This window comes from Mercenaria mercenaria, chromosome 16 (assembly GCF_021730395.1).
Source record: "Mercenaria mercenaria strain notata chromosome 16, MADL_Memer_1, whole genome shotgun sequence".
NCBI classification, from domain to species: Eukaryota; Metazoa; Mollusca; class Bivalvia; order Venerida; family Veneridae; genus Mercenaria; species Mercenaria mercenaria.
This window is the reverse complement of record NC_069376.1, coordinates 51,889,130-52,033,308: the sequence shown is the minus strand read 5'-3', so window position 1 is coordinate 52,033,308 and position 144,179 is coordinate 51,889,130. Positions and strand designations below refer to the sequence as shown.

Here is a 144,179-nt window from a genome sequence, read left to right as displayed (position 1 = left end):
ACGACATTCTCAGAGGAAGGGGACAAAAATCGAGGAAAAGAATACAAGAAAGATAACTCTTATGATGATGACAATTACAATTGTATTTATTATAGCTTATCTGCCTTTCATTATAATTTCTACTATGGATAATTTAGATGAAACATTTTGGGATGATTTGGCCGAGTCCAAAGCTTTGATTTATGATCTGTTATTGCGAATTTATCTCATTAACAATGCAGCGAATCCTATAATATATAGTTTTTGGGATGCACGATTCAGAACGGAAACAGTTAGACTATTTAGAAAAATATTGTTTTGCTGGAATGAATTTAAAGTAGAAACTAAAAGTAACAGCAAAAGTTCATCATCTAGCACTTCAACAAAATTGACAGAAGGTACTTTGAAATGATATCTTGCAAACTGTCGTTTCTTATTTCATTTTATTTAAATAGTTTATCAACAAAAGGTAACAAACTCATGAGTTGACATAGTAAAGAGACTAGTGCAATCATTTGAGGATAAAAGTAATAAATATGTCTTACTTGCTTCTAAATTACAGTATGAAATTTGACATATAAACAGTTATTATGATTAGAATCAGTTACATCAGTTAACATGTAATGCATTAATCATATTAAACACGTTTTGCAAATTTTGAAGGAGACAGCAATCTTTATAAGTAGGAACGAAAAGAAAAGTGTTAAGGGTAGTATACATATAGTTTTACGAAGTTCAAAAATCTTGTGTACATGGTGGAAATTTGCTTCACTGTCAGAGTTTTCAGTTGATAACAATTAAGTAAATGTTTGCATGCTTGGTTTATTTCCAGTAATATCAATTTACAAATTAGCAAGAATCGATTAGATGCACGAATACAAACTCAAAGCTTTTATCTGCTTCTACTGTACAGATATTCAAGTTTTTATAAAAATCTTTATGCGTTGTCTTGCATTCATTATCATGCCAATGCCTTTTCTTTATCTGATTCTGAACAATATGTATTTCTTTTGAAACTAAGGTAACAGACACCTATCAGAAAGTCTTTAAAATGTTGTTGATTTTCTTCAATATCCCAAATCTTAAATTAAAGGCTCAAGTGTTTGATGTGCATTGGCATTTAATGACTTCTTTTCTGTCATGATTCCATCCGTATTTGTAACTTACATATTCTACTTTCCCGTTACATCTTCGTAGTTGTTCAGTTTACCTAGGTTATTACATTGAAAAGAAAAAAAAGAATATTGTTCGATGGCTCAACATAATAATTATTTGAATCTTCAACTTCAGAAGCAGTAAAAATTTACATGATGTCTGGCTAACAAAAAAAAATCTACAGTTCTAGTGCCCTATATATATCATTCCAAACATTTCTATTCCTAATTATTTAACCTGTCCCTTCCGTTTTTGTTAACAACTGTGTCTTGATCTAAGGTATTGCATCAAGGTTTAAAAGATGCCCGATTGTAACAAAATCTCTTAAATTCCCAATCCCGCTTTATGGGTCCCCTGAAAAGAACACTTTTGAATTAAGGGATTTAAACATTGTATCATCTCTTTTGCTATAAAATCAAACGCGCATTTAACGTTTAATACTTCTCAAGAAATGCCTGTCGGTACATTGTAACGGGGCAACATACAATATCGGAAACATGCTTCAACAAAGATTTATGTAATTTTATCCATATCATGTTATTTAACCATGTTATCTTCACCATTACATGTGTGTCGCATTAGAAAATGCAGACTTATGATGTATATGGAAATTCTGGTTCGATATCTTATTGCACGTTTTGAAGGTTTGTAGCTGACTCGTTTTGTTCACTTATTTTCTTTATATTTAGCGAGGATGCTTTAAAGAAAATTCAATTAGCCTGATTTTGATTGATAACCGCTTAAATGCAGAACAATGTTTTTGCATATTTACTTTGAGAGAAACAAAAACACAGTATCATACATATCTAGTTTTAATTAGTGGCATATTATGTCTTCGGCAGCTGTATAAACCTATGAATCTCTTGCTAAATAACTAAAATGCAATGAAAAAAAGAAAAACGTATTTGTTTATTGCCTACTTCATCAGGTATACGTGAAGGAGAACATTTGGTTTTGTATGTTACCTTTTGTTTTAGAAACCATCTGTCAGTATGTCTATCACATTAAAATTGCAGGCTTTCAGAAACACACAGCTACTTCTATCAAAATTATTTGCAAAGCAGCTAGTAAAAAGCTATATATCAAAATAAGTTAACTTTTTAACTGTACATCATTGTTAAGGTGTCAAAATGCTTTTCATTCATGAATACAAAAAAAAATGTATATCTTTATCAGCTGTGTTTATTATACCCCTGTATATGTCAAAAGAAAAAGCATACCTTTCCAGATTTCAAAGGGAAAATACACAGTTCCGAGAAATCTGAAATACGAATTTTTTTATACAAAAGTAATGCAGTACAAAAATGTAGTTATCATATTTTACAATAACATCATGGATCTTTAATTTGGCCAGTTAAAATTGTCGTCGGAATCTTTAGTCTGTGAAAATAATTTAGTCATAAATAATTCGCAAACATTTTAAAGACAATATAGCAGAGTAGTTAAATGATTCCCCATGTGAACAAGTGGGACGCCTCATTACCTCATTGTGTCACAGTTCATTTGGATAGACAAACAATCAATTAAGGATGTACGAGCGTTTCTTTTTTTTCAAAATATCCGCCATTTTGAAAACGATTTCTCTAAATATTTCTTCAAAAAAAAATAATGCCGAAAATAAATGCTAAATCATCAAAATATGGCTAATAATGTACTATTTAACCAAACTGATTCTTCTTGTTGCGAAAAAAGTAACTCTTTTGGCCAGCATTTGCCTTAATCTAATGTAAAATGCAATGGGGGTCTATAATTTCAAATATCTATTTAAGTAGGTCAGGTTTGGTTCTGATATTTTTCTGACTGATATATTTAATGAAATAAAAGTTTTCAACATAGCACTCTAGATAGTATAGATTGAAACAAAAATATAGGGCATGTCAAATTGTGGGAATATGGGCCACCGTGAGAAAAATATTGAGAAATATAGAGACCTATACCACATTGTAGATTGAAGTGAGTTATTGTAATTTCCCATGTATCTCTTTCCAGACACGCGACTGGAAAAAGTTATGACGTCATAAATATGGCGGCTTAAGAGAAATTAAAAAATCGTAGGCTGCTGAATAAATACAGGTGACAACGTCTTTGAAAACTATGTTATGATTGCAAATTTGATATATTTAGTGATGGTAATATATAGTCTAGCAGATAAAACACTTTTATGGAAAAGGATGGAATTCATTATGCTTAAAATAAAAAAAAAATCCATATATATAAAAAAATGACGAAAACGACTGAATAACGATATTAAGTGAGCAAATGTCTATTTAATGGCGCAGTTTGCTCGATTTAAAATAGAAATAGTCTGATAATCTATCACTACAATAGTCGATTAGCATAATTATATGTATCTATATACCCTTGTTATCTGAATGAGTGTGTCAGATCAGCTTAATGCCCCGATACTGTGGTCAGAACTCTAAATCAATAGAAAAAATATCTGTTACAATTTAAAAAAATGCTTTTTCTAATGCATTTACAGCTTGTTGTAAACTATTTTGTAATGCAGATTCTCCTGTTGAAATTGATAAATCCAATCAATTAAAACTAAGTTAAAGACATCTACGAAAGGAATCAACAGAAGATTTCTCTAAAAATGTTTTTGTCCAGCGTACTAGTGGTCTATGATGTCATCGTCGTTTAGCGCTACAGTATATTTACGTTTTAGAGAAGAAAATTTATAATACTAAAAACTACACATTGAGTCCTTTCAATGAACAAGATTTGGTCACTAATCACATCCCTTCATTTGTATTTTCAAGCAAAGCTCGCATATATGATCAGCAATACTATTTTTGATTCCTTAATTGCATATACAATTAGATTATGTTCGTTCCATAGATAATTTAACCTCTAATACATGTACCACTTCTAATTTATTAAATCGTATAACTTCATGTCGAACTGATATTTACCTCATGTGAAAAAATATATTGCGACAAAGTATATGCAGAATCTGAAAAAAAAACATTCCCAGAAAATTTAAAATACAGCAATTACAGGGTGTGCTGTTCCGTCGTTTCATATGATTCCTTTACTCTTTATACCTATTTACCAAATAATCCAATGAATTACAAAGGAACTGCTTTAATTAAACGCCTTTTCTTGTGTATTTAATTTCAGTTAAGCCTTTTCCTTTCCTGCCTGTAACATTGCTAAAAATAATTTCCATGTGAACCTGTGAGGCAGTTTGTGTAAGCATCTCCTCATTAAACGATGTCCGGTAAGGGAATGCAGTTTTTCGAGAGATAATAAGTAATCAATGAGAACTACTTCTGCCTAGCTTGTCGTATGATTTAGAAAACGTTAAACACAGTTATGTGTGGCTACTATATGAAAAAAAAATTACGCATTCTTGATGAAGTTTTCAAATACATACCATCTTCTGCAATATATCAGCTTAGATAACTATCTGTCACAATCAGCTGTAGGTCATGTTGTTTGTCGGTTATATGCGACGTTTAATAAATACACTTTCCTTAACTTTTATATAATCTTCATATATTTGCAAGAGCGACTTTCAAGAATTCAGTGAACGTTATCAATATGTCCTTTTGCAGATATACTGCTATTATCAAGTGCAAAAATATTCTACTAACTTTTACGATTGTAATTCAGACTTGTGGGGTTATTTTTTTAATTTTTATTTTTTTTTAAAGTTTAATAGCAATTTAAAAACACTTCTATTAATAAGTGTATCAAAACAGTAGTTATTTATCAATTTCAATGAAAATTTTTACAAATGATGAAATGTTTTATCATATGCGGTTCTGACCCTCTGATATGGAGATATGTTGCATATTCGATGTTCATTCTTTTGTCAGCTGGATGCTACACTTTCCTCTTTAATCGTGACCAACGAAAGAGGTGGACCATGGCCACGCCATGACTGGTGGTTCTTAAAGGCCATTGGGACTGAGCTGCTTTGATATATTTCTACTTTCCTGATTTGTCTGATCCTTAATAATGTTCTGCTGGTATTCTGCTTTCTGTAACGGCATGGAGAACATGCGCAAATGATTTGTTAAAAGCTTTAAGAAGATCCCTTGAAAGTAGAACGCAAATAATCAAGATAATAGAAGACTTGGTTTGACTAAATTAGTCCCTGAGAGGTTTAGAAAGATGATAAATATCTCATGCCCTTTAGCACCAGCTTAAGCTGAATTATATTATAATGATATTTAACGAACTTCATAATACTAAAGGACCAGAGGCTATTTACATATTTAATGTAGATATCTACTCGATCATTTACGTGTTTCAATTAATAGCGTGCCCTCAGTTTCCCTTGCGTGAATAAGACACTCAGCAGTCGGGGGATTAGGTTTACGTATAATGTTTTATAACATTGGAATATGGAGGAGATATAGAGTGTGAGCATTATTGCTAAACCACTGTTTAAGCACACCAGTATTGTTTTGCAACTGACCGTTTCAAGGCTTTGCCGCACTACGTTCCTTTATTTTACGTTTTAAGCTTTCTGTCTATTGGCTTTACTTCGTTCAGGCATTTATCATGTTCTAACCTATACATGCATTGCTGCAGAGTTTTACGGTTCAAATATGCGTTGCATTAACATGAATCAGAGTTTATCACAAATCGGATCTGTTGAGAAATATTTTCAGTTTCAGAGAAAGAATGATGAAAGAAAGAAAATGAAATGATTATCCCCTGCCCCTGATGCCCCTCCTCCTGCAATTAGCTAAACATAATTACGGAAAGCCCATAGTAAACGTCTAAATGAATAAATAATATTGTTTATAGATACTTTTGTTATCGCGGAGCTGAAGACGAATTAAGTAAAACGTTTTCAGTGTTGATGTCAAGTTTGAATGCATATGATTAACCAGTAATTCTGAGTAATTGAGTCGACTATTATGAATCTAACTTTAAGAAAATATCTGTTAAATTTCCACCGGCATAGTCGTCTTGATCGTACTTAAATCTTGTTTAAATAAAATTGCAAACAATGCATGTAATATGCACATGTTCTAATGCTGTACATGTTCTAAAAACAACAGCATAGACAATTACTTGTGCCGACATTGATTTGTATTGCATTTCGACAAAATCCTTTCCTTCTAGGTACTGATTAAAACCAGATATTAATAACGTATTTCCCTTATTGTATGTTATATTTCTTGTAACGTTCGGAAATAATCTTATATGAGATCCAACGCCATAAGATTAGTCGAAAATATTTTATTTCAAGAGGTAGAAGCGACATGTAAAAATGCATTGTAAATTAGGTGGGTGGGGTACAAAAAACAATTAAAATAACGAAAATATACTTTCTACTGAGAAAGTGCAAATATAATATATTTGAAATGTCCAATTGGCTTGTTTAATAACATCATATCCGATATTATAAGCAATTTTACTAATATTTTAAATCATTATATAGCAGTATTATTTTCGTAAACGGTCGCCATATTGATGACGTCATTTCCGGATCCAGTCGCGGTCCCCAAAAGAGATACATACATATTATTTTTGTCTTGGACCAAGGAATAATTTGGTATATGTGGCTATATTTCTCAACTACTTTCGAGCGGGATTACGAATGGCCGTGGACTAGTATCAATAAATAAACACAGCTGTATTTCATTAGATTTTTTTTTATTTCGAAATGTCTTTCTTTTTCATACATTCGTTTTTGTTAAGAATGTTAACACAAGATATAGATAAAACTGGATTTATTTACAATTTTCAGAAAGAAGTCATTAATGTTTGTTATTGATTAATTGGAATTATTTAATTGAACAAGTTTAATCAGCATGCAAGATGATTGAGTGAGACATGGTGAATATACGCATAACAATTGTCTGGAATGTTCTAATGTGTGCAACCATAAACACGCTGTGATTTAGCGCGATTTAATCACTTTATTTATTATTTCCAATTACATTAATTTCCCAGTTGAGTGAAGCAATAAATAATTTTAGATTACTATATTTTTGTTTTCGTTTCATCTCGTCTGCTCAGTTACATGATACTTGATTTGATTAATATATTCTTCAATTTTCAGTGAGTTTAGATTTTTAGAAATGCTTAGTTCATATTATTTCACTTCAGCCTGCATTTACTTCACTGCTTGTAGATGAAGATGGGAATACAAAAGTCACTGGACATAACGTTATGGAGACAAACGTTCGGAGAACCGGAGTCTGGTAGAAAATAAAGCCTCTAAAATGTTAACAATGTTTTTTATTTCTTTATTTGACCTTGTGATCAAGTTTTCGATTCCAAATAATCCCGTTTCGTGCTTGCCTTATACTTCACAAGGCAACACTCTGACCAAATTTTGTAAAGATCAGAGAGACATTGTGGTATCTATATAACAGACAATGTGATTTTTTTTCTATTTACTGCTTTTTCTCTCACATAAACAAATTTTATCTAGATTTTATCGAGAAAGTTATATACAGTTCAAGTACTTGATTTGACACCGGTATTATTTGACCTTCGGCCTAGTTTCTGTGCCGGATCACCAAGTAACAAACCCGTCCAAGATATTATTAAAGGGAACATTCTTACTAAATCTTTAAGACAGGGTCAAAACTTCGACCTCTAGAATATCATTCACCTTAAGCAATCTGTGTTCAGATTATATAAAAATGGAAAATTTCTGTGACTGGATATTCAAGTCAAACGAACATTATTTTCATTTTGTCTAGAGACATCATTAGAAAAAAACAGAAAACAATGTATCTTCTCAAATATCAATAACTAATATTTACACGTGTTTTGTAATTTCCACGCGTTTCTGTTACTTCATTTAACATAAACCATTACGAGATCCCCGTTTAAACAAGATAACATACTTTAGTTTTTCACTGCTTTCGTTCGAAAATAATTTCTTTCCTAACAACAACTAACAATTCAACACAAAGTATGTTTTATAGAATATTCATTTACATAATAAGTAAAAAAAAAAAAAGCTTTTAGTTGTAATTAATAATAGATGTAATAAAAGTAAAAGTAAAGTGTAAAGTGGACCATTTTCTGGCGAACCATCTGAGCAAAATAGACAGGTCCATTGATGGACGCTATAGAACAAATCGAGTAATGATTATTTAATATTATCATTTGTAGATATTGTTGAACTTTTAACCCTCTTTCCACCTTTAAAGGTGTGAATCATTAACAGACTCAACTCAACTCAAGCTTTGAGATTTTAGTTGAGTCAATAAAATGTTCGTGAAACGCATCTCAAATAATTACTCAACATAAGTCAAAAGATGAGTACACTATTGAGTTTAAGACATTACAACAGACTTAAGTTTTTTGTGAAACCGGGGCCAGCATTGTAATGGTCATCAGAACAGAACATAACAGAAGTTTTATTTCAACTTGTACACAAGGTACATCGTTGTACAACATACATACAATATACAATATACATGGTCAACGTGGTTGGAAATGCTATGATATCATATGAAAATAAAGAGGTGGTAAACACGTTATTATACTAGTACTTATACTAACATCACTAGTAATTTAGAAATAAAATATTACAGTCACATACGACAATCTATAGAAAGCAAAATTAGGTAAAAAAATCTTCGGAGAATGAACGAGAATTTTTTAAGTTTCGGAAGTTGCTGTAAACTAGGTAAACATTTTCTCTTGGATTCTAAAAGAAAACAAGGAGCTACGTTCAATCAACGCTTGATGCCCCCGGTGGCGTCCCTGTCGATACAAAGCAACCTAAGTTGTCATCAACAACATGGAGATCGGCAAACTTGATCGTAAGAGAAAACACATACGTTTTTTTTCCAACACTATATGCTTGGCTGTTCTGGGACATACTTGCACATGGAACATTAAACTAAACGGTTGATACTGTTAACTAAAATATGTTTTTATTACTGCCTTAGCACAAAAGGAAACAGCATCCTTGGATGTGACCACGACTTGCATTTTATTTGCCGTTTTCCTTCCTTTAAATTTCGTCATGATTTGAAATTCGCCAGACGTTTCCGATAGCCAGTTTTGCTAAGCATTTCTTATTTACTCCATATCATATTTCTAGGCAGATTTTAAAAAAATAGTTATGTTTCTGACAATGTAATTCCAAATTTTTCAACATAAAACAAAGAGCTATAAAAATAAATCAAAGTAAATCAAAGAGCTATAAAATTATTATTATTACTTATTTGCATAAAAATAACTTTTTTCAGAACATACAATGATAAACACCACGTGAGAAGCAATGTGTAGCAACTTTAACGTCGGGACCATATTACCGCATCGCTCGTCTTTTAACATGTGTTTGTACCATTGAAAAAAAAACCAAAAAACATTTGCATGCACAGTCTTTTTCAAATTGCATTACCAATGAAATCGCATTTTGTGATTACCTCCCTTTCAACGAACTAGTTTTGAAAATTGCATAGTCTTTTAATAATTTCTTTGTATATTTTATTTTAATGATGTAAGTGCCTACAGGCGTCTATATCTATATAATGCTTCCAAAGTGGTTTTCATACTTTCTGGTATCGCTGTAACTAAAATAGATTTCCAGATCAAAGGGAGGGAATCAGCACTTTATAGTGTTCTGTTCAAACGTATTGCAACACAAGCATGTGCACGGCAATGCAAACATACTATCCTAGTTTCTGCCATCCGTTTGAGTGTAAGTGGAACTGACTACTCAATGAATATAGTTCAATGTTATTGATTAGATATGGTATAAAGAATCACAAATATAAGGGTGTAACCATCATATATTGGGTTAGGTTTGTCAGTAAATGTTTTTAATAAATGATTTAATCACTTTCGTTGTCAATGTGAGATTAATAAGTTTACTGTTATTCATTGAGTTGCTTCTGTATTCAAATTTTATTCCGAAATACGATTCTCGTATAGACGGGCCTCCAAGGTGAAATATACCACCTGGACACGCATCAGACAGCAATACAACATGATTGCGTTGAATACAGTTAGAACTGTGATTATGATTTCAAATAGATCCTTGATTGAATGAACAGTAGCCCGCGGTCAAAATTGACAATTATGCTACATTTGTCACACACTTTGTTGTATTCTATTAATTTGCAGGTAATGACTTGTGCGAACGATACATTTTCGATATGAAAATGATCCAACATGCAAACATAAGAGATAAAATAAAAAACTGAGATTTATATTAGGTATTTTCCTTCATTATGTAGTTATAGTTCGTGATTTGATTCATATCTTACGAATTTAGATTTTTTTTTGTAACTACACTTTCATCGTTTTAAAAGGAAATGCCCATTAAAGTTCCAAAGTATATTCCTATAGATTTCAGAATACTACATATCACGTGAAATGAATCATTGAATGTTTTGCACTTGTTGTATGTAACAACATAACGGCATTCAGAATTTCAGACGATCTCAAACCTTGTCTGCAGAGGTGCTCTGCCAGTGTGTCAGCTATACATGAAAGAAAGTATCTTGAACTCAATTCTTGCTTTCACCGACAGCCAATGTAAGTGATACAATCACAGGGGTACATCACATAAAGGTTTTGGGGTGGTCTCGGGTATAGTAACCCCTATTTATCCGTGCAGTCTGGTCAAGATCCATGCTGGTCGCAAACACACTATGTTGGTTTTCTCATGGCGCGGCTCATATCATGATTGTCCTGGAACTCATATCTCAAATAGTACCCTTTGCTATAAAATTTCAAAATACTCTGACTAGTAAAACCAAATCCCGCCGTCAAAATAAGTGAACATTTGCGTGGAGCAGATAACCATGGTAACTAATCTTATTGTCATATGTTACTACGCTGGAGAAGTAAGAAACGAAATAGTAAAAAATGTATGACATTGGGATGTCCGGGCGTGCGTGCGCCGTATGTGCTTAGGGGGGGATTACGGATACTATCAAGAAAAACAAGAACCAATTAAGCTGTACTCTCGTGGGGGTGGGATGGGGGGCAAACTTAAAAATATAGGAAATTGCTGTATAATACTTATCTATGATACTTTACTACAATAAGTATGCTTTAACTTTTTGTTTCAAATAGGAAATCTCCGAACTATCTACACAATTGCATATGTATGAATTCTTCATTTTAACAGTATTACAACGGAAAGCTTGTTAATACGTACTTTGAATAAGAAAAAGATGAAAGAATAATCATTGTTATATAGAAAATATATTTAAAGCGATTTTCAAAATGGCTGAATTATGATGTCTTGGACGTATCTGCAGACGTCGAATTATGGTACAAAATTTACGCATCCATTGGCGTGGGGGAAATAAAATCACATGTACCGAAAAAACTATGTCGGTGACCCCCAGTTTTATTTGTCATTTGGACTCGGTATACATTTTAAACACCGTTTATCGCATAGTGCGGCAGTTTTCCTTTGATCTTTGCAGTATGTTAAACATGGTAACACACATTAATACTACAAAATCTGTGCTGAGATTTTACAAAACTGTTACGATATATTATTATCTTTATTAGAGTCTCATTACTATACATGATAAACAATACAGACACAAATAAAAGAGTTACAAACAAAGTATAGTACCAATCAAATTTGATTTATAAGAGACTGTATACAAATTAAAAGCATCTATACATATTTAAGAACATAATTTTATTAAGAATCTAAAATTCTATTAAAATTTAACACAAAAACTGTCCGTAAGACAGCGTTATCGAACTTTCTTACTGCTTGACTATGAATTGCAAGTGAAAATTTTATGATACACTGTGGTCAAGACATTCTAACATAAAAAGTGGCATAACTCTGTCAAATTTCAAATCAGAGTTATGGAGATTATTCCTCCTGGTGAAGATTTTTATAGTATATGACCATTTATAGTTTCAAGTCAAACGCTTTGATAGTAGCAGAGACTTAATCAAAACTTTAACCAAAAATTTTAAGTAAAAAAAGGGGGATAGCTCTATCAAAATTTGAATCAGAGTTATGTGGATACATAACAGGAGATATTCTGGAGTTAATTTTGACAATATATAACTATTCCAAGCTTCAAGTCAATATCTTTGATAGCAACAGAGATATTTGATGATATAAAAAAAAAACATTTAAATCAAATTAATCCCAGTTTAAAAGGGGGCTTTTAAATCAAATTAATCCCAGTTTAAAAGGGGCATAACTCTGTCAAAATTCAAATCAGAGTTATGTGTATTATTTTTTTTCTGGTTAACCCTCATAGTAAATAACTATTTTAAGTTCCAAGTAAAAGCTAACAATAGCTTAAAGACCTTAAAATTTGATCACAGAATAAAAACATCGGTAAGACTAATTTTCCATTGATTATCAGGAAGTAAGATACAACATATTGATATTTGCGAATAGAACCCCCTTTTTTTCCAAACGTCACTTAAATAGCACTTCTTTGAACAAAGTCTATGAAAAACAAATACAATTGAAACAGTTTAGTAAATTTTCCATCAGTGTATTAAACATTTTCAGAGCAGTAGATCATACTTTCTATATTATACGCATACTTGTATTTTTCTCTTCCTTTTTTCCTTTTAAAGGAATTTAACATCATCTCTATTTACAATAAAATATAAGAACAAACTATATTAGTGGTATAAACAATTTTTCCTAAGTTTTAAAATTTCTGAACAGGATTTGGCAGTGTATTTAACCATATTTTCATTTGACAGAAGGAAGCATATTTTTTCAGTATCAGAAAACCTGTTGAAACTTGGACATATACTAGTAGCTTTGTCAAACAACACCTGGCGTACATCATTATACAAATAACAATGTAAGAGAACATGTTTCTCATCTTCTACTTCTATCTTACATATTGGGCAAACCCTATCACTGATATCAAGTCTCTCATATCTCCCGGTTTCAATGCGAATTGGTGCGACACCCATTCTAAATTTAGCTAAAGCTGCCCTTTGACAATATGGTAAAACCATGTTAACATATCTTTCACTATCAAAATCAAATTTAAAATTTTGATATACACGCAACTTATTTTTACTTTTTCCATCTTTCCCTAAAATACTGTGTACAGACACTACCCAGTCATCTATGTAACAGTCCATGGCAGAAGTTGTAAGATTTTGGATAAGTCTTTTTTTAATAACTGGAAAGCTAAAGTCACAATAGTCAGCACTATTAAATTTGTGAAATAAACTTTTAACTCTAAAATACCAGTTTCTACAATTTCTATTTGCTGTACTACAACAAAATTTTGCGATTTTAAAATTAAGCCTCGTCTGACTCATAGTTGACAATCTTGACCAATAAATAGCAATAAATTTCAATTGTTTTACAAATACTGGGTCCCAGCCCATATCTCCGGACACAGCAGAGTTAGGGGTATATTTTCCTGTTCCAAGAAAAAAGCGCATGGCACGATTTTCCACAGCCTCAATACAAGTAAATCTTGTTGTTCCCCAAATGGAGGCTCCGTATGCAATAACCGGCCAAACCATAGAGTCATATAATTTCTTGTAAACATGATGAGGCATACCGCCAAACAGTTTATATTTAGCTATTAAAACACCCAAAGCTCTGCTTGCAGCCTGAGATACAAACTTGGCCATAATATTATAGTCTAAATGTTCACTTAACACCATGCCAAGATAAACATATCTATCAACAATATCTAAAACAATATTACCACAAGAGAACTTAAAGTTTGTTTTATTTGTTGAAACATTTCTAAAATGAACAATATTACTTTTCTTGTCATTTATAGACATGCAGTTTGTTTCACACCAATCTGATAAGCAATTTAGCATCTGCTGTAGGTCTTGCTCATTAGAAGCTATCAGTACAATGTCATCAGCATACAGCAGAATTGATAACATGTCATCTTCACCAATATTCACTCCCAATCCTAGAGCCTTTATTTTAACAGCTAAATCATTAATAAAGCAATTAAATAGTAAAGGTGACAAGATACAGCCTTGCCTTAAACCTAATTTAACATCAAACCACTCTGACAATAGACCGTTTACCTTAACACAGCATGTAACATTTCTATAAATTGACTGAATGGCACTGAACATTTTTCCATTCACCCCAATATTTTTTAACTTTTCAAATAGAATATTTCTATTAACATAATCATACGCCTTACGAAAATCAATAAAGGCGGCAAATGTACTCTGCTTTTTCTTAATACGTGATTCTATAACAGATGATAAAGATGATATATGGTCGACCGTACTCCGTTTTTTCCGGAACCCATTTTGCTCATCTACAAGTTTTTCATTAACATCTATCCACTTTTCCAGTCTGTCATTAAGAACTGAGCAATAAAGTTTATACATAGTAGGTGCAAGATTTATACCCCGATAGTTCAAGGGTTCACGAGCATCAGTCATGCCAGGTTTTGGAATAGGATTCAAAATACCTTTGCCCCAATCAGAAGGTGTTTTTCCAGTTTGAAAACAAACATTGAAAAATACATGCAAAAAAGATATTGCCGTGTCATTTTTTAGAACTTCATAAGGTATATTATCAAAACCAGGTGCTTTGTTTAGCTTCGCTTTATCAATAGCCTTTTTTACTTCCAAGATATATACAAACACAGAAATCTCTATAGAGTTTCATAAGAAAAAAATTGTTGCGATATATATCAGCACAGTAAAACTGTTCCGATATATATCGCAAAACTTTTCTCTATTGAGGTCCTATCAAGGGAGTATAATTTTTTCCTTTTAAAGAAAAGATGATTTTAGCTCCAATTTACAGTTCACAGAGAAATAATTATCACAAACACCTACATTTATAAAGTAAAAGAATAAATAAACTAGAATATTTATAAAAAACCAAAGAGCTATAAAAATACTTTTACTTCTTTGCAAAAACTCGATAGCTATCGCCAAATTCAGAAATACATGAAATATATGAAATTCTGAGATTTCTCAATTTGATTTTTTTTTTACAAACAAAACAACAAGCTTTACAATATGTTTGGCCAATGAAATGCAAAGATTTAAAACCAATGCAGAAATCTGTTGGATACTTTTATCTGGGGAACACATTTTCTAAAACAGAAGTTTTAGTGTTTCAGTCAGCGAGGCGCAGAAAGGGAATCAAAAGAGTAAAAATAATAATAAACAAATAATTTAAATGAAAATAATATATAAATTTTAGTGATAAAACTATGCGATAAAACAGTTATAATATGTAATGCTCGTGTGTTACAAGGATATATCAGAGCTAGGGGTACATCTCGGTATTTTTCTCTGCACATATCTGTCTCGGCCTACCGGCCTCGACGATATGTGCAGAGAAAGAATACCCTCGATGTACCCCTAGCTCTGATATATCCTGGTAACACACTCTCACACATACTATAACTATTACTTATTGAAAAAAAAATCAAAACTTTAATTCAGGGATTTTGTAATAAGCCTAGAGAGAAAATGTTTTCTGAGAAAATATCAGTGTCAATATGAAGAAATTGATATTATTACAGATTATTTGATCTCAACAGACTTAGTAAGTCTATTTCCTAACAAACTAGTGTTGTATTTTTCATAGAACTGTGCACACTCTGAAGAAGTTGGCAATTGCAGTTTATGAAGAACAATGTAATACCGGTAATGGTACAGACTCCAAGAATACTGGTGACATTTTCTGCATGTCGTTATATAAGTGAATAACTGTTCCCAGCCTAAAACAAACCAAAAAGAAAAGAAAAAAAATTGCTTTCTTTTAAATTTTTTATTGAACGTTTTTAACATTGCACTAACTTGTACAGTCATGTATTTGTTGTTTAATACGTTCTCTATGCTGGGAAAAGGATTCTATATTCTGTCACTGTCACTGTTTCCATGATTATCGTGCGAGACTAAATGTTACGTTAGTAAATGCAATACACATTGTAATCGTCAAAACTACGTCAACTGACCGAAGCGTTTGATGGAGTAGACGGTGCGATGCATGTAAAGGCTGAAAGCCGAAGCTTATCGTCTCGCCTCAGTTATGAGGAAATGGCGTTGCAAGAGAATATGAGGATTGTACTACGGGCAGATGCCGAGGCAGAGCCCTCATGTAAACCATGGTTTTGCTTCCTAACTAGAGTGGTATCAGTCGTTAGTGTCATTAAATGTAAAGCCTAGAGAGAAAATGTTTTCTGAGAAAATATCAATAATAATTATACCAATAATATTGTCAAAATGTACCGATAAGGGGAAGTAACACTGTGTCGGAGTTTGTAATCTCACAAGTATTAAAAAATAAGAAGACATACACCATGTTCACGAAATAGAGTGATCAATTAGTTTAACTGTATATTTTACAACTTTTTGTCTTAACAGATGAGTTAGTATCATTTTTTTCTGTGCGTAAAGTGCATCTCTTGCAGAAAACAACAAAATGTGCTCACAGTTACTTTGATTTAACTTGACGAGATACAAATATTTTGACAGGACATGGAAAATAATACAAATATGTCTACGTAATCAAAACAGAAGAGACGCGCGGAGTGTAGATTATTTTTCGCTCTCTTTATGCCCCCAGCATTTACTGATGCGGTAGGCATAATTATAGTGATTGTCCTGTTCGCCCGTCCATACGAGGTTAACCAAATGGGACCGTTTCGTCTAGCATCAATACTCTTTCCTAGAATGACTTGATACTAATGCAGATGTAACCTGTGACCATTCCTCATCTTCAGACATCACCTGACCTCAGTTTGACCATGACCTTGACCTCATTTTGGTCTTGGGTTGCTTTATATGGACGATCTCTTGGTTAACCAAATAGGACCGTTTGGTCTAGCATCAATACCCCTTACAAGAATGAACTGATACCAATATAGATGTAAACTGTGACCATTCCTTATCTTCAAACATCACCTGACCTCAGCTTTACCTTGACCTCGTTTTGGACTTATGAGCAAAATCTACCGACAAAGATGTCACTGGTGGTATCAAGCGTTTATTGAACGCAGCTCATTGTTTTCTTTTGTTTTTCTTTAGTCTATTTCTGTTATTACATGTGAGACATAATAACAATATTATTCTTTATATCTGTAATCCAACGTTTTCCCGTACTTTTTTTCACATAGGAGTTTTAGGGTTTTGGTGCGCGGCCTGCACATTGTACTCATTGTACTACATGTTTACGCCACTAAGAATTAATTTATTTGTAATACGTTATTTTGATTCATGTCGTTCACTTCATTGTCTCTGTTACGTACTTGGGATGAACTAGTTAGACTGGTTGTAGCCAAATATACAATGTATTATCCTCTTTAAATAAAAAATAATTATTAGTATTGTTATTAGTATAATTAATACTATTAGAATAAAAGTAAATAAAGCTCCTCAAATTAAGGTAATTTGAGTAAAAGAATCTTCACAGAGAATTCGCCATGAGATTCGAACTTGTTTCATTTAGAAACATTAACCATATCTATTGCAAGCAAATGCCCTACTGCTCTACCTACTGCTCTACAGTCACCTGACAAACATTTTATTAACTACTTTAATATAAGTATTTTGTAAACAGTTTAATGACGTATTCCGTTTAAACGTTAGAAGGTCAATCATGCATCATCAAGCATGTGGGCAATGCAAACTTACTCTTTCTAGTTTTTGCCATCCGTTTGAGTGTAACTGGAACTGACTACTCAATGAATATAGTTCAATGTTATTGATAAGATATGTTATAAAGAATCATAAATATAAGGGTGTAACCATCGTAGATTGGGTGAGATTTATTAGCAAAAGTTTTAAATAAATGATTTAACCACTTCCGTTGTGAAACTAGTAATTTTACTTTTATTCATTGAGTTACTGTCTGCATTCAAATTTTATTCCGAAATACGATTCTCGCATAGACGGGCCTCCAAAGAGAACCACCTGGACATGCATCAGACAGCAATACAATATGATTGCGTTGAATACAGTTAGTACTCTGATTATATATTTCATAATAGATCCTTGATTGAATGAACAGTTTAGCCCGCGGTCAAAATTGACAATTATGCTATATTTGTCACACACTTTGTTGTATTTTGTGTTTTAAGAAAAAAAGGTACTAGCATACTATTTATTTATTTATTTATTTGAGTCTATTACATTTTAAACACATATACAAACATAGAAATTACACATATCATACAAGTAAATGGCCATTCTATATAGAATTACAAGGGACTAGATAAATATAATACGCATACCATACATTGTTACACTTAAAATCACAGTAAGTGTATTGTATATTAAGTTTTGCCCAGTTCGGATTCCTTTTGAAAGCTGTATACTAGGTCAAAATAAAACTTCAGTCACTACGTCATAATAATGTTTACCTACTGGTCCTGTAAACCACTTACAGATCGCTACTGTGTGGGTGGGGGTTGGGGGCGGGGGCGGGGTGGTATACAAACTAATTCTGCGTCTGTGCGTAGAACTTCCATAAAATGTCTTTCCTTAAAATATTTTTTTAAGTAAACTGAAAATCTTCTACATAGTTTAGGAATTAAACGGACACCAACAATGAATAGTTTCAATGATACTTCTCTTCTAAGGTAAGTGTAGAAACACCAACGTAACTGCATGACGTTGTTTGTTTCAAATCATATTTGTTGACTTCATAAATAGTCGAAACGTTGAATGAAAATGGAGTTAGCCTTGTAATTCTCCCGTTCTCAACGTAACTGCATGAAACACGAGGAACAATGTACAGTAAGAGATTATCTAAGAATATCTACAAATAGATAGATTTATAATTTTGTACATAGTTCTTTCTTTTTTTTTTTTGTAGAATGACAAATAAAGTTACACACGTCATTGTGTGCATGTGTGTTCTTTAAAAAAGTTAGTCGTTGCTGAAATTTTATATCTCTCTGTACATTAAAAATAAACTCCAGGCAGAGAATAAGTAAATGTAATATAGGTATTTTATTTTTCTCTCCACCAATAGAACTTTTGTCGGTTGTAACGTGCTTAATTTCAAAATAAGCACTTCAGATTTTCAGTTTGTCTGACTTGAAAAGCCTCAGATTGATAAAAAAATAAAAACAAATATTGATTAGAATAATCGTCCAAACATTATTTCATCATGACAGGACACCTGGGTAGAACCACAGACTAGCTGGTTGGATTCCTCACATGAATAATTCAACGCCCTTAGCAAGGCCCGAAACGCACATCGGAGCGAGGCCCGAAACGCACATCGGAGCGAGGCCCGAAACGCACATCGGAGAGGGGCAAGTGATTCAAAGTCAGCGACCTTAACAGAGACATGTTTCGGTCAGCACGACAGGATGGCGATAAAATATACATAGCTCAAACCTTTGACCTTGAGTTGTGACCTTTACCTTGAGTTGACATGGCTGACTCATGATTCTTGATTAGGTGAGCATTTGACCCAAGTTTGATGAAATCCTTCAAGGAGTTTAGGAGATACAGAGTGGACACAAAAAGGAAGGCTCAAACCTTTGACCCTAAGTTGTGACTTGACCTTGAGTCGGCATGGCTGACTCATAAGTTCTTCATATCGTCTTGATGAGGTGATCATTTGACCCAAGTTTTACGAAAATTCTTCAAGAGGTTTAGGAGATATGGAGCGGACACGAAGTGTTACGGACTGACAGACGGAAGGACGGACGAGACCATTTCTATTTAGGATTTAGGAGATAAAGAGCGGACACGAAATGGAAAGGCTAAAACTTTTGACATTGAGTTGTGACCTTGACCTTGAGCCAACATGGCTGACTCATGCGTTCTGTACATTGCCTTGTTAAGGTGATCACTTGACCCAATTGGCCAAATTTCGTATGACTCCTTCAAGGGAATAAGGAGATACAGAGCGGACACAAAATGGAAGGCTCAAACTTTTGACTCCGAGTTGTGACCTTGACCTTGAGCCAACATGGCTGACTCATAAGTTCTGCATATTGCCTTGATGAGGTGATCATTTGACCCAAGGTTGATGAAAATCCTTCAATGGGTTTAGGAGATACTGAGCGAACACAAAATGGAAGACCTTTAACCCTAAGTTGTGACCTTGACCTTGAGCTCTAATCAATCTCGGAGATAAAATAGCTGCCCTGCCCACTTGACGGCCGCGTTGCCGTGTAGCTCTAGCCCTCTGACACAGATAGTGCGCCGTACCGCCCTACGATGCGTAACGCGTACTCACCTACCTACCTGCAATACGTGACACTTCTTTTACAGGTATTGACGTAAATTTTCATAGTCTTAGGATTTTCTGAAAACACTTGAAGGTAGAAAACACTTGGAAAACTTGAGTATTTTGCACGCACATAGTATGATTACGCTATTACCGAAAGCAGATGCGTGACATTTCATCGCCTACATACATCCAATACGTGACACGATTTTTAAAGATATTGACGTATATTTTACTAGTTTCACTATTTTCTGGAGACACCGGTATGAAGAACACAGTTGAAAACAGGGTTCATATGACTATTTCGCACGCACATAGAATGATTACGTCATTACCGACAACAGATGCGTGATATTTCTTCGCCTACCTACCTACACTACGTGACACGTCTTTTACAGATATTGACGTTTCATTGTACATGTCTTACTATTTTCTGATGCAACTGTGATAAAGAAAACTGTTGGAAACATGGTTTATATGACTGTTTTGCACGGACATAGTATCATTTCGCCATTCCGACAATAGATGCGTGAGATTTCTTCGCCAACCTACATCCAATACGTGACACATCTTTGACAGATATTGACGTTTATTTTTGAAGTCTAACTATTTTGAGAGGCCACTAGGATGCATAACACAGTTGAAAACATGGTTCAAATTACTGTTTTGCACACACGTACTGTGATTACGCCATACCGACAACAGATGCGTGTTTTCTTCGCCTACCTACCTCCACTACGTGACACGTCTTTTACAGATATTGACGTTTATTTTTATAGTCTAATTATTTTCTAAAGACATTTGGATGTAGAACACACTTGAAAACTTGGTTCATACGACTGTTTTGCACGCGCATAGTATGGTTACGCCATACCGATAACAGATGCGTGAGATTTCTTCGCCTACCTACATCCAATACGTGCCTCGTCTTTTACAGATCCTTACGTTTATTTTTCTAGTTTAACTATTTTCTGAAGACATTGGGATGAAGAACACACTTGAAAACATGGTTCATATGACTATTTTTCACGCACATAGTATGATTACGCCATACCGACAACAGATGCGTGAAATTTCTTCGCCTACCTACCTCCACAACGTGACACGTCTTTTACAGGTATTGATTTTTCATTGTATAGTCTTACTGTTTTCTGATGCCACTGTGATGAAGAACACAATTTGAAACATGGTTCATATGATGGTTCACCAGTTTCTTATGGGTGTATCAAAAGACGAGTACGAAAATTGTTTCAAAAAATGAATTAAAAGATATTTCGAAGGTTACTGGACAAAACAATAAAAACGCGTTAAAAATCTCTGAGAAAACCTGTCATTTGCAAGATTCCGAACATACCTCGTATGTCAACAGATTCTGAAAACAAGAGATCACAGAGTGATCTTGGCACCCACCAATGTGCCATTTTTGGGTGTTCCAAATTTCAAGACTTAATGACTAGCTCAAGGTCAAATTTCATTTCCGTACACAACACTGTGCATGTTGTCCAAATTCGAAAGCTGTAGCTTGAGAAATGTGAAAGTAGGTCACTAGATCAATTTCAAGGACAAAGTTCTTTGTACACAAAACTATGCATGTGCATCAAGTTTGAAGACTGTAGTTTGAGAAATTTGAAAGTAGGTCACTAGGTCAATCTTAAGGTCAAAGTTTATTTCGGTACACAAAACTATGCAAGTGGTCCAAATTTGAAGGCTGTAGCTTGAGAAATGTGAAAGTAGGTCACTAGGCCAAAATCAAGGTTAACTTGCACTTCAGAACACAAATCTATGCATGTGGTCCAAATTTAAAGCCTGTACCTTCAAAAATGTGAAAGTAGGTCACTAGGTCACTAGGTCAATGTCAAGGTCAAAGTTTGTTTCGGTACACAATCCTATGCATGCGGTCTAAATTTGAAGCCTGTAGCTACAGAAATGTGAAAGTAGGTCACTAGGTCAAAGTTCATTTCGGTACACAAAACTATGCAAGTTGTCCAAATTTGAAGGCTGTAGCTCGAGAAATGTTAAAGTAGGTCACTAGGTCAAAATCAAGGTCAAATCTTATTTCGGAACACAGAACTATGCATGTGGTCCAAATTTGAAGCCTGTACCTTCAAAAATGTGAAAGTAGGTCACTGTAAAGGTCACGTTTTGTTTCGGTACACTAAACTATGCATGTGGTCCAATTTGAAGGCTGTAGCTTGAGAAATGTGAAAGTAGGTCACTAGGTCAAAATCAATGTCAAATTTCATTTCAGAACACAAAGCTATGCATGTGGTCCAAATTTGAAGCCTGTACCTTCAAAAATGTGAAAGTAGGTCACTAGGTCAATGTCAAGGTCAATTCATGTCAAGGTTCATCTTGCCACTCAAAACCATACATGTGGTCCATATCTGAATGTTGTAGGTTATTGACAAGAAGATTTTAAAAGCTTTTCCCTATACAAGTCTATATGAACCATGTGACCCCCAGGGTAGGGCCATATTTGACCCTAGGGGGATAATTTGAACAAACTTGGTAGAGAACCACTAGATGATGCTACATTACAAATGCCAAAGCCCTAGGCTTTGTGGTTTGGACCAGAAGATTTTCAAAGTTTTTCCCTACATAAGTCTATGTAAACCATGTGACCCCCGGGGCGGGGCTATATTTGACCCTAGTGGGATAATTTGAACAATCTTAGTAGAAGACCACTAGATGATGTCACATACAAAATATCAAAGCCCTAGGCCCTGTGGTTTTGAACAAGAGGTTTTTCAAAGTTTTTCCCTATGTAAGTCTATATAAACCATGTGACCCCCGGGGCGGGGCCAAATTAGACCCCAGGGAAATAATTTGAATCATCTTGGTAGAGGACCACTAGATGATGCTTCATACCAAATATCAAAGCCCTAGGCTCTGTGGTTTTGGACAAGAAGATTTTCAAAGTTTTTCCCTATATAAATCTATGTAAATTATAGAAATAAACAAAGGGCCATAACTCATTAAAAAATTGTTGAACCAGTCTGATTTTCAGGGGGACACAACTAGGGTACCAATACATCATTCTGACAAAGTTTAGTCAAAATCCCCCTGGTAGTTTCTTAGGAGATGCGATAACGAGAAATTGTTAACTGAAGGATGGACGGACGGAAGGACGACGGACCACGGACGCAGGGTGATTTGAATAGCCCACCATCTAATAAGGCGATCATTCGCAGAACACTGAGAGCAAAAGGAAACAGCGAAAATTGCAAACTCGGTTGAATTCTGTTCATGGGCAGTAATGGAAAGAGCAACACTGTCCACGCCCCTTACCACCGGCTTAAGAGGTATTCAGTTTCAAATCTTAATGTCATGAAATCAATGGTCCTGATGAAAGATCAGAAAGTATGACAACACTGAAATAAAGTACGGGGCAACGTTTGACGGCCGCCAAACACGCACTTAACATCTGCTGTTGTGAAGTAATAGATTCTGAAATGAAATAAGGGAGTCTTCCGAGAGCACTAAGAACAAAAGCAAACAGCGAAAATTTCAACCTCGGTTTTATTGAGCCTGTTAGACCATATACACAATGTATTCTATCGGTGTCTTGAAGAAAACAATGAGTGTGATTATGAAATAAAAAAGGTGTTAAAAGACACACTGCGTATCGTGCACTCCAGGCATCTGGAGATGCGTGAGACGCTCTCACCTGCCTGAAGGGCATGGTATGCAATATGTCTTTGGCCTATAGTGTAAAGTCGGCGGTTGCATGACGGCAACATGAACCCCATTCTCGACTGTTTTATTCTTCCAACTGGCTACTTAAACTTGATGAACTTAAAACATATGTCCGTATGTGTGTTTGACATGTCGCACATTGAATATAAGTCTGCGAGGTCGTTTCACGCATCCAATAACGGTATATCAAAATAATGTTTTAGAAGCATGGGAAGGTAAGTTTAACACAGTTTCTGGTGTGTTTTCTTCAAGTGAATTCCAAAGCATATTACAGAAGAATGCATCAAGTATTGAAAGTCCGTGTCACATCTACAACACATTCAGACCAGTGTAAGCTAAATGTATGTTAATGGAGTGAAAATAAACTTCAGATATTATCAAACAAGAATATCGAATTTAACATGTTTATTTATTTGTAAACAAACAAGTCACACACTGCTTCAACACATTATTCTGTATAAGTAGTTATGGAATTCCGAAATTCCAAATTAATGTTCTGGTCTGAGATGTTCATTAACGGTTTTGTTTGATTTATAGCAAAAAAGGTTATGACACTATTTATGCACGATGGGCGGTTATACGTCGGATGTAATAATTTCACGGGGGCATAGTCCTCAATGAAAACAAACAAATTTTCTTTCTATTTTATGCTAATTGGTGAAGATAAAGTAATTTTCTGTTTAATATTACACGTTCAAATAAGACCAATATTTCATAATGACATTCGGATTTATTAAGGCTGCCGTGTTACATATATGATGCGTCCGCTAAATTACTATGGACACTCAGGCACATTGTTAACGAATGTTGTGATAAGGTCTATGAAATCAACACGACGCTGCTTTTAAAATATTTTGTTTATAAAGTGCAAATTCCGCGGCCAACAGACAGAAATTAAGTAATCATATTTATAACTTTTCGGGTCAATGCCATCAGTTCGTTGAATAACCGGAAGATTGCTTTGTTCGCACTCATTGGTTTAATGGGCGTTCCCAGGCACCTGTAGGCGGAGCTCTGGAAACCTATATGCATGTAGAAGATACAGAGTACAAGCCTTTACAACAATATATTAGAAAAGTAAATAAAAGTAGAATTTTCTTACCCTGGAAGACAAAAATAACGTTTCAAACCAATCTCATTAGAAGCTGCTAGGTATATTCATTTTCATAAAAAATAAAGGAAGTAATTTGTAATAAATTCAGTCAATATGTATCTTCACTGATTGTCCAAGTCCATCTGATGGCATAAATGAAATTTCAGATCAATATCTTCATTAGTTATGGAGATATACCCATTTTAATTTGAAATAAAGGGAGGTAATTTAACATAAAATCAGTCCATAGTTATCTACCCTGATTGTCTCAGTCCAACTAATTACAATAATGAAATTTCAAATGAGTCCTATAAGTACTTAATGATATAGATCTATTTTGATTAAAATCAGGGGAGGTAATCAGATATAAAATAACTCCGGAACCTATGACTGAATCTGATAGATTCATCATGGAATCCAAGATTTATTGTTGTTGAAGATATTTTGCAAGTTTGTATCAAATCAAACCATAAATGAAGTTTCTATATGGCTGCAAAAGCCAAAACAGCAAATTTTAGACCTTTAAGGAGCCACAACTCTGGAACCCATGATGAGATCTGGCCAGTTTTCGAAAAGAACCAAGATATTATGCCAGTACAAGTTGTGTGCAAGTCTGATTAAAGTTGATTGCAAAAATGTTGTCTTTATCGTGTTCACAAGCAAAAAATAGCAAATTTGGCCCTTTAAGGGGCCATAACTCTGAAATCCATGATGGGATCTGGCCAGTTTTCGAAAGGAACCGAGCTATTATGTCAGTACAAGTTGTGTGCAAGTTTTATTAAAGTTGATAGCAATATGTGGTCTCTATCGTGTTCACAAGCCAAACATGGCAAATTTTGGCCCTTTAAGGGGCCATAACTCTTTAACCCATGAGGGGATCTGGCCAGTTTTCGAAAGAAACCGAGATATTATGCCAATACAACTTGTGTGCAAGTTTGATTAAGGTTGATTGCAAAATGTGGTTTCTATCATGTTCACAAGCCAAAAATATTAAAGTTTGGCCCTTTAAGGGGCCATAACTCTTTAACCCATGAGGGGATCTGGCCAGTTTTCGAAAGAAACCGAGATAATATGCCAATATAACTTGTGTGCAAGATTGATTAAGGTTGATTGCAAAATGTGGTTTCTATCATGTTCACAAGCCAAAAATATTAAATTTTGGCCCTTTAAGGGGCCATTACTCTGGAACCCACGATGGGATCTGGCCAGTTTCCGAAAGGAACCGAGATATTATGCCAGTACAAGTTGTGTGCAAGTTTGATTAAAATTGATTGCAAACTGTGGTCTCTATCGTGTTCACAAGAAATTGTGAACGGACGACGGACGGACGGACGAAGGGCGATCACAAAAGCTCACCTTGTCACTACGTGACAGGTGAGCTAAAAAACGTTTAAAAAATGGGCCGAGAGTAACCACCTAGAGAAACGTGAGACAGGTCCATGCAAATATGCAAGAGACCAAAATTATTGGATTTATTTGGGGAAGTAAGTTACAGTTTTGTTTTTTGTTTACTAAAAAGGCCTACGAGGAACAGTTAGAATGAACTCGAGACAGGACCATACATGGATACTCCAGGCTAAGGTTAGTGAAAATCCAGAAAGAGGTTAATAAGCTGTAAACTTTTTCTTTGTATTTTTAAATTAGCTCTGGCAGCCCCTGTAAGGGTCACAACGATTTAAATAAACTTGAGAGGAACGTACATACAAGGATGCTACCGACTTACTTAGGTATGATCCTTCATGTACCTTTTTCTAGTTTTAGTTCTGGTAGTTGCTAGAAGGGACCAAGCAGAAACATATTTGAGAGGACAATACAATGGTGCTACAGGTAAAGTTTGTGAATATTCATAAAGTGGTCCATGGAAATAAATTGTTTAAAGTTCCATAAGGTTTTTAATTTTATTTAAAAAACAGATAAAGCAACTGTCTATTTAGATGAAATGCATAATTACCTGAATAGAAAATCACTACTTTCAATATTACACATGAATGAGAGTGGACCATACGACGATGCTACAGACCAAGTTTGGTGAAGATCCATGAAAAGTCATTTTAAGTTTTTATTTTTAGACCTAGCAGTACCTAAAAGGGGCCAAGTAGAACTTTTTAACAAATCTGTTGAGACCAAAGCCTGCATGCTTCAGCTCAAGTTTGGTGTAGTGGCAAGTAGTGCATGAAAGTCAACATATAAACAATAACTTCCACAACAGCTTGGAATGTTTTATTTTCTTATTTCCTTGCATTTTTAACAAAAAACAAAACAATATGCTATTGTATACTTACATTCTACATATTAATCAAGTAATCAACTTGATGATAACAAGAGCTGTCCATAAGACAGCCAAGCTCGACTATTCGAAATATTGTCACAGAAGCAGGAAATTATTACCCAAAATGTTAAATATCAAAAGAGTTTTAAGTTCGAAAGGGACATAATTGACCAAAAACATATCAGAGTTATGGGACTTGAGCTACATATTAAGTTTTATACCCCAAAGGACATTAAGTTTAATTCATAGGATTGTTTAGTTTTCGAAGAACCGATTGCATATAAACTTTGAACCAGAATTATTCTAATCCAAAAGTGGGTTCTATCATGTTGCTCAAAATAATTTAAATTGGTTAATGGGCATACTCTGACCCAGTGGGTTGGATATTGCCGAAAGAAGAGATATACATAAAGTTTTCAAAGTTTGATTAAAATGATAGCCTGTGGTCTCACGTCAAAAATTGTAACCGACGGATGCGTAAGGCCAAAAGGCTAACTTGCCATACATGTCAGGTACTAAGAACGTTTGGGCACGAATTTTATAACCCCGATGAAACGTGACAGTTCATGCAATTCAAGACCAATATTTTGGAGTTTATACTTGGGAAGTAAATTACCAGGATTTTTAAGTCCTAAAAGGGCCGGCAAATTGGAATAGTACAGGATCCAGTAATGGACTTACTCCAGTGCTAGGTAGTGAATAATCCAGAAAAGGTAAATAAGTTAAACTTTTTCTTGTTTTTAAATTAGCTGTCATGCCTGTAAGGTCAACAACATTTAAACAAATTTTAAGCCAACAAGGGCCGCATATTTTGTCCAAATACATGTCAGTTTTTTATTTGATCCCTGGTAGTATGTCTAGAAGGACAAGAAAAATATTTGAGAGGTCATATGCCTTAGTAAAGTTATGTAATATCATAAAGTGTACCAGAATTTTCTAAGTCCATAAGGTGTATTAATTTGTCAAAATAAGCAGAGTTAATGACTTATTGGTGCATCAACTACCTGAATAAAACACCCAATACACATGTGAAGTTGCATACACATTCTACAACTAGTTTGGGATAGACTCATGAAAAGTCATTTAAAGAATTTTTGCTAGAGTACCTAAAAAGGGAAATAATTTTCAAAATACTGTTAGACAAAGCTGATGCTTCAGCCAGTTGGTGTGTGGAATTGACATGAAACAACAATAAAAATACTTCACAAAGCTTGAATGTTTTATATGTGCTTATTTACTTGCATTCAAAAAACAAACAAGTGTTTGTACTCGACTCACATATTAAATCAATAACTATCTTGAATGTATAAAAATAATCTTAAAGCAGTCATCAAAGGCGAGATCTACTTCAAATAAGCAACTTTACAAAACTTTCATATTTTAAGTTAATCTTCATCAACATTTCTCGCAAGTCATTTCAAACGTTTTCAAAGGCAAGGTGGTATTAGGCAAAACAGACAAAATAAGAGTATACAAGTATTGATACAGAAAATTGGGAATGGCTGAATTCTAATGTTGTAATAACTTGTAGCCCAACCCATTTGCTTTTGTTACACATTATGTATATGTGCTGTGTATTAAGTGTTCAGAAGCAATAAAATACGATTAAATCAAACTACAGAAAATAATAAGGTTGAGATTTCATATTTTTAAAAGCATGTGTAGGATTTCATGATTTATATCTATACACATTCAAAATATGCTTGTAAAATATATATAGCAAGATTTAAGCTATCCGATCCACAAACAGGTAACATTTCGATGCCTGGTGACCCCATGTTGTTTTTTTTTTGGTATCATTTGAAAGAGGTGTGTTTGCTGAACAAGAATTAGTGAATCAGATGACCATAATAATTATGCACGAACCACTATAGGCATGTTTTTTACTGCAAAATGATAAACCTTACACTGTAATAACTTGACTTCTGTTAAAGTATCATTGAAAACTGTAGATTAAGAAAAAAAAAATTGTAACATATTTTGTCATGTAATTTATATTTTCTTTTTCATTGGGCAATACACTTTCAAAACATACCAAAATTATATGAGCTTACCAGGCATCAATATTTGATATAATTTAATAGCACTGTTATATAGAACTTGCTTATTTGTGGATTGGATACCTTATACATGTTGCTTTACAAGTAAGGAACAACATGATTTACATTTCTTGACAATATTCAGCATACAGTACTACACATAGTGGGTTATCTACACAAATGCAACTTGAAATCTCCACTTCTCTAATTCATGCACTGTATATTAGCTAAGTTTCGCATAGACTTTATTCAGCAATGCCATGGTTAGAAAAAAGAAAAAAATATGCATATTTAAAACATATGTAAATATTTTGAATTTGCCATAGGAATTATTCACAAACTGCTTGTATTAGGGAAGCGAAAACAAAACCATCATGATTATTAACCAATCTGGAGTATACATAGAGCTGCAAGGAAGGCTCAAGCTAGGCATCAAAGAACATGCAAAGGCTATTGTTTGGTTCACATAAGAATATTTTTAAGGGATCTTCTGTCTGACTAATGATATGATCATTATATAAAAATTGTGACTACCTTGCACTGAAAGAAGAAAAAATGACATCATGGAATTTGTGAATCTAACATAATATCTTTAGAAAATACAGGCAATGAACCAAAGAAATTTTGAAAGTTGGAAAAATTTCTCAAAACTCAACTGAACAGAATTGTTTATTATTAAACATCCTTGATTTTAAAACCAAAAGGCTGACATAACATATGAACATCAAAATAAGAAATGTAACAGATTCATTAAGTAAAAATTACATTGGCATTGGTGGATTTCCAAACAAATAAAAATATAACAAGCACTACTGGCAGATTAGATTGAAATTAAAAATGTTCAAACTCACTTTAAATACTTCCACACATCTCAAAACTAAGACACACCTGTTATTTTATCTTTCATTGTTACAATTAAAGAATCAACTTAAATTAGCTCATGATTTTTTTTTGTAATTGTTGCAGTAAGATCATGGCCGAGACAGTTTGCATCATTTATAATCTTACTAATGGTATCCAAGACACTAATAAACCAACATTCCACAACAGAATTTCTTTTTCTCCTAGTTTCACTATTCTAACATAAAGAGACCTGCACTTGATGTTTTGAATTCAAGAAAGAAATCTACAAAATAGTAACGTATTTTGAGCAGGCTGTTGATAAAATATGGCTTTTTTCAGTACAAAGGGTAGGAAACAAATAGAAACTTATGTGACTATTGCTAAGAATTCTCTTTCAGTATCTACATGAATTGCGAAAGGTAGTGAAAATTATATCAGCGCCATTATTTCTAATCTACTCTGAATGGTTCAAACCTTGCCTCACAAGTATTAACAAGAACAAAATGTTTAACGTGAGAAATTCATTACAACTATACTTAAATAGAGCTGCGAGGAACACTACAGCAGTACTTGAAAAATGATTAATTATACAGTACAGAAATTATGCTAAGTGTTCTTTAAGTGGAATTGCACAAGTTCTAAGTTGAAAAAACAATATTCCAAACAACAAGTTCTAAAATAAACAACCTATGAGTATGTATACAACTGTACATGCTTCAACAGACAAATCAATGTGTTGTTTTTATAACATTTACTGGTAAAATTATTCTTCATGGAAACCCACTTACAATGTATCAAAAGGATATAGTAATAAAATATTTGTGTGATGCTAAATGGCAAAATGTTGGGCCTGTCATTTGTCAACAAGAAATGGGTAAGGAATGTACAGAACTGTCAATGGTCTTGTATACAATAGTGTGTCTCATAACTGAAAATATTGTGCAAAACAAACCGTTCAAAACAGCTAAATTCAAGCCAAAGCTGCGTGCTTGGGTTTACTATACTATCAATATGATCTGACAATGCTGAACATCAATACAAAGTTATTCCTTAGGGCACATTTGAGCCGTGCCATGAGAAAACCAACATAGTGGCTTTGCGACCAGCATGAATCTAGACCAGCCTGCACATCCGCGCAGTCTGGTCAGGATCCATGCTGTTCGCTAACAGTTTCTCTAATTCCAATAGGCTTTGAAAGCAAACAGCATGGATCCTGACCAGACTGCATGGATGCGAAGGCTAGTCTGGATCCATGCTGGTCGCAAAGCCACTATGTTGATTTTCTCATGGCGCGGCACATTTAAGGACTGGTTATGAAATAGATTCAATCAGTTTTCAATTCTGACTTGGAACCTTGACCTTTGAGCTACTCCCCTTGGTAGTACATAAGTTATATCACTCTCTGATATTGAACACATTCGTCCCAACTATTTTGTATCATTTGGAAGAGCACTTGACCAGCCAGGAAAAGGATCTCTGAATCTAAGTTGTGTCATTGACCTCTAAATTACTGGTCCAGATCTTACATGTCGCTGAGGTAATCATTTCTGCAAAATATTTTCAGCTTTGCCCACCATATAGAAAATATGATGAACATGCACAAACTTACAGAAAACAAACATTTTCAGCAGGAAGGTCAGTATTGATAATAATAAAATTAAACATTTATCTTTGTTTATAATCCACATACACTTAGATATATATTGTACACATAGCAAATTTTACATATATAAAGCATCTTTTGAACAACTATGCACAGCATAGCTTATAACACATACACATATTTTTCATTTCATTCAAATGATGCAACATACAGACTTTAAACCATTCATCAAACAGTAAAAAAAATTAAACGAGAACGAATACAAAACGAAAATAGTCAATTATACAACAAAAGGTATAAATACAAAGTCAGCACATTTTAGTGAGCACAATAAATTGTTGGTTGAAAGTTACTAGTTAATTGTACACTTCTATTTCAACTATAAACTTTGCACAACAATAATTTGACAAAATATAGTGTGTTGCTTGTCACTCCTTTTCTACGAAAGTGTCAAAGAAAATAAGCATAATCTTTAAGTTTTTATCAAGTCTAATTTATTCATTTACTTGCACTAAAGGCTATGAATATACATGTATATTGACTTTTCAACTTCTATGGTGGTGAAAGACCTCATTTTCCCATATGAATATGCATAATGATTTTCTTTAAGTACCAATGTATCTCAAACATTTAAAAATCATGAGGCACTGAATGGACAGCACTGAAAAATGATTCACTAATCAACAAAAGCTGGATAAGAACCTGGAAGAACAAACAACAAGTTATATTTTGCAAAATCAAATACCAATCTCCTGTAGAGCTACCTCCCATTATAGTAAAGCTACCTCTGCCACCACAAACATTTCAGCAGAGTTTTCATGAATCAATATTTTAATAATGAGATTTTAGAGTTTAGTTCTTTACATTTCTGTGACTATTTTTTCCAGAGAAATCATGTTAAGTGTAGATATAAATCTGACAAAAGTTTTAAATGAAAAGTCAAAATTTAAACTTCTTGTAATCATCATCTGATTTCACTGTCATGAGACATTTGTGATGGAAGTGATTAATGTACTGCTAATGGAGGCACCAGCTGCCAGGAGATTGAACAAACAGTTAAAAATCAACAAAAATTACTTCAATTCAAAAATACAAAAATATCACAATCTCAGAAAGTAGACAGGTACATTTTAAACAGTATAAAATATCTGCCATATTAGCTTGTTCCAGAACAAAACAAAAGACATACTAATATAATCTCTTAACTTTCACATGATCAAAAGGTATCTTTTTATAAACAACAGGTGCCAATGTCTAGCTATTCATAACACTGAAGGAATTTTTAAAGTGGGACCAATGCTGAGAAAGATATGGCATTTTGAAATGTAAGAAAATGGTTAATCTTGGAGGCAGTCATTTAGTGTGTTAATGATATTATTTCAAAATGATTTTAGACCCTTCAGATGGAATTAAAACTAAAACAGCATTGCCTTTCCTTTTAAATATTAAACTTGTAAAGAAATCATTTGAGACAGATAGTCTCTGTTACTGCTAGACATGAGCATATGTTTGTCAGGTAGTAATAACATATCATTAAAGTAAAATCAAGCAACATATTTTTCACCAAAATCAAGTCAGAGCTTTTACAACCATGTCAAATGCAAACAAAAACAGAAAGCTGTTATATTGGCTTACAAGTAAATATTCTTGCACATTTTGCCTTAGCACAGTCAAAACTTTATCTACACACTACGCTGGTGCTGGGGACAAAAACTGGTTTTTGTAAGCAGGTTTAAATGCACTTCAAATGTTTAAATTAGGAATGTAACAATTTATGAGCTAGCAACTGTATGTTCCCATGTGGTCATTAGCTCAGGCCTCACTGTATATGAATTTTCTGTTTTAAAACATTTTAATGGATCATGGTCAAAGCTAATGAATGTACCATCTTTACGAAGCACTTGTAATTTAACTGTCTGGCAAATGCACTGAACACTATCTCGTGTCATTAAACCAGCAAAACTGTGCACATAAGTATACTATCTCTACAACGCGTTTGAATATTGTGGTGGTTCATCACTATCTACATGTCTATATCTCTCTCGACTGTTTATTTGTGCATCATTACTTTCACTTGTGTGGTATTTTCTAGATGACTCTTTTATTTCTTTCTGTTGGTGTTGATATAACTTGGCTTTGTTAATACCTGGACCTGCAATAGTTAAAAACAAGTGTTTGTGTTTCATTTAAGAAATAATAGGTATAACAGAAACAAGTTTAAATCTGATACAGTTCTCATGCAATAACCTTCAGAAGTCCTACATTCAAATTGGTGCTAAAGACACCGAAGAACACTTAACCATTGTGGAATTTTACAGTTGGAAAATATACCATAAAATTTAGTAATGATGACCTTGACCATTCTGGCCCAATACGCAATTAAATTATTTGCTATATCTATAGGCAATATTAGCTTTTGTACACTTGCAAGAAAAAAAGACTTATTAAAGCTTGCCTTTCAGTCTTTTCCTTAACTAATACAGCCAACTCCTAACCTTGCAGTTGTAATCAATGACTCCTGTTTGCTCTAAAGTAACACACAACACTTACAGATGCAACAGATATTGCAAGGGAGACAACTTACCAATATAACTAAGTAAAACTGGCAAGAATATAAGGCCATGGGTAACTCCAAACACAACCATTCCGAGATACATGCGGAAATAGAACATCTCAAACAGCTGTGACTTGGCAAACGCTAATACAATTATTCCACCTAACTTTGTCAGTGTTATACCACTTAACACCTGCAAGTAGAAACAAATCATGTAATATCACCCTTGACGAAACAAAATTTTATCAAATGTGCTTTTTCAAAATAAATCAGATAAAAGTTTAACTGAGATTTTATGCATATAAGACAAGTTCCATGTGAAAACATTGACCTTTATCCTAGACTGCTTTACAAATCCTAGAACTGTGCAAAATTTCACAAATTTTGAGAAAATCATTAACAAATTATAGATGCAAAAAAACAATAAATAATTCTAATTTAAAAGTCAGTTTCCTTTAAAATTGATTCCCAGAACTTCATAAAGATGTACATGCTAGAAAAAAAATCATTCTAACAAGAACTGACAGTTTATTTTTTCATATAACATGACTGCGGAAAATACTACTGCAAATGCAGTTTTCTTAAACTTATAAGCAGGTATTTCAAATAAAATTGTATTCATTAAATTGCACAAGCTTTTGCTCTTTAACTTATACTTTAATAGTGAAAAAAAAAAAACACTCAATATGCAAACAGAGACATTATCCAGTTAAACACTTACTGAGCTGCCCATGTGAGCTAATGCATCTTTGGCACGTTGGACTCTATCAGGTTGTATACTAACTGCAAAGGCTCTTGCTATGTGTGAACAAAACTCCACTGATATACCAATGGCCTGAAAAACAAGAATAGATTAAAATAGATATATGTCATCATCCAATAGATTTTGGGCAGGAAGTGAAACACATATATTCATATAATGTCTTGAGAAACAATATGGAAACAAATATGTTATGATATACCTCATTATCAGAAGGAAAAATTTGTGTTAAAGATACACCAATTACCAACTGAGTTGCTTAAGTGATATCGGCACATGTGCTAACGTATTGCTGTTGGCAAACTGCTGGTGCCTGTTGGAATGTCAGTATCTTCTGGCATTGATGTCATAAAACAGTATATATGACAAAAAGGTCTACATATTGCTGTGGCAGGCCTTCTTGACACAATGGCATACCAAGTTTCAAAATTGCCCAGGTGTGCCATTATAGCCAGAAGGTACACCAAGGCCGTTTCTTAACATCTAAATAATATCCCCATTCCGACTATCCATTTAAAAACAGGAAAGTCTTCTATATGTGGAAGGGTGAGAAAAATGTTCAGCAATACCCAACTCCTCATCAATCATGGTCCCTTCAATTTACAGACTTTAAAACACAAATCTTTTATTGTCTCCATTATCTTTTACCTAGACAATATTGTGATGTCACTTTGACTGAACCTACTCCAGCTACAGACAACTTGGAAAATTTCTAGGATGATAAATTAACTACAATCAAAGTTATGCTCAAATCTAACTCTTAAATTTCAGCTTTATGAACATAAATGAATACAAATCTGGACTTGAACCCATGACCTCTAAATAGTACTGTCCAGATGTTGTACTGATTGAGTTAACTGGTTATTTCCTAAAATTATGCAAAGTTCAAAGTAGACAGAGATTACAAAGCATTCTAACAATCAGACTGAAACAAATCTGCATACAGTAAAATCATTTAATTTCGTGGGCATGAAATTTCGTGGTTTTGGTCAAAACGGCAATTTCGTGGGAATATGAATTTGTGGATTTCAACTTTTGAACATAAAATGAATGGGAATTTTACTGATTCGTTGGGATTAAATTTCGTGGATTGACTCAACCACGAAAATGAGTCCCCCACGAATTTTAATGATTTCACAGTAAATCAAAATTTGGTTTTATATCTTACCATGACTAAGTTTACGAGAGAGAGGGCATTTAGGGTGATATCCCACAAGTACATCATTCCCATGATGTCTATGATAATCATTGATATAGTCACAAACACCACCACTGCCGTCATAAAGTCAAATCCAAGCAGAATAAACGTCGCAACAAAGATGGCTGCCATACATATTCCAATGTTCTTCAGCGTGTTGTTGACAATTGTTAGGTATTGTTCATAGAATACATAGAAAACACTGAAATAAAAATACACACAATATTGCACAACTTCTTGTATAAATGACCAAAATTTCTTTCAACAATATTTAACAAATGCTTAATCAATATTAGCCAGTAGTCAGTCAATAGTATATGTATGTTTAGCCAGTCAATAGTGTGGCAGCCAGACAACAGTAAAGGGGTCTATCAATAATAAGGTAGCCAGTCAATAGTATGTTAGCCAGTTAATAATCAAGGGGCCTGTCTACAGTAAGCTGGTCAAATGTAAGGACTGTAAGAAAAGTGGCCAAAGAAAATTAAGAATGGTGTATTCAACACTAACCTGTATGGAAATACTTCTTCAGCCTCTGTCTTGGCTCCCATAGCAACAGAAATATTCTTGGCAATTTTACGTGCTTCCTTCAAACCCCTGATGTAGTCCCCAGATGTTTTCATGGGTGTATGGTACGTCATAAAATATGTTGCTGCAAAAAACAATAAAACAATGCAACTGATGTGAAATCTAGATCTGATTGGAGATGTGAAATAATTACACAAAGTCTTTGAGATAGTAATTTTCATCTGTACAATGGAAAACAAGAAATAACTATAAAATCATTCACCTGGGCAAGAAATTCCATTGTTTTGGTCACAGTAATTTCATAGGGATAAGAACTGTCAAATTAACTGCACGGATGTGCAGGCTGATCATGATCTGCACTGGTCGCAAAGGCAGAATCAATCGTGTCCAGCATGATATGGGTAAAAAGTAATTCAAACAAAAAGTAATCTTCTTAACATATTTAAAGATGTTACAACCAGATAAAATCTGAGATAATATTACCTCCAACTTGTGTTTTATTTTTCACTAAATTCACACCCGCCCCATATGCTGCATGTCCACTGTAAACATTCACACAAAAGCATAAATTAAAACTTCATCTATTTTGGGCATTTTCTTGCACATTCACATTTACCATCAAGTACAATAACTGCATTTTGGTCTTTTTTGCTTTATCAAATTTTGGCAGTTATCCATACTGTGAAATAGCATCTTATAAAGTATGATTCTGTTCAATGAAATGACTTCTTTCCATACCTTTAAAATTATGGATGTAATTGATGAAAAAACTCCTGAACATTGCTTTAAATTTCTATTGCTAGCTATAAAAGATCATTCTCAAACTATTTCTTAAAGAGCTTCACCTATCTGAGCCCGTTTGCAAACAAAAAGAGAAGTGGCAAATTTTGGTATGTCGGTTGAGGGCTATAAAAATGCATCATTTGAGCCGTGCCATGGGAAAACCAACATAGTGGGTGTGCGACCAGCATGGATCCAGACCAGCCTGCGCATCCGCGCAGTCTGGTCAGGATCCATGCTGTTCGCTAATAGTTTCTCCAATTCCAATAGGCTTTAAAAGCGAACAGCATGGAGCCTGACAGACTATCAGCGCTGATATGCGCAAGCTATCTGGCTCCTATGCTGAGGTTCGCAAACGCATATTTGGTTTTCGTTATGGGCATAAATGCATCATTTATTTCCTGATTTGGGTTTAGTGTCATTTCTAGACAATATTTCAGTTATGTTACAAGCAAACTATCAGTAAGAAAATTATAAAACTATCATTTTTTCTCTGTTCATTCAGATATGACAAAATAAACAAAACTTACCCTTTAGCACATTTTAGACCAGGGTTATCTACAAGAAACATTGGTAGATAATGCATGAAGTCATGCGGTGATGGTCGACCAGAAACCTGCGGCTGGAATGGGCAGGCACTGCAGTTATCAGAGGCTGAAATAACAATCAACATGTAGGTTACAGGTCGTCTCTATTCTAAAATTTGATAACCCACCAACTCATCTCAAGAAACAAGAATTAATAGAGCCTGAACTAAAGGGACACATCTTATTAATTACATCTATACTTTTTAAATTTAGAACATATTGGTAAATTTAGTACTTATAAATGTAGCAAAACAATGTGACTAATCAGTTTTAAGCAATATCTATTTCTGGAAACACTTGTGTGGTCAGTAAAATATGTAAGACTTGTCAAAACTGTAAGTTATACTGAAGAGCTGTAAAAGTTCCGAGTCATGTTGAAGAAGCTGTTAAAATTGATTTGTGTTGAAAATGTGTCAAAATATTGTGAGTTGTGTTGAAAAGCTGTTAAAATTTATGTAAACTGAAACAGAAAGAAATTAGCCAAGTTCTAACAACTTCAACTGTAATGATTTTTCATCATATTTTCAAGCGTGTGTCGCTGGCAATCAATCACTTGCCCCTCACCTCCTGGACCAAGATCTGCATCGTTTGCTTTGTGACAAAGCCATCCAGTTGGTTTGAGAAAATTCCAGGGTGCCTGCCTTTGCATAAAATAATGCCAGATGGAGCAGGATATCTGGTGTCTTCCCCCAGATTCAACTGGAAAGTTGACATATGACCTAATTTATTTCAATGCGACTTAAACCTGACAACAACCACAACACCTACTGCTACTTACATGTTGCTGGGCAGAATGAACCATTTTCATACACTCTACAACATGGTGGATTTCCTGCTGAATTTATCCAATCAAAATAATCATCAATCCAGGAAGAGGCTGGTTGGGCTATGGTGGAACTATAAACAGACAAATTGAAAACAAACATAGTACACAAGTATCAATCCAAAGAAATGAGGTCAATTAAGCCATAGCTGAATTTTAATTAGGAATGAAAAAAAAACCTGGTCAAGTCATACAGTGTACAGAATGAGAGAAAATTCTTTAAAAGACTTTAAAATGTGTACAAATATGAATTATGCAATATCTTAAATACTGCTATTCTACAAAAACAAAGCAAACAAATGCAAGCTTTTTGTTATAGCATTGTTTATAATTTATAAAATATAGAAGATCAGCATGATAAAAGCACAATCAAATTGTTTATAAACTATGTTTCAAAGTGTAATACTGGACAAACTGTGCAAAGACTGATCAAGCTGATTCAAGAAAACAAACAAACAAACAAACAAGAGCTGTCAGAGGACAGCAAAACTCGACTATTCAACAGCCTTGTCAAATGAATGAATATGAGTCCAAAAAGGGGCATAATTTTTTCAAAAATGCAAAACAGACTTATGACACCTAAGCAATGCTAGTCAGATCATCACCTTGAATAAGTGTGTGATGTTTCAATCCATTTTCATCAATGGATACTTTGATACGGGATTACATAAAAAAACTCAACCAAAAATTGCAAAGTTAAAAAAAAGGAGGCATGATTGTATAAAAAAGAAAAATATAGTGTAAGTCAGTTTATCACAGTGAATACGAGTGTGAAGTTTCAATCCATTCACAAAAGTGGTTACTGAAATACCAGCTTACAAACAAATACTTAACCAAATAGTGATGCCACCGCCAACCCACAGGTAAGCCCAATAGCTCTACCCATTCTTCCAATAGTCAAGCTAATGAACCGATTTATCAAAAGGTAGTACATTTTATACTTACTAATTAGCAAGCTGCGACTGTCTGAACACTTGACCAATGAGCGAATCTTGTGGACAGCCCTTTCCTCCGCACAATGCGTTCTGGCCTGCTTTACTAAGATAATTATGTCCTGCAGGCACAACAAAGTAAACTGGAGCTCCAACAGAAAGGTAGGCTGACAAATTATGGAAATAGTCAAGAACATAGGAATCCTGAAAAGATAAACAATTAAATACTACTGTTAATATAACTATTGTAAGGAGTAAAATTAATAGCACTTTGGCCAAATTTATTACCATGAACAAGACACACTTTTTTCTTGAGTATGATTTGTTTTTTGTTTATTTGTTTTCGGTTTAACGCCATTTTTCAATGGTATTTCAGTCAGTTAACCCAACCAGTGTTCCTGGATTCTATACCAGTACAAACCCATTCTCCGCAAGTAACTGCCAACTTCCTCACATGAATCAGAGGTGGTGGACAAATGATTTCAGACACAATGTCTTTAATCAAATTGTTACGGAGAACATACACCCCACCCAGGGATCGAACTCCTAACCCTGTGATCCTAGATCTGAGCTCTCCCTACTGAGCTAAGCCAGTGGGCTTCTTGACAATGAATCAAGAGTATTTTAATTGAAATGCAACTGTGAGATATTCTATGTCACACATCTTGTCTCACACCAGTTAAAGACTTCTTCACTTTACATCATCTTTATAGTTTGACTTCTGGGGTCTTCCTCCACCTTCAAATCTGGAAAGTCACTTTATGAACTGAATTCTGTCGGTGCAACGTTAAACCCAACAAAAACAAAAAAAAAATCATTATTTACATCTTATTTATGCATAACCTGACTAAGTTTACCATACAGTGTCAGATAGTCAAGGTATTTGAGAAATCAACAGTTCACACTTGTTCGTCTACTATAACTAGAGCTATCACTAAAGGTGATGAATGTACCCCCAACATGCACTGACACAGTACATTGCAATTTGACGTACACAAGACTGCATAATTATGTGGACTGTATGTATATAGACTGTATGTATACAGTATAGTAACAAAAAACAAAGTCCCATAACTATGCAGAATATTTATCTAAAAGAATGTAACATGCACCATGCACAACTAGGGTTGGTACTGATCACTTGTGTGAAGTTTCATTAAATTGTGTGTAAGGGTTTGGTAGATTAGGCACGCACAAGATTGCATATGCAGACTGTATGTACATAGTATGTTAACAAGAAACAAAGTCCCATAACTCTGCAATTTTTGTCGCTGAAAGAACCTAACATGACCCATGCACAACTACTGTTGTTACTGATCACTTGTGTGAAGTTTCATTAAATTGTGTCAAGGGGATGAGGAGAGATGGTGCGCACAAGATTGTGTCTATGTATATGGTATAGTAACAAAAAAACAAAGTCCCATAACTCTGCAAATTTTTTTTCTGAAAGAACCTAACATGCCCCATGCACAACTACTGTTGTTACTGATCACTTGTGTGAAGTTTCATTAAACTGTGTCAAGGGGATGAGGAGAGATGGTGCGCACAAGATTGTGTCTATGTATATAGTATAGTAACAAAAAAACAAAGTCCCATAACTCTGCAAATTTTTTTTCTAAAAGAACCTACCATGTCCCATGCACAACTACTGTTGGTACTGATCACTTGTGTGAAGTTTCATTAAATTCTGTCAAGGGGATAAGGAGAGATGGTGCGCACAAGATTGCGTCTACAGACAGACGGACAGACGGCCAGACAGACAGATGGACAGACAACCTGAAACCAGTATACCCCCCCTTACAACTTTGTTATCGGGGGGTACAATAATGTAAATGAAGAATTGCCCGGAAGTTCATGTTATACTTACCTTTGGCATAGAGAGTGCCTGATCCAGTCCTATTGTCAAATGACAGGCAAATGCTACACTAGCCAAAAACCAACCAACAAATGTAACAATCTGAAATGTACACAAAACATATATGTATCTGAAAGTTCCATATATTTAATATTTTTTAAAAGAAATTAAGATCTTCACTGGAATGTTAAAAGCAAACTAGAGATGCTTTTGAGAAAAGCGCATGTCTCCCACAACTGCAACATTGAAAAATGTCTAGTTTCTCTCGATGGCTTTGATGAATGGACCCCATTGAAAAATGTCTAGTTTTTCTCGATGGCTTTGATGAATGGACCCAATCAGTAATTCAAGGGCCATAATTCAAAAGTGCCTGGGCGGATTTGGCTAGTTATCGAACTTGGCCGAGGTCTTATGGTCAAACACATTTTGTTCAAGTTTGGTGAAAATCAGATGAGAAATGTTCGACTTAAAGAGTGCGGACAAGCTTTGTGACAGACACACACACACACACACAGACAGACTGGAGTAAATCAATATGTCTCCCACACCACTGTGTGGTGGGAGACATTAGAATAATTGATATATATTTTAGTTGGAAAAGAAGGGTATCACGCTCACAGACACTGGTTTCATAGAACATGTTCTTACCATTTGGCCACTAATTATACCTCTGATAATTTAACATAATTAAAGTATAAAAAGGTAGTAGATTCCATTGATAACTTATTTAAAATATTTTTATTTACTTACCACAATAGGTCTGACCCAGTCACAAAGGACAGCATGAGAATAGTAATTTTTGACGAGCCAGTAGAGATAGCCTTCTTGTTTCTCCTGTTTTTCCTTCTTGCGTATACTTATACAGCAGCATATATCAAAATGGTTCGCCTGAAAATGAAACAATGGTTCATCTTACAATAAAACAGGTACAATTGTTCACCTCATAATGGAATCATAGGATAAAGAAGCAGATGTTTCACTTAAAAATAAAACAATGTAACATGTTCATACAGGTCTTACATGAATAAATTCAAAGACTTATCAAGCTCCTTTTTCAATGACATAACTGTGGTAATTTTTCAATCTTTTCTACATGAGCTTACATAGCTTGAATGCAGCTTGTTTGAAAATATTCTGCAAGAATCCAAAAGCAATTTAATTTACTTCTAAATTCACAAACTTTTCCACAGACATATTCTTTGCATTTACAAGGCCCTTTCAAGGACGTTCATAAAAAAATTCAAGGAATGTTCAAGGTTACCTCTTGTCTTCTAGCATCTATCGTCATGAGGCTGACGAAGCATGTGATTTGTAGAATAAAGTCAAAGAAGACGGCCATGGCAGCATACAGGGCAAACTCTCTAACGGCTGGCATGTCAGTCCACGCACCTAGACAAAAATTTGCAAGTGTTATTATGTCGGTAACACACACCAAGAAACAAATTTAGGTACACTTGAACCCATCTGAAGCAAAAGGCCTTTAGACAAAAGTTTAATTTGAAGGTTTCTTACTCAAGTGGGGATGTTTTAAATGGAACAAACTTACTCCATACGTAGACTAAATTGTTCCGTTTTACAAATTTCTACTTTCCAGAGAGTCCTATTTCAGAGGAGTTCCTCATTTTCTACTTGAAAAACACAAATTTTCAGTTGAATACACTTTCCAACATTTAGCTTTTTTATGTACCTTGTCCTCTGGGTTCACAACCTATTGGTATGGTATTGTTCCATATGTGTCAACAACTCTCCATTAGGTACTTTCTTAGGCACTGCTCATGCAGTCAAATCTTCATTTTGGTATAGGAGCCCTTAAACTTTCGTTTGTTGGGCTTTATATCACATTGGCACAATTATGCATCATGTGGTGACTTTCTAGCTTTTGATGGTGGAGGGAGACCCAATATGCCCCGCCAGGCATTATTTCTATCATGTAATGTATTTTTGTGAAACTGGTCAGTATAAAACTGATAAACATGGAAACTTTGTGAATACATATACTCAGTTTCCTAACCTTTTCAAAATTCACTTTGATGAAAAAGTGAAAAATTTTGTCAATTGACCTATTGATGTAAAACAGCCTGGAAACTAATGAGTCGGCAGATAGGGTTATTCTATTTTAGAAGATAATTAATACTGCAAAATAAATACAAGTAGTTACCAAGAAAGAATGCTATAGACTCGGAGAAACTCGTTAGAAGCATGCTGGGTCCCACAATTCCAAGAACACGTCCAACTTGATCCTCCAGTGTCTCGCCTGTCTTGCGTTCATCTCTCTATAAAATACAATTAATACTCATTTACTATGAAAATTTCATTCAAAGAAACAGTACTGATATATCTTCCAATCATACAAGTCAATCAGGTCTCTAGTACCTTATGGTTTCTGTCTATAAAATATGCTTTAATAGTACCAATAAAGTAAGGATTACTTTACCTAAAATATTAACATGTGTATAGAAGTATATTCACTTATCCTTTATTACTACATAATAAACAAGAGCTGTCAGTGGACAGCGTGCTCGACTATTCTCAGTACTTGATAGTATAATATAAGCAATGAGTAAAACTTTAACATTACAGTAAGCATATTCTAAGTCGAAAAGGGGCCATAATTCAGTCAAAATGCTTGATAGAGTTGCCTCCTCCTTTTTACAGACTGGGGTCATGTTGGTAGACAAGTATGCAAAATATGAAAGCAATAACTCAATGGACTTTGAAAATATTTGGGGTGGTATGCAAACTTTAACATTTATTCCAAGTCGAAAAGGGGCCATAATTCAGTCAAAATGCTTGATAGAGTTGCCTCCTCCTTTTTACAGACTGGGGTCATGATGGTAAACAAGTATGCAAAATATGAAAGCAATATCTCAATGGACTTTGAAAATATTTGGGGTGGTACGCAAACTTTAACATTTGTTCTAAGTCGAAAAGGGGCCATAATTCAGTCAAAATGCTTGATAGAGTTGCCTCCTCCTCTTTCCAGACTGGGGTCATGATGGTAAACAAGTATGCAAAATATGAAAGCAATATCTCAATGGACTTTGAAAATATTTGGGGTGGTACACAAACTTTAACATTTGTGTGACGCTCACGACGGGGCGAGTAGGATAGCTCCCCTATTCTTCGAATAGTTGAGCTAAAAACTGCTGTACTTCAATCAAATTTCTTACACTAGCTTTGAAACAGAGGACCTTATACGAGATTTTTTTCATTCTGAATTTACTGAATCAGTTCTATGTGGAAAGGAACAAATGTTAGATTGTTTTTTTATCAAATATAATATTTTTATGCTGAAACATTGAAATATATACTTTCTTTACCTATCACAAACATAGTAAATTCAAATAAGAACAATGTCAAAGTGTTACCTCATTAGTGTAAAACCAAAACCATTACTTTAATTTCACTCCTATAATATAAATGTTATCAGTATGTCCTTCAGTAGAATTTGTAAACTGTAAACAATTTGTGTTTTCTATAATCACAATGTATGAGTAGCATTTTCCCCCACTGACCTGGTAAGTCTGCACAAGTATAAAGATGTTGTCTACGCCGACAGCCAGCACAAGGAACGGTACAACCTCTATAATAATCAAGGTCATTGGAACTCCACAGTAACTATAGAAACCAACGGATGAAGCCACAGATAATAAAACTATTGTTACACCGCTCAGTCCCAATGTCACTTTTGAATCAATCTGTGAAAATAAGTCGAAAGTTTCAAGTTATAGTAAGTACTGTATTGTAAAGTACTGCAAGATATGAACAAGAGGGCGACAATAGCACTATATTGCTCACCTGACACAACATGGGTACATTATTTCTCTACCTAATGATATATTAAAGCTATGTTAGTTTCAGCCAAGAAGATTTTTTAAAGATTTTCCTACATTCGTCTATGCAAAACAAGTGACACATGGGTGTTGACAATTTAAACATTTGCAGAGAACAAGTAAGTGCTGATATTTAAGGCAGGGATGCTAGGTTATAAACAAAATATCTTAATAATGGGGGAAAAAAACACACACAAATTATTGCTGAAAGGCATAAGACCCCATAAACTGCACACCTTATATAGGCTAAGGGTTAGGATGAGATTAAAGAAGGTGCCCTTGCCAGTGACCTAAACCTTTAGTCACTCTTCCCTGCAACACACCTTATGCTTAACATTCGTGTAATTTCACTGGAGTTCCTTCAAGGCCAGATAAACTAGCAAATGTTTAAACAGGTATACAAAATGAGTCAAACAATAAATGTGAAATAATGCAGTACATACGAGGATTGTGTCAAGGCCATGGAACTGACCCAGTGCTATGGTTATGTATCCAAACATGATTAAGTAACTCAGTACAATAGTCCACACATCTGATCTACTCTCACGGTCCAGTTCATCTTGAATTGATCTCTGAAATATCACAAAAATACTTGAACATATTAATGATGCAAATGCTGATGAAAATTTTCAAGTTTCAACATGTTTAAACAAGAGGACCATGATGGTCCTGAATCGCTCACCTCTTCCCACATGACCCAGTTTTGAGTATGACGTCGTTTTTTCTATTATTTGACATAGTGACCTAGTTTTTCAGCTCATGTGACCCAGTTTTGAACTTGACCTAGATATTATCAAGATAAAAATTCTGACCAATTTTCAAGAAGATCCATTGAAAAATATGGTCTCTAGAGAGGTCACAAGGTTTTTCTATTATTTGACCTATTGACCTAGTTTTCGAAGGTACGTGACCCTGTTTTGAATTTTACCTAGATATCATCAAGGTGAATATTCTCACTAATTTTCATGAAGATCTCATGAAAAATATGGCCTCTAGAGAGGTCACAAGGTTTTTCTATTTTTATACCTACTGGCCTAGTTTTTGACCGCACATGACCCAGTCTGGAAACTGACCTAGATATCATCAAGGTGAACATTCAGATCAATTTTCATGAAGATCCATTGAAAAATATGGCCTCTAGAGAAGTCAAAAGATTTTAATAATTTTATACCTACTGACCTAGTTTTTGACCCCAGTTGACCCAGTTTCAAATCTGACCTAGATATCATCAAGATGAACATTCAGACCAAACTTTCATACAGATCCCATGAAAAGTATGGCCTCTAGAGAGGTCACAAGGTTTTTCTATTATTTGACCTACTGACCTAGTTTTTTAAGGCACGTGACCCAGTTTCAAACTTCACCTAGATATCATCAAGGTAACATTCTGACCAATTTATATGGAGATCCATTCACAAGTATGGCCTCTAGAGAGGTCACAAGGTTTTTCTATTTTTAGACCTACTGACCTAGTTTTTGACCGCACATGACCCTATTTCGAACTTGACCTAGATATCATCAAGATGAATATTCAGACCAACTTTCATACAGATCCCATGAAAAATATGGCCTCTAGAGAGGTCAAAAGGTTTTTCTATTATTTGACCTACTGACCTAGTTTTTGATGGCACGTGACCCACTTTTAAAACTGACCTAGATATCATCAAGATGAACATTCAGACCAACTTTCATACAGATCCCATGAAAAATATGGCCTCTAGAGAGGTCACAAGGTTTTTCTATTATTTGACCTACTGACCTAGTTTTTGAAGGCACGTGACCCACTTTCGAACTTGACCTAGATATCATCAAGGTGAACATTCTGACCAATTTTCATGAAGATCTCATGAAATATATGGCCTCTAGAGAGGTCACAAGGTTTTTCTATTTTTAGACCTACTGACCTAGTTTTTGATCGCACGTGACCCAGTTTCAAACTTGACCTAGATATCATCAAGATGAACATTCAGACCAACTTTCATACAGATCCCATGAAAAATGTGGCCTTTAGAGAGGTCACAAGGTTTTTCTATTATTTGACCTACTGACCTAGTTTTTGAAGGCACGTGACCCCGTTTCGAACTTGACCTAGATATTATCAAGATGAACGTTCTGACTAATTTTCATGAAGATCTTGTGAAATATATGGCCTCTAGAGAGGTCACAAGGTTTTTCTATTTTTAGACATACTGACCTAGTTTTTGTTGGCACGTGACCCAGTTTCGAACTTGACCTAGATATCATCAAGGTGAACATTCTGACCAATTTTCATGAAGATCTTGTGAAATATATGGCCTCTAGAGAGGTCACAAGGTTTTTCTATTTTTAGACCTACTGACCTAGTTTTTGAAGGCACGTGACCCAGTTTCGAACTTGACCTAGATATCATCAAGATGAACATTCTGACCAACTTTCATAAAGATCCCATGAAAAATGTGACCTCTAGAGTGGTCACAAGCAAAAGTTTACGGACGGACGGACGACGGACGACGGACACCGCGCGATCAAAAAAGCTCACCTTGTCACTTTGTGACAGGTGAGCTAAAAAAATAGCTAAATCTAATGTAACATTACTATCTATCTATAGAGTTATCATTCTTATTTACCATAATAATGTGCATGGAAAATGACTTTTGCATAGAGAGAACTGTTTAAAAATCGACCATTTATGGGTACTGTGATCAAAATTAGCCCCTTACGTCCCTTAGCACTGGATTAAATTGTTAATTATTATAAAATATGACTGTTGGACTCCATGAGCCTAAATGATTAGATATAACAACAACAAACTCCAGTCATATTATGTGGGGTCTTCTTACTGCTTAAAGACTGATGTTATTAAAGTTAATCAAATCTTTGAAAGGCATCCTAATGAAGTCTTACCTCAGCGGAGAAGGAAATAGTCATATTTGGATTTTTGTAGTTTTTGATAAACTTGATAAACTCCGCCTCCCATGCCTCAGCCTTCCTGTTATCCTCTTCATTCACATGATTATTGACAACAAAAGTGATAACAAATGCTGTTGCATTTTGATAGTTCAGTTCTGAAAATAGCAGAATTATATATCAATATCACTTTCCTTCCGGCTCCATTGTTTTCATTCTTCTGAACAGTCAATAACTGTGTCTCAATTCATAATGTCTAGAATAACTTTTCCTAAAATGCACACCTCAAGTACCTTCTAACTGCAATGTTTTAATTCTTCTGAACAGTCAATAATTATGTCTAAATTCATAATGTCTAGAATAACTTTTCCTAAAATGCACATCTCACATAACCTATACAAGGCGAGTCTAGTGAGAGTGACCCCTGAATACAACAGCTGTATAAAAGGGTTACTACACCGTACCTTGATCTGAACTGTTGTATTTGGCTCAAGTGGATTTTACCAGTCCAGGTCACATAAGGTAACTGCATCATTGCAACATACCCATTTTTTACATTGTATATACCTCTACCTATTATCTAATTTCATCTAAGCCAACACTGACCATAATTTTTGGCAAATATTACAAAATATTCATCTGAAACTTTATGATGCATAGAATATTAAGACATCATCATTACATCATATCTGACATCACAACTAAAACAATCTGTTATTTTTTCCATATCAGTTGGCAGTTAAATATGGAGTTTTGTATTCGCTGATGACATACAAGCTGTATTTTAGGCAGACAAGTTATAGGTATACAATAATAGGGAAATGCATTCAGACTGTGTACTATGGCATGATTATACTGTTTACTAGATAGGTTTTTTATGCAATACTGTAAAACATTTGCCAAAAGAGCCAGTTAACTTAAATACATTTTACGAACAAGTCTATGCTAAAGTGTACCTATGAACAGAAACATCCTGGCTTTTAAAAGTACAAGTCTAATTTCAAAGAAAATGTTTATAGTGTATTTTAAATTGTGAATAAATACCACCTCAAAATAAATATCACTTTTTGGCTGTCCAAGACTGGTCTTTATATAAAGGTTTGTCTGTATTTTAACTTAATGAATATAGGCCACCTGCACATAAAAACAACTTCGAACTCTCCCAAGTCTGGTCTTTAAACACAGGTGTGGCTGTATCATATTAGAGAACGTACCATCATATCCTCCGAGAACAACCCAAGGGAACGCCGGACCACCATAGGCACCAAGACAGGTCATTTCTAGATCAGTTGTGTCCGACACTGATGCTGGGGCTCTGTAATATAATATATTGTGTTAAAATAGCAGATGGTTTTGGTCACAAGTTATTGCACAAGTAAATTAGGTGCCATTTTCAATGGTATTTCAGTTATGTAAATGGCAGATAGTTAACATAAAATGGTGTTCTTGGATTCTGCACCCATACTAACCCATTCTCTTCAAGTAACTGCCAACTGCTCCAAATCAATCTGAGGTGGAGGATGAAATTACTTCAGACAAATGTTTTTTATCACAAAGAACATATGCCTTGCCAAGGAATCAAATTCACAGCCCAAAGACAAAATTCTGCACTCTCCCATCTGAGTTAAGTGGGTAGGCAAATTAAATTTCTGTCCTTAATTGTTTAAAACTATTGGTATTTTTCAGCTTTACCGACAGAAAAAAATACCCTGTATACCCAACCTTTGGCTTTATTTTTGACTGCCTGCTCCACCAAATCAGTAACAGGGTTTTTCTTAAAGCGCAGCTTTGTATTGCAAGATCCAGATGTGCATGTAAGTTATACATCATTTTAAAGTTCTTCAGAGGTGAGACAACTTTTAAAATATCAATCAATTTGACAGGCAAAAATGTATTTTACAAGTGCAAAATCCTAGCTGCTGATAAGATCTGAAGTTTTTTTTTTTTATAGTTTTACAAAACTTGTATTTATAAAGAAATGTTGTTTAAATGTTAAGTAAATGTTTTACAACAATCCAACAACAAATATGGTGGGAAAAGAACTTGAACCACAGAGAAAAAGTTGCTTTGGTAGGCAATGAAACTTACTGAGCACATTTTAAAAAGTGGTCAAGATAGTCTGCCATAATAAAAATTCCCCATTTGTCGTAAGCTACTTTATCAAGGTTTGTACGATTGTTCTGCCAGAACTGTAGCACACTTTCTATTGTGCAGTTGTTGTTGTCCGGACTGAGGGGTTTAAAGCAGATGTCTTCAAGTCCTACAGTTCCATTGTCAAACTTAGCTCTTAGCTGCTCCACTTCTGTCTGTAGATCTAGAACCTACAAAGATAAATAGCTATGTGTTAAAGAAATCGCTACCCATTGCTATTTACTATCAAAGATCTATGACATAAAACATATCTGAAACTACAGCAAAATCTCATTAAATCTCACAAAATCTCACAACAACTAAAGGAGACCATCTTTACCAAAAATAACACAATCTTTGCATTTTACAAAATAAGACTGGTTTAAAATACCTAATTTTGAAAGAAAATGCACCCGCTATAGCTGCTTCTGGTATTATAATTGAGCCGTGCCATGAGAAAACCAACATAGTGGGTTTGCGACCAGCATGGATCCAGAACAGCCTGCGCATCCGCGCAGTCTGGTCAGGATCTATGCTGTTCGCTAACAGTTTCTCTAATTCCAAAAGGCTTTGAAAGCGAACAGCATGGATCCTGACCAGACTGTGCGGATGCACAGGCTGGTCTGGATCCATGCTGGTCGCAAACCCACTATGTTGGTTTTCTCATGGCACGGCTCACATGTTTTTATCTTCCTGTGTAGTACATATCTAAGGTTTCCAAACAAACCAAGTATTAACAAATAACATCATTCAGTGTATTTCATGCATGCAGGACAGGATTTTCCTGTGCTAGAAAAACTGGTCTTACACCCCGGAGTGTAAGATGACTCGCATGCTATAATTTATGAATGAATGCATAAATCCATACCTCACCATGATAAAATTGTGCCTAAAAGAAAAACATGCTTTTTAATTTATTTCTTACATCCTCTGAAGAATATGGCATGCAAGAAAAAGCAGAGCCTTGTTACCACCTAAACAGTTACCCTCAAGCCAGATATTTCCCTCCGCAACTTCAACCAGTGCAAGAATCTTATAATACAGTCAAACCTGTGCTTAAAGACTCCTCTAAAAATAGGTCACACCTATAAAACCTGCTTACTATGTTACTGGTTTCTCTTTAACCACAAGATAGTGTAAAATTTAGGTTAGCTGAGATACCGTCTGTCAACAAATACCATCTTTTTTCACTTCCAAATGGTAATCTCTAAAGACTGGTTTGACAGTACTTATATAACATTATAAAACCAGTTCCCACTTCTTTTATCATTGTGCATAATACATAGGAATTATTTTCATTCATTGGTGACTAATTTTTTTTAACTTTAAGATTGCCACAATATCCTTGAAATCAATGTTCAATAAGCAACTTCACTTCCAACAAATTTTCTCTTTTAAAATGTTAGATACACCAATGCATGTCCCTATGACTTGGTTGTTTTGACTGAAACATGGAAATTTTATGCTGATAAAACTGAACACTTTTACAGTATACATTTTATGTTAAATTTTGAGGATGCTGAAATTTTCCACTCCACTGGTGACAAAATAGCTTTAAACCTGAAATATTGCCTCCTAAAGAAAGAGACATACCTGGTGCATAAATTCTTTATCAAACATGGAGCTGAACTTTATTGTACTGACAGATGGTGGCGGGTACTGGTGTATGACTGGTGTCTTGTCTGGCCGTGTGATTATCAACTGCTCTGTCCGATAAAATGGTCTAAAATATACAGAAAACATGAGAAATACTGTCTAATTTATCTAATTTCTTTGAAAACTTTTACATGTAACTTTCCATTACATGTATTACTAGAATGATGTGTACCTGTATTTGTGAATCCTTAATATGGCAAGCAAGTCCTGACAAAAAGGTCACTCAAATCTTTTTCCATCCAAAGAAATGATAATTATTGTTATTGCAAAATACTAGTATATTCTGGAACAAATTCAAATGTTACACTTATTCTAAAAACTACAATATCAACAGCTGAAGGCATGGCCGTAAAACTTCTTGCTACTTCTGCAATTTTTCAAATTCAATGAACAGATAATTTTTTTTGTTTTTGTTTTAGATTCAATGTCGTTGTCATTTTTCAATAATATTTCAAGTAGTAATGTAACAGCAGGCAGTAAACCTAAACAGTGTTCCTGGATTCTGTACCAGTAAAAACCTGTTCTCCGCAAGTAACTGCCAACTTCCCCACATGAATCAGAGGTGGAGAACGAATGATATCAGACTCAAATGTTGAACAGATAAAAGTGTATATTTATCTTATCTTCACATTAATGTCTCCATGAAATCTATCTACAGATATAGGATGATAAGCTGGAAAATTATAGTACATGTGATAGTCGTACAGAGACTATTTTACATAAAACAAGAGCTGTCTGATGACAGTGCACTCGACTTTTCTCAGTGCTTGACTCTGAATTAGAGCTTTGCCAGTTAAAACTTTATAAAACTTAACCAAAAAATTCTAAGTTAAAAAGGGCATAACTCTGTCAAAATTCAAACCAGAGTTATGGGGATTATATCTCCTGGTGTAGACTTCGATAGTAAATAACTATTTTAAGTTTCAAGTCAATAGCTTTGATAATAACACAGATATCTGACTTTATCAAAAACTTGAACCAACGGTTTGGACCAATTTCTTTTTACAATGTATAACAAGATTACACACTGATTTTTCTAAAATTTAGATTTTAATGATTTTTTTTACAGTCAGATTTTAATGATTTTTTTACAGTCAAACTATCTTAAAATACACTACAATTATTGAAATCTAAAATGAACTTGTATTTAGATACAGGTTTTTTCTTAAGATTATTACTATTAATAGTATTTGCTTTGTTAAATCTGCCAAATTAATGTCCTGAAACTATATGTTAAGAATGCACTTACCCAAAGTGTTTATCGAAGTACGCTTTCTGTGTTCTAGCAGTACTTTCAGGTGAAGACCAAAGTTTGACAGGATCAGTTGTTACGTCATAACGAGCTATTCCTCCAGCAAGGGAACCGAAAATTATTATTGTTACTAATAAGACAATCAGTGGATATCTGGCGCATAATCTTCCCCATGATGTAAAACCAGCCTTTAAAAGTTCCTCTACGCGTAACCCCAGTTTTTCTAGAGTTCCTATTTCAGCTGGTGACACTTGTCGATTTAAAAGATTCTGATGACTTCCAGCATTGGAGCAGTTTTCAAAATTGTAAGTACTCTCTTTACCAATACCAAGTGAGTCCTTCTTCAGTATACTGAAGCAGATGACATATGTTCCAAAGAAAATTACAAAGGCTATAAATACACATCCAACAATGAACGAGGCACCATCTATTCCAAGAATTGTGAACGGTTTTGCCTTTGGCGGAGGTGGCGGGACAGCGGCACAGCTGGACTGGCAGTCCTGACAAGAACAAGCATCGCTGACATTCGCATACGTCAAGTTACAACGTAAATTTGTGTAATTCAATGGATACATAGTTTCATGTGTGTAAGGATTCACCAAAGTAGCGTTTGTATAGTTATAATTGATAGGGAAAGGAGCTCTCCCATTTCCAGTATTTCCCATGTATGACAGCCAAATCTTTGGATCACAGTCTTCTGCCTTCCGGCCACAAAACACTGACATAGCTTTGTCATTAGCGCTTGGCATCTGTACATCTTTACACGACTCGTACAATGTATTGGCATACTCATCTGTCATGACATAATTTACTGCTGGAATACCACCGCCTGTACAAGGACCGTGTGCTGGATCACCTGTGAACAATATCAATCAGTTTTTTAATCTAAACACAGAGCCCTACTTTTAATTTCCAGTGTCATAAATTATAAACAAAACCAAAATATTTCTTAAGGTACGTGTTTGTAATTTCTGAGAGGGAGTAAAAAATTTTCCTGATTTGTACTTTAAACCACAAGACAGAAAGCTTGCCTGTTTGTAGAAATTAAGACATATACTTCATCTTTAAAATTCATTTTATTTACCCTTACCCTGCTAAATTTCTATAATGAGCTAGTCTATATTTCAATTTGGACAGTGCCGTTAACCGTTAAAGGGGTCCTTACGTTAAAAATACTGACTGAATGGCGATAAGTGCAAATCTTGATCAAACTGCACTAATTTGCAGGCTGACAATGATGTACACTGGTCGCAAAGGCAGAATCAATCATGTCCAACGTTATAAGTGTTAACTATAAAATCTGAAATTCTATACTGATGAAATTAAATAATTTTGCAGTACACAAGTCTTGCAAATCACAGTACCAGTAACATGGTTCATACACATTCTTTCAGACAAAATTCCCTGACATTTCCCTGACTTTTCCCTGACATGAAAGCATTTTTCCCTGACTTTTTGGTTCGGTACGATACAAACCAAGTCACCTAGTATGACTTTTGTTATCTTAAAATGTGCACATTTAGTGGTTCAATTTTAAATGAAAAATAGAATGTTGGCCTCCACCACCCCTACAGCCAACCCTTACCTCCTTTTTTGACAAACATTTACATTGTTTAATATTTTGTTTGTTTATTCCAAATCAACTGGATATGGAGCTGGTGATTATACAAAACACATTGGCAAGCAAAATGACATATATTATCATGCATTAAAAAGTAATCAAATACACTGTTTCAAACAAACAAATGTTTTTATGTTATGACCAATAGACAATAAAGCAATTACTTTTGGAAACCTGAACATATTAGCCAAATCGAACTGTTTTTCTGAACATAGCTTTACTAAATTACATTAAAATGGAATTGTCATTCTGATTACCAATTAAAAAGAGTAACATCTATAGGATATATACCATGCAAAACACCTTGGTAGCAAAAGCATGTCTTTAAGGTATTGTAGATAATATTATGTTCAATTTTATATATCGCACATAAAATAAGCCCTGCATAAGTGACAGTAATGTCTGTTGTGCTGATTGCATTTTGAATGTGTGACATTAGAGTGCCGAGTGTTTCAGCTGAGTAAAACATGTTTATGGCACCACTACATTTTCATAAGGAATGTATAATGTCATATATTCTTTGGTCTTTTTTTCCAGCACAGGCTGAACCGAAAGATAGTGTCTGTAGTGCCGGCTAAGGATGCATGACACCTTATTTTGCTTTATTTTTGTTTCCTAGTCAATTAATACTTTAAAAATATATGAAACTCACTGCCTTAGGACTGCTACTTTAAATATTAATTTCAATACTTTAAATATATGCAGATCGCTGTAGGTAAACCCCCACCTTTATAATTTTATAAATTTTGAATGTTATATTGAATACTGAATTGATAGAACTGTTAATTCTGAATTAATTACATATTGTAACATTATCGGATTGTGGTGGTATTTGATGCTTTAGAATGGTTGTGCTAAATTATTGTATTAAACTATTTCAGTATCTAGTCGGAATTAACCAAAATGTTCTTATACAGTTGGACACAGCTAGTTGTGTTTGCATTTTCATGTGGAATATTTGAATGGCACTTTTCTGCGTGCTAGTTCATTCATTTCATTATTACAACTTGATGTTGCACGACTCATAGGTACAGTGGTGAAGAGCACATACTTTATGTGTCAAGCCGCCCTATACATAAGCATATAATTTAAAATTATGCTTTAATTGTTGTAAGTGTGATAGCTTTCATGAAAAAGGAAATATTTGAAGAAACTGCCTTAACCTTTACAAATTGTTGCCTAACCAGATCAGAAAATTCCCTGACATTTTCCTGACATTTTCCAAATTTCAAAATTTCCCTGACATTTTGTAAAATTCCCTGACAATTCCCTGACCTTGAAAAAAAAAATTTTTCCCTGACTTTTCCCTGACGCATATGAACCCTGAGTAAGTTTTTGTTTATACGTACCACCAGGACAACTGGCATTCATGTTTGCATATAGAAACTTGCTCTGTACAGGGCTACACGTCATCTGACATATCTGGTTAAGGAAGTTACTGTAACAAGCTGGGCACCGTTGCAGTAACTGATCTGGTAGAGCTAAATTTCCTTCAACTGCTTTTAATTGTGCCAAATCACAACAAGTTCTTGTGTTCTTGTCACCTGTGGTCAAATAAATACACATGTAAATACTTACACCTAAACATATGCTCTTATAAACCTGACATTTGTTTCTTACAGATCAAATTCAACCAATCTTAATGTACCTTTTCTCGGTAAAAATTCTCCATCTATCTTTACAGTTCAATGTTTTGTCTTTACTAGAAGAGGAAAATATATATAATGTTTTTCATATACAGTCAAATCTGTTCGTAAGACCACATGTAAATAGAAATGACTTAAAGACCAATGGATTCATTTCCAGTTGAAACATTTATAGCATTTTTGGACCATATACTGATCTTTATACTCGGATTTGACTGAATATCTATGTCGCAATTATTTACCTTTGTAAAACTGTGGGCAGTACCGTTTCAAAATTCTAAGACCTTCAGGGTCAGTCAGAAATGGAGAGTTTCTGGTCTTGTTTGTCACTGGACAATTTAACGCCCCCTGGTTCCAGCCGGTACCACACTGACCGTACCATACACAATGTCCGTCCAGCTCCTCCTCATCCTCAACTGTTACACTGTAACCTGGGTCAGACTCGTCTTCAGGGGGGATAACTTCATCCAACTGTCTTGCAACCTGAAGGAAATATGTAAATATGTATACTGTGAAACTGACTTCTTCTATTCCTTTTACCCTTTAAGTTATGAAACAGGAACTAATTTCAAACAGACAAATAAAATTCCCATTCAATTTATCATTTCATGTTCAAAATTGCAAATCCTTATTAAATTGAAGTTTTGTCAAAATATGAAATTATTCTACAAAATTACATGATTTTTAAGTATACAACCGGACATTCACCTGATCATGTGGTGCGAATGTTAGCGTCATGTTTGAATTCGAGTAAGATTTCAAATATTTTACAAATGCATTTTCCCAGGCCTGCACATCCTGCCCTGGTGTGTTCTTCAGGATATATGTGATGACAAAAGATGTTGCATTCTGGTAGTTTGTACCTTAAATACAATCATTCAACTGATTAAGGTATGCATGTGTATAATAAAAAAAAAAAAACACCAAGAATAATGCCTTCAGATTTTGTCATTTTACACAAAAAGTTCAAAAAATTTCTGTTCTACATACATATAGACATTACTCCGATATCCTGATAAATCTATAACAAGACTAAAATTCAAATTAAAAAAAATCTGGTGTCTGCAAATGCTTAAATTTACAATGAAAAATACCCTATCGAAATCATTACTCGATGATAAATTAAATTTAAAGTAGATAAAAAATATTTAACATTAAAGAAGTTCCTACTACTGCTATGAAAACAAGAGCTGTCGAAGGACAGCAACGCTCGACTATTCAACAGCTTTGTCAATTGAATGAATACAAAAGTCGATAAAAGGGGCATAATTTTGTAAAAATGGGAAAAAGGATTATGGAACCTTCACAGAGCTTATCAGCTCATAAAGTGAACAAGTGCTAAAGTTTCAATCCCTTCCCATAAGTGGATACTGAAATACCAGCTTACATACAAAAACTTAACCAAAAACTGCTAAGTCGATAAAAGGGGCATAATTTTGAAAAAAAATGCAAAGTAGAGTTAAGGGACCTACACAGTGCATGTCAGATCATGACAGTGAACAAGTGTGTGAAGTTTCAATCCATTCCCACAACTGGTTACTGAGATACCAGCTTACATACAAAACCTTAACCAAGAATTTCTGACTTGTTCAAAGTCGAAAAGGGGACATAATTTTGTAAAAATGCAAAATAGAGTTATGGAACCTGTGCAATGTAGGTAAGTTTATCACAGTGAATAAGTGTGTGAAGTTTCAATCCATTCCCACAACTGGTTACTGAGATACCAGCTTACATACAAATCCTTAACCAATAATTTCTAACTTGTTCAAAAATACTGCAAAACAGTTACTGTTACTGTTTGTGATACTGGTATTTCATTTAAAGGTTAAACCATTGTGAATTCAAAGATTTCACCAAATATTTGTGAATATACATGTTATATCAAAATGCATTTTTGTGAAACACTGCTAATTCAATACTTAGGAAAAACTGAAACAGGACAAACCAAGGCAAATTTGAAAGACAAAGTTTGAGCAAATTTAAAATGCTTCAAAATATCTTACCATTGTATCCCTGCAACACTATATAGGGTACTGTCAAGTTTCCAAACTCAGAGACACAGGACATGTTCAGTGCTGTAGTATCCTTTTTTCCAGAACCCCTGTTCAAATGAATTGAAGTAGAATTACATAACAACTCCTGTTTAAGAGGACTGTTCACATATACTTCAGAATCACCTTTATTCAAAGGTGATGGATTTTTATGGATTTTGAGGTTGTGCTAAAAAAGAAACACAATATGCAATGTCCATTGATCATATCTCGGAAACTTATGATCCTACTATTAGTCCAAATTTTGAAAATTAAGCTCACTGAATTAAATCACATCACAGTATTGCACAAGAGTTTTTTTTTCCAAAATCCATCATATATTAAATGTATATGCCTGTATATGTTAGGATTTTTTTTTTGCCTAGATCGCTGACCTGAATTTCAGAGTTTGAAGAAACAAGATAGTGTGCAACTTCTGAAGAGGACATAAATATGCCCTAAGTATCATTAGTTTCCAAGGCAGTATAAGTTAATTACACAAGTTAATGTGACAGATGACTAACAATTCAAACATTACATGGTTCTTACATCTTTAAAATTGGATCAGAAAAGCACACACAGACAACTGGAATAGGCTGAGGATATTTAGGCAGGTCTCCTTATAATGGTTCTATTTTAACTAGCAGCTCTTAGAATGGACAAAATGTCCCAATTTGCGTAAAACAAGGTGAGGACATTATAGTGATGCTACAGACAAAGCTTGATTAAATATGCATCCAGCTGTTCATGAGAAGAAGTTATTTAAAGGTATTTCTATATTTTTAGCTCTAGTGACCCTAACACGAGACTGAGTGCAATCATCTGAATATGTTTGGGAGAGGACCTTACAATGATGCTGCAGACCAAGTTTGGTGACCGCTTAAATGCAACTTTCAGACATAAATGGAAATGTTTATTGCTTTCATACCAGTTTTAACTTGTAATTCTCTATAAAAATAAATCATCTCAACTGACCAACTAACTTTAAGACTAATTTCTTAAGTGAAAATGTCTGAAAGGAAGTTTGGCTTGAACAGAGACTCACAATCTTCAGAAATGTAATCATGAGCTTTCATGACAGAACAAACAGACTTTGTAAGATGTTGAAAAAGTTAAATATGGATGTTTTCAATCTAGATTACCCTGCACAAGACAGAAAATGGTCCAGATAATCTGCAAGTCGGAAAATTTGCCATTTATCATAGGCAACTTCATCAAGCTTAGTTCCGTTGTTCTGAAAGTACTGCATCACACTCTCTGTCACACATTCTCCATTGTACTTCATACATATATCATCCAAGGTCACTGTTTCCGATTGACTGTCTGCAGTTATATTTGCCACTCCCTCTTGTAGCTTCAGGACCTGTCATTATAAATTTACATACTTAAATGACCTGAAATTTACTCAGACAAGACTGCACCTGTAAATATTGAAATATCTGTACTGTACAGTACAGGTTGTTTTAAAACTTAAAAGAAAACTTTGGCAATCACGTCTTGCAATTATCTGAAAAGGTTCTGCTTAACAAAGAATGGTGAATTTGGTGAGAAGTTATACCACCATAAAGGGACTAACACATATTTTAGGCTAAAAATTAATTTCCCTCAAAAATCCATAAAAAATGAGTTCTCTGAAAGTAACTAGTGGAACAAACTTACTGATAACAGATTTTTGTTAGGTATTTTTTTATAAATATTGTGCAGAGTAAATGTTCATAGTGAAATGTTGCAACGCTTTTGAAACAATGCAGAAAATTTACATTCTTCTTGCATTCTCACCAATATCTTACTTTTATTTTCACCCACTTTTATCATTTTTCAGTGTCATATATACATTCTATGCCAAACTTGGTGGAAAATGAACGTTAAAAAATTTCACCCAAACTGAGGGCGTGTAGCTTTAATCCTACAAAACAAGGGAAAGAGTTATACCCCTTTAATTATACCAACAGGTGATAAAACTGAAACAAGACACTTTTGAAATATATGACAAGGTTTCCTCAAACCTTTGGACACAGCAGGTTAATCATAGGTGTATGCCTTAGTCAAAAACTGATAACAGAAAATTTCATTTCATTGCCTTTATTGACATATATCTTTCTGTAGTAACAAGCTCTATGACAAAAGAACTTTCCAAAAGTAAGTACTAAGTTTATATATCTTCTGAGTATAATAATAATAATACAAACTTCTAATAGATTTACTTATGCTCATAAGTTCAGCAAATAATTTATGGCAAAATATACTTATGATTTAGATTTCTCGAAGAAATACCTGAGCATACAAAAACAGATTGTTTGACATACCTGTTTGAGAAAGTTCTTATCGAAGAGTGAGGTAAAGTTGATAGACAAAACTGATGGTGGTGGCATACTGTGAATAACAAGAGCTTTGCTGTCTGCACGTTCTATAACAATTTCTGCAGTTCTGTAGTTATCTTTCCTGGAATTATTCAGAAAAAAATGGCACTGAAAGTTTAGGCTTTAAACAGCAATAGAAATATGAACACAATTTTACAGGGTACAAAATACTATTATACCAGTTAGGCTTAACCTGACTTTTAAAAACTTTAGGATTTACATGTAAAGACATACATATATACATAGTCAGCAGACAGAAACTCCTAAATTGGCTGCAGTTCATTGAATGAAAAGAAAAACTAGGTAGTGTGCCTGATACTTAGTTTGTCTGATATGGATACTCAGTTTGTCTGATACGGATACTTAGTTTGTCTGATATGGATATTTAGTTTGTCTGATATGGATACTTAGTTTGTCTGATATGAAGATATTACATGTTTTCAAGGAAACAACAATCTTAAAGATACTTTCGTCTAACTCATGTATATAACTGGCATGACCTTAAGGATGATAAAATTGTGATTTTCTAAACAGATTTAACAAATTAAACAGCTACCCGAACATGGATTCAAAGAATTTTTTCCGTGTATCAGCATTTGGTTTGGGTATCGGGGGACAGGTCTCAGCAGCACAGTCTTTACAGCCACATTTCTCTGTTCCTGAAATATCAGAACATGTTCTGTCAAACATTTTTTAAACAACAGCTCATCTGAAGATTCTTGTCTATTTCTCCAACAGAACCTTATCAACAATCACTTCAGAAAGTCAAACAGCCAATAATAAGATATGAATTCATAATTTCAAATTCTTAAAGATCACTCGAGAATGGTTCAAATAAGCTAGAAGCTTTCGTAACAATCCAGCTAAAATAAATGTCTTAACTCAAGATATGTAACTTTCAAAAGTACTCAGATTTCGGATGATTTAAAACACTGAAAACCTTAATCAGAAAATATGACTGTAAATATAAGAAACCTAAATCACAGTTTGAAAGATCTCCATTTTGGTATAAAATAATTCTGTCATTTTTAAAGAAAGCAGGAAGCCTTTAACCCTTACCCTTCTATATTTCTAGAATGAACTTGAATGTCCATTTTTCAATTTGGACAGTACCATTAACTGTTAAAAGGGGTGCTTACCAAAAAGATATTGACTGAATGTCAAACAGTACAGATTCTGATCAGTCAGATCAGACTGCACATATATACAGGCTGATCATGATCTACACTGGTCGCAAAGACAGATTCAGTTGTGTCCAGCATGATAACGGTTAATTTAAAAGTTAATTTTATTCATTATAAATGTAAGTTTCAACACTGAGATTTTCAAAGACTTAGCACCATCTAAAGTTTGAATTTTTTTTTATGCTACTCACTTTTTATATAGCAAAAAAATTCATTGTATATGTATATAACTTCAGATAAACATGACACAAACACTGTCTTTATGACTAACATTAACCTTTAGCCTGCTAGCGACAAGTGATTCTGCCTTTGCGACCAGTGTAGACCATAATGGGCCCGCACATCCTTGCAGGCTGATCATAGTCTGCACTGTTCGCTATTCAGTCAGTAAATTTTCAATGAACCCCCCTTTGAATAATAAGTGGTACTGCCCAAATTGAATGATGGACTGGTATACTTTAGAAATTTAGCAGGGTAAAGGTTAATGTTAACAGACCGGATGACTTACCGATTTTGCTACTGCTACCTGTAACTGTCTCGTTACATTTCTTGTTGGTTTTATTGAAAGGATGCAGTATCTGTCCATCTGGTGCATGCCACGGTGTATTGCTTGCAATATAATTTATAGAGAAAGGTGCCCGTCCATTTCCTGTATTTCCCATATAGTTTAACCAGACCAGGGGAGTGCACTGTGATGCCAGACGCCCGCAAAACACTGACAATGCTTTATCATTTGTGCTTGGCATCTGAACTTCCTTACAAGAATCAAACAAATCCTGCATGTATTTATCGGTGATTACTACATCTATGCCACCAATTCCAGCACTCGATGGGTCAGGTTTTCGAGACTTTGGGTCCTCTCGCATAAATCTGCTCTGTTGCGGAGAACAGGTTGTCTGACAGATTGAGTTAAGGAAATTGAAGAAGCATGCGGGACATCTAGATAACAACTGTTCAGGAAGGGCAAGGTTACCCTCAAATGAACGTAGTTGATCTCCAGAACAACAAGTGTAAGTATTATCATCACCTGAAAATAAACAACTATTTTCTATGACTGGAAATTATCAGCTAGTATCGATAAAAAATTAACTAATACATCAACTACGACTGTTAAACTTAAAGGCATTGATGTCCAGATTTTGGCTAAAATGATCTTCCTTTAGAATTGAAGTTTGAATTATATTATATTATGTTATATTATGTTATATAATAAGTATATTATGAACATAAGAATATGAGTTTTTGTTTCTAAACTATCTTAAAAATGGCAAATCAAGAAAAAAAGATGCCCGATTCAGAAAAAAAAACCTCAGGGCCACCACAGCAATAAAAACTCTCCCACTGTTTTTACCAACACACCACAGAATAATATTTTTAATTATCTGTGGCTGTTAATTATAGATACGGTATTTATAATTAAGGCAGTTTACCCTGAGTAAAGAGTAACAAACGCTTTTCAATTTTCAATGTAAAAATTAATAAAAACAACTAAATCTCATGTGTTTCCAAAACATATAGTCTGTCAGTAATTATTAAATTAAGTTTTAAAACTTTCTTAAGAAATATAGCATTAATTTCCTGATACCTGAAAATTTACCCTCTTTTATGTTGTCATACAATCTGGAGGCAAGTGCCTTTAACCCCAAGAATAAATGCCCCCTGGAGCATATGATTATTATCATTTGAAACAGACTATTGCCTAACACTAAGCATCCCCTACCAGTACTTGTTAGAGATTTATTCTTGACAGTTGAACAGTTGTACTGATATGCAATTTGAAAACAGACAATATTTTAAGACTCTCTGTTGCCAACACAACCACGTTTTTTGCAACATTTTTGCCAATAAAAAATGGTCTAATGACTGCAACTCTACTTAATAATAGCTTTACATATAAAATAATAAAAGTTTTAGAAAATTTTCTTGCTTGAAACTTGAAAAAGGGACATCATTTAAACTTTGTAAACTCTAAGTAGGAAATATGGAGCTTAGATCAGGAAGGTAATTTCATGATGTCAAAGATTTATGAATAGTCTGAAGGTGTTCAATTAAATTAAAAACCTTTCATCAAAATTTCTAAATGAAAAAGGTATAATTTTGACAAAATGTAAGCCAAGAGGTATTAAACTTGTTCTGTGTGGTCATCTCATGTGTAGAATATGAAAACATTTGGTCAAGACAAAACCTTTGACCCCTTATTGTGACATTGACCTTTGAGATAGGGACCAATGTTCTGTGGCAATATTTTCACTTAAGGTAATTATTTCTGCCAAATAAAACAAAGATTGCTCAACAAATCACAAATCTTTCTCTTGGTATTCTTTGTAAAGCAGCAGTTCATTTAAACTGTCTTCCAAATAATGGTTAATACGTATTAAACATGAATTGTATGACATTTGACCTTTTTATTCAAAAGCTGTTCCTTTAAAAGACAGAAAACAAAGCCATGTGCTCACAGCTTTTTGAGAGATAAGTGTGATGAGATGATTTTGACAATATTCTTGGATTATAACGTTTGAAAATTTTTGTCTCACCATGATACAGGTTAGGGCAGTAAGATTTCAGTATTCGTAGTCCATTCGGATCTGTCAGTTTTGGTGGAGTCCTAGTTGTACTATTTGCAGGACAGTTCAGTTTGCCCTGATTATACCCCTGTCCACATTCTCCATACCAAACACAGTGTCCTGTATCCGTTAAAGTTTCCGCAGTGGTCACAGGATCTGATTCTACCAGGAAAGCCTAAAATGAAAGAAATTCGCATTAATTATCTGTAAGCGCCAAAATTTTGAAAAAATCAAAAAAATCATTTTGACCCAAGGGGCATAACTTGGTAGGGAACCACTAGATCAGATGCAACATACCAAACGTCTATGTTCTGGGTTTTGCTGCTAAGACAAGTTTTTCCTAAAAAAGTCTATAAAAAGAAGTGACCCCCTGGGTGGGACAATTTTAACACCAGAGTCATGACTCAACAAACTTTGTAAAGGACTATTACACAAACTGATTAAGTCCAAATATCTAAGCTCAAGGGCTTGAGGTTTTAGACAAGAAAATTGCATAAGTTTTTCCTATTTAAGTCAATAATGTAAAACAAGTGAACCTAACCGAAGGGCATGATCTGAACAAATTTGGTGGAGAAGTACTAAACATAGCAACATATCAAATATGTAAGATCTGGGCCTTGTGGTTCTTAACATGCTTAAGAGGAAGATTTCTAAGTTTTTCTTTTTTGTAGCCACGGCAACCAGAACTCGCATGGAATTCTTTGAAAAATTATGGTAAAAGACTATTCAAGGAATATCAAAGCCAGGTTTCATCAATTTTCACCAAAGTGTCAGAGGAGATCTGGTTTGAAGTAAAGTGAGAATGAATAGACATAGACAAAATATGACGGACAGTGAATAACCACAACTGCTCAACCCAAGCGCTTTGTGCTTTAGGTAACCTGAAACAAAACCAGTCATTACCAAGTCACAACAGGAAAAAGAGCTATAAAGAGACATGATGTATGAATGTCTCATTTGGTACAAATTTATCACCAAAACATTGTGAGTTTAAACCCTACTCCTGGGATCAGGACAGCATTTTTCAAGAGAGGCTGTCACATAAATCTACTTCAAACAGACTATAAACTAAAGGTAGGGGACCCAAACTGACAATTGGAAAATTCCATCTGATTGTTTATGTTAATTTCTCCACTGTGATTCAGTAAAAAACATGAAGAGTTTGAAGAAAGGGTCTAACCTATACATCAGTGTGCTGTGTAATTTATCAATTTAAATAGGTGTACAATCTATGATGATTTGATTATCAGTGGTATGTGGGTGGTTTGGTAGGTGGGGATATCAACCACTACTTGTCCATGCTTATAATAGTCCTATGATAAAAGCTTAAAAAAAATAAGAACTGCAATATCACAACAGAATAAATAAAGCTTCTGACAGATAAATCATGAAATAAAAATGGCAGTGAAATATTAAACATTCTTACATGGCCTGATTAGATTGCCAGTTAAACAAAGTAGAAGGTCAAGCTATTTATATTTTGTGATAAACAACATTTAAAGCACAGACGGGTAAGAGTGCATTATTACGTAAAAGGGCTGCATGACGTCCGGTTCATTACTACTTCCAGGATAAATGAAGTCCAGCAATATTTCAATGAGCATGTAAGAATGAAAACAATTTATATAAAGAGTTTAAGGTTCAATTCCTCCACACCTGAACCCTGACCTGTGATAGATCAGGCGACAAATCACAAGGCCTTAATAATTTGATAAGTATATAGATTGCACACCATGTATGAAATACCATTTAGCTATGAGATCTTGACCCGTCCGAGTGATAAATTTACTAATATGCTGCTTACCTAATACATACATCCCACTCAACTACAACTCACAGGAGCTTGAGGTCAGGAGCGCAGATTTTTCGGCCTTGTCCAGCCTTTACATACTGACGCAGCTTACGCCCTGTATTGACGCAGTTCACGGCCTTTTCGAATATGATCCAAAGTTTTTAAAAGTTGAAATTATTGAAACTTTGTATCATATTCGTAAAGGCTGTAAGCTCCTTCAATATATAAGATTGGACAAGGCCAAAAAATCTGCGTTCCTGACCTCGAGCTCCTGTGCTACAACTGTGGAAACATAAAATGAGCACTATCAATATAAATACTTTCAAAAGGTGGATTCACAACAACATTGTAATAATATTTCAAGAAGATAAAACCCAACCAAGCACAACAAATGTATTGACAGAATCCATTGGATTGAGCCTGTTCAGGACAGTTAAATGAAATGTGCAACACCTCATGTCCCATCAAATCGGAAATCTACAGCTGAAGTCTACTATAAAACAAAAACAAGAGCTGTCACAGGAGACAGCGCGCTCGACTATTTCGATGCTGGATAGTGAGACTGGGCACATCTGAGGAAACTAGAGCTGTCACTGGAGTGTATAATGACTCCAATTGTGGATGAAGATATTGCACAATAGCCTGAGTCTATGTCAAAAATATCAACTTAAAGTAATAAGAGAGGTAAAGATAAAATGTATCAAAACACTATATAAGTATATCCTAAGCAAAAAGGGGCATAATTCATTAAATATTGGTGCCAGAGTTATGCAGCTTGTGTCATATAGTGTGGGTGGTGATGTTGAACAACTATTTTAAGTTTGAATCAAATCCATTTGGTAATAACAGAGACAGAGTGAAAGTGCATCAAAACTTTAACCTAAAATTCTAAGTAAAAAGGGGGAATAATTAATGAAAAAAGGTGCCAGAGTTATGCACCTTGCGTCATATGGTGTGGGTGATGATGTTGAACAACTATTTTAAGTTTGAATCAAATCCATTCAGTAATAACAGAGACAGAGTGAAAGTGCATCAAAACTTTAACCTAAAATTCTAAGTAAAAAGGGGAAATAATTCATGAAAAACTGGTCCCAGAGTTATGCATCATGTGTCATATGATAAGGGTAATGATGTTGAACAATTGTTTAAGTTTGAATCAGATCCATTCAGTAATAACAGAGATAGAGTGAAAGTGCATTAAACTTTAACCTGAAATTCTAAGTAAAAAGGGGAATAATTCATGAAAAATTGTGCCAGAGTTATGCATCTTGTGTCATATGATGTGGGTGATGATGCTGAACAACTATTTTAAGTTTGAATCAAATCCATTCAGTAATAACAGAGGTAGAGTGAAAGTGCACCAAAACTTTCACCTGAAATTCTAAGTAAAAAGGGGGAATAATTCATGAAATATTGGTGCCAGAGTTATGGCCCTTATGTCAGATGATGTGGATGATGATGAGGAATAAGTATTTCAAGTTTGAATCAAATCCATCAAGTAATTACAGAGATAAGTTGAAAAAAGAGAAAGTGCACCCAAACTTTAACCAAGATGGGGACGCGGAAAGACGCCGACGCCGACGCCGGGGCGAGTAGGATAGCTCTCCTTATACTTTGTATAGTCGAGCTAATGAATTAAACTAAAAAATTCCAATAGACATGAAATATCAACAACACCGAGCCTTAAAGGACAGCCTAAGTAAAGGAGGAGGGCAAACTTTTATGACTTCAAGATTGCTACTGTATGCTTTGGACCCTCTTGAACAGGTCAGTGCTGTGAAAATACAACCTGTACGTATACAGTACTATCTATCAGAGATGGTACCTAAAATTTCAAATTATGAGAAACAAGTAAATACTAACGTTGGTTGCTCATATGTAACACTTCACTTAAGTCTTGATTTGATCATTTTGAAGCATGTTGTGTAAGATTTTCTGAAACTTCTTATTTAATTTCCACATAGCCGCTCTTGCAGATAGTCCTACCTATTATTTTTGTCAAAGATCAATATTTAATCCCCAATTATACCTGTATTATTGCGACATATCTCGATGCAAAAAAATCAAATACATGCTTTAACTTAACCTTAGCTAAGGGAGAAGTGACTTCTCTCTAAAATCTAAGCCCAGCTTAATCCCTGTTAAGTTTAATACAATAAATTCAGATCTGAAATTAAGATGTAGTGTAATGTTATTTGTACCATATCACACATCATAATTATATAAAAATATGAAAAAACTACTGTTTACCATGAAATTTAACATTACAATGAAATGACATTATCACTAAGTTTTTAACCATACAGTTACTTCATTGTTATACAGGCAAACAGGTAAATGCAGGGTAGGAGTATTATCATTTGTGCCTCTGACTGATCTTAAGTATTAAGTCTAGTATTCTGCCCCAGGGACTTTTGAACAAATATCATTACACGTGCAAGGAAAACTGCCAAGATTTAAAGAAACTGTCTTAAAATACATATTAAAACATAAACAATGTTGCAACAACAAAAAAATGTCAAAAGCAGGAAGTTTGAAAGTTAGGTGAAGCATGATAAACAGAAAACTGTTTTTATAGTTAACTTAGTTCAATATATAAATAAAACATCATCATGGTAGCAATGCATGGGCTTATGAAATTTATGTATCAAAGTGACGTTATGAAACAGATAATGGCTTTATGCGCATTTAAAACGGTTATTTCTGACTAAAACAAATTCAAAGCAAACAAAATTTAAATGATCCAATGTAAATATATTTCTTCCTATAAGGTTATCTTTTGTACAGCACTTAATGATACCAAAATACTACTACCTTGAGCTAACAAAATTTACTTGATTTCCCACCTCCAGATGGTACCACAACAAAAAAAAAAGATTTTTTTCAGATATCAGAAAATTATTGCTATATTTTTATAGTCATTTGGGTAGAGAACACCAACTGTTTTCCCATAGACTTCCATTATAACATTATGGCGTGTACGGCCTTCCATACATCGAAACATGTATATCCAATCACATTTCTTTCAAGAACTATCTTAGTTCCACCAAAATATCGGACGAAAAACATATGAATAGTGATACTTTATTTAAGTAATTTTCGTGTGAATGAGATGACCCCCTGTTTACATCGTTGTCATGGCGGGAGAAATTCATTTGATGACACTTTTTTTCAATACACATAAAATGTAGCAAATTTTGTCAAAATGTATAATGAAATACTGTAAATGCAGTAAAAATATTCCATTTTGAAAAAAATAATCACTTCTTGGGATTGTTTACATGACTGACCAATCAGAACGCACAGATGCTACCTTATTCCCAGGTATACACTTACCTCATTCTCAGTAAGTACCCTGTACTTTTTTGAATTGGTGGTCTCTGACCATTTAGAGGGCCTTGAAACTTTAGAGGGCCTTGAAACTCAGTTACTCACTGATTGACAGATTAATACCGGTAATTATGGAAACACATATATTTCAACTTTACATTTCCTAGGATCACCTCAAATTAGTTTGACTAGATTGATCTGTAAGTACATTAGTTTCCAAAAATATGTTATCAAAGATTAATATGGCTATTTTACAGTTTTTTCCCCACTATCTTTTCAATACCTGCAATTTATTAACACCTTTGTGCAAGACAGAAATTTCTTATCTGTATTTTCAATTATGTTCATAGCAATAAATAAATAAACATTGCCGTAATCAATTTCTGACCTTCGAAAATAAGCAAAACCAACTGACATTTAAGGAATCTCTGCGCTTGCTTTTCCCCATGCAAGAGAACTCGGTCACCTTTTACTTATCTATTCAAACTAACAATTTTGTCGGTCAGTCTAGTCACTTCAAAACAAATCTGAATTTCAAATAATGTTACAATTCATAGCAGAGACGTCAGCAAACTTTCTTTAATAATGTATCACTTGTAAAAAAAACAAGAGCACCGCCTTGCGGGTGCTGACGCTCATCTGATTTTTTTTTGTGTAATAGAAATATTGTCCTACCCATGATTTTCTAAGTCTAAAAAGGGGCATCATTCTTGCAAAAAGCAGGATAGAGTTATGTTTCTTGATGTTCAGTGTCCACATATGATGGTGAAAAACTGTTGCAAATTTTAAAGCAATAGGTTTGATAGTTTATGAGAAAAGTGGACTTAAACATAATACTCAAGCAAGAAAATGATTTTCTAAGTCCAAAAGGGGCAATAATTATTGCAAAAAGCAGGATGGAGTTATGTTGCTTGCTGTACAGGGTCAGCTTATGATGGTGAACAAGTGTTGCAAGTTTCAAAGCAATAGCTTTGATAGTTTAAGAGAAAAAGTTGACCTAAACATAAAACTTAACCAAGAAATCTGATATTTTCTAAGTCCAAAAGGGGCCATAAATCTTGCAAAAAGCAGGAGGGAGTTATGTTTCTTGCTGTACAGGGTCAACTTATGATGGTGAACAAGTGTTGCAAGTTTTAAAGCAATAGCTTTGACAGTTTAGGAGAAAAGCTGACCTAAACATAAAACTTAACCAAGAAAACTGATTTTCTAAGTCCAAAAGGGGCAATAATTCTTGCAAAAAGCAAGATGGAATTATGTTTCTTGATGTACAGGGTCTGCTTATGATGGTGAACAAGTATTCCAAGTTTCAAAGCAATAGCTTTGATAGTTTAGGAGAAAAGTTGACCTAAACATAAAACTTAACCAAGAAATCTGATATTTTCTAAGTACAAAAGGGGCCATAAATCTTGCAAAAATCAAGATGGAGTTATGTTTCTTGCTATACAGGGTCAGCTTATGATGGTGAACAAGTATTCCAAGTTTCAAAGCAATAGCTTTGATAGTTTAGGAGAAAAGCTGACCTAAACATAAAACTTAACCAGGCAACGCCGACGCAGACGCCGACGCCGACAACCGCTCAAGTGATGACAATAACTCATCATTTTTTTTCAAAAAATCAGATGAGCTAAAAATGCCCTTTTATTCTTTAATTAGATACATCATAAGTATTAAAAGTTTAACTTAAAAACTAATAAATCTTCTTCAAAAATATATACACATCAATTAATGTTCAGTCAAAGTAATGTAAACATTTTTTATCATATAAAACAGCGTAGAACAATGTCACTCACTTTGTCCTTTTAGAAAATTAAAAGTTAAACAATAGCTGAAAGGGGTGAAAGATAAAGCTATTTAAACAAGTTAACCAAATATGAACCCTGATTAGCATGAGTGTCATCCCTTAACTTCAAAATCAACTTCATGAATGATCATAACAATATTGACGCGATAAGATACACACTTATCTATATCTTACGATACATGTTATAAATTGTGAACCTATAACCAGATCACCTCACATGAAGTTCCTTAACATGCAACAACAGACATTAGAGCTACATGTATTATTGTGAACCCACTGCAAAATCACCTCATGCCGTTAAATGTGCGTCGAAAGTAAAATCATACGATAAACACATATCATACGATATAAAAGTAACCGATCCATTAATTAAGTTCAATTTTTTTATTCATTTTTAAAAAATAACCTTTCCTATAAAATTGGAATGTTTGCTGTTCCTTTTTTACATAATTGTACTATTAACAGATTCTGCTCTATATACACTTAATTAGGCAGAAACCAAACTAAATAATTCATCCTGCAGAATGTTGTATATATGAAAAGTCATTTTTTTAATTTCTGGGACTCTTTCATTAGAAATAGGGTGGACAAAAATAGTTATTTCCATTCAGGGGACCTGATTATCTCACTGGCAAAAATGGTGTACTTAATTAAATAATTAGAAGTGTCTTAACCCTTATCATGCTTGACACGATTGATTCTGTCTTTGCGACCAGTGTAGATCATGATCAGCTTGCACATCCATGCAGTCTGATCATGATCTGCACTGTTCGCCATTCAGTCAGTATCTTTTTGGTAAGCGCCCCTTTTAACAGTTAATGGTACTGTCCAAACTGAAAGATGGACAAGTTCATTATAGAAATTTAGCAGGGTAAGGGTTAAACTTGATTATGATTCCCTCTACAGATTTGGGGTAGGGGCTAGAAGATCAGCGGACAAAAAAAAGAAACAGCCCTAATTGAAGTATGTTTAACATCATATGATTTTACCACATGATCAACAATTGGGAAAGTGAAATATCTTATAAATCTAATTATTGTTCCATAAGCCAGTAACCCATTGTTTTCAACATATATTATTGCAAACAGTTTCCTGTTGTTCTGTTATAATAACTGTACATTGACCTATGTGGTCTTAAGGAGAAATTTATGACATTATATTGAGAAAGAAAAAAGTTTTTACCACTAAGAGTATTCATTGCGTCCGACTGTACACGAGTCAAGGTCTAATTGTTTGGTAAAAAAACATGTAAAAACAAATTAACTTATATTCTACAGTATCTACAAAAATGTAGTTAACACTGCAAATTTGTGTAATTTAATGAAGAAATCTTGCACTTAATAATTACTTCCTAGTCTATTTATTATATTAGGAAACCAATACATGCAGGTCGAGGCATCAGAATCCCCTTATGTTCATTTTCTTAACACTTCCGGAGACAAACAAGAGCTGTTGGAGGACAGCAATGCTCGATTATTCAACAGCCGCCTTGTCAATTGAATGAAATAAAAATCTAAAAAGGGGGATAATTTTGTAGTAAAAGCAAAATAGAGTTATGGAACCTGTGCAATGTAAGTTCGTTTCTCACAGTGGATAAGCGTGTGAAGTGTCAATCCATTCCCACATGTGATTACTGAGATACCAGCTTAGTAGTACATATAAAAACTTACAATGTAACCAAATCAGGATGCTAACATATAAGCTGATGCACTGGTGTGTCCAATAGCTCTACTTATTCTCTGAATCATGTGAATAGTCGAGCTAAAAACTTTTTCAGGACAATTAAATTAAAACAATTTCTTGCATACATCTTGAAATTGCATTACTGACTGTCCATCTTTTTAATGGGGAAGCAAGACCCCTCAGTTGCCATGAGGGGGTGACTCAAAGTAAAACCTATATGTGTGTGCATAGGACACTATCACTATATGCATATTTTTGAATTGGTTTGAAGGGCCATAACTTTGGTCTAGCAGTGGCTGTGTGAAATCCCAAGTAAAACACCAGGAGCACAACTTCACATGCTAAAAAACAATCTTGTGTTGTTTTTTCTTACTTTTCTGTCTGTTTATCTGTCTATGTTAGTTGTGTGTGTGTGTGTGTGTGTGTGTGTGTGTGTGTGTGTGTGTGTGTGTGTGTGTGTGTGTGTGTGTGTGTGTGTGTGTGTGTGTGTGTGTGTGTGTGTGTGTGTGTGTGTGTGTGTGTGTGTGTGTGTGTGTGTGTGTGTGTGTGTGTGTGTGTGTGTGTGTGTGTGTGTGTGTGTATTTGTCTTTTTTATGTGCGTGTCTGCGACGTAGGAATATTTCTTCTAAACTTTAAGGAACGAATATTCATCCTTGCTCCACCATCCCCCAACATCTGACCCTTTTATCTACCCCTTACCACCCCATTTTTCTGTATTTTGCATATATTTATAATGTACTTGTTGTTGGATTTTTGAAGCAACCCACCTACAATATTTTTCCAAAACAGCTTTGCAAAGCATGGCTCTATTGCTGTGTTTGGGGTGCTCTGTGCTTCCGGGAAATCAACCCAAGTTACCTTTTACCTTTTTTGGATGACTCTAGGTAGGGCTGTCATTGATTGGGTCTTAGGCGTATCGACGATACCGATATATCAGAAGACAAATATCGACGATACATCGATATATTGGTTATTAAGTTAGATTAACGACCTATTTGTTCATATGCTTACTATATACCTTCCTGTAAATGCTATTTTAAGTTTTATTGCCTACTTTCCATATTTCTGTTTGATTGTGTTGTATTTGTATTTATGAAATAAAAGAAATACATAAAAATTAATAACATCTTTCATTTTTATTTTGCCTTCACTCCTTTTTTGCATTTATCCAAATTTACAACTTTGTGAACTTTAGTTGTTTTTTAGGGTCTGAGTGCTTATTTGGTAGTTTTTTCTCTCTGTAAAATATCGATTTTTGAAAATGGGAATCGATAATCGATCGACAAAAAAATATCGTTGATACATCGATATCGTTTCTATCGATGACAGCCCTAACTCTAGGTCAAATACTTTTTGAGATAGGAGGGCAACTCTTAAAAATTATAAAAACTTCTTGCATAGAAAATCTCTCTGAAGTGATAGTCAAAGTACCAACTTTAATAATTTATTGATTACTAACCTTTTTTCTGATATAACTTATACTGACTTGTACTGACAATCTGCTCTTACAGTAAATGAACATATTTTAAGCTTTGTTTTATTTCATCATCTAAAAGATTTGTTCTGAAATTTGTGAATCTGCAAAATTTACTCTTAATAAAAAACTATCAAGGATATTTTAATTTAAGCAAGCATGTGACTCAGGGCCGTAGGAACTGGGGGGCCAGGGGGGGGGGGGCCGTGCCAGGCCCGGCCCCCCAATTATTTGACCGATTATGGTAATTATCTTAGCAATTAATTATTTTTTGACAGTGAGTCCATTTTAGCTGTGACCTGTCACCAGACATGCAGTTTTATAATTGTATTGTTAACCTTATTAGTGTCAAATCAAAACAGAAAACATGTAAAAATGAAAAAAAAAGCCTTAAAAAGTGTTTCTTTGTCGGACCCCAGCCCGAGCAAAAGGTGAGGGGTTGGTTTTATACTATACTCATTATACTGTATTCATTTGAAAATGTCAAAACGTGGGGTATATTGTAAGAAAAACTGCAGTGGTAAAAGTGTTCTTAAATGCTCCCAGATATTCATTTAAGATTGAGACAGGCACAAGAAGTGGTACGCATAGCTGGGAAACATGAAAATGATCCACTGTATGATGACTTTACACATTTTTTAGGAAATACTAGAGTAGCTGGAAAATTACATACAACCTTTCAGCTTTTAATGTCCAGATTTAGTGAGTCCAGAACAAATTTTTATTTAGAAAATATTGAAAAGGAATTCAAATAATTACAAGAGACCTTATTGGCTTATGCAGAACACCTGGAAAACTCAATTTAGAAGAACTGAAGAATACCAAGGAAACACAGGAGAAGAACATTAAGGAACTGTTGAACACCTATAAAGGAGACACACTTGTATTTACAGATGGATCAGCAATGGGAAATCCAGGACGAACAGGTGCAGGGGCAGTCATTTTCTTTGATGGACCAAACTGTGATCCAATTATGTTGAAAAAACCTATTACAGAGCTCCAGATAAGCTGCGTATTTGCGTATTTACGCAATTAAAATTGTAGAAAACCCAACTGATTTCATACAGTGTGCGTACTGAAACGCAATTAAAATTCCTAATACCCAATTCGTAAAAAATAGCTTGCGTATCGCATTTTCCTTATAACTAGAACGGGTACGAGACTTTAACGCTAGATTTGACTGACTGGTTATACGTTACTGCAGAACAGGTTGCAATTTATCTGAAAAATAACAGTACCATTCAGTCGGCTGATCGGTGTAATTTGGACGCTTTGTAAACAATATAACGCCGATAAAATGTAAAGAGGTTGCAGGAAAAAACATTGTTGCAGCACAAACAAACAAATTAGTGGGATATTTTGCTGTTCAACAATGACAGTTATCTGTTTGTGACGATGTAGTGTCACCAATACTGGATGACATCTTTTGGGAGAATGCATATTGCGGTGACCACATCGTTCGGGATATTGTGGATGAACTGATCTCAGACTGCATTAAAAGTGAAAAAGAATTTTAGAAAACAACAGTATGAAACATTCATTACAATTATAAATACATTTTTGTATTAAACATTGAAGGGTGCCATTAAAATACTTAGTCAGTCCTGTTTAATGATATATACCATGTATACTGTAAGCAAAAAAATACTCAATTTGTTAGTGCGAGATTGGTAAAATACCCAATTGGTTTTAGCAAATACCCAATTACTTCTGAAAAGGCTGGGTAATGATATTATTTTTACCCAATTCAAATTTCCAATACCCAATTCAGACAAAAAGTGATGGGTAAATACCCAATTGCACCAAAAGCTTATCTGGAGCTCTGCCTATTAGTAAGGCCAGCAATAACTTTCATGGAGAGCTGATGGGCTTGCAGTTAGCACTTGATTTTATCCAGAATGTAAATACATTGGAAAGAAAGCCAATCCATATATTCACAGACTGTCAAGCAGCTTACATCAGTTTTTGGTTCAGTTATTCCAACATGCAAGTTACTCTTACACTTAGTATATTAAGGGAAATAACTTCAAAAATTAGAGAGAGAGGTTATGAGCTCATTGCACACTTGATTCCTGGACATATGGGTATAAAGGGGAATGAATTGGCTGACAAAATGGCAAAAGAAGCAGTTATAGATACAAAGGTGTTGGAGGAAGAAATTGGTGGGCTTATTGACAAGAATAAGGCAGTTAACAACATGAAGGAAAGAGCTAAAGAGAAATAGCAGAGACAGCATGATATGGATTTAGATACCATCAGAACAAGTGACCTCTTTGAAAGAGTAGGAATGAGGAATTGTACATCAGATGTGGACAGACAGACATTCACTACTTTTAATAGGTTGATCAGTGGTCACTGCAGGCTGAATGCTCACTTGGCTAAATTTGATGAGAAGATATCAGAAGAGTGTGATAACTGTAAATGCAGAGAAGACATTGATCACTACCTGTACCACTGTACGCATTATGACTCGCAAAGAAAGATTATGGAGAAAGTTATTGAAGACTCTCTCAGATCTGAAAACAACATAGGCGTCACAGATCAAAGTTTATTGCTAGGGGACCGGGAAGTGAGCAAAAGTGTGCGATCAGTAATAACTACAGCAGTCCTAGACTACATAAGAGACACGGGGAAATTTCAGTAGGTGATTATACACGATCCACACCACACAATTGTTTTTAATGAACTGTGAGTACAAGTGTTTTAAGTACAGAAGAGTACCGCGGCGCACAATGACTGGAACAGGCTGGTAACATTGCCCGATCGGGCTTAAGACATATAAAGTGATATTTCTTGAAAAATAATAAAGATATTTCTTTCAAACTTGGTCCATTTACTAAGCATAACATAGGATGCTTATGAAAATAGAAGTAACTTTGTTGCCTTCAGTTTTGTTAGAATTACTCTCTTTTTCAGATTTTTATGATGCATAATTTTTGAAGTCCAAAATAGTTATGTTTTAATGCAATGTTTAAAACAGAAAAGGTTCAATGGCTTTCTATTGCTCCAAACTTGTGCGCCAATACCTTTATTCTATATATTTAGGGTTAATACTTCGTTTCTAGTGCAGATGTATGAGCATTTTTTTTAAAACTAACATTTCTCTATGATGTTGTAAGTGAAAGCAGAGTAAAATGTAAACATTCATGTACTAGCGCAATAATTTAGAGCATTAGAAAGCCATTGAACCCTTTTTTTGTTTTAAACTTAGCATTAAAACATATTTTTTTGGACTTCAAAGATTATGCATCATAAAAATCTGAAAAGGGGAAATAATTCTACCAAAACTGAAGGCAACCAAGTTATTTTTATTCTAATTTGTATAATTTGTTATGCTTAATAAATGGACCAAGTTTGAAAAAAATAACTTCATTAGTTTTCAAGAAATATTACTTTTTATGTCGTAAGCCCGATCGGGCAATGTTACCAGCCTGTGGAATTAGTCAATACAGCACAGGAAGTTAATAAGCAGAGTATAATGCCAATGTTGAAACAACAACAACTACATGAATATTAATGATCTTATTTATTGGAGCAAGTATTTTATGACTTCTTATGATGATATTTGCTCACTTTAATGTTCTATGACAAAATCTGCAGGACTTACCAAACTTTCAGATGAAACGAGTAAGACGAATAAAAATAAATAATCCATGTTGGTCATGCTTCAGCATATGAATCGAATGACATTAAAAACTTTAAAGTTATAACAGTTCAAGTGTTGTATTTAAGTACTTATTAAACGTAACAAAGATCAGTGAGTCAGCTGAGATTGAGAACACAGAGTCCACTGTTTTTGACACTTCTATGTCACTCGAACGATTATGAGATGTTGTTACAAAAAACATGCGTATGACACTGATTAATCGTACGATATTGGTTGAGTAAGAAAGGTAAATATAAAGGACGAAAACGAAAATAATAATAACAATCATTACAATAATGAAAAATGGTTGACTATGAGGATAACCTTTAGATAAATGAATCCTTTTTTTGTGTATAAGAAGAATTTAAGTGGCCAGTAATTTATCAGTCAAAAATCTTTAAAGAAAAAAAAATATTTCGTTGAAATTCTTAATACGATAAAATGGCGAATTACGGACAGGTAAACAAGGAAGTGCAAATTTAATGATATTTTGTAGTTTTGGGGCATGAGGAGATGAATGACAGCTCTGTAAATCCCTCGCACTGATAGTTCCAAGTAAAATAGTGAATGCCTGGTTTATCCTCGAATTGCTGGGCAGTGGCTATGATCCTGTAACCGGACAAGTAAAGTAAGCCCATGGAGAGAAAAATTATACCAAGGTCCCTTCTGGGGCTCGAACCCCGGAACTCGTGATCCGTGGGCGGACACTCTAACCACTTCGCTAAAGGTTTAACCCAACAGCAAGGCTTCTCCCCCTTTACTTTTCAGAGCTTACCAGCTCTCCAGAATGACACTGTGCCCACCGCATGAGTTGGTTAAACACTTCTATCACCATTAAAGTAAGGCAGTAAATCCTAGCCTCCGGTTCTAGGATTACGGAAGTTCCGTATTCCTAGACAGCCCTATTAGAATAGGCTAGGTACGGAAGTATTTAAGAGGCATCAAATTTATGTTAGGACATGCATAAATGACTTTGTAAACTTACTCATTTCACTTAATTTCACTAACGTGCTATTGATCGGCCTTTTGGGTTAGTATGATCTTAATGGCGGTGCACGGAAATATTATAGAATTATCTATGTTTCGTATATATCTGCATTTTTTTCTATCAAGTCAACACAAATCATTTTTAATAACATACATTATGGTTATAAATCATAAAATTCAAAGTATAGAATATCATACCTGTCAAGTCTGACGCCTGAATTGTGATTCTCACGAATTCAAGGCTTGATCACGACTTTACGAATTTGGAGCATTTTTTCACGTTTTATAAAGAAATCAGACAAAAAAATTTGGGGACTACTTATTTTCTCTAATTTGCCATCTGGCATCGTTATTTTAAGACAGGATGAGACAACAATAAACAGAAAACACATGTCAAGTGTCATTTTCAATGTACTGATTACAGATAACAGACCTGCCGATACTGGTTCTGGCCAGTTTTTGCGTTAACTGAAGCTTCCCGAGAGAGATTGTACCAATCAAATTGATGCGTTAATTTCTGTATGACTACGAGTCAATTACGTAAATCACCGATATTGACTGACTGGTTTCTATTTATGCTATTCGTGGACGCTTCATTGTCAGAAAAGTATTAGAATCATTCAGGCACTTGACCTTGACCGACACGAAGGCGTCAGAAAAAAAGAATTATTCGTCAAAATATAACAACTCGTGGGAACTGGAATTTCCTTGGCTTAGAACAGCAAACAATGGACCTAGTTTTGCTTTCTGCAAGCTAAGTAGAATAAATATGTAGATCAGTGAGACGTTTGTTTATATTAAACATTTACAAGGTTCATAGATATCACGGCTGTAATAAAAACTCAAAACAGTTTTACTGACAAAATCAGTTATAAAGTTTGCATTATTAATTTTATTTGTTTTTTTAGGAAAAATAAATTTTCTTGTAGATCTGTCATGAAATAAAATTAAACAAAAAAATCACATGTTTTCAGGGCTCTCGTTTGGCAAAATTTGGGGCCGAATAATCGGCCCCATTACCCCCTCAAAATGGTATGTTTTTTTCCCCCTATTTCAAAAATATTCCCCTCTCAAGTCTAAGAACATCAGTGCTAAGCGCTTTGCAGTTGATTTGTTGGCCTTAAAATTTTATTGTTTCCAAAAATTCAGTGGCTCAGAGAAAAAAATACAAAGTGTGATGTCTGAATAAGGTTGTTTATATTTGGCAGAATTCATACAGCAGAGTTTATAATTAACAGAATTCAGGTTTGGGTCAGTAAAGTTGAAAAGAATGTTTATATTTGTTTGCATTTCTTTTCGCATTTGAAATTCCCCCTCAAAAGAATTTTTGTGAAAAATCATGCGAAATTCCCCCCTTGCATGGACCCTGGCCCCAGTCCCAAAAAGCAAACGAGAGCCCTGGTTTTCCATATAGACTGTGTTAAAGCAAGGCAAAAAAGAGTGGACCTGAAATTCATATTAATGGTCTCAGAAAGCACCAGAATGCATATTTTCATATAAACTAAAAATATTTCTTGGGGGTGGGGAAATTCCCCCACCCCAGAGGGAGGGGGAGACCCCCTCCCGCAACCACCCCCAGCCGCCGCATCACTTTGCGACTCGCACAAATCTCACTCTTTCGTATTTTTGGAAACTTGACAGGTATGGAATATATACTTTTTTTAAATGTAACTTTGACACTCATATTTCTAATATATTTCCGCGCACCGCCATTAAGATTATACTAACCCAAAACAGCGGATAGAAAACACGAAATAATAAGGCAGGCATGAAAAATTAAGTGAAATATGTACGTTTACAACATCATTTATGCGTGTCGATAATACTTTATGCCTCTTAAAACACTTCCGTAATCCTAGCCTATCCTCGTAGGGTTGTCTAGGAATACGGAACTTCCGTAATCCTAGAACTGGAGGCTAGGATTACGGTACTGTAATCATAGCCACTGCCTTAAAGTAAACCCTGGGAGAGAAAATACCAAGGTTACTTCTGGGGCTCGGACCTCGTGATCCATAGGCTGACACTCTACCCAGTTCACTAAAGGGATAACAGCAAGGCTGTTGGAAGTGGCCTATAAACCTACTATAACTATACGACCATAGACCTGGAGTCTAAAATTTTAGTAATCAACAGGTCGGAGAGTTCCCATGGATTGAGAGACATTCTCTCGATCTAAACAGTGTCTGTCTCTCATTCAAAAGACAAAATGTCTTTCAATCGAAAGACTGTATTTAGCTGAAGTGTTGGAAAAAGATGAAACATTATCATGATTATAAAACAACCATTTCATTACAGCCACATTATTTAATTATAAATATTATATTATTGAAAATTTCAACTATATTTACTCATGATTCTTTTGATTGATCTTGATTATGATTTTTTGACTTCTTGTCCTGAAGTGCAGTGATAACAGGTGAGCGATATAGGGCCATTATGGCCCTCTTGTCATTCAAAACGTATCTTTTTTAAAGAGATAATGAGTATTTTGATTGATGGCAAAACAGATGTATGATTTTTAAGGAGACTTTCTTTTTATTAAAAAAATTCTTCAGGTTCATTTTTTTCTAAACACTGTTGGAGAAAATTAATGGAAAACAAGGAGCTGCGTTCAATAAACGCTTCATGCCCCCGGTGGCATCCTTGTCGATACAAAGCAACCTAAGTCCAAAACGAGGTCAAGGTCAAACTGAGGTCAGGTGATGTTTGAAGATGAGGAATGGTCACAGGTTTCATCTGTATTAGTATCAGTTCATTCTTGTAAGCGGTATTAATGCTAGACGAAACGGTCCCATTTGGTTAACCAAGAGATGGCCCATATAAAGCAACCTTAGTCCAAAATGAGGTCAAGGTCAAACTGAGGTCAGGTGATGTCTGAAGATGAGGAATGTTCACAGGTTACATCTGCATTAGTATCAAGTCATTCTAGTAAGGGGTATTGACCCTAGTGGTCAATACCGGTCAATACTGGTCGATTGGTCAATACTGGTCAATTAGTCAATATTGTCTTTTAAGATATTTTGCGAAGTTTATGAACAATTAAATTATGACTGTTTTAGAGCATTTGGGACTTGATTATGGTGAATGTAGGCAATAGTATTTAGTTAAAACAACCTAATCAGTACTCCTAAATTGGTCAGAAGTGATCGGTTGGTCAATAATATTTGAATTTTTACTGGTCATTGAACATATTCTGTTGGATTAGATTGCAAAGATATATTATTTTTCTACAAAAATGTCACAATAATTGGAAAAACTGCAAATTTAACTGAAATTAATTTGTAGAAAGTACCTGTATTTCATAAACTATATCAGTATATAAGTGTTTGATTCACAAGTGATAAATCTGATTAATTTTACTTGTATGAATAATTTAAAAACACCTGGACCATTTCATGAAAGTGGTTTGTGTTTTGATAGCAATTGTCACATTGCCCAATTGACACCATGTGTTACAATATACAATAGGTATGATCTGGTCACTAATTAGCTGTCATGATTAATAACCCCACTGTACCATTCAATGCTTGAACATGGTAACTTTATTTTAAAAATAATTAATGCAATCACAGTATTCAATTGACCAGTATTGGCCACTACATGTACTGATAAGGGATATTATTGCATAGAACCAAAATTTGAATTTACCAGTACTGTCCATTTCAATGAGTGTAATTTATAGTAATAAAATCTTTAAATAATTTAAAATCAAGGCTAACTGTAAGAAGATAAAAGCATTAATAATAATAAACTAGTATTGACCAGTCTATGTATATTGTCCAAAATGGAGCCTGACCAGGACACATTGCCAAGGACCAAAATTGAATTGACCAGAATTGACCACTATACTTTTTTTATGAACAAAAAAAAACTTTATATAATTCAAATTGCTTTATTATCTTTATATTACTATTACAGCCTGTGCTAATCTGTTAATGTACATTATGTAAAAGTGTTGAATATACCAGCATTGACCAACCAAGAGTGACCATAGTATTGAATCGACCAGTATTGACCGGTTTTAACCAGTATTGACCACCGGCCCGGTCAATACTCATATTGACCGGCTTTTTGCCAACATTGACGCTAGACGAAACGGTCCCATTTGGTTAACCTCGTACGGACGGACGGACAGGACGATCACTATAATATGCCTCCCGCATCAGTAGATGCCGGGGGCATAAAAACAGCTACCTTCAGTGTCAGTTGGTTTTCTCATGTTTCCTTTTAAATGCAACTTTGATAGAATATATATTTTTTATTTTACAGCCTCCCTATGGACAGCCAGGATATGGAGCTCCACCTGTGGGTCAGCCAGGTATGACCTTGTATAATAGTATGTCTTTCTGAATTTTGAATACAGGACTGGTGTTGAAAATTTTTCCCTAAAATGTCATTAATATTTATACATAGCTTTGTCTTAGTTCTTAAACCATATATTATAGTCATTCATGATGTAAATATGTGTAGCAAGCCTAATATATTTACTGACTACCATAAGTAAATTATTCTTTTGTCTTTGTTGACTATTAGACATTGTCTACCGGTAGTACTGAAGTGTGCAGTCTGACAGCCTAGCTATTGAATGTATAAATTTGTTGTATTAGTTTTGAAAATGGTGATTATCAATTCTTTTAGCACATTAAACTCTGTAGTATTACACTTGAGCAAATGTTGTAATGTTATTATATAGTCTGTAACATTACACTATAGCATGTGTCATAATAGTATTCGCCAGGCTTTGAAAAACTGCTGGATAGGTTGCCAAACATTCAGTCGGAGAAACTTCTGTCTGACCAAAAGAAAATTTGTTTGACCAACATATTCACTATTCATGAAAAATCTTTTTCCGGATGTATTCTTAACCTGTCAAGATTTGATGATAAACAGTAGCTGTTGCTTTGTTAAATTTTTTGTCAAGGGAAACTACCCATGTCAGACCAGTTTTAGAATTCATGGTAGTTTGTAAGGATCTAACATCTAGTGAGAGATTTGCAAAAAAGTTACTGGACCTTTACAATAGTGTTACATGTCAGCCAGTCTGATATTGTTATTCCTGGAATTGTATTCAATTCCTTACTCAAAATACAAAAAGCTTTACTGTTGTTTAGTGTTCTTATGAATGTTTACATTACAGGTTATGTTCCGCCTGGTGGTCAGCCTGGGTATGGAGCCCCAGGTCAGCCCTATCCTGGTGCGCCTGTTGGACAAGCACCTTACGGCGCTCCACCTGCAGGACAGCCATATGGGGCACCCCCACAACAAGGTATAAAATGTAACTCACTCACATTATTTTAGAATCTGAAATTTTTGCAAAGGATGTAGTTTAACTTTATTTTCAAAGTGTTGGTCATAGCAGAAATAAATGCTCACAAGAAATCTGTTACCCGGTATTGTCTTATAATATATCTTGGACAAGGTGGATATATATTGTGAATATTATGCTTTGCTGATTTGAAACATAGCAAAATTTTAACCTCATGAAAAGATCTCCTTTAATCAGTCGGGTAACTGTTTCAAGTTATCGCAGTTTATAACCCATTTGAGTTATTGCTTATACTTTCATAACTTGTTTCAGTTACAAGTTATCATAAAATATTACAAAGCCCTCCTGTGCCAATTCCTCATTTTGAATGAGACTAATGCAATTATTTCCTGGATCCTTGAACTTTTATCTTTCCAGCTATGCAGTAAATTTTTTTACGCAAGGCTGATAAAGTTTTACGCAAAAGTTTTAAAGCTATAAAACTCTTAACATCCCATTATGCTTATCAGGTCATGATCAGACTAAAATAGAATTTGATTAACCACAGTTTGCTACTAATTTCACTTTAAGGTCACTTGGTGAGAACAGCAAAAAGACTTTTTTGAATAACTTACCTGAGTTAACTTTATTTTATAACTGATACAGGTTATAAAATGCTTGAAAAAGTAACTGAAATAGGTTACATAACTTAAAACAGTTACACCCCTGACTGTTAATTTAATATTAAAGTCTAATTTATACTTTGTAGAAGCAGCCTTCACCACAAACATACTGGTAAATGAATGATTAGCAAAGTATCCATTAAAAGTACAAGAGTTAATAGTCTGGAGAGCTTTTGAAATGATAGGTGAGCGATGGTCTAGCGGTTAAGGTGTCGGCCGCTCCACCCGGGAATTGTGGGTTCGAGACCCACTGGGGTCACGACCATGACTTCTCATATGACACCAGTACTGGTTTTTCCAGGAAGCGGATTCGGGAGTTGTTCAAATAAGCTTAAAGCTTTCATCACAGTTGAGCTAAAATAAATTAGTATAAACTAAAATGATAATTATACAAAATGAACATCCTATATGTGTTTTTTTTTACCATATTCTGGCACCAGATTTAGCACCTCTAGTTATTTCACAGTGTCAAATATACAATTTATATCAAGCTTTGTGCAAATTTAGACACTCAAAATTTCCATCCAAGCCTTCATAATTAGTTAACCTTTAAACTGCTGGTGGCAAGTGAATCAAGGTTTCATATACAGACAAACTCCAAATAAATGCCGCTACTATAAAACCTGTATATAAAAGCTAGTTTTCCCTTCCAAAATAACCACAAATAGAGAAAATTGATAGAAGACACTTGTTTCATTTCTGAACAGTGGACTTTACAGATTTGACTGTATATAATATCAAAAACTGAAAAATGTGAAATTTTGTCTGGCTTAACAAGTTTATGAATGTTGTTTATTAAATGTTAGGTTTTAGTGATTCTTTGATATATTTTCATAGGACAACTCTGTTTGACACAAGGTGTAGCATAAAGTTAATGTGCATATTTTTCAAAAGTGAAGCATTGATAAAAGCCATTTAATATTGTTGTAGGTTGGGGAGGTGCTCCGGCAATAGATCCGCAAGTGCAGCAGTGGTTTATGTCAGTGGACATAGACCGTAGCGGTCGCATATCGGCTTTAGAACTACAGCAAGCGTTGGTGAATGGAAACTGGTCACATTTTAACCCAGAAACATGCAGGCTCATGATAGGTAAGGTATCTAACACAGTACCTTTCCGTTTTATTGACGACTACTGCTGATGTGAGTAATTTGAGCAATATAAATGGTCATGCACTGTTTTCTTGCCAAGGTTTTTGATTGTAAAGTTCATATATTAAACCTGTTGGAAGATATAGACGTTTACAGTTACTTGTTAAAAATGCAGCTATAAAAATAGTTTCTGTAACAAGAGCATGCACAGTTGAGGCATCTAGTTTTATAGTTATATTTGTATTTCTACTAAAATTGTTTATGCCAACTGTGAAGCTCGGGCGAGTGATCTAGGGCCTTCATGGCCTTCTTGTTTAGTTAGATGTAAAATTTGTAATTTAATTTAAATGGCTAGACACTCATATGAGACATGTCATGTTTTATTTTTGTGTATTGAACAGGAATGTTTGACAGGGACCATACTGGACAGATTGAGCTGAACGAATTCCAGGCGTTATGGAACTATATTCAACAATGGAAGGGCGTGTTTGAAAGATTTGATGCGAATAGGACTGGGCAAATAGAATCAAATGAACTACATCAAGGTATTTGAGCATTCTCCTTCACAGAGTTGTCATGTCAGACCTCCCTCGCTTCATCTGTGTTAATGTCTACTTAGTAGAACATCAGTATTGCAAACAGCAATAGAACTTCTCAACGGTTTGAATTCAAACATTGGTTGATGTCAAAAAAAAATTTGAAAGAAATCAAAATGAAAATTTGTGGTTGTTAGCACTGAGTCTTTTACAGCCAGCTATAGCATAAAAATAATAAACCTAGCAAATACTTTTCATCTGATAATTTTTGCATAAACCCTCAAGCTTGAGAAATGACAGATGAATGCAAAGAAATTTATTTAGAATTTATACAAAATTCTGCATTTTCTCAGCATACCAGTACTAAAGGTTTTATTTACAACATTAGTATCTCAATTTGTGACATTTTTTGGGTGTTAATTATTGTTCAAGATTCTTGAGCAAATTTGGGGTTAGACATTGGCAGAGGTGAATGCTTTTGAAACCTAAGTGGAAGAATGTCAACTCTGTATGGGAGATAGGTATTTTAGCTGACATTTGTCAAAGTTTGTTGTATGGCAAAGTATTTGAACCCTTTTCATCAAGGGTTTTGGTAGTTCTGCAAGTTTGAAAAGTTTATAAAATGGTAGCCATTTTGTAACATGAAACAAAATGGCAGAAAAAAAACAACATATTTTATTATATAATTTCTTCTTTATTAAGCAGTATAAATATATAAATAACATCTTAACCAAAAATATGGTGGCATTCATTGTTTTTCATTTTCTCAAATTTAAAACTGTTGAAATTATCTTGGACCCATTTTAAAGCTACTGGCATACAGTGAAAATTTTCAACATTTTCATTCCCACCATGTTGGCATAAAATGTATATATAACACTGAAAAATGATAAAGTTGGTAAAAATAAAAGTTAGATATTGGTAAAAAAGCATTATTTCTAAAGATACAAGTAACTATATTCTTCTGCACAATATTTTTAGTTATTAGCTCACCTGTCACGAAGTGACAAGGTGAGCTATTGTGACCGCTTGATGTCCGTCGTCCGTCGTCAGTCGTCCGTCAACAATTTGTAAAAAAATCTTCTTCTTGAAAACCACTGGGCAGAATTACATCAAACTTCACAGGAATGACCCTTGGATGGCCCCCTTTCAAAATTGTTCAAAGAATTCAATTCCATGCAGAACTCTGGTTGCCATGGCAACCGAAAGGAAAAACTTTAAAAATCTTCTTCTCAAAAACCAGAAGCCCTAGAGCTTAGATATTTGGTGTGAAGCATTGCCTAGTGGACCTCTACCAAATTTGTTCAAATCATGACCCCGGGGTCTAAATTGACCCCGCCCCAGGGGTCACTTGATTTTACATAAGAAAATCTTTAAAAATCTTCTACTGAAAAACCGGAAGCCCTAGAGCTTAGATATTTGACATGTAGCATTGCCTAGTGGACCTCTACAAAAATTGTTCAAATCATGACCCCCCGGGGTCAAAATTGACCCCGCCCCATGGGGTTACTTGATTGTACATAGAAAAATCTTCAAAATTTTCTAAAAATAAACCAGAAGAGCGTAGATATTTGACATGCAGCATTGCCTAGTGGACCTCTACAAAACATTTTCAAATCTTGACCCCCCAGGGGTCACTTGATTTTACATAGGAAAATCTTCAAAAATTTTCTAAAAATAAACCTGAAGGCCTAGAGCTTAGATATTTCATTTGAAGCATTGCCTAGTGGACCTCTACAAACTTTATTCAAATCATGTCCCCCGGGGTTAAAATTGACCCCGCCCCAGGGGGTCACTCGATTTTACATAGGAAAATCTTTAAAAAAAATTCTAAAAATAAACCAGAAGGCCTAGATCTTAGATATTTGACATGTAGCATTGCCTAGTAGACTTCTACATAATTTGTTCAAATTATGACCCCCTGGGTCAAATTGACCCTGCCCCATGGGGTTACTTGATTGTACATAGAAAAATCTTCAAAATTTTCTAAAAATAAACCCCCCCCCCCCCCCCCCCCAGGGTCAAATTGACCCAGCCCAAGGGGTTACTTTATTTTATGTTACTATAAATAGCTTATTTAGTAACTTTTTTATTATTGGCCACAGGGAAAAACCGAGACCACTTTTCTGTGGTACAACATGGATGGTACCTTCAATTTTTAGGTGTATTTTGACATATCTGTACCTTTAAGAAAATTTCAACTATATTTACTCATGATTTTTTTTATTGATCTTGATTACGATTTTTTGACCTTCTTGTCCTGAAGTGCAATGATAACAGGTGAGCGATATAGGGCCATTATGGCCCTCTTGTTTATAAGAATATCTTGCATAAGTCTCATGTCAATAAGTTTGTACCACTAGTCACTTTCACTTTCAAAGTACTTACTTTTTACAGATTTTTTGGAGAAATTACTTTTCACCTCGTCCCTTTAAGAATTCTTTCTACCATTCAATTGTCAGAGATCTTTAAGAAATAACTCAGATTTTTCCAGATTGCCTTGTCCTTTAAATCAGGAGCTAGTAGAGTAAAACAGTTATGCAAGGTTGCAGGCATATGAGCAAAATGCTCAAATAATGAAGTGTTTTAAGCTGTCCAAATGTAGCAATATGAAGAAAGTGGTTGGGATCACATTAGTGAGCCTTTTTGCTCAAGTCATTTAGGCTCAAATAAGCAATGTTTTACTGAAATAAGAAATATTTTGCTATCTTTCCAGCTTTATCATCAATGGGATACAACTTGTCTCCACAGTTCATGCAGATGTGCATCTGTAAGTTTGACATACAAGGGAGACGAAGCATGAAGCTGGATGATTTTATTCAGTGCTGCGTGATGGTGAAATCTCTTACAGATATGTTTATGGCACGAGATCCACAGAGGACTGGAAGAATTACGATTACTTATGAAGATTTTATGACAATGAGCATTTTAAATAAGCCCTAGGTTAATCAATGAGATTAAGGGATTTTGGGAAATTAATTAACAATAATATAGCTTCACTTTACGCATTTATATGTTGTTTATTTATTACCGGAATAAAAATGACTGTACCAGTTGATGAATGAGAAAGTCAAAATGTGAGTGAAATGAACAATCAAGCAATCTTTAGAACTCCTGCTGCTGTTTAATTACTCACAAATATTTCACTTATAAAATCCTCTGAACTTCATAGAATATTTGGTTAAAATTTTAAGATGTGATGTATTATAAGTTAAAATTGAAGGACTATTGAAAAATTATTGTTAAATGAGCCGCGCCATGAGAAAACCAACATAGTGGGTTTGCGACCAGCATGGATCCAGACCAGCCTGTGCATCCACGCAGTCTGGTCAGGATCCATGCTGTTCGCTAACAGTTTCTCCAATTCCAATAGGCTTTAAAAGTGAACAGCATGGAGCCTGACCAGACTGCGCGGATGCGCAGGCTGGTCTGGATCCATGCTGGTCGCAAACCCACTATGTTGGTTTTCTCATGGCACGGCTCAAATGGTTCATACTTTTCTAATAAATAGTAACCTCTGAAAGAACATTTACTGACCTATAAATCTCGAACTTGCACAAGTATGAAGATACCTGTTTTAGAACATGTGAGGAAAAAATGATCAAATAATTTTTAAATTTTTACATTTAATAGAGATATTTTCTATATATAGAGACTTTCCGTGTTGTTTTACAAATGTTGCTTGAAATGCATTCACATTGTACTGACAGTGTTACAGTGATTTAGAATCTATACAGTTTTACATGTTTTATCTTTAGATGGAATGAAAAATGGATTGTGGATAAAAGGGGTCATTCTTGTATATCAGACTTTATAACACAGCAAGATTTATAACACATCAATAATTGTTGGTCACTATTACATTTAAGTATGATATTAAGAATAGCTAGATCCTTTCTAGTTTAGATCAGAATTTTACTGTGTGACTAACACAGTAGATTGTCCACATTTTTTACTGACTACACAATTTGTGAATAAATCCTGCTTGAACTCACTGTGTTACATTATATTTTGACTTTTTATTGCGGTTATTAACAAATAAAAGTATTTTCTAAATGTGGATAAAATTGCTCCTTAAAAGCATTTTTATAAACTTTATTATTTTATTTTGTTTGCAAAAAATATTGATGTAATGGTCAAAATGGTTTTTTTGTGGGCAGATGAATTTGTTGATTTTAAACTACGTATCTGTAAAATAAAATGAATATTTGCTTGAGTTTTAATTTTGCAGATTGACAAAACTGAAAATCTACAAAATTTAATCAACCACAAGTGATTACACATTATATATTAATAGTGTTAATGAAAGAATGCCTAAAATACTAGTTCTGAAGTGCTTCTGGTTTCTGGAATTTGGGAATGTTTATATAGAGGATATTACATGAGTGTCTTTTCATTTCGAGTTTATTAAACAAGTTGACTAAAATAATAAAATGCGAGGCTCTGCCGAGCATTTTTTCAATTTTATTAAACAAGTTTAATAAATTCAATGTGGAAAGTCACAAATGTAATATTCTTTTTATCACATGTTAGCTTTTCTTGTTGAAACATCAAAATTCTACTTTCTTTTACTATATAAATAAGTCAAATTGACCAACGTCTCCTATACTGTAAATGACGTTGATGTCAAAGCTTTATTACCTTAGTGTATTATCATTTTTATGTAATGGCTTTATTACACTGCCGCGACGTCAAACGTGATAAGTATTTTTACTGCATTTAAGGCCACTTGTATAGCTAAATTGAAATTTTTTCAAAGTAACTTTAAGATAGCTTTGCATGCTTTGGTCAAAACATTTTTCAGCCACTAAAAATATGTTTATGTGCTTGATTTTATGTAAGACTGATCGGATAAATTCAACCTGGAGCAAATTCTCATAATGGAAGTCAATAGAAAAATCACAATTTTGTTTAAATTTCCATATGTAAAGAAAAATCTTACAATAACAATGTTAATGAAAATTCTTACATTTATTATTGTTTTTACTTACTTTCTGACATAATATCAAATCAAATAGGTATGTCCATATGCTTATTGTTATGTCCATATACATGTACCATAATTGAAGAGACCTTTAATTTCAAGCTGATTTTATGATATAATTTGGACTTATTTAACATGTAAAAATTTTTAAAAGTTATCATAGTTAATCTTCATGAATGGTTTACATTATTATGCGTTTAATAATTTAACACAAAGGTTGCCATTTATTTGTGCCACGATTTATTTTGTTTCTATATGGACCCAGGTTACCAGAATGACATAATGTCATGACTCAGTGTAACATACGTAGCTACCTTAGTTATTGAATCTCTTACGACCTTCTTTAAGTCTTGTATATTCAGGCATTTAGCCTTTTTCCTTCAAAATTTTGTGTGTTAGGTGGTGGGTGGGGAGTGAACACATAGATTTATACTTCTCCTGTCCAAGCTTTTGTCATGCATATCTTTTTAGCTCACCTGTCACATAGTGACAAGGTGAGCTTTTGTGATCACGCAGCGTCCGTCGTCCGTCCGTCCGTGCGTCTGTAAACTTTTGCTTGTGACCACTCTAGAGGTCACATTTTTTGTGGGATCTTTATGAAAGTTGGTCAGAATGTTCATCTTGATGATATCTAGGTCAAGTTCGAAACTGGGTCACGTGCCGTCAAAAACTAGGTCAGTAGGTCTAAAAATAAAAAACCTTGTGACCTCTCTAGAGGCCATATATTTCACAAGATCTTCATGAAAATTGGTCAGAACGTTCAACTTGATGATATCTAGGTCAAGTTCGAAACTGGGTTACGTGCCTTTAAAAACTAGGTCAGTAGGTCAAATAATAGAAAAACCTTGTGACCTCGCTAGAGGCCATATTTTTCATGGGATCTGTATGAAAGTTGGTCTGAATGTTCATCTTGATGATATCTAGGTCAAGTTTGAAACTGACTCACGTGCGGTCAAAAACTAGGTCAGTAGGTCTAAAAATAGAAAAACCTTGTGACCTCTCTAGAGGCCATATTTGTGAATGGATCTTCATGAAAATTGGTCAGAATGTTCATCTTGATGATATCTAGGTCAAGTTCGAAAGTGGGTCACGTGCCTTCAAAAAGTAGGTCAGTAGGTCAAATAATGAAAAAACGTTGTGACCTCTCTAGAGGCCATATTTTTCATGGGATCTGTATGAAAGTTGGTCTGAATGTTTATCAACTGGGTCATGTGGGAAGAGGTGAGCGATTCAGGACCATCATGGTCCTCTTGTTTAAAAATGTACCTAGAGTCATCAGATGGACTGTTATTCAGCTTATCGCATAGTGCGGCAATTTTCCTTTGATCTTTGCAGCATATTATACATAGTAACACACATTATTACTACAAAACTGTGCTGATATCTTACAAAACTGTTGCGATATATATCAACACAGAAATCTCTATGGAGTTTCATAAGAAAAAAAGTGTTCCGATATATATCAGCACAGTAAAACTGTTCCGATATATAACGGAACACTTTTTCTCTATTGAGGTCCTATCAAGGGAGTATAATTTTTTCCTTTCAAAGAAAAGATGATTTTAGCTCCAATTTACAGTTCACAGAGAAAGAATTGTCACAAACTCCTACATTTATAAAGTAAAAGAATAAATAAACTAGAATATTTCAAAAACTTGATAGTTATTGCCAAATTCAGAAATACATGAAATATATGAAATTCTGAGATTTCTCAAATGTTTCTTTTTCTTTGATTTTTTTTACAAACAAAACAACAAGTTTTACAATATGTCTGGCCAATGAAATGCAAAGATTTAAAACCAATGCAGAAATTTGTTGGGTACTTTTATCTGGGGAACACATTTTCTAAAACAGAAGTTTTAGTGTTTCAGTCAGCGAGGCGCAGAAAGGGAATCAAAATAGTAAAAATAATAATAAACAAACTTACCGGTAAATGAAAATAATATATAAATTTTAATGATAAACTATGCGATAAAACAGTTATAATATGTAGTGCTCGTGTGTTACCAGGATATATCAGAGCTAGGGGTACATCTCGTTATTTTTCTCTTCACATATCTGTCTCGGCCTACTGGCCTCGACGATATGTGCAGAGAAAAATACCCTCGATGTACTCCTAGCTCTGATATATCCTGGTAACACACTCTCACACATACTATAACTATTACATATGAAGTTGGTCCCCTGTTGTTTTTTATTTACCCTCAGCTTTCAGTTTAGTTTACCTGTTTCCTGATATTTTGTGGTATCCCCTGATGACTCACACCTGAACAAGAGGTAATATGAAAATACGAAAATTTACTAGGTCTTGCATTGTCAACATGATTATGACCATACAGTCCTATAGACATACATATTTAACATTTATATTTTTTAAATGTTATTTCTTACACTACTTTGTGAATATATTCCGTTCTTTCTCAGCATTAAATCATGTAAAGAAAAGATAACGGAATAAAATATCACTTACTTTTGAGAACTGTTATAAATTTTTTTAGAATGTGGCAGAATTTTTCTGTCACCTGTATATGGTAGAACTTGCTTTGACCCTGTTGTCGAGCAAGAACAAAAGGAATTCCAGCTTTTCAATCTTAAACACACCTTCCACTGAAGTTTCAACATTCTCATTAGTTTGCATTGTGAAACAGGTGCCAGAAACAAGGGCTTTGTCATCTGATCAGTTTATAGAATTCTTGAGACATACCCTTATTGGCCTTCTTGTCCGGGTGAATAATATAACTGACTTTGAATCACTTGCCCCTCACTGGATGGTTTCAGAACGTTGCTCTTTCATATGAGGAAACCATCCAGCTTGCTAACAGAAGATCAGTAGTTAGACTTCGGTGCCTGCCTGTGTTTGAAATTATGCCAAGATGGGCACCTATGGTCCTTCACCATCAAAAGCCAGAAAGTCGCCATGTGACCTAAACTGATATTTGAGCAAAGTGACATTAAGCAAACACATGTTTGACATGCTGACTGAAGTTGAAAGAGTTGCAAAGATATTGTGGGATATGAAGGAGTCCCATGTGTATGAAAAGGACAAGAAGATTTTTAAAGCTTTTTTCCTTTATAAGTCTATGTAAAACTTGGGACCCCCAGGGCAAGGCCTCTTTTCACCCAAGGGGTACAATTTGAACAATTTTGGTTGAGGACCATAAGACAATGCTACAAACTAAATATCAAAGGTCTAAATGTTGTGGTTTCAGACAAGATTTTTAAACTTTTTTTCCTATATAAGTCTATGTAAAACTTGGGACCCCAGGGGCGGGGCCATATTTGACCCTAGGGGGATAATGTGAACAATCTTGGTAGAGGACCACTAGATGATGCTACTTACCAAATTCCAAAGCCCTAGGCCATGTGGTTTTGTACAAGAAGATTTTCAAAGTTTTCCCTATATGTCTATATAAACCATGTGACCCCTGGGGCGGGGCCATATTTGTCCCTAGGGGGATAATTTGAACAATTTTGGTAGAGGACCACTAGATGATGCTACACACCAGATATCAAAGCCCTAGGCCTTGTGGTTTTGGACCAGAAGATTTTTAAAGTTTTTCCTTTCGGTTGCCATGGCAACCAGAATTCTATATGGAATTCAATTCTTTGAACAATTTTGAAAGGGGACCACCCAAGGATCATTCCTGTGAAGTTTGGTGTAATTCTGCCCAGTGGTTTTCAAGAAGAAGATTTTTTTAGAAATTGTTGACGCATTACGGACGACGCACTACGCACGACGTACATCAAGCGGTCACAATAGCTCACCTTGTCACTTGGATACAGATGAACTAAAAAGGCATAGGACTTATATGTATACAAGTGTTCTCAAATAGATTTTTTGTCGAGTACTGATACATATTCATGAAAAGAAAATATTATTTATCCAAACTGGATATCAACACCAGCTACAAGCAATGATAATATCCTGTAAAATTTCCATTTATCAACAGTGTAACTTTTATATTCTTAAGACAAGAGCTCCACCAAGTGGGGCAATATACTCTCGGAGGGTTATATCGGAGGATGGCGTAAGCAAAATTTAGTTGTTTTTTTGGTGTGAGGTGTAAGTGGGGGTTGGTGGAAGCAGGGTGTGTGTGCGGTGGTGGTGACCGGATACTTCTGGTCTAGAAACTAAATTAAAAGGAATTTTTTTTTTTTTTTTGAGGGGGGAGAGGGAAGTGGGTGGGTGTGATGTAGATTGTTGCAGTCTGCACATAGTCCCATCACCACCTGCCTATATTTCAAGTTTCAAGTCAAAACCTTAAATATTTTTTAAGTTATGCTCTGGACTTGAAATATGATGGACAGATTTGACCTTAACCTTTGACCTACCACCCTGGTTCATGCACATCATCTCATCACCACTTACCTACACCACAAGTTTGAAGTCAATACCTTGAATAGTTATTAAGTTATGCTCCAGACACGAAATACAACAGAGTTAATCTTTTAGCTCAATTTGTGACCTTTGCCTTTTAACTGCAGACATGATTCTTGTGCTCTGCACATCGTCTTATCGTCACCTACCTACATGCCGAATATGAAGTCAATACCTTGTATGGTTATTAGTCCCCTACTGGTTGAAAACCAGTTTCGGGGACTATAGGAATGCGCTTTTCCGTCAGTCCGTCTGTCCGTCCGTCCGTCTGTCCGTCCGTCCGTCTGTCTGCAATTTCATGTCCGGTCCATAACTCTGTCATCCATGAAGGGATTTTAATATTACTTGGCACAAATGTTCCCCATGATGAGACGATGTGTCATGCGCAAAACCCGGACCCCTAGCTCAAAGGTCAAGGTCACAATTGGAGGTCAAAGGTCAACAGGGCTTTTTTCCTGTCCGGTCCATAACTCTCCCATCCATGAAGGGATTTTAATATTACTTGGCATAAATGTTCCCCATGATGAGACGACGTGTCATGCGCAAAACCCGGACCCCTAGCTCAAAGGTCAAGGTCACAGTTGGAGGTCAAAGGTCAACAGGGCTTTTTTCCTGTCCGGTCCATAACTCTCCCATCCATGAAGGGATTTTAATATTACTTGGCATAAATGTTCCCCATGATGAGACGACGTGTCATGCGCAAAACCCGGACCCCTAGCTCAAAGGTCAAGGTCACAGTTGGAGGTCAAAGGTCAACAGGGCTTTTTTCCTGTCCGGTCCATAACTCTCCCATCCATGAAGAGATTTTAATATTACTTGGCACAAATGTACCTCATAATAAGACGATGTGTCATGCGCAAAACCCGGACCCCTAGCTCAAAGGTCAAGGTCACAGTTGGAGGTCAAAGGTCAACAGGGCTTTTTTCCTGTCCGGTCCATAACTCTCCCATCTATGAAGGGATTTTAATATTACTTGGCACAAATGTACCTCATAATAAGACGATGTGTCATGCACAACTTTCAAACCCCTAGCTCAAAGGTCAAGGTCACACTTAGCAGTCAAATGTTAACATAGCATGAACAGGGTCTGTTTCGTGTCCGGTCCATAACTCTGACATTCATTAAGGAATTTTAATATCACTTAGCACAAGTGTTCCCCATGATGAGACGACGTGTCGTGTGCAAATCCCAGACCCCTAGCTCAAAGGTCAAGGTCACAATTGGGGTCAAAGGTCAATAAGGTTTTTTCCCTGTCCGATCCAGAACTCTGTTATCCATCGAGGGATTACAATATTACTTGGTATAAATGTTTCCCATGATGAGACGACGTGTCATGTGCAACACCCAGTACCCTAGCTTAAAGGTCAAGGTCACACTTTGAGATCAAAGGTCAAGAGGATTTTTTTCCTGTCCGGTCTATAACTTTGTCATGCAAAGCAGGATTTAGATATCAGTTGGCACAATTATTCCCCTGGATGAGACAACATGTCATGCGCAAGAACCAGGTCCCTAGGTCTAAGGTCAAGGTCATATTTAGAGGTCAAAGGTCAAATTCAAGAATGACTTTGTACGGAACATTTCTTCTTCATGCAGGGATTTTGATGTAACTTGGACCAAATGTTCACCACCATGAGGCACCCTTGTTTTTAGAATTACGTCCCTTTGTTGTTACTATAAATAGATTTTATTGTAACTTTTTTATTACTGGCGGTAGAGAAAAATCGAGACCACTTTTCTGTGGTACAGCATGCATGTTACATCCAATTTTTAGGTTATTTTGACCTATCTCTACCTGGTAAAGAGTTTCTTGTGGACTTATATTATATAGATTTTTTTTTTTTTTTTTTTTTTTAAAGATTAATTTCCCTTTGTTGTTACTATAAATAACTTACATGATAACATTTTTATAATCAGTCAAAAAAATTCAATATGAAAACAACTATAGGTTTTTATATATATAAATTTTAATCCAAGTGTTTTGTTATAACATATTGTATATATAGTACAATATTGTTTATACATCATTGACAGATATCAGTTCATTATGTTATACTGCAGTAGAGAAAATTAGGTGCCTTCCAGTAGGGGACTTTGTATTGCATGGCAATACTTCATTCACTTGTTTAGTTATGTTCTGGACACAAAATATAATAGACAATTTTTACCATTTAGCTGAATTTTTGACCTTGATCTTTGACCTACAGAGCCAGTTCAAGTGTTGCACATCGTCTCACCAACATCTACCTATATGCCAAGTTTAAAATCAATACCTTTTAATGCTCCTGCCACAAATTATGACAGAGACAGGCGGATGGACAGAGAGAGACACACACCCCATCACATAATACGTCATTTTTTTTTCAAAATGGGCATTTGAGCCGTGCCATGAGAAAACCAACATAGTGGGTTGCGACCAGCATGGATCCAGACCAGCCTGCGCATCCGCGCAGGCTGGTCAGGATCCATGCTGTTCGCTAATGGTTTCTCTAGTAATAATAGTCTTTGAAAGCGAACAGCATGGATCCTGACCAGACTGCGCGGATGCGCAGGCTGGTCTGGATCCATGCTGGTCGCAAACCCACTATGTTGGTTTTCCCATGGCACGGCTCATATAATAATGCTGTTGAAGAAAGCAAATCTTCATCCAATATTCCTGATGACATGTGGTCAGAGTCGATATGTCGTAACTTGATCTAAACCGAAGTGTTTTACAATGGGAGTTTTTGGTAAAGTGGGTAAAACAAACAGATATAGACAAGTTCAGGATCTTGCAGTGTCCAAAGAGGCAGACAGGTGTAATTCATAATTATATCGGTCCCAGACGTGTAATATGGACCTAGTATCCCAAGATGTGGTAGATGATTTTGAATAAGTATTTTAAGTTTGAAATCAAATCTGATTGAATAGAGTTATCAAATTATAAAGGGCATTGAAACAAACCCGACTCTTGAGTGAAAAAGGGAATAATTCATGAACAATGGGTATGAGAGTTATGGTCCTTGTTCATAATTATGATGTAGGTGATGACGAGAAACAACTCCAGTTTCGAGCAAATCCATCAAGTAGTAACGCAGTTCTAAATGCTTACGCTAACTCATGAGTGATGAGGATAACTCACCATATACTTCATCTAGCAAAGCTAAAAATGTCCTAGAACAATTTTGCTTTCTTAGTTAATTTTAGCTTTTTTTTACAACTAAAAGCAATCAAGCAGAAACTTATGAACAGACTGAGATTTGTTATCATTGTTCAGGTTAGGATGCATCTCACTGTTTATGAGTTGTTTAAACATATTTCTAATTTTAGCTCTGGTGGTACCCAAGTGCAGTAAAGCCGAACCATTTGCACAAACTTGAGGTTCATGCAGTGTTTTCTTACTTTAATTCAGGTGAATTTTTATGTGTCACATACCTAGCAAGTAGAAGAGGCTTTACTTGATGCTTATGGTGTTTGTAAATATTATACCTTTTATTACTGTCAATGGGGATGTCTACAATAGAGGCAGAAAAAAAAATTAACACAATTTTATTAGAATGTGCCGATTTATTTAAACATAGCTTTTATACATCATGCTTAGAAAAACCCAAAAACTTCTCACAGATATTTGAACATATGGCTTTTGTATAAGAAAATGGCATACAGAAAAAAAAAATATCCCTCAACCCATTTATTACAAAACAACAGTTTTTGTTACCATTCCTATGCTAAAGACTAACCACATTTGATATTATTACATACACTGTAAATCACCTCTTCTTAGTTTGTACTATACGAGTGGTCTGCATTCTGTTAACTTGGCCATTAGGTCAAAAAATTTAAAAAGAATACAGTGAACATTTATTTCTAATGTCATGTAATAAAACATTGAATGGCTTGCTAGTCAATAGTCAAAACTATTGGCCCTCAGTTTTTGGACCTTGAGTAATAGTGGTAGTGTTTACTATTACATTGTTAATAAGAAACAATTTTCAATATTTTACTCTTTTGAAATTTTCTTACATAATAAAAGTTATATATAAAATTGTGACCATTTTATAATCAGAAATATAAGGAATGGGCTTCTTTTCACATTTTAGCATTTTTTTATCATTTTGCTAAAAAAAATCCTCCCATAACATCTGGCATTTTATGTAAAAAATAAAATTTCTCAGTTGTAACTCATCCAAAGTCAGTTCAATTATTATATGTGAAATGTCAGTTACAGTCAGACCTGTGTTAAAGACCACTCTGAACAGAGACTACTTAGCTGAAAAGACCACATATTTTGTTTCCCATTTCAACATTACAGTGTATTTTAACCTGAATAAAGACCACCTCCCATTAAAGACCACATTTTGGCTCTCCCAAGGGTGGTCTTTGTAGACAGGTTTGACTGTATAACTATAATTATATAGAGTGGACAATAATCATGAAGTTGTCTAAGCCTAAATGAGAAATGCTTGAGAAGCAATTATGTATCAGAGCACTTTTGATTCCATATTTTACTTAAAATGGTATGTTAAAACTAAATAAAACAAAAATTATTAAAACTAAACAAAATGTCTCTCAACCCTGCAGAACCTAATAAAAAGGTCGAAAAATCTGTAGACTTTCCCATTTGCCCCATTTTCGTTGCCAATAAATGACAGAAGATTTTAATGAAACATTGCATAAAAGTAAATCCTTATACATATTCTTAAAAAATCATTTGATCTTCAAAAATCATTTCTGCAAAGTTCCAACAAAACGTCACAATACTGGTCAAAACTGGAGCAAACTATAAATATCATGAAGATAAGTAGATTTACTGAAATATCAGCTGATCCTAAAATGACCTATGGAATTTTAGTAATTTTCAAATAACAAGGCTATGGAATATTACCAGTCCCCATAACAGATCTGAAACCATTTACAATGTACTGTATGGTTAAAGGCAAATAAACTATAACATAAAATGGAAACAAAGAAGGTTCACTTTTGGCCTAAAACTAAGTCTCTAAACTGAATAAATTTTAAGTTTAATTTCATCAAAATTAATGCCAGGTCACACTGCATCATTCTATTTCAAATTCATCTATAACCTAAAAAATATAGAAGATAAATAAAACACCTTTACACTGTGGGTATTCCAAATTTTTTTTTTTTTTCAAAAACAAATTAAGTTTTCCATGAACACCATGGTAGACCAAATTTGACCAAAAATACCATAAAGCTGCTGGACTTATGTTCAAAACATTTCTTTGGTCCCAGACTGACTGTATTCATTACCAAAACTATTCCTACATGTCCTATGTATGGCAAAAAATACGTACCCTCTTAAAAATTGGGTTTTTAGCAATATACAGTACCATGTTTTGAACAAAAGGAAAATTCAGTTTAAAACAAGAGCACCGCCTTGCGGGTGCTGACGCTCATCTGATTTTTTTTGTGTAATAGAAATATTGTCCTACCCATGATTTTCTAAGTCTAAAAAGGGCCATCATTCTTGCAAAAAGCAGGATAGAGTTATGTTTCTTGATGTACAGTGTCCACTTATGATGGTGAAAACCTGTTGCAAGTTTTAAAGCAATAGCTTTGATAGTTTATGAGAAAAGTTGACTTAAACATAATACTCAACCAAGAAAATGATTTTCTAAGTCCAAAAGGTGCAATAATAATTGCAAAAAGCAGGATGGAGTTACGCTGCTTGCTGTACAGGGTCAGCTTATGATGGTGAACGAGTGTTGCAAGTTTCAAAGCAATAGCTTTAATAGTTTAAGAGAAAAAGTTGATCTAAACATAAAACTTAACCAAGAAATCTGATATTTTCTAAGTCCAAAAGGGGCCATAAATCTTGCAAAAAGCAGGACAGAGTTATGTTTCTTGCTGTACAGGGTCAACTTATGATGGTGAACAAGTGTTGCAAGTTTTAAAGCAATAGCTTTGATAGTTTAGGATAAAAGCTGACCTAAACATAAAACTTAACCAAGAAAACTGATTTTCTAAGTCCAAAAGGGGCAATAAATCTTGCAAAAAGCAAGATGGAGTTATGTTTCTTGATGTACAGGGTCTGCTTATGATGGTGAACAAGTATTCCTAGTTTCAAAGCAATAGCTTTGATATTTTTGGAGAAAAGTTGACCTAAACATAAAACTTAACCAAGAAATCTGATATTTTCTAAGTACAAAAGGGGCCATAAATCTTGCAAAAAGCAAGATGGAGTTATGTTTCTTGCTATACAGGGTCAGCTTATGATGGTGAACAAGTATTCCAAGTTTCAAAGCAATAGCTTTGATAGTTTAGGAGAAAAGCTGACCTAAACATAAAACTTAACCAGGCAACGCCGACGCAGACGCCGACACCGACAACCGCTCAAGTGATGACAATAACTCATCATTTTTTTTCAAAAAATCAGATGAGCTAAAATCAATTCAGTATAGAAGAATAATGGTTTGAAACAATAAAATTATACATGATTTTCAGTTAACCCTAATTTGAAAACATTTCAAATTGAGCAGGCCATTTTAGGCTTAAGTGAACCTTCTCCTTACCCCAAAAAAAGTATAATGAAAATTTACATTTTTGTCATTCTTTCTCCCCAAAAAATATTTATATATACGCAAAAATTTGTCCTGATTTACGTTACAACAGTAAATAACCACCGTTTCCTTCCATCAAGAAGGAAAGACACTTATTGTATCACATGAATTTTCTAAGGCAGCCTGGTATCACAATTAACATGCACTGTACAGTAAAACCAGAAATTTTTAGTTTCCACTATATTTGCTTATTGTCTGTATTTGAAAAATTAAATACTTAAAAACAACATTTGACACTATAAATAATACAGTGAAATCATTAATATTCATAGTGCACTACTTTTCATGGAATAGTGTTCGAGTCAATTCACAAACCTAACTCTAAACAAACAAGTAAAATTCACATTCATTTTATGTTCAAAACTTGAAATCAACAAATCACCATTCTGGAAAAAAAAGCATGAAATTTCATGCCCATGTAAATAACATATTCCACAGTACTTTGTTTCACATGTTGGCAAAACATCAAATTTTTTACCTCATGAACTTATCCGAGCCTCAGCATAAAAATCCACAGTAACAAATGACCTTTCATTAGAACAGATTTAAAAGGTATTGCTGACAAATGCTATTAGGGCTATCTTTAACAAACAATTCTGATAAGATTCTGAAACTTTTGTGTGTGCGTTGGGCAGCCGGGGGAAGGCATATTCAAACATCCATTACTTCAACCATTCAATATAGCAACACTGTTATGACCTTGTCCTACAAAGACGGCCCTACTTGCACCTTACCACTTTATTTAAAATGTACATTAAATCAAGACACATTGTGTGCAAGTTTTGTTATATAAAGAAGTTTTCTTAGCAGTTTTATGTAACAAGCGTTATTAACATTGCATTAAAAAGCACCTGCCTGCAAAGACTACAAAACTGACTACTGTGGACATTGATAAATGAGCCGCACCATGAGAAAACCAACATAGTGCGTTTGCGACCAGCATGGATCCAGACCAGCCTGCGCATCCGCGCAGTCTAGTCAGGATCCATGCTGTTCACTAACGGTTTCTGTTTGTAATAGGCTTTGAAAGCGAACAGCATGGATCCTGACCAGACTGCACCGATGCGCAGGCTGGTCTGGATCCATGCTGGTCGCAAACCCACTATGTTGGTTTTCTCATGGCACGGATCATTAATAAGTTAAAATGGAACCTTAAATATCAATATTTTTCATATTCATATACAAATTTCATATCAGATGTGTGAATTCATTTCTGACCTCATTTGAATTTAACTTGGGCTTAAGAAAATATGTACATCATTTGTAAGTGAAAATGAGTATGTGATAACAAAGATTATTAACTCTAAACAAAAAAGTATACTTGTTCTTTGCAGTACAATATTGCATTCTGATGTTGTTGAACATCTCTGTTGCAGTATTTATGCATATTTCTCGACACACATTTAATAACCTACAATTATCCAGGGCCCACGCTGTCGTTCGCCACTCGAGCCATTTGGCGAATCTGCGATGAAAGTGGCGAAGAAAAATCTCGAGTGGCGAAAATGAAAAAATGTTCGTTATTTGGACCGCCATTTTGTTTCAGACGTTCTAAATCGTAACCTCCGAGAAATTATGTTAAAAAAGAGTTGACTGGTTCCGATAATTTTACCTTATAAAATTAACTTATTTCGGGATAGTACTACCCAGTCTGCATTTACTTTACATATAACAATGTGTAATAAACATCTTGACACGTGAGAAGATGCAATTTGCAATCAATTAGCAACCGATTATCGGGTTAAAATAATCTTTTTGTTTTGTTGTCATTACGGCAGATTAAATGATTGATGCCTTTAATTTCCATGGATCAAATAATTAATAAATAAATCGGCAAAATAATGAATGGTTTGATGAATTTTTTAACGTTGTCGCCACCGTCAGACAGTATGTTAGTCACAGGCACGGGTCCAGTGTATTTTTTGTTTAATATAATTATAATCCTTTTTTTCACACAAATATACTTTTTGTATGTTAGTCAAATGAAAAAAAAATGATGACAAAAAATCCGGTCACAATATCATACACGACACTGTGACTGGCATATAGAAAGCATATTTCTGTGAAAAAAAGGTTGTTTTTTTATATTAATCAAAAAAAAAAAATTAAAAAAAAATACACTGGACCCGTGTCTGTGATCTTAGTAAGTAATTAGTAAAGGTGTTTGCCAAGTTTTTTGAATGTCTTTAAAAGTTAGGAATGGATTTGAAATGTAATCCTGTATCAGGGTAGATTTCTGGGAAGCACAGAGCACCAAAAACACAGCCCCCGGGCCATGCATTTACATAGTAGGCCCACAACAAAAAGAAGCTGTAATGGAAAAATATTTCAGACAGGTTGCTTCAAACATCCAACAACATTTTAAAATACAAAACTTGCTTTAGAGGTATACCCACTTTCATTCAAAAGTCCCCCTATATAGCTAGAATATCACCATTTGCTTATGGGAAGTAACAAAAATTTTCAACATGCCGCGGGAAGGGAAACCTCTCCAGCACCCTCCCTACCCTTCCCGAGAAAAAAGGTGGCTCCAACTTTTTTCAGCCCAGTGTGGGCCCTGTTATCACATACTCGTTTTGATTCTCTGTTCAGTGACAAAGAAACTGGCAACATCAGTATTTTTACATACTGATGTCTGGATTTCAGATTCGGTGTGTACCGTCATTTTAATGTGTCGTTGCTTTAATTTTCCATTTACCCTAGTATTGTAAATTTTATTCAGACTACTGAACAAACTCATAACACTTATATAATATTTACATGTATAAATACATATTTAATAGCAAGATTACCTTTGCATTGATCAGGAAATATGCACTATTTCTTTAGTGGAATGATATTGCCCTAACATTTCAGCTGCAGAACCTGTGCATATTTCTTGATACAAAGCTAATAATCAACAATTATACCTTTCTTGTAAAAATTTTGCAAATGAAAACTTTGTAGTGAGCAAACCCTATACTATGTACACGATTTTCGTACATGTATGCATTCTAGACTCTCGACATAAAATCAAGTATAGACATAAAGCAAATATTGTTTCTACCAAATTATCTGTGGCAGTCACCACTCAAAACTGCTGCAGTTACGTAATAGTAATTGCCCTTACAAATATCACATGATGATGAAAGTCACATGGCTGTTTGAATATTTGGCTAGAAACCTCAAAAACAATTTAATACTGAATTTTCACTTCAAATCTTAACCAAAAACAATGTTGATAAAAATCATTTTATTGAACTCTGTTGTTTGTTGTGGCAGAGATGCTTCAAATGCAGTGCTACAAAAAAGTCAACAATGTTCTTTTTATTTCTATAATATACCACTTATCTCATGATGAAGAATTTCGCAAATGTGGATCAACAATTATGCAACATTTTAGTATAAAGCTGTAACTGCTTGCCATGGTGATACCCTGTGTAGTGTATTTCTGATAAAGTTTATTTCCATTTAGCCCCATGAGGTTCTGGGACGATCTGTGTATTAGAAGAATTGGAACCACTGCCTTACCCTTGCATGATCGTAAGAGGCGACTAATATGGTCTTAACACTTGGTTTTGCTGTAACCCTGTGATTCAAGCAGGTATGTAAATGAGATGTGGAACTAAAATTTGTAGTCCTGTTTGGCGCCATATAACCTATACTGTGTTGGTGCGCTGTAAAACCCAAATAAATAAATAATTTCCATTTCTCAAAACTTACACTTTCTGTTTGCGTTTTTAAATAATTCCAATGACACATATTACAACATTTGTTTATCTAAATTACAAACACTAAACAGAGTAATGGTTAATGAATTTGTACCCGAGCACTGACAATTTTCTACTCTAGGTGTCAGTAATAGTTAAAGCTATGTTTTGGAGACAAATTTAAAAACTCCAGCATCTGAATGACTATTTTTGAATACTATCCTGAAATTGACCAATGCCAGGTTTGCAACCAGTGTGACTGGTTTCCAATCTTAGTTATATAACCTTCAAGCTAGGTATCAATCTATGAGACACTAATCAATCCTAGATAAAAGACATCAATGAATTCTAGTACATTTAATTCTACCTTAAATGTCTAAAAATCATGTTTAGCATGTAAAAATGCATATTAACTTTTGCATAGTAAGCATTTGCAATTTTAGCAAACCCCAAATATCACAACTAGTGTATAATCATATTATACATTCAAAATTGACCACAACTGTTGTTAGTTCCCAGGTTTTAAGACTGAAATCAGAGATGGGTACTAAAAATGGGATTACAAGCTTAAGACACAGATTTGATTTTACCTATTTTATAATTTCACAAATCTCTTATTCTGAAATTGCTCTCTTTTCATATGGTGTCCCCCACTCATAACCTAGTAAAGTTACATCTACAGTTTAGTGCAGTTTTACAGACTTTGATACAGCAGATCTCACTTAATGCTTTGTTAACCTTTAGCCTGCTAAATTTCTAAAATTGACTGGTCCATCATTCAATATGGGCGGTACCATGTATTATTTGAAGGTGTGTTCTCTGAAAATTTACTGACTGAACAGCAAACAGTGCAGACCATGATCAGCCTGCACATCTGGGAGCAAAGGCAGAATCACTTGCCGCCAGCAGGCTAAAGCTTAAGGTGCATATTTCGACCAATTAAAACAATATCAATTTCAATTAAGCAGATTCCACTTAATCAAATAACATTTCATTGCATATTTCAGTCAACTCAAAACAAAATTCAAAACAAAAATTTACAGTAATTAATGGCATTACAAAATTCAAGACAGCAGAATCCATTTATCACATATCACTGAATTGCATATTTTGTTCAATTTTATATGAAGTCAAACCATGGAATGATTTCTGTGTAATAACAACATAACTTTGGTGTGAATTGTTTCCTATTCTATACAATTAAATCTCAGAGCCATAAATTATAAGTTTAAATACTATGGTAGGGAGAGACCAAAGTTGAAAACTGGTCACCAAATATTATACGAGTTTAAATGAGTGACCTAGATCTGGGTCCATGAATAAATCATTTTATGATTTTTTTGCAGAAAAAAATGTTTTACTCACATCTACAGAATTACAGAGATTAAACAACATGCTGTATCCTACATGTATATGCCTTATAAAACTTAAAGTGTGCCCAGCAGAAAGCATATGGCTATTTCAATATCCTTGAGAAGTTCCCTGATATATTATAATGAAAACTTTGCAAAGGAATGATGCACTATACAAGCAAGTTCATGAAGTTATATCCATCTATGGTAAATGTTTTAGCTATGGCAGCATTGTTCAGCTTGTTGTAGGAATGATATATTCCATGACTGTTTGTAAGGCAAGTGGCATCAAACATGTTTGACTCTAGATCTACAAATAACACTTGAGGGGTTAACAAAAACTTTGGTCACTCTCTATGCATCTACCCTTCTACAGTCATAAGTATTATTCCTGAATGCACTGTGACATGTAAGCTATAGTAATTCAATACAAATTGTGATTACCTCCCTTATTAGGGCTATAAAGCATCTATTTGAGATAGCAGTACATTATGATTGTAAAAATTATGATAAATTGAAAATGGGATACAATTAAACAACATGTAAAAAAGATAATTCGTTATTTTAGATAGCAAAAATAGTTTCTATAGTGATAAAGGCACTCTTCTGAACGAAACTATTGTTCATCAATGTATAACAGAAAATTTCACAACTATGTCAATGATCATGTTCTGTATAAAACTTTTCATTTTAAGGCATCTACATACTTTTCTTAATTTTCCAAAAAAACAATCAGCTTTAAATTCAATTTTTTATTTATCCCACCAATTGAAACATACGCACAGTTCATATTTTATTATTCCCTTGTAATATGCAAAAATCTTTCAATTTCCAAAATATAATTCTCTTCTCTTATGTACAAATAGATCTAGTACAAAATTTACATAGATATAATACATTTGTGCAAAATATACATCATAAAATTTTAAGTAAAATACTGCATAGTACATCATGCTTATCAACACATATATGTATAACATATTAAACATGTGTAATCCTCTCGAGTACACAACTGGTTCACATAAAGCATAAATGCAAATTTATCAATAAAAGCTCACACACAAAACATGCATAATACCGTATCTACATTTTAAAAAAAGTTAAGCTTAATGAAAAAGTACACACACAAATAAAACTTCTGCAGAGATGTGTATAAATGGGCATTTTAATCCAACAACAAAACTTCAAAAGGACCACAAATTTATTCACTCTCGTGTGTATTCAACATGTTCTATGCATGTTATGGTCAGTATATTATCGACAATTTGACCTATTTATTAAGAAATTAACAAGGTCATTAATTTACATTCTAGCATAAAACTGCCATTACTGTAACTTTTCATGGGCATTTGAACAGGACAGAAAGCATGTGTTAATAGAAAGATTCTCGTGCTCGCATGCTGTTAAAACACCTTTTTATATATGCTTGTTCTGTGGCATAGTGTACAAGTATTAAGGCCCAAAACGAATAAAATTCAAAAGGAAATGACCTGAACCCGAAAAAGAACACGTTTTATGCTGGAATAGCATTAGTACATGTTCATTTTGTGTCATAACACCTTCAGAATCCCTCGGGATACATTGGTACCATCGCCCTACCGGACCCGGGCACCAACCAATCCCTCCGGATTCTGCAAGTGTTGTAACACAAAAACATGCATTATCCCTAAAGAAGGCAGTCATCAAAGTTTGATAATCTGTGGCTCAAGTGTTCACACATTACTGGGAAGCCATTCCCAATATCTTTTGATTGCTGTGACCTTGACATTTGACCCCACATCTTTGTTCCCTGACCTCAAATTATCATGGTGCAACTTTTATGTGTGAGGACAGAAACATTTTACAACACACTGATTTGTATTTATGTCAGTCCACACATCAGTATTACCATTACACTGGAAAATCTAACCAAAGCATTTAAAATTAAAGATTAGACATCTTTTATAGTCTCAATGCTAGTGTGACACTGACCTTTGTCCTACTGACCTAAAAACAGTTGGTTTAATTCCAACTAAAAAACTACTAACAGTCTTCTGAAGGAGTTTCCATCCAACAGTGGCAACTGCCAATAAGCTGAAATGCAAACAAATAATACCCATGAAAATCACTGAATTATGCATTAGTCTAAAAGGCCCAACAATGCTTTTCATGTTACTCATTTTCAAGATAAAGAAAGTGATTTTGACCTTCTGAACTAAAAATCAATGATAAAATATTCCACAATAAAATCTTGCACACAATTATGTATATATATACACACACATATATATATACGCACAAACATATAACCCAAGGCAGCCCTCTTTTTATTCACATAATTCTATTAATTACATAATAGTTGGTAAAATCTACATATATATATTTATATAAAGGATTAAAAACAAGAATAAACATCAAACTTCAACATGGTATGTAAAATTCAAAAATGGAATGAAGTTAAACAATGCTATATACAGGTAAACAAGAAACATTGATAGTTCTGTTATCCACAAAATATATTTTTTAAAAACAACTTATAAAAGTGATGCATAGCCTAGACAATAATCAAATAGAAGGAAACAATTGCTATAGCAACCTTATGTTCCTGGTAGCATATCAAATCGCCTGAACCAATGGCACATATGGTGAGGGGTATCAAATCACCAGTACTCATTGTACATGCAAGATCTAAATGAAAACCAACAGCTTGTAGTGTTTTTCTTGGCCTCACACAATTCTAGCCCAAATTATCAAAATTTTTCAACAGACCTTAGATTATTTTATAACAGTGATAATCAGACACCCTTGTATATTAAGCTTGGTAGAATAGCAGCAAGTAACAGTCGAGGAAGTAAATTTTAATCCCCCCCCCCCCTTAAGATCCTCTTGACGAAAATCAAAACATCAAAGAAACTGCTGAAGTATTCCATTTAAAACCTAAAAGTTATTATAATACAGTATCGGAGTTAAGCACAATTTAGGGCAAAACCATTAGACTGAGAACTTTGTCTGGGTTTCAAGTTGATCAGTCTTTCAATAGCTAAAAACTGTCTGTGAAACAAAAGCTTCTGATACAGACTTCACAACTATTATACATCTACAATAGTGACAAAATCTGTGATCTGTTTACAAATAGTTCTTTGTAAAAATATATACTAACAAACAAGAATATTTAAAATTGTTCTAAAAATGTTTACAGTAGCTACACTGGCAGTTTCCAAATTATATAACAAATCCAGATTGTACTACATATAATAATAGCAACTGGGAGAAAAAAAAATTGGGAAGAAAAAAGTGTGAAAAAAGAAGTGACAATAAAGATTTAACAATTTAAATTTTTTTGCAAACAAAGGAAGTAAGGATTAAAGAAATTATCAGCTTCTGCTTATAAGACCTGTAAAACTAATGCCCTAAAAATAGTGAACTACCATCAATTTAAAAAAAAATCATTTCTAAAAAGAAAACAAACAAAAATCTTCCCATTTTAAGCAATCCTCAGTTTATTACTAATAATGTTCGCAAAAACAAGAACTACCCACATAAAAAAATGCTCACTTCCCCCAAACAATTATGTCACAATACCTAATGTAAGTTTTTTTTCCAAAAAATCTAAAAAAGCTACTTCTGTAAAAATAATTTTGTCATTCTACTTTCCTGTTCAACCATCATCTAAAGTTTACTCCTTTTTCCTGCATGTTCTCTGATGTCGACTTAAAGCTTTTCGTTTCTTAAACACCTGATGACAATTTTCACAAACTGGATAGCGATACCCCTCCCAGCGTGACTTTTTTGGTTCTGGCTCTTCTGAGGCATTTTCACTTTCCGCCTCGCTTTCCTCTTCTGATGTTTCTTCCTCTTCCTCTTCCTCCTCCTCTTCTTCCTCTTCTGGTTCTTCCTCTTTAATTATGTTACGCGCTTTTCTAGGCGCATTCCTTCGTTCCGGTATTATTTTGGATTTATCTATCTTGATTCTAACTGGTGAAACTTTTGCTGTTGAGTTCACTTTTGCTGAAGGAGAGGTTGTTTTCGTTGGAGATTTACGCTTTGGTGTAGAAACATTGGATTTGGTTTCAGCAACTTCGGGTTCTTCAGTTTTTTCTTTCTTCAATGGCTGATTTTCTTTTTTACGATAAAACAATGGAGGATCCATCTTGCCTCCATTGTGTTTTTTATTATGAAGTCGTAACTGGATTTTCTGGGCAAAAGAAACATTGCAGAGATCACATTTGTGAGGTTTAACATCCATATGTGTGAACTCATGTTTCCTCAAACTGGAGTTAGAACTGAATGTTTTAAAGCAAGTTTTACAAGTGGGCGGTTGTTTCGGAGTTCCTTTCGGACTTCCAATACTATCGCGACCACCTGTTTCTAATCCATCAGCGTGAGACTGTAAATGGTTTTTATACTCGTTTTTCTGAGTGAATTTTTGTTCACATTCGTCACATTCGTAAGTTGTCATACCTAGGTGCATGTTCATATGTTTCTTAAGGCTTTCTTTCGCAAGGAAATATTTGTTGCACATTGTGCATTCATACCTCTTATAGTCATTATTGTGTCGCCGCATGTGGATATGCAGACTAACCTTCCATCGGAAACTCACGTTACATTCTTCACATTCGTATATCTGCTCCCCTGTGTGTGTACGACGATGACGAACAAGATGAGCACGCGTAAGAAAAATGCTGTTACAGTCATCACATTTGAATTCACGATCGACGGCATGTTGTAACTTGAAATGGTTATCCAGACTTTCTTTGCTGATGAAGATCTGCTGACAAACCTCGCATTCGTGTTCGTCATATTTGTTCCCATCCTCATCAAAGGAATCGTATAGTGACGCATCGTACGAGTAGTCTACATCGTCATCATCTGTCTCATTGTTCCAGACTTCATTCATTGAATTATCCTCACTTGTGGCTACTGTTAACAGAAAATGAAAACACAAATTAGTCTAATCTAATGAATGCAATCTTTGTTGTCAATACAATTTTATACTGTTCATAAATTTGCAGTCTGTAAAACAAGAACAAGAGCATTTCACATGTTCAAACAAGTCAAACAGGGATTACTGAATATGTATGACCTATTTTTATAATAAACAAGGGATTGTTTTTTTCAGGAAACATGTCTCCCACTACTAACACACACACATTGTAAAATGCCACAATTTAAGGGAACCATAAAATTCCACCGATTCATCCACTGGTAACTCCTGTGAACTTTGCTGGAATTCCAACCAATGGTATAGGCGAAGTAGCACAGACATCATGGAATTTTATCAAGGGTCAAAACTCCACTGAAAAACATTTAACCTTAACATGCCAATGATATACACAACTATGTTCACACTCCTGAGGTTTGGCAAAATTTTGAGCAATGGTTAAAGGCAAGTAATGTGAACACTTGTGACATACGACAAATCAATCACCATAACTCTGCTGAAAGTCACTGAACCAAACCATGTCAATAATATGCACAACTTGACTTTGCAATTATAATTCCTGTAAGGTTTGGTGGAAATCGACCCAATGTTGTACGAGAAGTAGCCAAAATATCATAAAATTTGACAAATAACAGGTTATAGTTCTTCACTGAAAATCACTGAACCATAATATAACTTCAATATGAACAACTAAGCTTGGCACTGATCCCTCCCGTATGGTTTGGCAGAAATCCATCAAACATATGCTTAGTCAGTTCATAAGAATTGATGAATGAAGAACAATAACTCCCACGAAAATCATTAAACTGGAACATGCCCATGATATGCAAAACTAGACTTGGCAATGATTGCTTCTGTAAAGTTTGGTGTAAATCTGTCTTGTGGAGTCAGAGGAGTTGGGCGGACAAGCTTTGTGACTTTGTGGTTTTTATAGAAAGACGTCACTAGTCTTATAGCTTTTATCACAATCAGCTACTTAATATATATAAAGCATAAACTATACTATAATACACAAGTAATAATATATGAATATGAAAATTACTCGAGGGTGGGGTCTGTGCCACGCTACCATCTGTATTTCCACCCTCCTCATGCGTCAACATGTGTCTGTCAAATCGGAACTTATGTTTAAAGCATTTGCTACATTTGGTGCACCTGAATGGCATTTCACCTGTGTGCTGGAACATGTGATTCTTCAAGTGATGGTGAATGTAGAATGATTTATCACATAGATGGCACTTGTATGGCTTCTCTCCTGAAAAGTAAAGTATTCAACAATAAAGGGATATAAATGGTTTAACCTATCGACAATTTTGAATTTTCATTTTGGAATTTCATACTTCATACACCATTACTTTTCAAAGTACATAATAAAAATTGTTCTGAACTGCTTTCTTGAGCAACTGTGTTTGAAAATTTAAAATTTATAACAAATACCTTAACTGCCATGGTATACATGTATCATACAGAGTTATGACATTGAATGATAACAAACTTGAATTTCTTTTGCAAAACAGTTTTTCCAAAACCTTTACTTCAACTGCGTATTGAACATACTTATCTTAGGTATTCGTATACCATGATTTACAATAGTCCCTAAAGAAATGAACTGACTTGCGGGGATAATAATGGCTACTTTTAAGATATTTCCTTTTTCCTTTTTTTGTTCGGTTTAACGTCACACCGACACAATTATATGCAATATGGTGACTTCCCACCCTAGGTACCCCGCTGTGCATTTCCTCAAAGGCGCGCCCCTTGGTAGAACCACCGACCTTACATACATCAGCTGAATGGCTTTTTTACATAAAGAAATGTAAGCGAAGCTCGAACCTATAGGGCAAGTGATTTGAAGTCACTTAACCACTCGCCCACTTAGGCCCCACACTTGGAAGTTAATATTTTTGTAAGAATCTAACATATAAATGAACAAGAGATGTCACTAATGGTGACAAATGCCCCCGCAGCACCTTGACCTTTGACCTTGTGACCCCAAAGTCAGTAGGGGTGATGTACTCAATAAGTACTATCAGCATGTGAAGTTTGAAGGTCCTGAATGAAGTGGTTTGCATGTAAAGTGCCTTCATGCAAAAAGTTAACGTTGGCCCCTGTGACCTTGACCTTTGACCTGGTGACTCCAAAGTCAGTAGGGTTCGTGCACTCTATAAGAACTATCAGCATGTGAAGTTTGAAGGTCCTGGGTGCAGTGGTTCGCAAGTAAAGTGCCTTCATGCAAAAAGTTAACGTTGGCCCCTGTGACCTTGACCTTTGACCTGGTGACCCCAAAGTCAGTAGGCATGGTGTACTCAATAAGTACTATCAGCATGTGAAGTTTGAAGGTCCTGGGTGCAGTGCTTTGCGAGTAAAGTGCCTTCATGCAAAAAGTTAACATTGTGACTAACGAACGAACGAACGAACTAATGGAGGGACAGTCGAAAACTAATATGCCTCCCTTCGGGGTCATAAAAAGTGTTAAGACCAACCTATTATGTTTATTGCTTCTATTATTTTTCTACTAGTTTCGACCTTATATTGTATCTATACATTTTACCTTTTATTTAAAACAACCAAAAAATCTGAAATGATTTTCTAAATTTCAGAATATTAAACAAAAACTTTGGAGGCATGTTCCTTCAAACATAGATATTGCCATGTTTTCAATACCTTTTTTTTACCTGGCACATGAGTTGGCAAAAAACAGAAAAGTTTTCATTTGAATAAATTATAAATACATTACAAGACAGCTGCCCATAACAAAATGCAAAACTTTCAGCAGATAATTAAAGGCAGTGCTTTACATTAATTTTCGCCTCAAATTATCTAAACCACGATTTTTTATATACATTATTTTGATTCTGACAAGTCCTTCATCTAAAACAAAATATAAAACAGATGCTGACACTGACGCAAGGGTGAGTCCAATACATGTAGATCTACCTATTCTTCAAACAGTCTAGCTAAAAAAATTAATTTCAACTTTTCCATTCTGTGAATTTCAAAAAGCTGTTACAGATCAATGTCACTTAAAAATATGTTGCAAACCTGTATGTAGCCGCATGTGTTTTGTAAGATTATGCTTCTGTGTGTAACTGTTCCCGCAGAGTTCACATGAGAACTTCTTCATGCCCGTGTGAATCTCTCTGTGTCGTCTCATGCTGGCGCTCGAGCTAAACGCCTTGTCACATATATCACAGTGGTGTTCAACTCCTGAAGTCTGAAAACATAAAAATAATTAGAAACTTCAGAAAGTGATTTACTACCAAAACAATTTGCAAAACACCATCTACTGTACTGGATAATATTTGATACAGATTTATAATATCAAAATAATTATAGCAGAATTACCTCCTAAATTATAGCCAGCTACTTTAAAAGGTTATTTACAGAAAACATATGATATTAGAACTACTAGATTTCTACTCTGAATTTTTTTAAATTTTAACCTTTCAATATCTTTTTATCATACTGACATTTTCTCTAATATTTTAAGCCCAAAATCATTTCAAAGAAATTATATCTTTTGAGTTTAAAGTAAAACAGCTGTTTGTTAAACACATATTACTCTATGACAGCTTGTCTGTCTGTTTGTTTGTTTTGGGTTTAATGCCTTTTTCAACAGTATTTCAGTCATGTAATGGCGGGCAGTTAACCTAACCAGTGTTCCTTGATTCTGTACCAGTACAAACCTGTTCTCCGCAAGTAACTGCCAACTTCCCCACATGAATTACCAGAGGTGGAGGACGAATGATGTCAGACACAATGTCTTTTATCAAATAGTCACGGAGAACATACGCCCCGCCCGGGGATCAAACGCGCGACCCCACGATCCGAAGACCAACACTCTCCCTAATGAGCTAAGCGGGCGGGTTGCCTGTCTGAGGCAAGTGGGTATGTAATTTGCATGCTGGGGCTTTGACCTTTCATCAAATGACCTCAAAAAAGACACAGATCATCTACTGACTACAGGCAACCTTCCTATGAAGACTGTTAGACAAAAGCATTCTTTGATTATTGAGTATACTGTTTTTAGCCTAGCGGTAACTGTGACCTAGTCCTTTGAACGACCAACCCATAAAAGGGGTCATCTACCATTGTCTACTGATCGTAGGCAATCAACTTATGAAGTTTGACAACGCAGTCCAAAGCATTTTTATATATTGAAACAGTAGATGTTTTCAGCCTAGAGCTAACTGTGACCCTGATCTTTGACCTACTGACCCCCAAAAATGACTGGTTTATCTACTTAATATAAGTAGTCATCCTATGAAGTTTGAGTGATGCAACATCAAGAATTTTCTACTTATTGACCAGTTCTAAATGAAATGGTGTACAAACAGATGAACTGAAAGACCGGAAGTATACCCGCTCCGCTACTACAGGGACATTAAAATGAAGGTACATTTGTAATAACATTACCAGCTGTTTCCTTGGGGTAAAAAGGGAGCTATCCCCATTCACTGCCGCTGGCTGTGAGGACTGGTCTGTGGGATGATGGCTATAGAGATTTGGTGTTTGAGCATTGGTCTGTATTGTCCCCTGAGGATGAGCTGCTGGTGTGTACGGGTATCCTGGCTGCTGATAGGCTGTCTGTCCGTACGTCCCTGAACCATCATATCCGTAACTTTGGTTATTATTGCTAACATCATAATGGTAGGGCTCACTTTCAAATTTTATTGGTCCGATGGAGTTGCCATTGTATGTAGCGGTATTGGTAGCTGGGTAGCCATCCATCCTAGAGTATCCCTGAAATTTATGTATTATTGATCATGTAGAGACTGACACTTCCTCACAAATCAGGCTAAAAAAAGCCCTGTAGTGTTGATCTTATTTGATACTACACTTTCACAAAATTAATAACCAAGAATATCTGGGACAAGAGCTGTCACTATTGGTGATAAATGCCCCCGATGCATGCCCAAGAATGCTCCAGTTGTCTGCGCATAAAAAACACATCATTTCGTGACCTTGACCCAAGAGACCTGGGTCATAAGCGTGACACACCGGTTAACATTTGTGTCAAATTTTTTTCAAATCCCTTGATAAATGGCAGAGTTATTGACCAGACAAGAAATACCTTTGACTTCTAAGTGTGACCTTGACCTTGGAGCTAGGGGTCTGGGTCTTGCACATGACATGCCATCTCAATATACGGAACATTTATGCCAAATAATTTTAAAATCCCTTCATCAATGGCAGAGTTATGGACTGGACATGAAACAGACCATGTTAACCTATAACCTCTACGTGTGACCTTGACCTTAGAGCTAGGGATCTGGATCTTGCACAGGACACGTCATCTCATTGTGGGGAACATTTATGCCAAGTAATTTCAAAATCCCTTAATCAATGGCAGAGTTATGGACTGGACACAACACAGACCCTGTTAATCTTTGACTTCTAAGTGTGACCGTGACCATGGAGCTAGGGGTTTGGATCTTGCGCATGATACATCGTCTCATTATGGTAAACATTTATGCCAAGTTATTTCAAAATCCCTTCATGGATGGCAGAGTTATGGACTGGACACAAAACAGACCCTGTTAACCTTTGACCTCTAAGTGTGACCTTGACCTTGGAGCTAGGGGTCTGGGTCTTGCACAGGACACGTCATCTCATTATGGTGAACGTTTATGTTATTTAAGTTATTTCAAAATCCCTTTATGGATGCAGTGTTAATTCTCCCCAGGATTTTTTTATAGCCGGGCTCTGTGGAATTATAGTCGGGTACACTTTTTAGCTGTTTTATCACGATAAACATGTTATCCATTTAAGTAAATTGAGGTGATGAATTATAAGTATGATATGAAACAACTTTTGAAACTGCATTATATTAACATATTTATCAAAGGTAGCTTAAATACATCAAGAAGAAATCAATGCAAGAATCATTATTTAATATTTTCTTAGCTTGATTTTCTTTGAAGTTGGGTTTAAAAGACAATATGCATTGTGATTTTTTTTCTTGCATCAATTAAGTTTTTACAGAAACATAGCAGTTTTGAGAGGAAATAATGTCAACCTATTTGATCCTTACACGGGCAAACACAATCTATCCTCTAATTCTGTGTTTCGTGGTTAGTTGAATCTGCAGCTCATTTCATGAAAGAATATTTAAAGTAAAAGTAATTTAATCAAATTATTGATGTTTTCTACCTTCTCTGACACTATGTATTGACTTATCCGAATTAGTGTCGTCCGAAATATAATGCAGTTTCAGGTATGATTTTTCCCAATTTTCGCCAATAGCAGTCGCAATTTTGCAAGTTTTCCAGGTAGTTTTTATTGAAATAGCCTAGCTATTACTTGCTGGATATGGAAAATACAATATTAACAGTTGGCATGTTCTGTACCAGCGTCCGTTTTATTTGGTTGCAACTGAACAGATTCGTCAATTTCTGCCAACCGGTTTCATTTTTAACTAAGCCAAAATTTATTACATGCAAAATCGAAATTTGTTTGTAAATTTGTTTGAACCCAATGCAGTTTTGCTCAAAATAAAATCTGGTTTGCAAAAAAATCGTCGTGCACGAAAACGAAAGTACAATTTGACAGTTGGCGGTAAAATAAGCTGATTGTTTGTAACACTGTCCGTGACGCTGTTCAGCGACTATAATATTATCGATTTTGCCTCCGTGCATGATCAAATAGGGTTATTATAACAGTAGCTTGATCTGGGATGCAGTATTCGGCTCTCGTGGATTTTGCCAGATCGGATCTCACAAGGCGCGCAAGCCGAGTGTGATCCAACCTTGCAAAATCCACGAGAGCCGAATACAAAGTCCCAGATCCAGCTACTGTTATAATGAACCTTTTATTATATACCTTTACCATTTTGATTCTTGTTTTCTTCAATGTTTATCGATATTAATGGAACTTAGTGAAGTTTTTATGTGCGCTATTTATAGAAATGTGTCTGGTCATGCATATTAATGAAAATAGTCCGGCAGCATACAATACGGAATTTAAAAGGTACAATACGGAATTTTTGTCTGTCTGTTCATATTTAATAGTAAAAAATTCAAGCCGATTTTTTTTACAGAATATTTATAGGTATATAATAAAAGCTGGTTATGTTTACAGGAGATAAAATTGGAAATGCATGAAAATTTATAATATTGAAATTTTATAGCCAGGTGCTAAGCTATTTAAGCCGGGCGCAGCGCCCGGCTGAAAGGGCCTGGGGAGGACCCTGGGATGGCAGGGTTACAGCCCAGACAAGAATTTACACGGACGGATGCACAGACACACACACGGATGGATAGTGCAAATTTATAATATGCCCACCTTCGGGGCCTTGAAAATGGGGTCCACACCCTTAGCCAACCCCTAATAGGCTTGTCTAGAGGTATAGACCCATACCCCTATAATCTGCAGCAATTTTTTCCGTCTTTAACTGGGTCTGTACAGAATTTTTTTTTAAATTTTTCTCAATTTAAGACAAAAAATAAATGAAAAAGACCTACAAACAAGAGCTGTCTGTAAGACAGCACGCTCGACTTTTCTCAGTGCTTGACACTGAATTAGAAGGGGCTTAAACTCAATCAAATATATATTTGACTTTATCAAAAACTTTAAACAAAAATTTTAAACTTAAAAAGGAGCAAACCTCTGTCAAAATTCAAATGAGAGTTATGGGGATGGTGCCCCTGGTGTAGACTTTGATAGTAAATAAATATTTTAAGTTTCAAGTCAAAAGCTTTGATAGAGAGTTATTTGACTTTATCAAAAACTTTAACCAAAAAATTCTAAGTTAAAAAGGGGCATAAGTCTGTCAAAATTCAAACAGGGTTATGGGGATTGTTTCTCCAGGTGTAGACTTTGATAGATAATAACTATTTTAAGTTTCAAGTCAATAGCTTTGACAGTAGCAGAGATATTTGACTTTATCAAAAACTTTAACCAACGCCTAACGGCGATGCTGGGGCGAGTGCAATAGCTCTACTTTTTTCTTCAAAAAGTTGAGCTAAAAACTTCAAAACAGCCACGATCCTGGCATCCAAATTGGTACTAAATACTCTTATCAAAATTCAGAACATATTCTCTATTGCCAGCGAAGCACAAATTTAATTGATCGTAACCAAAAGTTGTAACCGGTTTTTCGCGACCATTCAAATTTAAATTATGAGTCAGAACAGTAAATATTATGTCAACAGGCTGACCAAATCTAAGACTGGGGGGATCAAAAGACTTAAAAGGATTTTTATGGACTTGCACGACCATCAGCATCACAGTCATTTTCATCAAGTCAGAGCGACACTCTTGCATCTGTATGAAACTGTTCATCTCAACACAAGACCTCTGTTTCAAGGTTTTACTCCAATAGATCTCAGACTTTAGGAAAGTTGGAAAAAATTGCTGGATATTCAGTCAAGCAATGCCTAAAAATCTGCTGGACAAAAAAACAATATGCCAGACTGAAAAAAAATGTCAGTGCAACGCATATGTTGCTTTTCTCCATCATATACGAGTCAGGAGCGATTTTTAGTCAATTTCTCGTTAAATGTTCCGTCAAGGCTCTTATTTTCGTACATTTTTTCTTTTCACTACGATTGTTGGACATTAATTTATGTTTCTTTCCCAGTTAGGCCCCAGCAGAATATGTTAGTGATGCCATTTAGATGAATTATCTGAGATGTTGCGGTTCTCGGGGTACGATAAATGCCGGTCAGTCGGACCGCATCCGGGTTAAGAAACGGCAGACCGCGTCAAAAGTTTTTCAGTCATGTCCGTCGGACCATGTCCGTCGGACCGACTACTTTCCAGAAATCTGAGATCTAGGAAAGGGGGTGAATCATCTAAAGCATCTAAATTGGACTTGCAGAGATAAGCTGTCGCAATATAGTAATAATTAGGGCTACGTATCGGTCAAAATGATCGATACGATATTTGTATCGATACAAAATGATCGATATTCGATATATCATATGATATTTTCAAACAGAATAATAACAGAGTACAAGACCATTATAGTAATGCAATATGAACTATAATTACTCACTTCTAAGGTCGGTCTATTCTGAGTCAAAATCACAGGACTTGGATACATTTTTCTTTAGGAAACAGAGGCAAGCATATTAGAATTGTTGTTTTACCTTTTTTTAATTAACTATTTTGAAGAAATAACTAACACTGTTAGTAACAGCTGATTCAATACTTCAGAATGGTATCTTTCAAAATGACATGAGCTTCTCAATTCAAATGATAACGAAAGGTGTGATAGTCTTTTTGTTATGATCAAATAGCCAGCAATTAGCTGTCACCTCTGTCAATTTTGTTGTTTACAGTTTGATCTCGGTTAAAGAGAATACTCAATCTTTAATTAGTATCATAAATTTTATGATTTAATAATATTTCTTTAATCAAAATACTTTCAAATTTGTATGAAATTAATTTTGTTTGAAAGAAAATTAAACCATTCGATCTTTTACGGAATGTAACGGCAATCTTATATTTTAGCGGTGACAGTTAGCGCGGAGAGTAGTTTCCCTTTATCAAAATGGCGACCATCGGAAACAAACTTGTTTTGAAGTTGGAAAATCACCTATACCTGTGTATAATCTGCGTGCCCACGATTCGGGGTGGTCCCGGGGGTCAGAAAACTGCGCATTATACATAAGTATCTGCGGTAATGAGGCCATTTACCATGTAGTTAGCTTTTGATCGATGCAGGAACGTTCGATCCGATGTATCGATCGAACCCTGAATACCGGTATTCGATACATATCGAGAACCGGTACGCACCCCTAGTAATAATAGTACTCTTGTTGCACTACCATGACTAAAAGAAATAAACAAATGACTATTGATTCATTATATGAAATTGCAGCCAAATCTAGGGCTCTGGGTCTAGGGGTCCAGTTACCAGAACCCTAGCCAACCAGAATCGGTTCCCTAGAGACAACAAACTTATTCGTCCGGAACCGGTTCTCTAACCAAAATACCGTGCATAGGCTAGGGAACCGGAATTTTATTTATATGCGTAATGCTGTCGAAATCCACTTTGTTTCTTGGTATTAAAGTATCATTCATATTATTATCTTAATTAATTTTACCATGCCCTTGCATTTATCTCCGTTTACAGTCTCCAGATGTGTACTCGCCGCATACCGTGCCTGCCATATTGGAATGATATTAACTATATAGTATGAATGAATGAGTGAAAACTACATTGCCGTTTTTTAACTGTTATTTGCTTTAAACATGTGCGATGTTTAAATTATTTAAATATAAAATAATATTGATTTGTATTTGCGTCATTACATGTTTACGGATGTACACATGTACAAAGTAATTTAATTGCCGTTAAAGCTTCATGCGGATTCTTTGATCACTTTAAAAATACTGGTTTGTAACACCTCAGCATTTCATGTGCAACATTTTTTTATTGGATTAAAGTTTGCAAGTGATTTATTGCAAATCTAAAAGATAAAAAGATATATATGTGATCAATACCAATTAACAGAAATTACTTAATAAAAGTTAATTTGTTTCAACTGTTTCTTTTATTGTATTGTACCTTATAAGTTTAACAGGTCTAGTATATTGCCCGATTTGTGCATCATGCACCGATCGGTGTATCATGCACCAATTGGTGTATTCAACAATACACCAATCGGTGTATCGGCTCAGAAAGTTAATAAACTGACCGTTATTCCATGTGTATTTGATATTTTCGCATCATGGGAAAAACAAAAGAACAACCCTCCGAGGTAAAGTTTTCAAATTATTTCATTTTTTTTAAATGTATAAGGTAACGTAATGATAAAACACATTTACATGTACTACTTACATATTATTTATTTTCGAACACAATAATTTCTAGGGTTAAAAAACACTTTTGTCTATAATTTCTCAATACTACTGCAGCATGTGTTCCGCCATATTGATACCCGGGTATTCTGGGTGACTTCCCTTTGGTTCTGCGCCAAAACGCTCGAAAAATCAGCATCTGTCTGAAAATTATGCTAAAGTATGGTGTTCAAAAAATGACATAAACCAAAATATAAAATTACCGCAAATTATTTGTTAAAAAAAGTTATCTAAGCAAGTGCTGTATAACATACAAAATAAATTAATAAATGCACTCATGATATTGTGATAATGCATATTTAAATAGACTGAATACCACGGAAAGAAAGTCAGAAAAGGACACGTCACTAAAGCCCATGCTAATCCTCACAGAGGGAAAATAGATATTGACAACTAAATTGAAGATTGATATAAAAGGAATTCAAGCTATAGATAATTATTAACCAAACTCCTTGATCCACTCTTGATTTACATAACATAATGATTTATAAAACCATCATGTTACTAACTTTGATATCACTTCTTATTGATAATACAAATGTTAAATAACTTTGAACGTTACGGGGTTTCAAAACTGACACTGTGTAAACTTATTTCGTATTTTATTATGTCGCTACAGGTACACCATACATATTCAAGGTAATACACGTCAATCAAATTTTGGGATGTTGGGAAAATTTTGTAGCTTTATAAGCATAGATCCGAATCTAACATGGCTGCGGTTTTATAAAGGAAAGGAATTTTGGATAAAATCACTTTTGTTGGGGTATTTAACTGGTGTTCTCTTACCTGTCAATGAATTATAATTATGTGACAGTGCATTCAATGTGAACAACGCAAGAAACGCAGCAGTCTGTCGGAAAAAAATGAAATGGCGACTGAAAATGGCTGATGTCATCAACAACATGTGAAGGTATCGGAATGCAGTTATTTCCGGTTCTCGAAATATTTTGTTTTAAAGTGGCATCCTACGTGTTGATACACCGATTGGTGAATTGCTAAATACACCAATTGGTGCATGATACACCGATCGGTGCATGATGCACCTATCGGGCAATATACTAGACCTGTTTAATTTTCAAGATTATTTCGGCTTGCTCCAGTGCAGACGATTTCCGCATTCATGCGTATTAGTTTATTTTATCATTCCAATATGGCAGACAGTATGCTGCAAGTACACTTTTGGAGACACAGTAAACACAGATAAATGAAAGGGGCCTAGCTGGGGTGCGACACCTTATGTACCAGTCACTTTATGTACCAGACACTTTATGTACCACTTTGACACTTAGTGTACCATCTATATATCATATAGTAATTGTATCTCATAGTGTAGCACTGTGAATATGTGATAATTACCTGTGAAAACAACTTTGATTTAATCAGCTTAAGTCCATAGAATGTTGTTAACATTTCTATGGGAAAGAGTTAAATTGTACCTTATTAATTATGAAAATTAACTTCTAAATTTAGTAAAAAACATATCAAGTAACATAAAATGTAACATTTTCATCAAATTAATACAAAAATTATCATCCACTATTTATCATATATGTGGTACATAAGGTGTCCAAAGTGGTACATAAAGTGCTGGTACATAAAGTGTCTGGTACATAAAGTGACACATTCGCCTAGCTGGCTTGCTGAAATGGTAAAATTAATTATGATAATGCATGATACATACCAAAAGAAACAAAGTGAATTTCACAGCTTTATGCATGGAAATAAAATTCTGGTTCCCTAGCCTATGCACGGTTCTTTAGCTAGAGAACCGGTTCCGGATGAATAAGTTCGCTGTCTAGGGAACCGATTCGGGTTCTCTAGCCACTGCCTCCTTTCAGTATACTGGGTATACCAATTACCGGGATATACATATTACCGCGAATGTCCCATTTTGACACTTAACATGAAAAGTGCTTTATATTTTTTCTCTCATTATTCATGCTCAATGTGCTTAGATTTTTAGCAAAACTATTTTTGAAAATTGGAGTGTCTTTCTCTTTATTTCACAATGATCCCAGAAAATAAGGAATTTAGCTAATTGACTGGTCATTATAGTTAAACTTTGCAATTTTTCTCCGCAATTTTTTCAATGAAGTTGCTTATTTCTGCCATATCTGTTTCATATTTAGTTTGGCCTATTGCAAAATAGAACTGCTTTCTTTGTCTTAGATCAATTTAACAACTTCTTTAGATTGAAAGTTGAAATTCACGGTAATAGGTATATGCCAGAAAATGCTAAAATTGCCCACCTCTGTTCTTTAAATGACAATAGTGGAACTTTTACCTGGTGTTTTGATGATTTTTTTGCCAAAAGTCTAAAGCTAAAATATAAATTAATTAAACAGAATAAAATTTATCCTTTCATACATCCGTTTTGTTATAAATAGAGTACACTGAATATAAGACTCACGGTAACTGGTATACCCAGTATATTATTTAACACCACATATTAAGACATTTATGAATGAAATATGCTTCATACGTTTAAAGATGTAATTTAATTGATGTAGCATGAACATTTCATACTCAAATATGTTTATATCTCTTTAAAGGAAATGTCTACTGGGTTTAATTGTCCGCCTTCTAATCATCATCCGAAAATTTTCATTTTAAACATGGTTTTATTTGTCAACAATTCATGTCAAAATCTGAAAGAAAGCATCGAAGTAATTTAATCAAGAGTTGTGCACACTGGCTAAACAAGTCATTAGCATTCATATTTCAAAGACTTAATCTAAACTGTACAAGTACGCTTACTTTTTCTAGGAATTAATTCTTCCGTGTCCGGGGTTGCAAATGGCGAGGGACGCGACTATCTAAGGGAGACTACCGCTAAGGTAGAAGGTTTCGTACCATTTCTCATTCGTACAATCGTACTATTCGGTATATGATTAAAAACCATAATTCAAACCCGTCTTTGTTTCATATAAAAATGACCAGATTAGACATACAAACGTCAGTAAGAGCCCTGTGATATGACTGTTTGGAAACAAAAATTATTTTTGTTTTAACTAAAGTAGAGTTGATGCCTACACATAATCTTCATTGTTATGATGGAATAAAAAGATAATAATTTCATATTTAATAAGCTGTCTTACATACTTGCTCCTTTATAACCATCTCTTTATTTGTCTTGCCTTTTAGCAGTTTGTTTGTGCAATTGATGTAGATAGGGATACTGTAATCTTAACATAATTTAATTATTTAGACTCCATACTGTCATAATTTAGTATAAATTTATGAATTGTGCCCAGACTATTATGTGGTAATTTGTTTTAAACTATGTACTCGTGAAACTATTTTACTCCCCAGTACAGCTTTTCTATATTCGCTATTTGTTTATACTTGCCTCCAGTACTCGGTTAAAAAGCTCAGTCAGAGCTCATGTTGTATTGTTATATGTCTTGCCGACTTAATTAAAATAAAACTTATCTTATCTTACCACCACGGGTCACATGCACGTATCTTCATAAAATTCCACCTTTTTTCTTACACCTATACTTTTCATGAAAGTTTTACAATAAATTGACGAAAAAATAGAAAGGAAATAGGTGGTTGACCAGTTCATATATAGACTGTAGGGGAAACTTCCAGTCCGCCAATCTGTTGGTTTTTTCCTACTTTCCAAACGAGAAACTTGATACTAATAAACTTGCTTCCCATTCTTCTTCCTATTACTATTTCTGACTTGTTTCTTTCAAAAGATCAGGTGCACAAGATTATACAAGGCAAAGATAATAACCTTTTTATTACATACGCATCTACACGTAAAAAATATAATCCAAATATCATAAATTTGTTCAACAGCCTGAATAGGACTGACAATACTGAACTAAATAGAAAAAAAATAGTGCAACAACACACACTGAATTACGTTACGCACCCGATATGAAATTCAGGCGTCAGTGTATGGAAAAATATTGACGTTTCCGGTACCAGTGTAACTTAACGGGAAATAGAAACGAGTATGTAATAATTAATGGTATATATCTGCAAAATGTTTGAGAACATCGACGTATCTTTGTTTGATTAAATAGCGTAATGATTAATGAGATGATTTACATTCTGGTGTTAGGCAGTATAACAGTTAAACTGTAATTTGTAAACTTTGACATTCAGTTTCTTTATTTTAAGGCAAATATGGTCCGTGAAATACACATTGAAGGCACGATGCCAAATGATTTTTTTATGTTATAACCAGAATCAAATTTGCACACAGTTCCTCTAACTTACTGTGGACAAATTACATTGCTCATTGGATTCCTGTCCTGTATACATATGGAAGAAAAGGAAAAAGGCCTATACTCCGTCGTCATATTTATGTTTGTCTGTTACAAGTATTTCTACAGTATTGGCTGCCTGTAAAAAATGTAACTTTCATATTTCAGGATATAATAACGAGTGACTATTTTAAGTCATTACTTTTATACAGATAAAATTTCATTTTCATAACTTTCTTATTACATAAAAATATTGAAAATGACAAGTGTTCTATTAAATGAAATTTAAGTGCCATTTTTATGAATATAATTTTAAGAACAATGGTCGTGATAATGACGAAAATGAACAAACCAAAGAAGCAAGTGAAATTAAACATTATAACTAATTATCATAATCGCTATAGTTGTATCGCAGTCTTTGGCGAAAGTACTGAAACTTGTCCTAAAACAGATGTTTCGATATGTGTGTTTTAATCATATAAATCTGCCCAACTATGCTGCTAAATAAATTTCTATAACGTTTGACTTTCTTCGTTTCCATACGAATTGAACTAGAACACGACACGCGGCATCTTCTATATTCAACCAGTTTGTATGCAGTGGGATTTTTTGTTGAAGGCAAACTTTATTTAAAATAAAAACGACAAATGCATGTTTACTGATATAAACAGCAATTCGAAGAATAGATAAAACGAGGATTTCGTGATATGCATATCCTTCTTCAATTAACTGATATCGCTTGATTACTTGCATACTTGTCACGCACCATTTTTCCTTTTAATTAAGTTTGCGAACATTGACATACCATATGTATTTTTGCAAAACATTTACGTGCGCTAGCATCAGTCAGTTACTTTTGGAAATCGGCATTATTGATAACTTACTAAGTATACATGTGAAGCACCACGACAGTGCACTTTTTGCATCTGAAAACATAACATGTTCTCCTCTCGCCCCAAACCTAAAGGTAATCCAGGAATCTGGCAAATAAGAGATACATGTATTCCATTGGAAGTTGCTTAGCATGCGCTATGTCGGACAAAAGTCGGTGACGTATAAAAGTCACTAACCTAGGATTTTCCGTGGATTTTGGCTCTTTGTTCGCTATATTACCGTTCTAAGCATCAACTAAGGCCAAGTATTCCCCTACACTTACTAAATTAAATGTACAATGACATGTTCAAATGTTGCTATTTAACATGTGCGTGAAATTAGCCGGAGTAGCCAGAGTAGCCAGAGTTCAGCCAGAGTTTAGCCAGAGTAGCCAGAGTTCAGCCAGAGAAGTCATAACTCTGGTTACTCTGGCTGGCCAGAGTAGCCAGAGTGCAGCCAGAGAAGTCATAACTCTGGTTACTCTGGCTGACCAGCGTAGCCAGAGTTCAGCCAGAGTAGCCAGAGTTCAGCAAGTGTAGCCAGAGTTCAGCCAGTATCCAGAACTCTGGTTACTCTGGCTGGCTAGAGTAGCCAGAATTCAACCAGAGTAGGCAGAGTTTCTAGATTTTTAACATGTTCTGGCTACTCTGGTCAGCCAAAGTAGCCACAGTAGCCCGAGTCACCAGGATATCGTTTGCTCTGGTTACTCTGACTGTTTCTAACAGAGAAGCCAGAGTTCAGCCAGAGTAGCCAGAGTTTCTAGGATTTTAACATGTTTTGGCTACTCTGGTCAGCCAGAGTAGCCAGAGTAACCAGGTCCCGTGTTTGCAAAATATTTTCAGTCTAAGCTGAGTTTGATTATGTAACTTAATATGTCATTTCTATGTAAATAGCACATTTAAAACTGAATTTCAAGTTAATAACTATTTTCAAGTGGTTAATTAAAGTAGCTCTGGTTACTCTGGCTGGCCAGAGTAGCCAGAGTTTCTAGGGTTTTAACATGTTCTGGCTACTCTGGTCAGCCAGAGTAGACAGAGTAAACAGGTCCCGTGTTCGCAAAACATTTTCGGTCTTAGCTGAATTCGATCCTGAAACTTTATATGTTATTTCTTTCTAAATAGCATAACTGAATTTCAAGTTAATAGCTATTTATAGTAGCCATAGTAGCCAGAACTCTGGTTACTCTGGCTGGCCAGAGTAGGCAGAGTTCAGCCAGAGTAACAAGACTTTATTTGGATCTTAACATGTTCTGGCTGTATACTCATACCAAAGCAGCGTAACATCAATGCTTGAAACTTAAATGGCAGACACTAGAACATAGAAGAATACATGCATCCCGAATAATGTTGTACAAATAACCATTAATCAAATCATTCAGTTTCAGTTTTAATATTGCATATGTTTTTGTGATTTTCCTACAAATCTGCGATATGGCACATGTTTAATTGTTAAGCTCCCTTGAACGTATATTTTATATTAAATGGGCGCTCAACAAATCTGGATTAATTATAATAATGATGATGATGATGATGATGATGATAATAATATAATAATGATAATAATCTCATATACTAAGTTTTTTCTGCAATGGATGCAATATGGTGTAACAGTATTCTAATTGTGGGCGAATGTATGTTTTTAGGCAGTTTCTTTAATATTATTGTTATAACATTGTACATATTTTTTTATAAATCTGAGAGTGTTACTAGCTTTTGAAGATGTAATTTCAATTTGTGTTTCCAAGTTAAGACATCACTAATAGTAATCCCAAGATATTTAGCATTTCCTGTAATTTGTAGTTCTTGATTAAGTAATTTATATGGAAAGATGATATTTTTTCTCTTTTTGTTTTTGAGATTCCTATTACTTCGCATTTATCAGGATTGAATTCCCTAGACTTAACGAGTCTATGTTGAGGTATATGATAGTGTCATCAGCAGATAAGCGTATTCTACCTTTCACAGAGTCAGGAATCAGGAAGGTCATTGATAAAACAAAGGAAGAGACAAGGACCTAACACTGAACCTTGAGGAACCCTTGATAGAACTGGTAAAGAGTGTGAGCCTTCAACTACTACAGATTGAGAACGGTTACTAAGAAAAGTTTGAATCCAGGATAGAGAGATTCTGTAGACACAAAGTTTCACGATTTTATAGAGAAGGAGTTGATGATCGATGTTGTCGAAAGCTTTCGAGAAATCCATTACAATGAGACCTGTTTGTTTCCAGATTGGAGATTGTCAAAAGTTTCTTGTGTAAAGGATAATAGTTGAGTCTCACAGCTATGTTTGGAACGGAGGCTATATTGGAAAGGTGTGAGAAGATTGTTGACTATTTTGGTTCTCTCAAGGTTGATTTTTTTGTGTTTTATGTATCAAGTAAACATATTGCGAAATGACCCTTTTTTGTATCCTCAAGGATTTTTTAGTGTTTCATGTATCAAGTGATTCATCAAACGGACTTCAAAGAATTGTCTTACTTATCAGTTAGCAGCCCTATAACTGTTTAATCCAAACACAGTCGATATCGTTTCATACACGTACACAAGTAATGCCGAGTTAATAAAACATGAAATGTTGATTGTCTGATGGTATTAGGTGACCACAATCAATTTTTGAATGGCATTTTGCGTTTTGATTGGCATGTCACAGGTACCTATCTTTTTCCAAGGGTTTAGATGAAATACCGTTATTAAGCCGCTTTAAGTGTATGTGTTCACATGTCAACATTTCGTCAACTTCCACAACTTTAAAATGCAAATTTCAGAAATTGGTTGCTGTTATCAAGTATGAAAAATTTATTCTCCAATTTCTTTATATTATGTCTTCAAGTTAATTTATTTGGTACATATTCAAGGCAAACACTGAAGTTAAATAAATACAAAACCAGAAGCCTTCAAATAAATATTCTTTATTTTTACACTCAAAGTTATATGGAATTCACTGCAATTGTTTATGATATCAATATAAACAAGAGGACACATATGGTCCTGAATAAGGTCCTGATTCGCTTACCTGGACCTTGTGGGTTATGACAGTCATAGTAAAAATTCACAATTTGTAATTGTTAACTCTAAATTCTAGGCATTCTGGACATTTTAAACTTATATATTGTATAAGATTAGAAGTATATGGATAATCCACACACAGAGAGATTAATATTGCCCTGGTGATTCAATCAAGTTTGAAAGAACTCCATTATAAATTTTGCTAATTTACCTGCAAAATATTTCAGCTCTTACCCTTGTGGCTCTGAAAAAGTTTTTTGCTATGTAAGTGGAACCTCACTAATCCGAACCCCTCTAATCCGAAAACCTCTCTAAACTAAACGAATTATTTGGTCCTATTTTTTCTTATTCATTCTCTGTTGTAAAAATATCCTTGTAATCCGAAACCTCTCTACTCCGAAAACCGAACAAACTTTTGAGATTTTTATATCTAATTACATTAAAATCTACCCTTCTAATCCGAACCTTAGTCAATGTCTCTGATGAAAATCTTGCTCACTTTTTAAATTTTTCAGTCTATTTACAATTTTAACTATTACCCTTTATAAAAGCGTCAACAGCAAGTCATGTCAGATTTTTGCTTTGTAGATTCATGCAATGAGCACAGGTGTGAAAGAAGCAAGTACAAGTAGTGTTTTTGAACTGAAATTTGTAAGAATAGACATACATGGAATAAGTACTGCTAATGTTATAGATCCTTATTAATTTGTACCTTCCTCACAATTTGTGCAATCTGTTCATTTAAAGCAGCAAATTGATTCACTGAAAGTGGTACTAAATCAGATCATTACAATAACTGGACAAGTAAAATATTTTCCTTTTAGCTACCTTCTGGAATGTAGGAGTGGTGAAAAAATGTTTACACGTGATATTGAGAAGTTGAATTAACATGAAATTTACATTATAATAAAGCAATCAACATGTAGCTTATAATTTAATTTTTTTCTTGCCAATGCTTCTTGCAAAATATCTAAGCTCTGGGTCTTGAGAAGATTTTTAAAGTTTTACAATATAAAATGGAATAAGTACTGAGTTCAGTCAAAGAGCCTGACTCAATCTCATAGACAAGACAAAAGTTTATCACAAAACCTCACCTTGTCACACAGTGACACGAGCTAAAAAATCAAGTATAGTGTATGAGGGTCATTCAATATATAATGGTAACTATTAAATATCATTTAATCTGACTTAGTCTTACCCATCAATTTTGTTCAGTAATGTAAATTGACTTTTCACCATTTTCACACTGTTATGTACGGCGTTCCGTTAGGACAATCGTGACTTTTTATTTAATACTAAACCGCGATGTACGATGGTACGATGATACACTTGATACATATAAAACACTAAAAAATCAAACCTGAGAGTACCAAAAGGGTCATTTCGCAATAGGTATTACAGTATTTTCTCTGGCTATTCTGGCTAGCCAGGGTAGCTAGAAGAACCAATGGAAATCTCTGAAATTCTGGCTGTTCTGGCTAGCCAAAGTAGCCAGAGCAATTGACATCCTGGTTGCTCGGCTACTCTGGCCAGCCAGAGTAACAAGATTTCTGGCTACTCTGGCTGAACTCTGGCTATTCTGGCCAGCCAGAGTAACCAGAATTCTGGCTACTCTGGCTGAACTCTGGCTACTCTGGCTAAACTCTGGCTGAACTCTGGCTACTCTGGCCAGCCATAGTGACCAGAGTTCTGGCTACTCTGGCAACTCTAAATAGACACTTGAAAATAGTTATTAACTTGAAATTCAGTTTTAAACATGCTATTTAGATAGAAACGACATATGAGTCGCGCCATGAGAAAACCAATATAGTGGGTTTGAGACCAGAATGGATCCAGACCTGCCTGCGCATCCGCGCAGGCTGGTCAGGATCCGTGCTGTTCGCTAACAGTTTCTCTTAGTCCAATACGCTTTAAAAGCGAACAGCATGGATCCTGACCAGACTGCGCGTATGCGCAGGCTGGTCTGGATCCATGCTGGTCGCAATGCCACTATGTTTGTTTTTTCTCATGGCACGGCTCAATTATTAGATTTCATAATCAAATTCAGCTAAGACTCAAAAACTTCTGTGAACATGGGACCTGGTTACTCTGGCTGACCAGAGTAGCAAAAACATGTTAAAATCCTAGAAACTCTGGCTGCTCTGGCCAGCCAAAGTAACCAGAGCAAATGAAATCCTGGTGACTCGGGCTACTCCGGATACTCTAGCTGACCAGAGTAGTCAGAACATGTTAAAATCCTAGAAACTCTTGCTACTATGGCTGAACTCTGGGTACTCCGGCTGAACTCTGGCTGAACTCTGGCTACTCTGGCCAGCCAGTGTAACACGAGTTCTGGCTACTCTGGCTAGCCGCTTGAAAATAGTAATCAACTTGAAATTTAGTTTAAACATGCTATTTAGATAGAAATGACATTAAGTTTCATAATCAAACTCAGCTAAGACGGAAAATGTTTTGTGAACCAGGTTACTCTGGCTACTCTTAAAATCCTAGAAACTCTGGCTACTCTGGCTACTCTGGCCAGCCAGACTAACCAGAACAAATACAATCCAGGTGACTCGGGCTATTCTGGATACTATGGCTGACCAGAGTAGCCAGAACATTTTAACATCCTAGAAACTCTGGCTTTTCTGGCTGAACTCTGGCTAGCCAGAGTAACCAGAGTTCTGACTTCTCTGGCAACTCTGGCTAAACTCTGGCTGAACTCTGGCTACTCTGGCTGCTCTGGCTAATTTCACGCACATGTTCATTTGATAAACCTTTTGCACTAGAGATTTGCCTGACGTTTATACATTTAAAGGTTAAATAATTTAATTTTAATTCATACGTATAACAACTACTTTAGCGACTTCAGCAAAACGTTTTGTTTTATTTGTGTATGTCCGTGCGATCTCTAGGGATGGTGTGATTGCAGTTTTGGCTTTTTTATCATTAACTTCAATAAATTGTAGTAAGCGATAGGCATATGATATCAAGCTGAAACTTCTTTTAAAATGTATTTTCCTTTATATTCTAAGTAAATAGGAAAATACTGACGACCGCTCCGTTGGGAAAATTTCTGAACTGTAAAAGAAGATAAAGAAGTGCATATAAAATATTCATTTGGCATCAATTAACACACGGGTATGTAAATAATATCATTTTGATGCAACCTACCCTCGTTGAAATCCTATAAGGATGGATGACAAAAGCAACCGCGTAAATTTTCATTTCGGAAAGAGTCATAATGCTTCATTAAATTCTGATAACTGTAGACAAATATTTTGATAAAATATGTTAAATAATTGAGTGCAATACTTGGTCTTAATATACATGAAATTCTTATACGTGTACCTTTTAACCAGTCGGATTTGTCGGAAGGAGCTCTGAAACATAATATGTTACTGAGTATTGATGGTTCAGCTTGTTTAAGAAGTCATATCTTCGTAAACTGATAACAGGTACCTTGTCCACTTCCGTCCATGAACAGACTCAGTCAAAACGAGCCTGCAACATTTTCATTTTTGTTGTGTTGAGCGACCTGTGGAGTTTCCACTTTTTCTATTTCAATGGCACCATTGGAGCAAGTCTAGCTGTTCCATTGGTCGAGCCAGCTCTGAAGTCGGTACTCACTCCCTACCATATACAATAGATTTGGTCACCGTGCGAGGCCCTTCCTTCGCTTGAAAGGCGTTGTACTTACAATACTCTTAATACATATGTATTCATTGGGTGTGTAGATACCCATCTTTAGGAGACTCAAGCAAAGGGCTTATCCATGTATATGTCCTAAACTAAAGAGCTTCCATTTAAGAGCAGAAAAAGCACAGGTCACCGCACTCGTTTTTATTTTGTAGGGCATTTTCTTCGCCCACTGTTTAAGCATTTCTGAAATTAAGTAAAATTGAAAAAATAGGGGTAGATCTACTTTATAAAACACATTATATCCCACTTAATGTTATAGGGATTTCATGTCTTACAGGTTACCATGAATACATGATGATGTCAGTATAACATAAGCATAAATGTCACTCACAAATCTCATTCATTTTTACATGTTGGCATGGTGAACGCAAAGAAGAAGAAGCCTGAAGACATGTTTACATAATTACCCCACCCACTTTTTTCAACGGAAAAATGAATTTAAATCTACAAAACAATTCTGATGTTAAGATCTTAAAATTATTTTGCTGCTTTAATGTCACACGGATATGCTTTAAACTGAAAGAAAAAGGTTGGGGTCATATAAGAGATATATTTTGAAACAAAACCTTTAAAAACTGGTGAATTTTGATATTTTTAGTTCTTTTTGTTTTAACTGATATTTCCTATATATATAAGGTGCTATGTTGAAAACATTTATCTTAATTGTAGCTTATTATTATATATATCAGTCAAAAAGTATCAGAACCAAACCTGTTCTACTTTAATAGATATTTGAAATTATTGACCCCTACCCCATTGTGCATCTTAAGATTAAAATTAAGATTACGGCATTAAGGGTAAAAATTACTTCAGTAACAGGTAGAATCTGTTTGTTTAAATGGTATATTATTATCCAAATTTTGATGATTTAGCATTTATTTTCTGCATCAATTTTGTTAGAAAGAAATCAAAGCTTTTTCTACAATGTAGAATTTGATTAAACCTTGATTTTTCAAACCTTCAGAATATACTTAGACATTTCGGCAAATAAAAATAATGGGGTCGTGTGCTCGATTTATTTCCTTAGTGGTATTTTTTAATGGCGATCCCGCAATGTGCGTGAAATTAGCCAGAGCAGCCAGAGTAGCCAGAGTTCAGCCAGAGTTCAGCCAGAGTAGCCAGAGTTCAGCCAGAGTTTAGCCAGAGTAGTCAGAGAAGTCAGAACTCTGGTTACTCTGGCTAGCCAGAGTAGCAAGAGTTCAGCCAGAGAAGTCATAACTCTGGTTACTCTGGCTGGCCAGAGTTCAGCCAGAGAAGTCATAACTCTGGTTACTCTGGCTGGCCAGAGTAGCCAGAGTTCAGCCAGAGAAGTCATAGCTCTGGTTACTCTGGCTGGCCAGAGTAGTCAGAGTTCAGCCAGAGTAGCCAGAATTCTAGATACTCCGGCTGACCAGGGTAGCCAGAGTTCAGCAAGAGTAGTCAGAACTCTGGTTAGTTACTCTGGCTGGCCAGAGTAGCCAGAGTTCAGCAAGAGTAGCCAGAGTTCATCCAGTATCCAGAACTCTAGTTACCCTGGCTGGCCAGAGTAGCCAGAATTCAACCAGGGTAGGCAGAGTTTCTAGATTTTTAACATGTTCTGGCTACTCTGGTCAGCCAAAGTAGCCACAGTAGCCCGCGTCACCAGGATATCATTTGCTCTGGTTACTCTGGCTGTTTCTAACAGAGTAGCCAGAGTTCAGCCAGAGTAGCTAGAGTTTCTAGGATTTTAACATGTTTTGGCTACTCTGGTCAGCCAGGGTAGCCAGAGTAGCCAGAGTAACCAGGTACCATGTTCGCAAACTATTTTTAGTCTAAGCTAAGTTTAATTATGAAACTTAATATGTCATTTCTATCTTAATAGCATATTTATTTTCAGGTACATGTGTTTTTTACTTTCAATTTGGTGCCATTTTTTTTCCAACAGAAGGAGTATGAGACAATACACTGGGGATAAAATATGCCATGAATAAGATCCAGAATGCAAAACAAAAGACCATGACACCCAGGTCGCACTGCACTAAATCACAGTCCAGTGTGGTATGGCATACAGCCGTATAAGTACTGAAGATCCAGGATGGATCGGTGTCGCTTCGTCGTATCTAACCTTCGTGGGAGGCAGGCTACTTTGTAAAAATACAACTTATATAAAAAGAAAACATACCTAAGCATTATTCACAATGTATATAAACAAACAGCCTTTGCATATACCCGTTTATTTTATTTATTTATTTATTTATTTTTTTTTTTTTTTTTTTTTGAAAGTGTCATTTTCTGATTCGTGTTACTCTTAACTTTGTTCGAAAATCATGCCGTCTTACTGTTTCTTTGTTGTTGTTGTTGTTATTTTATTTGATATTTTAGGCTTGTTTTGAAGATTTTCAATCAACCAGAAATATATAGACCTGTCCGCTTTAATCTTTGTGAATTTCAGCCTTCATATACCACACACACAACACGCAACAGGTCTAACTTTTTATTTACATTATAATTAAAAAGGGTCATACATTTTAAAAATGGCTCTAATTTACATGTTTGTCTGTATTTTCTCTGGCTGTTCTGGCCGGAGTAACCAGAACCCGTGCGCATTTCAGTAATTCCTGTTACTCTGGCTAGCCAGAGTAGACTGACTATGTAATAATTATGAAACAGGCTGTCCTGGTCAGCCACAGTAACCAGAGTTCTGATTACTCTGGCTACCCTGGCAACAGGTTTTACTGTATTTTCTTTGGCTATTTCTGATTAGCAGGTTAGCTAGTACCAATGGCCATCTCGGACATTCTGGCTGTTCTGGCTAGCCAGAGTAGCCAGAGCAAATGAAATCATGGTCACTCTGACTACTCTGGCTGACCAGAGTAGCTGGAACATATTAAAATCCTAGAACATCTGACTACTCTGGCAGCTGTCTGAAAAATAAGACAATTTTTTGAAGTCCGTTTTATGAATCATTTGATACATATAAAACATTAAAAAATCAAACCTGAGAGAACCAAAAGGGTCATTTCGCAATAGGTATTACATTATTTTCTCTGGCTATTCGGGCTAGCCTGGGTAGCTTGAACCAATGAACATCTCGGAAATTCTTGCTGTTCTGGCTAGGCAAAGTAGCCAGAGCAACTGACATCCAGGTTTCTGGCTATTCTGACTGAACTCTGGCTACTCTGGCTAAACTCTGGCTGAACTCTGGCCAGTCATAATGACCAGAGTTCTGGCTATTCTGGCCACTCTAAATAGCCACTTGAAAATAGTTATTAACTTGAAATTCAGTTTTAAACATGCTATTTAGATAGAAATGACATATGAGTCGCGCCATGAGAAAACCAACATAGTGGGTTTGAGACCAGAATGGATCCAGACCAGCCTGCGCGTCAGAATCCATGCTGTTCGCTAACAGATTCTCCAAGTTCAATACGCTTTAAAAGCGAACAACATGGATCCTGACCAGACTGCGCGGATGCGCAGACTGTTCTGGATCCTTGCTGGTCGCAAAGCCACTATGTTTGTTTTCTCATGGCACGGCTCAATTATTAAATTTCATAATCAAATTCAGCTAAGACTGAAAATCTTTGTGAACATGGGACCTGGTTACTCTGGCTACTCTGGCTGACCAGAGTTGCAAAAACATGTTAAAATCCTCCAAACTCTGGTTACTCTGGCCAACCAAATGAAATCCTGGTGAAATTCAGTTTAAGCATGCTATTTAGATAGAAATAAAATATTAAGTTTCATAATCAAATTCAGCTAAGACGGAAAATGTTTTGTGAACCAGGTTACTCTGGCTACTCTTAAAATCCTAGAAACTCTAGCAACTCTGGCCAGCCAGACTAACCAGAGCAAATACAATCCAGGTGACTCGGGCTATTCTGCATACTATAGCTGACCAGAGTAGCCAGAACATTTTAACTTTTCTTGCTGAACTCTGGCTACTCTGACCAGCCACAGTAACCAGAGTTATGACTTCTCTGGCTGAGCTCTGGCTACTCTGGCCAGCCAGAGTAACCAGAGTTATGACTTCTCTGGCTGAACTCTGGCTACTCTGGCTAAACTCTGGCTGAACTCTGGCTACTCTGGCTACTCTGGCTGCTCTGGCTAATTTCACGCACATCAAATGAACAGATGAAAAGTCACCGTCTTGTCGACGCATCTAAATGTCACAACTCGTACTCTACCGTCGTACTTAAGAAAGAAAGCACTGAAAATGTTGCAAATTCAACCAATATGTTAATCATACAGGATATATGTAAAACATGCCGTAGCGATTGAGAATAATATAATACTAGAATATACAGTTTGAGGCAACCACTGAACCGTTTCAGAAAAGCTGGTTTCTAGAAGAAAACAAATAATTTTGATTCAATATAATATTCTGTTGCTGTGATACACATGATAATACATACCACATGCACATAATGGGTAATAATAGCAAATGGGTTGGTCTACAAGTTATTACAACATTAGAATTCTGCCCTTCCACGAAAACAGAGTTAATACATTATTGTAGTTACATCGGTCGAATATAACATGTACATTATTCTTGTTACTTGAAAGTGTGTGTATTGTTTTAGCACAAAAATGCATTGTAAATACACAGGATTCCACAATACACTTTGATTACAAGTTACATTGGATAAAAAAAGACATATAACGCATACGTATGTTTTTTCTTGCGACCGAAGTATTTGAGAAAGCCCCTACAGTTTAAGTCCGCAGTCCGGTGTCCTGTCAACGTGAATTTATGCTTGGCACCAATAAAAAGATGTTTTACTACACAAAGTATCAATTCATTGCTGCTGTGAGATGTGTCGGACATATCTGGCAACCATAAGATCTATAACAAAAATATCATTTATCTATTAAAATACCTGTCAACATCAAGGCTGTCAAAATGAATTAGTAAACTGAGGTTAAGAATTTAATCTATGAAAACCCGTTTTTTATGGGGATATTGTTTACAAGCTTCGTGTGACTTTGGATCATTGTATTTGGTAAAGTTATAAAACGTATTGTTAAAACAGGTTGTGATCCAACTGTTTTGAAACACACCATATGTTAAATGTTTAGTGTTCAAACCTTGCAAAGTTGAACGCTGCGCTTGAATGAAAAAGCAAAGGATTATATGAAGGGTAGTTCTTAAATGACACCGGGACAAAGCAGTTTAGAAATCGGTCTTTCTGTTTTGTGGGGCACATAATAGTGTTTCCCTTGATGCTCTGTCTTCTGCAAAGGCAATGAGTTTTTGGTTCGTAAGGTTGTAATTGTAATGAGGATTGCGGGTGTCCTACCACAGTTGGTGGTTCAATATGCTTCGTACAGGCCCCGTACCCAGTCTGGGGATTTTGTGCGAGTTTTCTTCTCACCCCAGTGTTTTTTATGCTTCTGTTTGAATTAATTGACATTATTTTGTAGTTCAGGTATATTTCAAAATCAGTATGTCTAATTCTTTAAATAAATGTTTCAGAGTGAGACTCATTTAAATAAGAGTTTCACTTCGACAGATATAGGAGAAAGATTTTACCAGAAAATACAATATTTCCGACGCAAAAACGTTTTCGACCTGTGAAAGCCTTCTACAGTTGCTATAAAATCCTCGCCTATATAGCATTGATTAAATGAACATATTTATTTAAACAGTACATGATTTCTTACGTTATATAGTATATGTTTATAATGAAGTTTTTATAACAGAAGTTTGTACTGAACTTATTTTCTGTTTAAGATGTTTATATTTATTAATTCCGTGTATTATGTTAAGTTTCACATTAATATGTGCTTTTATTTCTTTCAGTATCGGCTGTTGGCTTTTATCTATCCAGTACATATTATATATATTTTCATAGGATTCTACGGTTTATGGTAACTTTGAAATAAATTGACAATAATTTTTTAATTTATGGGTGGGTGCTAGGGTATTTATATATATATACACAGTCAAACCCGGCTGCAGAACCTCCCTTGGGGACTGAAAAATGCCGGTATTTGTGAAAACATATATTTTCTCAAGACAGGTGACGTGTGACCATAGTAAGCAGGTTATATTTTTTGGAGGCTGTCTACAGTACGGGTCTGACTGCATAAGGGAGTTCATCGGTTCTAAGACAAAGGTGAATGTACCAAGTAATATAGCAAAAACAAAACAAAATTATGTGGGATAAGGCCGTGACTTTATTGTAAATTTTCAAATGAAAATTATGGCATATTGTAAATATTTAGCATGGTATATATGAAAATGATGAGAAAATATGAAAGACAAAGCTCCAGCTAAAATGCCTGGAAGCAACATAGCAGCGCGAAGGTGCAGAAAACTATGAAAATAAGCGCAGAACATACCAGCCCTAATAGGAAATTGTAGGTTCTAGTACTTCGCACTAATGAGAAACGAGGCAAAGATGCTCTCAGAGATCTCTATGACATGAGATGATATATCAACAAAAATATTCTTCCTTGATTAAGTAAATGCGAAATGAAACATAACACCAAGATCAAAATAAAATCTGATGTAAGTCAAGAAAGTCTTCAGCAAACAAACGCACAAAAATATTAAAATATTGAAAAAAATTTCAATGTAATATATGAACAAACGGACCGGTGCGAGGGAATGGTTATAGCAAACTATGCTACAATAATAATATAATCCATCCAAGCGATTGACTGAGCTAACCAGCAGACTGGAAACGTAAGAAAACAGGGGGGATTTACATGTCTGTTTCAACATAACCCGTGTGTTAGAGGTTTGTAGCAAAGTGATCCACAAATTATAAAAATATGTACGGACCTACACGTACATATAACAAATGCAACTTTCGACTGATCACTAATAATCGTATGGCCGATAAGTTGAACAACCCTGTTTATATAAGACACAGTCAATCCATGGACCAGGTGAATGGCCGACCACATGGTACAAGGCCCCCTCTAACGGTTAAAGAGCGCCCGCCCAATAACACCAATAATAAGAGATGACCAACCGAGCGCGAGGTTGCAGATACGAGAAGGTCAACCTAGACAAGTGAGCTTTTATTTTGATACTGCCGTAGTATACAAGAATAAAATATTTTGTGGATCACTAAATATTGCTCACAACACGGACAAAAATTAAAATGAAATTAGAATTGACTTGAGCCAAACATTTTAATAAAGAAGACTTTCTTTACTGTACCCCGTATAAAGATTACAATTTGTAAGCGCCATTTAAGTCACGACAATAAAATAATTCTAAACTGGTGAAATCAGATCAATGCAAATAATATATGTTTACTAATAAAATCAAGTTTATATACGCATACACGCCTTATTTCTTTCCTTTACTATATAACTAATACCAAATAAACAACTTAAACTGGTTTCAAAGATGGTTAACTACTGTTCATATAACAATCAATATCCCTATAACACAATGCATCAGTAGAACGCCTTCGAAATATATATAGACAGAAATATCATAATTCTTTCCAAATATGCATGTACTTAAGCAATCAATATGCCGAAAGAAACATAAAATATACCGGACTATTTATGAACATATGCAGTAAGACAGAATACAGAATGGACAATTCATATGTAATATGACAAATACTTGTCATGTTATCTTAATCTTTACGCATTATTATTATTATAATTATTATTTTTTTGTTTTAATTTCATCTACAAACTACCCAGAAAGACAGGTTAATCGTATGCTGCGAGCCGGCTGCCCCAATCCTAACTCTTTTCTATTTTTTATGATATTTTTATATAAGAGGGGGGAGGTAGGGAGAATCCGAGGCTCTGACCAGCGAAAAAGCTCTCTCCACCCCCTGCTTTCCGAGTATTTACTATCATCAATGTTTCTAGTAGATAAAATAAATGTGCCAAACAGAACAAAAACAACACGAAAAAACTGGGTAATTTTCATGAGCTGTTATCGAATTATAAATCGATGTACAAAACGATGTCCTGCAAAAATATTTTCGTTATGTTTGTTTTTGCTTTTTTTACAGAATAAATGACATTAAGACCATCTCCTCATATTTCTGCAAATACAATGCCAGAATTTGGCGAACCTGCATGCTATCGCTTTGTGTAGTAAACCCGCACTAATTCATGATATCTTCGTGCTTAAATTCAAACCAAATTTAACAAAAAATCAACAAACAGAGTACCAAAAAGAAAAAGATAGTAACATTCGGAATGAATACATGCAGTTAAAAATCAAGCCCGTTTCATTCAACCGTATTGTTCCATGATGATTAAATGTACCAACAGAAGCATACTAGCAAAATTGAGTTTATACACACACACTGTAAAGAGTTTGTTCTCCAATAGACCATAGATTACAGAAGCGACGTGACATGTCTGGTGCAGCAGTACATTTTGTGGCAGGGTTCAGCAGTATGATTCACCATTGTGACCCTGAAACAGATTAAACTTGACGGCAGAAATATGTTAAAAAACAACAAAGTTACTGTAATGGGAAGGGTGGGAGGGAATTTTTGTAAACGATCTGTCCTCTACGGATTTCCGATAAAGAATGTACTTG

General features: G+C 34.8%; 4 protein-coding genes across 4 annotated transcripts in view; 2 read left to right on the top strand and 2 right to left on the bottom strand.

The window, feature by feature from the left end:
* Positions 1 to 2,298, top strand: part of LOC123541077 (cholecystokinin receptor type A-like) — a 4,148-nt gene extending 1,850 nt beyond the window's left edge. Inside the window, exon 2 of the mRNA XM_045326447.2 lies at positions 1 to 2,298. This exon is cut by the window's left edge and continues 1,192 nt beyond it. Coding sequence (XP_045182382.1) covers positions 1 to 391 — 391 coding nt within the window. The 3' untranslated portion in view covers positions 392 to 2,298.
* Positions 2,299 to 29,983: 27,685 nt separating this feature from the next.
* On the bottom strand, positions 29,984 to 78,889 carry LOC123540402 (NPC intracellular cholesterol transporter 1-like). The gene is made up of 30 exons (XM_053527072.1): positions 78,637 to 78,889; positions 64,920 to 65,124; positions 62,894 to 63,412; positions 61,758 to 61,860; positions 61,148 to 61,283; positions 59,984 to 60,204; positions 58,815 to 58,912; positions 57,520 to 57,674; positions 57,054 to 57,294; positions 56,515 to 56,709; positions 53,542 to 54,400; positions 52,230 to 52,359; positions 50,595 to 50,827; positions 49,721 to 49,821; positions 48,504 to 48,664; positions 46,064 to 46,192; positions 45,303 to 45,485; positions 43,946 to 44,060; positions 43,049 to 43,176; positions 42,538 to 42,675; positions 41,800 to 41,889; positions 39,946 to 40,136; positions 38,956 to 39,074; positions 38,121 to 38,244; positions 37,294 to 37,352; positions 36,793 to 36,934; positions 36,256 to 36,487; positions 35,049 to 35,162; positions 34,358 to 34,520; positions 29,984 to 33,925 (listed from the first exon to the last, which is right to left on the bottom strand). The coding sequence occupies exons 1-30, from the start codon at positions 78,691 to 78,693 to the stop codon at positions 33,759 to 33,761; spliced, it is 5,508 nt and encodes a 1,835-aa protein (XP_053383047.1). The 5' UTR covers positions 78,694 to 78,889; the 3' UTR covers positions 29,984 to 33,758.
* A 145-nt stretch (positions 78,890 to 79,034) lies between these two features.
* On the top strand, positions 79,035 to 91,210 carry LOC123539770 (peflin-like). The gene is made up of 6 exons (XM_045324525.2): positions 79,035 to 79,134; positions 83,932 to 83,980; positions 84,800 to 84,928; positions 86,521 to 86,679; positions 87,081 to 87,224; positions 89,932 to 91,210. Exons 1-6 carry the CDS (start codon positions 79,117 to 79,119, stop codon positions 90,156 to 90,158), a joined length of 726 nt encoding a protein of 241 aa, XP_045180460.2. The 5' UTR covers positions 79,035 to 79,116; the 3' UTR covers positions 90,159 to 91,210.
* An 18,471-nt stretch (positions 91,211 to 109,681) lies between these two features.
* Positions 109,682 to 126,736, bottom strand: LOC123541249 (gastrula zinc finger protein XlCGF58.1-like). The gene is made up of 5 exons (XM_045326666.2): positions 126,666 to 126,736; positions 117,513 to 117,839; positions 116,139 to 116,310; positions 114,139 to 114,351; positions 109,682 to 113,074 (listed from the first exon to the last, which is right to left on the bottom strand). The coding sequence occupies exons 2-5, from the start codon at positions 117,825 to 117,827 to the stop codon at positions 111,831 to 111,833; spliced, it is 1,944 nt and encodes a 647-aa protein (XP_045182601.1). The 5' UTR covers positions 117,828 to 117,839; positions 126,666 to 126,736; the 3' UTR covers positions 109,682 to 111,830.
* Between the last annotated feature and the right edge of the window lie 17,443 nt (positions 126,737 to 144,179).

What these genes read in the sequence shown, in the direction of transcription:
- LOC123539770 (XM_045324525.2), top strand. An exon ending in TCCACCTGTGGGTCAGCCAG is followed by an intron (nt 83,981 to 84,799) that starts GTATGACCTTGT and finishes TTTACATTACAG; the next exon opens with GTTATGTTCCGCCTGGTGGT. An exon ending in AACATGCAGGCTCATGATAG is followed by an intron (nt 86,680 to 87,080) that starts GTAAGGTATCTA and finishes TGTATTGAACAG; the next exon opens with GAATGTTTGACAGGGACCAT.
- LOC123541249 (XM_045326666.2), bottom strand. Translation starts at nt 117,827, where the DNA reads ATGGATGGCTACCCAGCTACCAATACCGCTACATACAATGGCAACTCC. An exon ending in ACACATGCGGCTACATACAG is followed by an intron (nt 114,352 to 116,138) that starts GTTTGCAACATA and finishes TTTACTTTTCAG; the next exon opens with GAGAGAAGCCATACAAGTGC. An exon ending in GGCACAGACCCCACCCTCGA is followed by an intron (nt 113,075 to 114,138) that starts GTAATTTTCATA and finishes TTCTGTTAACAG; the next exon opens with TAGCCACAAGTGAGGATAAT.
- LOC123540402 (XM_053527072.1), bottom strand. Translation starts at nt 78,693, where the DNA reads ATGACCAACATGGATTATTTATTTTTATTCGTCTTACTCGTTTCATCT. An exon ending in CTGCCCACAGTTTTACAAAG is followed by an intron (nt 56,710 to 57,053) that starts GTAAATAATTGC and finishes ATTTGACCACAG; the next exon opens with GTGACAAGAACACAAGAACT. An exon ending in TACTTGTGCAGACTTACCAG is followed by an intron (nt 44,061 to 45,302) that starts GTCAGTGGGGGA and finishes TGTATTTTATAG; the next exon opens with AGAGATGAACGCAAGACAGG.